The sequence below is a fragment of the Scyliorhinus canicula genome, chromosome 3, assembly GCF_902713615.1.
Source record: "Scyliorhinus canicula chromosome 3, sScyCan1.1, whole genome shotgun sequence".
Lineage (NCBI taxonomy): Eukaryota > Metazoa > Chordata > Chondrichthyes > Carcharhiniformes > Scyliorhinidae > Scyliorhinus > Scyliorhinus canicula.
The window spans coordinates 272,855,968-273,000,146 of record NC_052148.1 but is presented as its reverse complement, the minus strand read 5'-3'; the positions used below and the strand labels follow the sequence as shown (position 1 = coordinate 273,000,146).

Here is a 144,179-nt window from a genome sequence, read left to right as displayed (position 1 = left end):
GTTGAGGAATATTACCACAAGCTAAAATTAAGATGTTATAATTGATTATGTATGTTAGCAAAGTGTCTACCAATCGCTGCCTGAAGCAGGCTGCACATGTGAATCACAGGAATAATTGGTCAACTGCTCCAAGCTAGACTTCATTCAGCACGTGGTTAGTAAGTTAAAGGTGTCTCGGCGGTAGTATTATTCTGGGTGTGCTCTGACTCAGTCATGAGCTCAGCATTTGTCTGGAGCAACAAGTTGCAATTACAATTACACCTTTACTGGTGAAAAACACCCTGGTGGGCTTCGGAGAAGTGAAATCAGACAGAAAGACAGAGTGAAGCTAATGGCGAGCAAGTTGGGGGGGATCAAGTGCTTGGGTCAAAGAGGTGGATTTTATGAATGGTCTTTAAAGAGTAGAAAGTACTAGAGGCAAAGCAGTTTAGAGCAGTAATCCAGTGTATCTGAGCAGGTAGCTGAAGAGAGGACCACCAATGAAATGAATGAAATGAAAATCGCTTATTGTCACGAGTAGGCTTCAATGAAGTTACTGTGAAAAGCCCCTAGTCGCCACATTCCGGCGCCTGTCCGGGGAGGCTGTTACGGGAATCGAACCGTGCTTCTGGCCTGCTTGGTCTGCTTTCAAAGCCAGCAATTTAGCTCGAGGCAGAGGCAATGAGAGATGGATTGGTTAGTCAGCACTGTCAGAGTGACCTGGAGATTGGTTTGACTGTCCTTGAATGAATAATTGGGAACAGAGAGGGAACTCAGAGGGAAGCTATTTCCTCTAATTGGGGGATAAAAGCAGAAAATGCTGGATAAACTCAGCAGGTCTGACAGCATCAGTGGAGAGAGAAACAGATTTTCCAGTCCAATATGAATCTTCTTCGGAACTGAAGAGTGGAAACGTTAACTCTGTTTCTCTCTCCACAGATGCTGCCAGACCTGCTCAGTTCGTCCAGCATTTACTGCTATTATTTCAGATTTCCAGCACCTGCAGTATTTTGCTTTCGTCCCGCTCGTTGGGGAGTTTACCCCCAGGGAAACAGTCCAATAAATAGCCCGACTTTTCAGGAGTGAAGTTAGGAAACACCTGAATCCACAAAGGGTGGTAGGAGTTTATTGCAAATAGCAATTGATGAAGGGCGAATCGGGAATTTTAAATCTAAGAATGATAGTTTTTTGTTAACTAAGGGGATGGGGAAAGGCAGGCAGATGGGGAGGGATTCTCCGCGCCTCTACGCCGAAATCGTGATCGGCGCGGGGCGGAGAATGGGCGTCAACCACAAAATCCGCTCCCATTGTGAATCGCGTGCGGTCTACGCGGCGTGGGTAGGGGACCATTGACAGAGGCCCCCGCAGCGATTCTCCGACAAAAACTGGCCGAGTTCCCGACAGCGTGGTTCTAACCATGTTTTGCCTATCGGGAACGGCCAGTGGCGGCTGCGGAGTCAGTCCGCGGCCACCCTGGTGGGGGGCGGGGGGGGGGGGGATCCTTCACCGGGGGGGGCCTCACGGGCGGCCAGGCTAACGATCGGGGGCCACAGATCCGCGGGCGCGTGCGTTCTCGGAGGGCCTATATTTTCGGGACCGGTCTGCGGTGTGAGTCCGCCATGTCGTGCGGGGCAGCCGCCAAAGGCCGTCGCCGTGCGCATGCGCGGACACCCGACTGGAAGTGCAGGGCCCCGTATCGATAGCCAGAGCCACGAGGAGTACTCCAGGGCCCTGCTAGCCCCCTGCAGGTAGGAAAATCACTCTGGACTTTCTTCAGCTCGCGTTTTGATGCTGGAGTGGGGACACAGCACCATTATTACAGAATCCCCAGCCCATGGATTTAGGTCACAGTTCAGTCATGATCTCATTGAATAGTGGCCAGACAGGCTTGAGGGGCTGAATGGCCTCCTCCTGGCCCTATGTCCCCATGTAGTGAAGGTAGTGACGAGGAGAGTTAATGCAAAGGGAGCTTTTTATCACTTTTCAGGGTAGATTAAGAACGTTAACGAAAGGAATTTTATATCAACTGATTCCTGCCCTATTTCGAGACTCAGCCATTGCTCACCCATTCAAGCTGTGCCAGGTTAAAAGCAGTTTCATTTCTGGGTCTCGGCGAGAATGACCAATCTTGGCTGCTGGGTAGGTCCAGCGTAGACATGTTAAAGGGATACTAACTGCTCATTTGAATATGCAAATGTGGGTCCCGACCTCAATGGGCGGGATCCAGATTGTGACCCCCTCGCGAGATCTCGTTAGGCCTCCCGAGGCACGGCGAGGCAACTAAATCTCGCAAGAGGTTGCTCGTGGAATTTATCGGCCTCGTTTCAACCTGAATCGGGGGAGGTGGGGCCAATAGATCGCTCCCCAGATCTTCTTGTCAGGGGGCATGTTTTACGGCGTCCATCTGGCAGAGTGGGGCCTCATAGAACCTCAAAGGGCACCCCCATTGTAAAGTTCAGTTAAAGGGCCCCCTGCAAACCCCCCCCCCCGGATATCGGGACCCCAGGCAGTCAAAGGGAAACCCCCCTAGCCGTCAAACACAGCGGGACAACCAGCCTCCAACCACTCAACAGACGGGTCACCCCCCCCACCCCCCCCCCCCCTCCCCACCCCACCCCACGCAGGCACCAGCATCAGGTCAATCCCGATTCTAATAGAACGCTCCTCTCCACTACCACCATACAGTCTCAACCCCTCTCCCTCCACGATCACCTTCCACCCACATAATGGGAAACCTCCCAGTGGGGTTGCCTAGAAGGCCCACCCCCTGGACCCGCCCATGGCACTTCCCCCGGCACTGTCCCCTGGAAGTGCCAACATTGGATTGCCAGGTGGCAGTGTCATGGTGCTAGGGGGCAGTGCCAGGGTGCCAGGGTGCCAGGGGCAGTGTTGGGGTGCCAGAGGGCTGTACCAGGGAGCCTGGGTCAGTCAGGTAGCCAGGGAGCTGTGCTGTTTAATGAGATTTAAATTCATGGTAATCTGGTATATGCCGCAAATCCCGAGATGCCGTCTCACAAGAGTTAGCGGCCACAGTGAGATTTTTGTCCGCACGAACGGGTAGAGAAAGTTCCGGCCCTTGAGTAAGGAAGGGGTGAGGGTGGGCGGTAAAAATATTTGCCTTTTTTATTGTGGGTCAGAACCTGGCTCAAGTTTGAATACCAGAGATATCCACACAGACCCTCCACACAGGGAAATTCTGAATTTGATGAAAGTGGGCCATTATTGGCAAAATGAGTAATCCTCTGGAGGTACAACAAGCTGAATGGCCTTCTTTTATGGTGTATGTATTCTTTGAGTCTGAGCCACTTCGCTGTAGACTTACAGCACCTGTTTCTGCTGCTTTCCCGTGTTTCACCTGTCAGAATACGTGAGCAATACTGGAGTCCCAGAACTGCTAAAGGCTGGACAACTACTCATTTGGTAACTCAGAACTTGAGTATTGCTAATCAATCAAGAGTCCACTTGCCAACCTATCAGAACTCTCTCCGCAAGCAGTATAAATTATTGTTCCCTTTACATTTGTCATTCTTGCGAATTGCCCTGATGAGTGCAAGACGAAAAGCTTTGCCAACATGTGTCATTTTCAGCAATACTTAAATAAAGGGTGTGTAGCCAGGGTTAGTGAAGTCATAAAACAAGAACTTTAATGTGGTAGCCTTGAAGGTTCAATAGATGGTGCAGCACAAACATCTCTATAATCTTTTGCTTTCAGTTCAGGCCAGAGTTCAGGCCAGTCAGCTTCTTAGACCAGTTCCATATTCCAGAGCAACCAGTTCGATGGACAGTGACATTTTAAAATTCATTTACTGGATATGGGCGTCGCTGAATAGGCCAGCATTTATTGCCCATCCCTAGTTGCCCTTCAGAAGGTGGTGGTAAGCTGCCTTCTTGAACCGCTGCTGGCCCTGTGATGTAAGTACACCCACTGTGCTGTTAGGGAGGGAGTTCGAGGATATTGAGCCAGCAACAGTGAAGGCGCGGTGATATTATCCAAGTCAGGGTGGTGAGTGACTTGGAGGGGAACCTCCAGGTGGTGGGGTTCCCAGGAATCTGCTGCTCTTGTCCTTCTAGATGGTAGTGGTCGTGGGTTTGGAAGGTGCTGTCTAAGGAGCCTTGGTGAGTTACCATCTTGTAGATGGTACACACGGCTGCCACTGTGCGTCGGTGGTGGAGGGTTTGAATGTTTGTGGAAGGGGGAGCAATCAAGTGGGGCTGCTCTGTCCTGGGTGGTGTTGAGCTTCTTGAGTATTGTTGGAGCTGCACTCATCCAGGCAAGTGGAGAGTTTTCCATTACACTCCTGATGGTGGACAGGGTTTGGGGGGTCAGGAGGTGAGTTACTCGCCGCAGGATTCTTAGCCTTTGACCTGCCCTGGTAGCCACAGTATTAATATGGCTGGGTCCAGTTCAGTTTCTGGTCAATGGTAACCCCCAGGATGTTGATTGTGGGGGATTCAGCGATGGTAATGCCATTGAATGTCATGGGGCGGTAGTTAGATCCTCTCTTGTTGGAGATGGTCATTGCCTGGCACTTGTGTGGTGGGAATGTTCCAATTAATTTGTATTTGAGCTGGAGTTAAAATAGCAGCTGGTGCATTTCTGGTGGAACCGGTAGTTATGAAGATTTTAACTGTTCACTTATCTATTCAATAAGGTTAAAATCCAGGCCCTCGTCGTTTGCCATTGTTAAAATTAACAGGAATAAACGCGACTAGAATTTTTTCAGCGACTCCAGAATTGGTGAGTTAGCAAAGCCCCATGCAATACAAACTAATTACCTGGGACTTCAAGCACAGGATAAGGAACCATCATGTGGCAACCAATAACACCAACAACAAAGCTAGAGAATCATGCATATTAAAGATGAACCCATGAACAGTTTGAATGAACAGTCAGAGCAGTGATATCTGACAACACTACTATCTATTTTGACATCTTCCCAAATAACAAGTCTGCCCCTAAACACTGAATCAAAGCTTCCTAATACTGCACTGTATCACAGCTTCACCATGGGTACAATAGAGAGTTGGTAACACAAACCTGCCTCCCATCCATTGACTCTGTCTACACCTCCCGCTGCCTGGGGAAAGCGGGCAGCATAATCAAAGACCCCTCCCACCCGGCTTACTCACTCTTCCAACTTCTTCCATCGGGCAGGAGATACAGAAGTCCGAGAACACGCACGAACAGATTCAAAAATAGCTTCTTCCCCGCTGTTACCAGACTCCTAAATGACCCTCTTATGGACTGAACTGATCTCTCCACGCATCTTCTCTACTGAGTAGTACTACCCTCTGTATGCTTCACCCGATGCCTGTGTCTATGTATTTACATTGTGTATTTATCGTATGTCCTATATTTTTTCATGTATGGAACGATCTGTCTGGACTGTACGTAGAACAATACTTTTCACTGGACCTCGGTACACGTGACAATAAATCTAAATAATGAGTCACAGAATCATTATGGTGCAGAGGGAGGCCATTCAGCCCATCGCGTCTGCACCAGCTCTCCAAACAAACATCATTGGCTGGATTCTCCATTTCTGAGACTAATTGCTGGCACTGGGACAGGATTTCTGAACTTTCACAACAGCAAAACTGCCGTCAAACTTGGACCGATACAGCGACGGTGGAGGGGCTAGCTCTGGCACCATGCCGAACACAATCGATTCCGGTGAAAAACGGCGCAGGATTCACCGGGTTTGGGATTGACACTCGGCTGACAGGCTGCAGCCGCACACACACATTACACTCCCCACACACACTCATCCCAGTCGCACACACACATTACACTCCCCACACACACTCATCCCAGTCGCACACACACATTACACTCCCCACGCACACTCATCACAGCCGCACACACACATTACCCTCCCCACACACACTCATCCCAGCCCCACACACACATTACACTCCCCACACACACTCATCCCAGCCCCACACACACATTACACTGCCCACACACACTCATCCCAGCCCCACACACACATTACACTCCCCACACACACTCATCCCAGCCTCACACACACATTACACTGCCCACACACACTCATCCCAGCCCCACACACACATTACACTGCCCACACACACTCATCCCAGCCCCACACACACATTACACTGCCCACACACACTCATCACAGCCGCACACACACATTACACTCCCCACACACACTCACCCCAGCCGCACACACACATTACACTGCCCACACACACTCATCCCAGCCGCACACACACATTACACTCCCCACGCACACTCATCACAGCCGCACACACACATTACCCTCCCCACACACACTCATCCCAGCCCCACACACACATTACACTCCCCACACACACTCATCCCAGCCCCACACACACATTACACTGCCCACACACACTCATCCCAGCCCCACACACACATTACACTCCCCACACACACTCATCCCAGCCTCACACACACATTACACTGCCCACACACACTCATCCCAGCCCCACACACACATTACACTGCCCACACACACTCATCCCAGCCCCACACACACATTACACTGCCCACACACACTCATCACAGCCGCACACACACATTACACTCCCCACACACACTCACCCCAGCCGCACACACACATTACACTGCCCACACACACTCATCCCAGCCGCACACACACATTACACTCCCCACACACACTCACCCCAGCCGCACACACACATTACACTCCCCACACACACTCACCCCAGCCGCACACACACATTACACTCCCCACACACACTCACCCCAGCCGCACACACACATTACACTCCCCACACACACTCACCCCAGCCGCACGCACACATTACACTCCCCACACACACTCATCCCAGCCCCACACACACAATACACTCCCCACACCCACTCATCCCAGCCGCACACACACACATTACACTCCCCACACACACTCATCCCAGCCGCACACACACATTACACTCCCCACACACACTCATCCCAGCCACACACACACATTACACTCCCCACACACACTCATCCCAGCCCCACACACACATTACACTCCCAACACACACTCATCCCAGCCGTACATACACATTACACTCCCCACACACACTCATCCCAGCCCCACACACACATTACACTCCCCACACACACTCATCCCAGCCCCACACACACATTACACTCCCCACACACACTCATCCCAGTCCCACACACACATTACACTCCCCACACACACTCATCCCAGCCGCACACACACATTACACTCCCCACACACACTCATCCCAGCCGCACACACACATTACACTCCCCACACACACTCATCCCAGCCTCACACACACATTACACTCCCCACACACTCTCATCCCAGCCGCACACACACATTACACTCCCCATACACACTCATCCCAGCCACACACACACATTACACTCCCCACACACACTCATCCCAGCCCCACACACACATTACACTCCCAACACACACTCATCCCAGCCGTACATACACATTACACTCCCCACACACACTCATCCCAGCCCCACACACACATTACACTCCCCACACACACTCATCCCAGCCCCACACACACATTACACTCCCCACACACACTCATCCCAGCCCCACACACACATTACACTCCCCACACACACTCATCCCAGCCGCACACACACATTACACTCCCCACACACACTCATCCCAGCCGCACACACACATTACACTCCCCACACACACTCATCCCAGCCGCACACACACACATTACACTCCCCACACACACTCATCCCAGCCGCACACACACATTACACTCCCCACACACACTCATCCCAGCCGCGCACACACATTACACTCCCCACACACACTCATCCGAGCCGCACACACACATTACACTCCCCACACACACTCATCCCAGCCGCACACACACATTACACACCCCACACACACTCATCCCAGCCGCACACATACATTACACACCCCACACACACTCATCCCAGCCGCACACACATTTACACTCCCCACACACACTCATCCCAGCCGCACATACACATTACACTCCCCATACACTCATCCCAGCCCCACACACACATTACACTCCCCACACACTCATCCCAGCCGCACACACACATTACACTCCCCACACACACTCATCCCAGCCGCACATACACATTACACTCCCCATACACTCATCCCAGCCCCACACACACATTACACTCCCCACACACTCATCCCAGCCGCACACACACATTACACTCCCCACACACACTCATCCCAGCCGCACATACACATTACACTCCCCATACACTCATCCCAGCCCCACACACACATTGCACTGCCCACACTCACTCATCCCAGCCGCACACACACATTAAACTCCCCACACACACTCACCCCAGCAGCACACACACATTACACTCTCCACACACACTTATCCCAGACGCACACACACATTACACTTCCCACACACACTCATCCCAGACGCACACACACATTACACTCCCCATACACCCTCATCCCATCCGCACACTCACATTACACTCCCCACACACACTCATCCCAGCCGCACACACACATTACTCTCCCCACACACACACTCATCCCAGCCGTGCACACACATTACACTCCCCACACACACTCATCCCAGCCGCACACACACATTACACTCCCCACACACACTCATCCCATCCGCACACACACATTCCACTCCCCACACACACTCATCCCAGCCGCACACACACATTCCACTCCCCACACACACTCATCTCAGTAACACACACACATTACACTCCCCACACACTCACCCCAGCCGCACATACACATTACACTCCCCACACACACTCATCCTAGCCGCACACACAAATTACACTCCAAACACACACTCACCCCAGCCCCACATACACATTCCACTCCCCACACACACTCATCCCAGCCGCACACACACATTACACTCCCCACACACACTCATCCCAGCTGCACACACACATTACGCTCCCCACACACACTCATCCCAGCCCCACACACATTACACTCCCCACACACACTCATCCCAGCCCCACACACACATTACACTCCCCACACACACTCATCCCAGCCACACACACATTACACTCCCCACACACACTCATCCCAGCCTCACACGCACATTACACTCCCCACACACACACATCCCAGCCCCACACACACATTACACTCCCCACACACACTCATCCCAGACAACAAGATGGCACTGGTTGTACTAGAGCGCGCCCATACAGCTGATGGGTCGGCTGGGGCCAGAGGGCTCCTGTTTCCCGATTTTTAAAAGCACAAGTGAACCTCGCTGTCGGGAATTAGCCCCCAGCGGAGGCGGAGAATCACGGAGGCCCCGGAGAATACTGGGGCAGGCCCGCTAATGATACGTCAACAGCGTTACCTGTACGTGCGTTCTGGAACGCATTGACGCCACTGTCGAGGCTCCGTAGAATTGTAATGTAGCGTGAAACCGGCGCCCACCATGGTTTTGCCGCCAAAACCGATTCTCCGCCCAATTGCATTTTCCGATTCCAGCGTCAGGCAATGGGCAACCCCCCCCCCCCCCCCCCCGAACCTAGTGCTGTTTTCCTGCCTTTTCCCAGTGACCCTGCACACTGTTTCTATTCAAGTCATCATCTAATGCCCTCTTGAATGCCCTGAACCTGCCTCCACCACGTTTCCAGGCAGCGCATTCCAGACCCCAACCACTCGCTATGTGAATAAGGTTTTTCTCAAATCACATTTGTTTCTTTTGCAAATCACATTAAAACTGAACCTTCTAGTTCTTGAATTCTTTACGAGGGGGAACAGTTTCTCCCTGTCTACTTTGTCCAGCCCCATCATGATTTTGAACATCTCTATCAAATCTCCTCTTAACCGGGCAGCACGGTGGCGCAGTGGGTTAGCACTGTGGCCTCACGGCTCTGAGGTCCCAGGTTCGATCCCGGCTCTGGGTCACTGTCCGTGTGGAGTTTGCACATTCTCCCCGTGTTTGTGTGGGTTTCGCCCCCACAACCCAAAAGAAATGCGCAGGGTAGGTGGATTGGCCACAACAAATTGCTCCTTAACTGGAAAAAAAAAACTGAATTGGATACACTAAATTTACAATTAAGAAATCTCCTCTTAACCTTCTCTCCAAGGAGATCCGTGCCAACTCTCCAACCTATCCTCAGAACTGAAGTTTCTCATCCCTGGACCCATTCTGCGCTCACTCCAATGCACTCACATCCTTCCTGTATGTAGTGCGGCGCCCAGAATTGTACACATTACTCCGAAACCTTTTGAGAAGATTCCTGGAAAATATACATCTGACCATTAGGATAGTATTATTGTCATGGCTTTTAAGAAAATATTTAATTTTTAAAATCCTTCGGTGGACTGTTATTAAGAATAACAACTCACGTCATCAAAGGAAGATTAGCCAAGTGGCTTGTCAAATAGCAACACACGAATGGGTGACTGGGGGAAGTTGGCTGCTGGAGTTGGACAGATGTTTGCTCGAGATCCTATTTCTGTTTACAATAAAGCGGAGGCTGCATCAGGTGACACCTAGCCGTGTGTGCAGGTGAGAGGTTTGGTTCCAAGGAGAGTTTTCCATCTCATGTTTACCCCCCGACCTTGTTGCTAATCACGTCTAGACCAGTGCATCTGAAATTAAATCATACGGAGAATGCAGAGACGGAACAGGCAAATGAATGTCCCGTGACTCTTTGACACAGCTTACTGGTGCCTGAAGGTATTGCATTGTTACATGTAAACAGGCAGCTATATCTTCACCCCTGAAGTTGGCTCTGTTGAGGTATAATCATTAAGGCTGCTTCTAGAAGGTTGTGGAAACAGTGGCCATGTTATGGGTCTAACCCAAAATGCCAGACGCTGTGAGCTCATTTGCTGATACAGTAATCTGTGAAATTGAATTAAATAAATCAAATTATTTGTCGGATGTCACAAGAAAATAATGATTGGAAGGACGGAATTCAGACGGAATCTTCATTCTTTGCAATTCTCTACCCGAGACGGCTGTCAATGCTCAATTGTCGAGTGTACTCTAGACTGGGGTCTCAGAAAATGGTGATGAGCGGGGAGTGCAGACTTGATGGGCCGAATGGCCTCCTTCTGCACTGTAAATTCTTTGAAAAATTAGCCAAAATCTTCTGTCCCCGCACCTGCTGGGATTGACCCGTGCCACAGAGAGTGAATGGGGTTCTGGCTGGAACGCCAAATTTTCCGCTCTCGCTCGCAATGTCTCCCACAGTGGGCGAGAGCGGAGATTCCCACCCGTTGTACAGTGGTGGAGATGAGGTAAAGACCAGCCGTGATTTTACTGAATTGCGGAGCAGGCACGAGCGACTAAATGACTGACTCCAGCTTCCTGGTTCTTATGTAGCATTACAAAAGCAGATGGATTTCCATTAAGAAAACTCAACGTGTCTGCTAACCTTGTTCTGGGTATGGACCTGGTCTATCTGAAATGAAAGTTGCGTTTCTGTAACACCTTTCACAGCCTCAAATCATCCCAAATTGCTTCGTGGCCAGACTACTTCATGTGGTACCTATTGAAGTGCACTCACTTGCAACCAATCTGCACACAGCAAAATCCCACAAACACCAGGGAGATAAACGCTCAGATAATCTGTGTCATAATATACACACAGGTATATAATGGAGTGCAGACAGGCAGTGATTGACACACAGGATGACCAGTGAGCACACAGAACACAGCAGCCAATCACCAGACAGGACACGACCACTATAAAGCCAGAGGGCACCAGTTTTCCCGCCCTCTCGGGACCCAGCCTCTGAGACAGTCGGAGCTCGTGAGCATTAGCCAGTGCAAACACCATGTGGTAGCTAGTAAGTCTGGTCAGGCTAGTATCAGGTCTCCATTCACGTCAGCATAGTATCAACCCACAGTTGAACATGTATAATAGTTTAGATGTTAAATAAAATCATGTTGCATCTCATCAAGTGTTGGAAGTCTGTCTCTCGCTACACTGCATCAAGTGCAGTCCACATCGACCCAGCCAGCCCAACACATCAATCTGTTTTAAATATCATGGGCGCGATTCTCCGCTCCTGGGAAAAATCATGAAGGCCGTCGTGAACTCGGCCGAGTTTCACGACAGCCTCGGAGCCCGCTCCTCTCACCGAATTCACCCCCACCCGGGGGGCTAGGAGCGGTGCTGCGTCATTCTCGGCCGCCGGGCCTTGCAGCTTGCGTCAAGGCGGTGCGCGGAGAATGACACGACGGCGGCGCCTATGTGACGTCAGCCGCGCATGCGCAGGTTGGCCGGCTCCAACCCGCGCATGCGGGGCTGACGTCACGACGCTGACAGTTCGAACCCGCGCATGCGCGGTGGCCATCTTTCCCCTCAGCCGCCTCGCAAGACGTGGCGGCTTGATCTTGCGGGGCGGCGGAGGGGAAATAGTGCTTCCAATTGAGACGACGGCCCGACGATCGGTGCAGTCGTGGTGCTCATTCCCCACCAGGCCCCCTAAAAGCCCCAAAACGGGCATCACACGGCGATTTCACGACGTCAGCGACCTGGTGTGGTTGCCGCCGTGGCCCATCCGGGTCGGAGAATCGGCGGACGCCGTGAAAAATGGCGAGCGGCGATTCTTCCGAGCGGGGGGTGGGAGAATCGTGGGGGGCGCCAGGGGGTCGTGAAATTAGTCGGGGGGCCCTCCCGCGATTCTCCCACCCGGAGTGGGGAGTGGAGAATCGCGCCTGTTGGTTGAGAGAATAAATATTGGCCCATGAAGATGTGACTGTTAACTCACTCAAGGAAACTAGGAATTAGTAATAAATGTTACTTCCTTGGTATTAGTCACATTATAAATAGCTAATCTTCTCCAGGCAGCTGCTCATGGGAAGGTGTTGCACACATTGAACCCATTATTTTCAATCCATTCATTTAAAAAGATTGAAGATGAATGTGTTTTAGATGTGTGATGTACTGACGCACCTCTCTGTGGCCACCTCTCTGTTGCTGAATCATCCGGGAAGCATTGTGAAACTTGTGGTGATATGCATCACTGTAGATACACAAGGGGTTAATGTAAGTATACGTAGACTATCTAGACATTAGAGGGAGCACCAGAGACATGACACACAGACACTCAACCAATAGGTCAGTAAGATAGGACACGACCAATGGGCATTCACGATACACACAGAGGTGACACTACCACAGGGGGGCATTACACCAACCCATATATAAAGGACACAGCACACATGATCTTCCTCTTTCCAGAGGAGACACTCAGTGAGTACAGACACAGGGTTGATTCAACATCACACCCACCACGTGGATTGTAGCAGACTGGTTCGTCAGTCTGAGTAGCTATAGAAGGATTAACAGCAGAGGCGAATCCAAGTAGGAGAATTCTAAATAATTTAATAAACGAGTTGAAGTTATCTCCACGTCTGAACCTTCCTTTGTCAGAGTGAACATCAAGGAAGCCGCTTATGCTACGCCAAGAGCATAACATCTACAGCTGGAAGGAGACTAATTAACCCATTACTCAAGGCCGATGTTGTGGCCTTCGCCTCTCTGATTGCACAGCGGCAAATTTTGCTGGCGTGGCGGTCGGCATCGCCACCGGGGGTAGCAGCTTGTTTGGGTGACCTGTACGACTTCCTGCAGTTGGAGAAGATAAAGTATGAGTTAAGGGGCTCTGCAGAAGGGGTTTAGAAAAGATGAGGGATGTTGGTGACTATGTTTGAGGGGCTGTTCTTCGCTGGGGAGGGGGTGGGGGGGTGAAAAAGGGGGAAACTTTGTACAAACTGTATATAGTTGATTACTGGGAAGTATGTTTCCCGGGGTGTTTATTTGTTGCAACCTGTTTTGAGACATATTTGTAATAAAATACATTTTTAAAAAATTAAGCCATTACTCTTGTGCCAGTTCCCGGAGAGAGTTAACCATTAGGCAGCCACCTGCCCATTGCCCTTTATATTTTCGTTTTTTGAAAATTTATCCATTTTTGTTTAAACATTGACATTAACAGATATTTAATTGACATTCAATTCTACCGATGCAATTGTGCCTGGTAACGCATTCAATGTTCCAACACTCTTCTGTGTAAAGTAATGATCCTCATCTATTCCTTTGTGTTTTTTGGTGTTGAAATTGCATTTATGCCTAACTGACCATTGGAAATAGCCCTTACCAAACCGGTAACTTATCAAAACCCATTATGTTTTGCAACATTTCTAGCAGGTCTCATGACCTCTATTCTGTAGAAAGAGATCCTAGTTTCAATAATTCTTCCTGATAACTAAAGCTGCTTCAATAGCAAATCTCTCTCTAGCCACACCTACGGAGGCTTAACGGGCAGGGTTATCAAGTTACGCCCACCCCGAGATCGGACATTCCTGCCTGAGGTCAACTGACCTTCAAATAGTCCGCCAAATTTTCCACATGATTCCCGCGGTGAGTGGGACTGGGAAATCTCTCAAGGAAAGTGCTCAGAATTGGATGCAGATTTTAATTGCAGTTTGAGCAATGACTTGTCCAGTGTTCTCTATTACTCTGTGTTCTGTTTATAAAACACATACTCTTTTCACAGCCGTTCCAACTCTTCCATTGCTCTCCTGACTTCCTTGAACTTCATCTCAACCAGAGCTCTCCTGTTTGCATCCTAACTCACACTCATTTCCATTCACCCTCCTGTTCTTGCTGATTTACATCAGCTCCTGCCCCAACAATACCTCAATTTTAAAATTCTCTCCATCCGTCTTTCCTCTCTATCCCTCTCTCCTCTCTGTCCACTCTATCCCTCTGTCCACTCTATCCCTCTCTATCCCTCTCTCCTCTCTATCCCTCTCTATCCCTCTCTTTCCCTCTCTATCCCTCTGTCCTCTCTATTCCTCTGTCCACTCTATCCCTCTCTCCTCTCTATTCCTCTGTCCTCTCTATCCCTCTCTTCTCTCTATCCCTCTCTCCTCTCTATCCCTCTCTCCTCTCTATCCCTCTGTCCACTCTATCCCTCTCTCCTCTCTATCCCTCTCTATTCCGCTGTCCTCTCTATCCCTCTCTATCCCTCTCTCCTCTCTATCCCTCTCTCCTCTCTATCCCTCTCTCCTCTCTATCCCTCTCTCCTCTATATCCCTCTCTCCTCTCTATTCCTCTCTCCTCTCTAGCCCTCTGTCCACTCTATCCCTCTCTATCCCTCTCTCCTCTCTATCCCTCTCTCCTCGCCATCCCTCTCTCCTCTTTACAGCCATGCTTTTGTCCCTGAAAACTCCCTTGAGTGTACCTATGACATTGAAGATGCAATATAAAAGTCGTTGCACTCATTTCATTTACTTTTCCACATTTGTGTTTTTTTAATTGTCTTGGGTTGTGTAGCCACAGGCTGGGCCAACATTTATTGCCCATCCCTAATTGCTCTTTGGAAGGTGGTGGTGAGCTGTCTTGTTGAACCGCTGCCGTCCATGTGGTGTGGGTAGCTTTGTCCATTATCCTTCTCTCGGCTCCTCAGGTTTGCTGTTGTATCCACTCACTCTATTTCCCTGACTGGGAGGTGAGGCTCGAGCCCAATGCCCAGCCCGTCACGTCTGACATGGCCCATGTTGTGATCTGGAGGAACCTTTTAATTAACAAGCACAAATGGATCATGCTCCATTCATCTGTGGAGTGTAGCCCATTGGACAAGACACCAGGTAACCCATAATAGCAAGGGTTCGCTGGAGGTCCCATGCTACCATGAGTGCAACAGAACACGTTGACATTTTGTCCTTTCAACTGTGGGACCAGAATTCAGCCCATGACCACTGAGTAACAAATGATAATGTCCGCTCAATGTACGTAACCTACATAGAACACCCACTCTATTCTAACCTACCAATTATCAGCGCTTCAGGAGAGCTTCCCTTATTTATATTTAAGCATTCTCTCAACTGTTCTGTTTCCAGGTTTAATAGCTTCATCTTCTGTAATCTCATTGCATAAACTTCCCCTTATTTCTAGGGCTGTGAACTAATTGCAGTTGACATCTGTGATTAATGTGGTGCTCAATGGTTTGTTTCACCTGTGTTTGACTATGCGAATCTGATAACTGATTTCTGGATATTTGCTTCATTGCTTAAGCCTTTAGGTGGAGCTGCAGAATTAAGAAATTAGAGGAATTCCATAAAGGACCTGAGGCTCCCTACAAAGGTCACGTGTGTTGAAACGCCTGCAAGTTCTGAGATGTTTAGGAGTCCCGTAAATAAACTGTTTCAGCTTACAACTGAAGACATCTCTGCATTGTTCTGAGACATACAGTAACCCAGTGAACTAAAATGTAGCAGATCCGTTTGATAGGCGTTAATCCCGAAAGTTGAGGTATTTGGGGAAAGCTGAGATAAACATATGAGGGAGAAAGAAATCAAAGGTTATACTGAAAGGGGCAATGATTGGAGAAGGCCATTCAGCCCAGCTACTCCGTGTTGGCATGTAAACCCTCTCCTCCCACCGAATTACATCATGTAACTGTCCTGGCAACAAGTGAGTACAACAAAGCATGGCTCGCTCACCAACTGATATGTCTAGTGAAGGACCAGGAGAGGGATTCCTTCAATATTTAATGTTAAAGGCGCTATATAAATTCAAACTGTTACTGTAAAAAATAAAGCAACACTTGGATTTTTACAAACACAGAGTGCCCCCAAAACACCTTACAGCCAGTTAAAAGTACTCTAGAGATGGAATGTAGGAATGCAGGAAATACAGCAGTCAATTTGTACACAGCAAGATCCCACAACATTAATGTAATAATTAGGGAATCTGTTTCAGTAATATTTGTCGAGGAATAAACATTTACCAGAACACGGGAGATAATTTCCCTACTTTGGGGCAGCCCGGTGGCACAAGTGGATAGCACTGTGGCTATACAGCACCAGGGCCCCAGGTTCGATTCCCCGCGGGGTCACTGTCTGTGCGGAGTCTGCACGTTCTCCCCGTGTCTGCGTGGGTTTCTTCCGGGTGCTCCGGTTTCCTCCCACAGTCCAAAGACGTGCAGGTTAGGTGGATAGAACATGATAAATTGCCCTTAGTGACCAAAAATGGTTAGGAGGGGTTATTGGGTTATGAGGATAGGGTGGAAGTGAGGGCTTAAGTGGGTCGGTGCAGACTCGATGGGCCGAATGGCCTCCTTCTGCACTGTATGTTCTATGTTCTATGTACTCTCCGTTACACAGTGGAATAATCACTGAGAAAGAAAACCGGTCAGTTTAACATTTTATGGAGTCACAGAGTCACTCAGCGCAGAAAAGGCCCTTTGGCCCAGCACTCCCTCAGTACTGACCCTCTGACAGTGCGGCACTCCCTCAGTACTGACCCTCTGACAGAGCAGCACTCCCTCAGTACTGACCCTCTGACAGAGCAGCACTCCCTCAGTACTGACCCTCTGACAGTGCGGCGCTCCCTCAATGCTGACCCTCTGACAGTGCGGCACTCCCTCAGTACTGACCCTCTGACAGTGCGGCACTCCCTCAGTACTGGCCCTCTGACAGTGCGGCACTCCCTCAGTACTGGCCCTCTGACAGTGCAGCACTCCCTCAGTACTGACCCTCTGACAGTGCGGCGCTCCCTCAGTATTGACCCTCTGACAGTGCAGCACTACCTCAGTACTGACCCTCTGACAGTGCGGCACTCCCTCAGTACTGACCCTCTGACAGTGCAGCACTCCCTCAGTACTGACCCTCTGACAGTGCAGCACTCCCTCAGTACTGACCCTCTGACAGTGCAGCACTCCCTCAGCACTGACCCTCTGACAGTGCAGCACTCCCTCAGTAGTGACCCTCTGACAGTGCGGCACTCCCTCAGGACTGACCCTCTGACAGTGCAGCACTCCCTCAGTACTGACCCTCTGACAGTGCAGCACTCCCTCAGTACTGACCCTCTGACAGTGCAGCACTCACTCAGTACTGACCCTCTGACAGTGCGGCACTCCCTCAGTACTGACCCCCTGACAGTGCGGCACTCCCTCAGTATAGACCCTCTGACAGTGCAGCACTACCTCAGTACTGACCCTCTAACAGTGCAGCACTCCCTCAATACTGACCCTCTGACAGTGCAGCACTCCCTCAGTACTGACCCTCTGACAGTGCAGCACTCCCTCAGTACTGACCCTGTGACAGTGCGGCACTCCCTCAGTACTGACCCTCTGACAGTGCGGCACTCCCTCAGTATAGACCCTCTGACAGTGCGGCACTCCCTCAGTACTGACCCTCTGACAGTGCAGCACTCCCTCAGTACTGACCCTCTGACAGTGCGGCACTCCCTCAGTACTGACCCTCTGACAGTGCGGCACTCCCTCAGTACTGACCCTCTGACAGTGCGGCGCTCCCTCAGTACTGACCCTCTGACAGTGCAGCACTCCCTCAGTACTGACCCTCTGACAGTGCAGCATTCCCTCAGTACTGACCCTCTGACAGTGCAACACTCCCTCAGCACTGACCCTCTGACAGTGCAGCACTCCCTCAGTACTGACCCTCTGACAGTGCAGCACTCACTCAGTACTGACCCTCTGACAGTGCGGCACTCCCTCAGTACTGACCCCCTGACAGTGCGGCACTCCCTCAGTATAGACCCTCTGACAGTGCAGCACTACCTCAGTACTGACCCTCTAACAGTGCAGCACTCCCTCAATACTGACCCTCTGACAGTGCAGCACTCCCTCAGTACTGACCCTCTGACAGTGCAGCACTCCCTCAGTACTGACCCTGTGACAGTGCGGCACTCCCTCAGTACTGACCCTCTGACAGTGCGGCACTCCCTCAGTATAGACCCTCTGACAGTGCGGCACTCCCTCAGTACTGACCCTCTGACAGTGCAGCACTCCCTCAGTACTGACCCTCTGACAGTGCGGCACTCCCTCAGTACTGACCCTCTGACAGTGCGGCACTCCCTCAGTACTGACCCTCTGACAGTGCGGCGCTCCCTCAGTACTGACCCTCTGACAGTGCAGCACTCCCTCAGTACTGACCCTCTGACAGTGCAGCATTCCCTCAGTACTGACCCTCTGACAGTGCAACACTCCCTCAGCACTGACCCTCTGACAGTGCAGCACTCCCTCAGTACTGACCCTCTGACAGTGCGGCACTCCCTCAGAACTGACCCTCTGACAGTGCAGCACACCCTCAATACTGACCCTCTGACAGTGCGGCGCTCCCTCAGTACTGACCCTCTGACAGTGCGGCACTCCCTTAGTATAGACCCTCTGACAGTGCAGCACTCCCTCAGTACTGACCCTCTGACAGTGCGGCACTCCCTCAGTACTGACCCTCTGACAGTGCAGCACTCACTCAGTACTGACCCTCTGACAGTGCGGCACTCCCTCAGTACTGACCCTCTGACAGTGCGGCACTCCCTCAGTATAGACCCTCTGACAGTGCAGCACTACCTCAGTACTGACCCTCTGACAGTGCAGCACTCCCTCAGTACTGACCCTCTGACAGTGCAGCACTCCCTCAGTACTGACCCTCTGACAGTGCAGCACTCCCTCAGTACTGACCCTGTGACAGTGCGGCACTCCCTCAGTACTGACCCTCTGACAGTGCGGCACTCCCTCAGTATAGACCCTCTGACAGTGCGGCACTCCCTCAGTACTGACCCTCTGACAGTGCAGCACTCCCTCAGTACTGACCCTCTGACAGTGCAGCATTCCCTCAGTACTGACCCTCTGACAGTGCAGCACTCCCTCAGTACTGACCCTCTGACAGTGCGGCACTCCCTCAGTACTGACCCTCTGACAGTGCAGCACTCCCTCAGTACTGACCCTCTGACAGTGCAACACTCCCTCAGTACTGACCCTCTGACAGTGCGGCACTCCCTCAGTACTGACCCTCTGACAGTGCGGCGCTCCCTCAGTACTGGCCCTCTGACAGTGCAGCACTCCCTCAGTACTGACCCTCTGACAGTGCGGCACTCCCTCAGTACTGACCCTCTGACAGTGCGGCACTCCCTTAGAATAGACCCTCTGACAGTGCGGCACTCCCTCAGTACTGACCCTCTGACAGTGCGGCACTCCCTCAGTACTGACCCTATGACAGTGCAGCACTCCCTCAGTACTGACCCTCTGACAGTGCGGCACTCCCTCAGTATTAAAGCGGGAATGCCAGCCAGGATTATGTACTCAGTCCTTGGAATTAAGCCTGAACCCACGACCATCAGATTCAGTCATGTGATTGGTGCTGGTGATGTCACTGCTGATACTGGGGAGGAAATAGGGATTTGGAATAGGCAGGTGGTATCCTGGATTTAGCATTGGCTTCAGTGCTGGTAATGGCTATGAGTCGGGGGTCTGGTTATGTCAAAGACTTATGACAAAGCTTCAGTGATCAGAATATAATCAGAGTTCATTTATTTTAAATGAAAACAGTTGTACTTGAATGAATGATGACTCGGTGTGTTTATTTTAAAAAATAAATTTAGAGTACCCAATTATTTTTGTTTCCAATTAAGGGGCAATTTAGCGTGGCCAATCCACCTACCCTGCACATCTTTGTGTTGTGGGGGTGAGACCCACGCAGACACGGGGAGAATGTGCAAACACCACACGGACAGTGACCCAGAGCCGGGATCGAACCCGGGTCCTCAGCGCCGCAGTCCCAGTGCTAACCACTGCGCCACCATTCCTCCCACTCAGTGTGTTTATTGATGGAATATCTGAGACCGGGAAAGTGCAGCTCGTTAGTCAGTTCCAGGCCTGATGACAGTTTCCCCTCAGCATCGCTGCTTCAGATCGGGAGGATTTTGCATGAATTCCTGCTGTGCCAAGCTCCAACACAACTGGATGGGTGACGGGTGGAGCTGAGAGGGAGCTGTGCTTTGTTATTTCACGGCCGGCTTGGGTACAGCTCCAACATGAGCGGTAGCCGCTTCGGAACTGAATTTCTGTGAGGTGGGCCCTTGACTGTCCTCCATAAACCTTGTCAGAAGAGGTGAAGAAATCGCAGGTTAATGGATTGAACACCAGCCAATCTGCTACTTTGGTTTGGGATTACTCCAGCTCATCTGTCATAATAAGAGAAGCCCACCTTTAGAAAGGACACAGGCCCTCGTTGTCAGTTTGGTAAGGGTACAGGGAGTCCACATCCAGTAAATATAAAACTTTGATTTATTTACAATTACGGTATATATGTGTAATGAACTCCAATTGGCTTTATTGGTTGTCCAATTGGAGTATGAGCTCCCTCAATGATAGCTCATTGAGGGGGCCCATATAATCACCTCTGTAGGCTTTGTGAGCCAGTCTTAAGTTGACTGGACTGCTAGCAGCACTGATTGGAGCTGCTCCTGTAATATCATTATTGTAAATAAATATTGGTGTGGTGACGGAACTCCTGCCTCCCGTGGATTACTACAGTGGCGACGAGGTAAACTACGAATTTTGCAGAGACCAGCTGCCGCACTCGGAGGCCATTTTAAAAATGCCGTTTTTTGCGAGGTTAGAGGCATTCGACCCGGCTATTGAGGACTGGTCCCAGTATGTGGAGAGAATGTGTTACTTCTTCCGGGCAAATGATATACTGACGGACGAAAGGAGACGGCTTATCTTGCTGTCGGCGTGCGGACCCTCAGCTTTCGCCATTATACGTAGTCTGACTTATCCCGATGCACCGGACACGAAAACTTTCCAAAAAGTAACGGAATTGGTGAAAGAGCACTACGACCCAAAACCACCCCTCATTTTGCGTAGGTACAGATTCTACACAGTGAAGCGGGAAGACAGGGAGTCAGACACGAATTTCTTGACCCGCCTGAGAAGGCTGGCGGAAAAATGTGAGTTCGGACCGACGCTAAATGAAATGCTTCGGGACCGGTTAGTGTGTGGTATAAACGACCTCACAATACAGAAACGCCTGTTGGCGGAAACGGAGATAGACTGCAGGCTGGCGTTACAGCTCGCACTGTCCCTAGAAAAGGCAGCAAGTGGGGCGCAGGAACTACAGGGCACGCCAATGGAGGTAGATACCTGTGAGAGGGACTACCACAACGGGTCCTGCTACCAGATAGCCGCTCTCAGGAAAAACCTGAGGAATAGAGGGAAAAGGGAAAACCCCAGAACGGCCCCAAGTCTGCCAGGACTAACTGGAGACAGAGAGAAGTACCGGCTGAGGCTCCCCCAACAGAGAAGGAGCGTTTCTGGCACCAGACAGAGTGGGGTAACAGCGACAGAAACCCTAGAAGGAGGTGGCAAAAGAGGAATAGCAGGTGGGGACGCAGGGAAGTACACAACCTAGACGCCCCATCCTCCTCCGAAGGGGAACAATTATATAATATTACAACGAAGAAAGCAGAACCCATTAGGATTACCCCACGGGTGAACTGAGTCCGTCACATCAAAACGCCCCCTTACCATCCAGCGACCAACGGCCTGGCAGAGGGAGCGGTCCAGACACTTAAAGCGGGACTTAAGAAGCAGCCGGCAGCGTCAATAGACACAAAGCTCTCCCGCTGGCTGTTTGATTACAGGACCACACCGCATTCCACAACGGGCATACAACCAGCTGAACTCTTAATGGGAAGGCGGCTGCGAACGAGGCTGAGTCTCCTTTTCCCAAATTTAATGGGGAAAGTGGAGAAACAACAGGAGGCCCAACGCAGGGGGCATGATAATAGTCGGCAGCAGAGACATTTCCAGGTGGGGGCACCGGTTTGGGTCAAGAATTATGGGAATGGACCAACGTGGGTCAAAGGCACGGTAGAGTCCCAAACAGGGCCCATATCCTATGAGGTTTCAATAGGAGGTAAGGTGCTGAAGAAACACCTAGACCAAATAAGGGCAGCGGAACCACACCTGGAGGCAGGTGAAGCAGGACCGCCTCAAGCTGGGATAGCCCAAACGGAAAGGATACCCACACCCCAGCCCCGAGAAATTTCTCCAGACCCCGTCATCCAGTCATCAGAGTCGGAGATGGACACACTCGACGAGGCCGCCGCGACACCTCTCCCCGAGGAGGAGGACGAACAACTTCCAAGGAGTTCGTCAAGGAAAAGACGGGCACCTGTAATGTACACCCCGCCCACTTCGGAGAACGTCCCGGCGGACGACACAGAGGTGACAGACCCAGACATGAGGAGCAGGAAGAAGCTCAGAGGAATGCCAGCTGGCAGGAATTCCTCGGACCTTGGTGGGGAGGGGTGTAATGAACTCCAATTGGCTTTATTGGTTGGCCAATTGGAGTATGAACTCCCTGAATGATAGCTCATTGAGGGGGCCCATATAATCACCTGTGTAGGCTTTGTGAGCCAGTCTTAAGTTGACTGGACTGCTAGCAGCACTGTTTGTAGCTGCTCCTGTAATATCGTTATTGTAAATAAATATTGGTGTGGTGACGGAACTCCTGCCTCCCGTGGATTACTACAATATGCTACCGGCTCACTCTCTGATTGATGCCTCACTTTTATACGATGCTAAATGGAGTTCCTCCGCCCCTCCGTGGGGGAGCCCGTACTCCGCGTGAACCACGGAAAAGGTACTCACTCCCACCCGTAGGTCCCGCGCGTGATATTACACTGCCCTCTGTAAATCACCTTACCCAAGATACACAGTGCTCTTGCGATTTCTGTTTTCTGATTTAGAAGAAAATGAAGTTGTTTATTTTCTTATGGCAGTACAAATTCTCAAAGTTTTAAACCTAGTTTAAAGGTATTTAATGGGGTTGATTTACAGAAGATATTTCAACTTAGGGACAGGGGGAGGGGGAGGAGGTGGCAGATAACATCACTCGGTTAGGAAATCAGGGGCCCAGGGTAATGATCTGGGGACATTGGTACAAATCCCACCATGCTCAGCTGATGTAATTTAAATTCAGTGTCTATAATGGAAAACTAGTGTCAACAATGATGATCATGAAACTAGCATAGAATTTACAGTGCAGAAGGAGGCCATTCAGCCCATCGAGTCTGCACTGGCTCTTGGAAAGAGCATCCTACCTAAGCCCACACCTCCACCCTATCCCCGTAACCCAACCTAACCTTTCTGGACACTAAGGTCAATTTAGCATGGCCAATCCACTTAACCTGCACATCTTTGGACTGTGGGAGGAAACCCACGCAGACACGGGGAAAGCGTGCAAACTCCGCACAGACAGTGACCCAAGCCTGGAATCGAACCTGGGACCCTGGAGCTGTGAAGCTACTGTGCTAACCACTCTGCTACCGTGCCCCGTGCAAACTACCATCGATTATCGTAAAATCGGGAAGGAACGAAATCCGCCGTCCTTACCTGGTCTGGCCTACACGTGACTCCAGGCCCACAGTGATGTGGCTGACCATTAACTGCCCTCCAAATTGCTTAGCACAGTTTCACGGCAAATCAAATAGGCAACAAATGCTGGCATCCCATCATCGAGGAATTCAGAAAATAGTATGTATGCATTTAAGGAGAGGCTAGATAAACAGATGAGGGAGAAAGGGATAGGAGGATATGCTGAGAGGGTTTGACTATGAGGAGTGGGTGGAGGCTGCTGAATTATGTGCGGCCTAGATACGGCAGACATGAAACTCCGGCTTCCTCTAGCTTACCAGGAGGCACAGATTTAAGGTGATTGGTAGAAGGATGAGAGGGCACATGAGGGAAAACCTTTCACCCAGAGGGTGGTGAGTGCCTGGAACCCATTCCCCAGGTTGGTGCTGGGAGGGTGAATTTGGCTGGCGCAGACACGATGGACTGATGGCCTCTTTCTGCACCGTAACCTTCCTATGGTTCTATTACGCATATAACACAGAAAACTGGAAGAAAAATATAATTGTGGTTTCAAAACGCTTTATTGGCATTACATTGAGACAACTGTGAAAGTATCCAAATAGTCAGAGATAATAATATGGAATAAATCAACAGACAATCTCAGCCATTTTCTCTTTACATTAAATAACATTGTACATTAAGACATGAAAAATGAAGACCAACAGGCCAGTCAATGGATCTGTTAAATGGTGCTTCAGCCTCCCCCATCCAAATCTCATCAGCTTATCTCAGCTTGAGTAGAATTTAACATTCTTAAATGCATTTGCACTGGCAGTAAATTCAAAATAGAACCATACAGCACAGAACGAGACCATTGTGCCTGTGTCTTCTCTTTGAAAGAGCTACCAATTAGACCCACTCCCCTACTCTTTCCCCATAGCCCTGCATTTTTTTTTTCCTTTTTAAGGATATATAAATGCCCATTTTAAAAGTTATTATTCAGCTTCCTTCCTTCCCAAATCAGAATAGCATTTGAAACTAAATTCGGAAGTGACCATTAACCCCACATGAGGTCAATGACTAACAAGGAGTGCGATAAATGCACAGTTCTTGGTAGCAACTGCTGGCCGTTTATTAGACATCTGCATTTAAAACTATCATTTGGATGTGTTTTTACAAACTAAACATTTTTGCATTGAGGATGAACCATCGAAAATATAGCTTTCTCACTTGTAAAATCTAATACACTTTCCCCCGGCAAGTTCACTGATTGCACATTTCTTGCAGTAGTTATGACTTGCAAATGTATATTTGCATATGATATTGCTTTGTATGTACAATCCATTGCCACCTGAATAATGTAAAGACATTGAGGACAACTTTCAAACTCGGTATTACCAGTATACCACATTTTCTAATACTTGCCCAAGGAATCTGTGCCAGAATATAAACTGTGTGTCCGCATTAACTGAAATGAACTGTGCCTTTAGAGCAAACCAATTTGGTTGATATCTCAAGTAAGCAAGGTTTAATGCAAGCTCAGTGTGACTTACACTACTGCCTGGGATCATTTATTAGTTTAACACTAGTTCCAGTGGCCAAATATGCAGAATGCAGTAGCCCAGCTTGTGGATAATTAACTGGCACAGCATAATTTCCCCAAGTATGGATAGGCTACTTACCCACTATACAATATCACCCTGGAACTAATACTGTTAACCCCCTGATTGATCCTGGTTAACATCTGAGCATGCATTTAAATACAAAAATATTGGCAGCTGCATAAACAGTTTGAACTGTTCCAAAGCGTAACAATTCGGGTACCTGCCCAGAGAATGGAGAAGGTTTACAAACCAAATCACATGACAATACACGGTAATAGTACAGAATTATGCTTTGACCTAAAATACTGCTTTCAATTTAACATGCGTACACTTTATAATCCCCTGAAGAAGTCTCCCAGAATGAGACTTTATTTTCAGAAACTCATTCCCAGTGAAGGAAGACAGCAAAATAAGAAATCAAGAATTTGCATTAGCAGACTGGATAATCATAACAACGGTAAACTAACTGAAGGCGGGGAGGGTGAGTTAATGGGTGAACATTTTATTTTATGGTCTTTTAGTTCTTTGTCCAATAAGGCGGTACCTGTAGTGTGGATGTAGTCTATGATAATGCAACTTTTTGAGGGCAGAAGTGGAGTCTTGATCAGAAGCGACTTCCCTTTTCATATAATGCTTTCTCTGTGATTCTGTATGTTGCATGGAGCTACCTGGATTGTTATTGCCATATGGATCAATCACATTGTTGTTTGAACCTTGACCATTCCCATACTGATCATTCCCATTGCCATTAGATCCCTGACTATTTTGACCATTCCCATTGCCATTTGATCCCTGACCAGTTTGGCCATTCCCATTTGAACCTTGACCATTCCCATTTTGATAATTCCCATTTCCATTTGACCCTTGACCATTTTGTTCATAACCATTCCCATTTGAACCTTGACCATTCCCATATTGATCATACCCATTGCCATTTGACCCTTGACCTTTTTGGCCATTCCCATTGCCACCTGATCCTTGACCATTCCCATATTGATCATACCCATTTCCATTTGATCCCTGACCATTTTGGCCATTCCCATTTGATCCTTGACCATTTTCTCCATTCCCATTTGATCCTTGACCATTCCCATATTGATCATACCCATTTCCATTTGATCCCTGACCGTTTTGGCCATTCCCATTTGATCCTTGACCATTCTGTCCATACCCATTGCTGTTTGACCCTTGGCCATTTTGGTCATTCCCATTTGATCCTTGCCCATTCCCATATTGATCATAGCCATTGCTATTTGCCCCTTGGCCATTTTGGCCATTTCCATTTGATCCTTGACCATTTTGTCCATACCCATTGCTGTTTGACCCTTGACCATTTTGGCCATTCCCATTTGATCCTTGACCATTCCAAAATTGATCATATCCATTGCCATTTGACCCTTGGCCATTTCCATTGCCATTTGACCCTTGACCATTTTGTTCATAACCATTGCCATTTGACCATTGACCATTCCCATATTGATCATATCCATTGCCATTTGACCCTTGTCCATTTTGGCCATTTCCATTTGACCCTTGACCATTTTGTCCATTCCCATTGCCACTTGATCCTTGACCATTCCCATACTGATCATACCAATTTCCATTTGACCCTTGACTATTTTGGCCATTTCCATTGCCATTTGACCCTTGGCCATTTTGTCCATTCCCATTGCCACCTGATTCTTGACCATTCCCATACTGATCATACCAGTTTCCATTTGATCCTTGACTATTTTGGCCATTCCCATTGCCGTTTGACCCTTGCCCATTTTGACTATATCCATTATTGTTTGACCCCTGACCATTTTGACCATTCCCATTTGACCCTTGACCATTTTGACCATTCCCATTTGACCCTTGACCATTTTGGCCATTCCCATTTGACTCTTGGCCATTGCCATATTGATCATACCAATTTCCTTTTGACCCTTGACCATTTTGGCCATTCCCATTGCTATTTGACCCCTGACCATTTTGGCTATATCCATTGCTGTTTGACCCCTGACCATTTTGGCCATTCCCATTGCTGTTTGATCCTTGTCCATTTTGGCCATTTCCATTGCCGTTTGACCCTTGTCCATTTTGGCCATTTCCATTGCCGTTTGATCCTTGTCCATTTTGGCCATTCCCATTGCCGTTTGATCCTTGACTATACTCATCTTCATCATATCCATTGTTTGATCCCTGACCATTTCCATTTTGGCCATTCCCATTACTGTTTGAGCCCTGACCATTTTGGCCATTCCCATTGCTGTTTGATCCTTGTCCATTTTGGCCATTCCCATTGCCGTTTGATCCTTGACTATACTCATCTTCATCATATCCATTGTTTGATCCCTGACCATTTCCATTTTGGCCATTCCCATTACTGTTTGAGCCCTGACCATTTTGGCCATTCCCATTGCTGTTTGACCCCTGACCATTTTGGTTATTCCCATTGCTGTTTGATCCTTGACCATATTCCTCTTCTTCATTCCCATTGCTGTTTGATTCCTCACTATCCTCATCTTCTTCATTCCCATTGCTGTTTGATCCTTGATTAGACTCCTCCTCTTCATTCCCATTGTTGTTTGACCCCTGACTATTTTGGCTATTCCCATAGCTGCTTGACCCTTGACCATTCCCATTTTGGCTATTCCCATAGCTGCTTGACCCTTGACCATTCCCATTTTGGCTATTCCCATAGCTGCTTGACCCTTGACCATTCCCATTTTGGCTATTCCCATTGCTGCTTGACCCTTGACCATTCCCGTTTTGGCTATTCCCATTGCTGTTTCCTCCCTGACTGTTACTATTTTGACCATATCCATTGCCTTTTGTCCCTTGACCATTGCTAGAAACATCATATCCGCTGCCAAATAGCCAATCCCAACCTTTGGGTCCAGCTATAGAATCATAGATATTTGATATTCCTTTGCTATTGGAAGATCCTTGGTGCATTCCGCGTTTTTGGCCTGCGTAAAATGACCTTCCGAATGGGCAGCGACGGGACCGTGATCGAAGTGAATTGTAAAAGCCAGTTCCTTTTTCTAGCCCTGAGGAATAAAACAGTTGGAATGAATGTGAGACCAATGTAGGTAAATAATTATCCACTCTTTCATATGTTAACCTGCTGCCAGCTGCCATCAGTGGATTATGTCAACCATGAAATGAAGTGACCGAGAGGGTTGATGAAGGTAGAACAGTAGATGCTATATATCTGGACTATCAAAAGGCATTTATAAAGTAACTCATAACAAATTATTTGTGAATATAGAGCACAACATTATTAAAACAGCGATGGAAATTAGGGTATAGAATTGGCTGAAGGATAGGAGCAAGAGAATGATGGTGAATGGATGTCTTTCTGACCATCCCTACTTGCCCTTGAGAAGGTGGTGGGGAGCTGCTGGGCTCGATTCTCCGCCCCCCACGCCGGGTGGGGGAATAGCAGGAGGGCCTCCCGACATTTCTCCCGCCCTCCCGCTATTCTCCCCCCCCCACGCCCGACCCACGCCACAAATCGCCGCTCGCCGTTTTTTACGCGAGCGGCGATTCTCCGAGCCGGATGGGCCGAGCGGCCGGGCCTTCACGCCCGTTTCAACACGGCAGCAAACACACCTGCTCGCTGCCGTCGTGAAACGTGCGCCAGATGCCCGTTTGGCACGGCAGTACCACGGCCGTGCCAAGGGGGCCATGTCCGTAACGGAAGCACTCCAACCTGCGCATGCGTGGCTGACGTCATCGGCCACGTCAGCCGGCGTGACGCTTGACGTGCGGCCTTGACGACCGTCGTCAAGGCCGCGCCGCCGTGACGCATGGGGCCGCGCTCCTAGCCCCGCCCGGGGGGGAGAATCGGCCCCGGAAGTGGGCGTGAAGGCTGCCGTGGGTCACGTCCTGTCCCACGGCAGCCTTTACGATTCTCAGAGAATCTCGCCCGCTGTCTTGAACCGCTGCTGACCCTGAAGTGTAGGTACACCCACAGTGCTCTTAGGGAGGGCGTTCCAGGACTTTGACCCAGCCACAGTGAAGGAACGGCCGATATATCTCCAAGTCAGGATGGTGAGTGGCTTAGAGGGAATCTGAGGTATCAGGAGGGGAGAATGCTGTGATGTCCCTGCCCCCAGGAATTAGCATTGGCATCATTGTTTTTCCTGTTCTGTACAAGTGACCTGAACTTGGGTCAGGGATTGCAATTTGGAAATTTGCTAATTGTACACACTTGGCAATGTGTTAAGTAGTGAACAGGATAACAGCAGAATTCAGGAGGATGTCGACAAATGGGTGAAATAACTAGATACATGGCTGCAGAAATTTAATGTGGATAAGTAAGAAGTGATGCACTGTGGAAGAAGCTAGGATTGTTTACCTTTGAACAGAGGAAGTTAAGGGGACGCTAAATGGAGATATTGAAAATAGTTGGGAGAAACTATTCCTTCTGCCAAATGCAGAGGTCACGGACTTAACATAATTGGCAAAGGAACGAATGGGGAAATGAGAGATTTCTTTAAACAGATAAAATCTGGAATGCACTACCTGGAAACGGGGTGAGATCAGACTCCACAGAAACTTTCAAAAAGCAATGTGCCAAACACTTGAAGAGGAATAATTTGCAGAGCTTTAGGGGAACAGTGCAGTTATGGGACTAAATCATGTTCTGTAAAGGCTTCAGCTAAAGAAACTTGAGAGTCGGTTTAATTCCAGCTATTTGCACTGAGCTCTGTGTCACGAATGCAAAGGATGAATACATACCCCAAGTGAGCTTGGGCAAAGAGATTCTGTCTCCGATCTACCCGATTGGGGACAGAGTCCCGTAGCGCACAAGGTTAGCTGGGTGTTTCCCGGTGCTCGGAGAAACACCCCGTTATCTGATGGCCATCCGGGTAGATCGGGGGTCTCAGCAGGGAAGTCCCTGAAGAGGCTGCTCTCAGCCCCGTTTTCAGCCCCATTCGCCGGGACTCCTCAGTGTAGTGAGAGATTGGGACGCCATTTCTCCCGAGCCCCCGATGTGATTCCTGAAACCCGTCTAAGCCCCCGACTCACTATAAGGGGGTCTGCAGTGCCCCCTGCACCCCCCTACACTCACCAGGATGGCACCAACAGCACCAAGGTACCAACCTGCCCAGAAGACCCAATCCCCTGGGAGACCCCCAAGAGTACCATTCCATCTACTCCCCATTTGTGGAGACCAGCACAACAGTGCTCACTTGAGGGGCTGGATTCTCCGGCTGCGTCCGCCCGGTGAATCCTGCCCGAGACCGATGGGCTTTTCCATTGTCCGCACCTCGCCCTTGGCGTTCTTGTGGCGGGCAGGGCGTAAGAATCCAGCCCGAGGTCTCCAAGGCGAAGGAGTTAGGTCCCACGCCTTGAGTGGATCTTGGGAAGACATATGAGAGCGAGACTAGCTGTCTCACTCAATAATGCAGAATCGGCAGAAAATAATCTGGGCGGGATTGACATTACGTCGTCTCGCGAGATCGCGTTAGATCTCATGAGGCCGGATAGGTCTGGAAGTGGGATCTCCAGATATCTATCAGTCACATCGTGCCATGCTGCCTTTCGGGCGTAACGTGACCAGTAGATCCTGCCCAACATCAAATGAAACACGTCTGAACAATCTAAGCTGAAAATGTGGTGACAAAAACAAATCTGGATTAATTAACTGACCAGGCAATCATTCATTCCTGTCTGCACCACTCCAAGTTTCATTACAAAGGGGCTGCAATACCTGGGGAAAGACTGACTTGAGATGAGTAGAAACTGAATTGAAATATCTCAGAATTTCTGAGCAGACAGCAGGAATACTGGTAATGTTTTTATTCAGGATTACGTACTTTGGTGCATTGGTGTGTTGGTTCGAGCCTGCTGACAGTCTGGATGTTCGGGATTGGTCAAGCAGTCCTTATCGCCAGGATGAATTGTGACGTCATGATTCACAGCTGAGAAAAAGAGAAGAACTTTTATTAGGAGGGTGATCAAACCTTGTCAAAGAGGAAGGTTTTCAGAGAATCCCGACAGTGCAGAAGGAGCCCATTCGGCCCATTAAGTCTGCACTGACCCTCTGAAAGAGCCCCCTACCTAGGCCCAAGCCCCGCCCTATCCTCATAACCCCACCTCATCTTTTCGACACTGACGGGCAATGATCAGGGCCAATCCATCTAACCTGCACATCTTTGAACTGTGGGAGGAAACCCATGCATACACGGGGAGAACGTTCAAACTCCACACAGACAGTCACCGGAGGCCGGAATTGAACCCGGGTCCCTGGCGCTGTCAGGCAGCAGTGCTAACCACTGTGCCACCGTTTTAAGGAAGGTCTTAGGAAGGGACGGAAAAAAACAGACAAAGGTTGAGGTGAGGTATGACTTCCATTGATGGGGTGAATGGAATGGTGGTCTCTGGGTGAATGATGTACAAAGTGCATAAGGAAAGGATTATTATAAGAAGAACACGAGCTGGATTCTCCGTTTCTGGGGCATATCCTGTTCACAATCACCCCTGACCTCGCTGACCAACTTTGGCCCCAATTGAATAATGCCTCAATTTTTAAATCTTGTTTACAAATCCCTTCCTAGTCTTGACCCTCCCAACTTTGTAACTTCCTTCAGGCCATCAACACCTTGAAATACCTTTTGCCTCTTGCACTTGCCCAGTTTTCAGTGCTCAATCATTGACGGCTGTGCCTTCAACTCCTGAATCCCCTTCCTAAACATCTCCACCTCTCTAATTCTCTCCTCCGCTTAATTGCTCCTTAAAACCTACCTCCATGTCCAAGTTTTAGATGACCCATCCTGACATCACCTTTATACAACTGATTATCGAATTCTGTCTGATAATACACCTGTGAGGCATCTTTGGATGGTTTTACCAGGTTATAGGCGTTACATAAATGCAATTCGTCATTGGTCACTTCTCCATCAAATTAGCAGGTAGAGACAGATCAAGGAAAGGGTGGCACAGTGGTTAGCACTGCTGCCTCACAGCACCAGGGACCCGGCTTCAATTCCGACCCGAGGTCACTGTCTGTGTGGAGTTTACACTTTCTCCCTGTGTCTAGGTGGGTTTCCTCCGGGTGCTCCGGTTTCCTCCCACAGTCCAAAGATGTGCAGGGAAGGTGGATTGGCCACGATACATTGTCCCTTAGGGTGGGGCGCAGGAATAGGATGGGGAATCGGACCCGGGTGGTCTTTCAAAGGGTCGGTGCAGACTCGATGGGTCGAATGGCCTCCTTCTGTACTGCAGGGATACTATGACAACATTTTTCTGTCAATTCTGGGGTAATAATTCAGGTGCGTCACTTCTGCCACTTGAGTCAGTGCATGCATTGCAAATGAGCACATTTCCACTTACCCACTATTTTAGACTTTTTATCCTTAGTGAATACATGGACTGGGAATGTACAGGTGAAGTCACACGGGATCAGGGGTGAGCTGGCAAGGTGGATACAGAACTGGCTACGTCATAGAAGGCAGAGAGTAGCAATGGAAGGGTGCTTTTCTAATTGGAGGGCTGTGACTCGTGGTGTTCCGCAGGGATCAGTGCTGGGACCTTTGCTGTTCGTAGAATATATAAATGATTTGGAGGAAAATGTAACTGGTCCGATTAGTAAGTTTGCAGACGACACAAAGGTTGGTGGAATTGTGGATAGCGTATGAACAGTCTTGTTATTCCTGTTCCAGCATTCAGAAGCATTTATTCCATAACTGTCTGTAAATTCTAATCTGTGACCCAATACTCCAAGCATTTAAGGGAAGCTATCTACAGTCATGAGGGTGAAAGGAGTAGAGGGATAGGGTGATCGAGGGAGATGAAGTTGGTTTGGGGGAGGTTCTTGTGGAACAGAAACAGCAGTTGAGCCGAATGGCTTGATTCTGCGAATTTCATGCGATTTATTGTGTGATATTAGAACAACAAAACTCAGAAGGGTTACATTGACATTTCTATATCCAAATAAATAACAAGCATTTGTTGCAGTGCCCGGTCTAATCAATCTTTAATTATCACTCTCTCATCAGAGAACCGTTATATCATACACACTGAAGGAGGCTATTCTGCCCATTGTCTGTACTGGCTCTTTGAAAGAGCTATCCGATTAGTCCCACTGCCCTCTGACCTTCCCTCCATCGCCCTGCAAATGTCCCTTTTTTAAATGTTTATTCATTTCCACTTTTGAAAGTTTTTGGATCTGTTTCGAGCGCGCCATCAGGCAACACATTCCAGATCATAACAACTCGCTGCATTAAAGAATTCTCATCTCCCGTCTGCATTCATAGAATCACAGAATTGTTACGGTGCAGAAGGAGGCCATTTGCTCCATCGTGTCTGCATTGGCTCGCCAAACGAACATAATGATTTAGAATCATAGAATTTACAGTGCAGAAGCAGACCATTCGGCCCATCGAGTCGGCACCGGCCCTTGGAAAGAGCACCCTTCTTAAGCCCACACCTCCATCCTATCCCGTAACTCCACCTAACCTTTTTGGACACTACGGGGCAATTTAGCGTGGCCAATCCATCTAACCCGCACATCTTGGACTGTGGGAGGAAACCGGAGCACCCGGAGGAAACCCACGCAGACACGGGAGAACGTGTAGACTCCGCACAGACAGTGACCCAGCCGGGAATCGAACCTGGGACCCTGGAGATGTGAAGCAACAGTGCTAACCATTGCGTTACCATGCCGCCTACTTAGTGCCATTCCCCTACCTTTACCCCATGACCCCTGCACATTTTGCAAATCACTTTCATCTTTTTAGTCGCTGGTTACCAATTGCTCAATGTTACAAAATTTGCAAAATACATTTTCCTCGATATAGCAGAAAGTTGGTGTGTTGTTTAAACGCACACGCACTGCACCTTAAAGGCTGATTTCAATTTATATAGAACAACAGTGCAGAAGGAGGCCATTCGGCCCATCAAGTCTGCATCGATCCACTTAAGCCCTCACTTCCACCCTATCCCCAGAAGCCAATAACCCCTCCTCACTGTTTTGGTCACTCAGGGCAATTTATCATGGCCAATCCACCTAACCTGCACATCTTTGGACTGTGGGAGGAAACCGGAGCTCCCGGAGGAAACCCCCACACACACAGGGACAACGTGCAGACTCCGCACAGACAGTGACCCAAGCCGGGAATTGAACCTGGGACCCTGGCGCTGTGAAGCCACAGTGCTATCCACTTGTGCTACCGCGCTGCCCAGATGTTTCCGATGTTTCTAAGTTCTATAGAAGGTAACTTGTAAAGAGACTTCAGAAATTCACAGCCATGTTACAAAGAGCAGCTGACTGCTGCCAGCTTGAAACAATGAACTTACCCGGCGTAGCTGTAGACGTTTGTAAAACAACGAAGCAGCAGATTGCGAGTGCAAATGCTTTACCGTCCATGGCTGCAGGAGCTGTCGGTGCAGACAGGAACCGGTGTTGGAGAGCTGCAACAGTACGGCTTATATTGCCCTCCCAAAGTAAGAGAAAACCTGTAATTACAGCTTGGAGTCACCCACCACATCATCGCAGACACTGCAATTTAGTTTACAGGGTTGTACTTTCTCTCGAAAAGTCAAATCTTCACAACTCACAGCCATGAATAATGCTGGATTGAGCATTGAATCAGTACTCATTTCTGTCTTTAATTGAAAAGGAACTTTGTGGCTTTATTCCACATAGGTCAACACTTTGGAAGATTGCATGTAAGCAGCCATCAACGTGTATTTATATAAATCCTTTAATGCAGGAGAATATCCCAATGCTTTTTACCAATGTATAACCGTCAAATTGACATTGAGCTTAAATAGGAGGCTTTAGGATGAGTGAACAAAATGTTTGTCAAAGGGACGGGTTTGGTGAGGGGGGGGGGTCTTACAAGGGGTGAGAGGCAGGGAGTTTACGGGAAGGTATTGGAGTTGTGAGGCTTTGCATTATCACAGCAGCTATACTTCAAAAAGTACTTAATTGACTGGAAAGTGCTTTGAGACATCAGGGTGGTGAAAAGTGCTCGCAAATACCATTTTTCTTTCGGGCGATGAAGGTATGACAGAGGTAGGTGGAGGAAGCAGGGATGTGAAAGGGGACGAGCCAGGGGAATGGAGGGTTGGTGTTGGAGGGTAGGGGTCCATGGTAGGATGGAGAAGCAGGGGTGACGAAAGAGGGACGAGCAGGGGAATGGAGGGTTGTGTTGGAGGTTGGTTGCCAGGGTAGGACGGAGGAAGCAGGGATGTGAAAGAGGGACGAGCGAGGGAATGGAGGGTTTGGATGAGGTATGGGTGCCATGGTAGGACGGAGGAAGCAGGGATTTGAAAGAGGGTGAGCCAGGGGAAATGGAGGTTTGTGTTGGAGGTATGGGTGCCATGGTAGGACGGAGGAAGCAGGGGTGTGAAAGAGGGACGAGCCAGGGGAATGGAGGGTTTGTGTCGGAGGTATGGGTGCCATGGTAGGACGGAGGAAGCAGGGGTGCGAAAGAGGGACGAGCCAGGGGAATGGAGGGTTTGTGTCGGAGGGCTGGAGGACGTTACACAGATAGGGAGGACCATTGCCAATTGAAAGATGAACATTTAAATTGTTGGGAGGGGGTGCGGCAAGAATCTAGCGTACGTCAGAGACGACACGTACAAATGGTCAGTGGATATGGTGTGGGATCGGATGTTAGTGACTGAGGTCTAGATAAGCGGAAGTATGTCATTCAATAGCGCTGATGCAACAGAAATATCATGTCTGACCAACTTGATTGAATTTTTCAAAGAGGTGACCAAATGTGTAGATGAGGGAAATGTATTTGACGTAGTCACTTGGACGTCAGCAAGGCTTTTGATAAGGTCCCACATGGGAGACTGACAGCGAAGGTAAGAACCCGTGGGACCTGAGGAAATTTGGCAAATTGGGTCCAGAATTGGCTGAGAGGCAGGAAGCAGAGGGTGATGGGCGGGGGTGTTTTTCTGACAGGAAGCCTGTGTCCAGTGGGGTCCCGCAGGGATCATGTGTTGGGGTCCCCGCAGGGTTCAGTGTGGGGCCCTTGCTGTTTGTGGTTTATATGAACGATTTAGATATGAATGTAGGAGAGTTGATAATAAGTTGCGGATGATATGAAAATTGGTGGGGTGGATAGTCTTCGATTACAGGAGGATATAACTTCGGCTGGTCAGATGGCTGATCAGTGGCAAATGGAATTCAATCGGGATAAGTGTGAGGTGATGCAGTTGCGAGGGAAACACAAGACAAAGGGAATACAGGCTAAACGGCAGGACCCTGGGAAGCACCGAGGATCAGAGGGAGCTTGGTGTGTATGTACTCCGTCCTTAAGGTGGATACAGTGTTAAGAAGGCAGATGGTATACTTGCCTTTATTAGCCGAGGTATAGAGTTTAAGAACAGGGAGGTTATGCTGGAACTGTATAAAATGTTGGTTAGGCCACAGCTAGGTATGTTGTGCAATTCGGGAATCCACATTATAGGAGGGATGTGATAGCCACTGGAAGGGTGCAGAGGGCGATTTACCAGAGTTGCGGACCTGGAGAGTGTTAGTTATGAAGAGGATTGGATAGACTGGGGTATTTTCCTTGGAGCAGAGGAGACGGAGGGGGGACATGATTGAGATGGATAAAAATATGAGGGGCATAGATAGAGTGGACAGGGAGCAAACCTTTCCTTGGTGGAGGGATCATGACTCAGGGGCGGAGATTAAGGTAGGGGCGGGAGGTTTAGAGGGGATGTGAGGAAAAACCTTTTCACCCAGAGGGTGGTGGGAGTCTGGAACTCGCTGCCTGAAAGGGTGGTGGAGGCAGAGACCGTCAGAACATTTAAGAAGTATTTCAATGAGCACTTGCGATCCCAGGGCAGACAAGGCTATGGGCCAAGTGCCAGGAAATGGGATTAGATAAGTTAGATGGTTGTTTTTGACTGGTGCAGATGAGATGGGCTGAAGGGCCTTTTCTGTGCTGTCGACCCCTTTCGCTCTAAATGTGGCTTTATTTATTTTATAGTGTTTTCCATGTAATCTTCAGCAGCTTGGAGACCCATGGTTTTGTTTGTCGGACATATTAGAAAACTGCTTTTACTTCCATTTTAGTCTCCATTGTGATAATATTAGCAATCTGTAACGCAGAAGGTCAAACTCAAACTCATATCTATGAACAATTTAAGATTTTTCGTGATTAGGGTTAGCACTGTTGCTTCACAGCGCCATAGACCCGGGTCCGATTCCCAGCTTGAGTCACTGTCTGTGCAGAGTCTGCACGTTCTCCCCGTGTCTGTGTGGGTTTCCTCCGGGTGCTCCGCTTTCCTCCCACAAGTCCCGAAGGACGTGCAGGTTAGGTAATTTGGACAGTCTGAATTCTCCCTCTGTGTACCTGAACAGGTGCCGGAATGTGGCGACTAGGGGATTTTCACAGTAACTTCACTGCAGTGTTAATGTGAGCCTACTTGTGACAATAATGAAGATTATTAGTATATGTATTTTGGCTCCTGTCGTATCAAGTTGTTACTGAATGAGAGGAAAGAAAGTCCTGGATTTATATAGCTCCTTTGCCATCCTTGGAATACCTCAAAGTGCTTCACAACCAATTAATTACTTTTTGGCATCTCTTTGCTGCTATCTTTTGTAGACATCATCTCCGAGGCAGTGAAGGAAAGACTAACTAATTAATCAACTCTGTGCACCTCGATTTTTTGCGCATCCCTGATTTCCATCACTCCACCATTACATAAGAACATAAGAACTAGGAGCAGAAGTAGACCGTCCGGCCCTTCGAGCCTGCTCCGCCATTCTATAAGATCCCAGGTTCGATTCCCGGCTGGGTCACTGTCTGTGCGGAGTCTGCACGTCCTCCCCCTGTGTGCGTGGGTTTCCTCCGGGTGCTCCGGTTTCCTCCCACAGTCCAAAGATGTGCGGGTTAGGTGGATTGGCCATGCTAAATTGCCCGTAGTGTCCTAATAAAAGTAAGGTTAAGGGGGGGTTGTTGGGTTACGGGTATAGGGTGGATACGTGGGTTTGAGTAGGGTGATCATGGCTCGGCACAACATTGAGGGCCGAAGGGCCTGTTCTGTGCTGTACTGTTCTATGTTCTATGTTCTATCATGGCTGATCTATTCGTGGTCTCAGAACCACTTACCCGCATTCTCGCCATATCCCGTAATTCCTTTATTTTTCAAAAAAACATCTACCCTATCTTTAAATATATTCAATGAAGTAGCGTCTACTACTCCTTTCGGTAGGGAATTCCATACTTTAAACCACCCTCTGAATGAAGAAGTTCCTCCTTGATTCAGTCCTAAATCTGCTCCCCCTAATCTTGAGGCTATGCCCTCTTGTCCTACTTTCACCTACCAGTGGAAACATCCTTTCTACTTCTATCTTATCCATTCCCTTCAAAAATTTATATGTTTCTATTAGATCCCCCCCTCAACCTTCTGAATTCCAGTGAATATAACCCCAATCTACTCAGCCTCTCCTCATACGATAACCCCCTCAATTCCGGAATCAGCCTAGTGAACCACCTCTGCACCCCCTCTAGTGCTAGCACATCCTTTCTCAAGTGTGGAGACCAAAACTGCACACAGTACTCCAGGTGTGGCCTCACCAGCACCTTGTACAACTGCAACATTACCTCTCTGCTTTTAAACTCAATCCCCTTCGCAATGAAGAACAAAATTCCATTTGCCTTCCTAATTACTTGTTGCACCTGCAGACCAACCTTCTGTGACTCATGCACAAGTACACCCAGGTCCCTCTGCATAGCAGCATGCTGCAGCTTTTTACCATTTAAGTAATAATCCGTTCTATTGTTACTCCAACCAAAATGCACGACTTCACACTTATTGACATTATACTCCATCTGCCAGACCTTTGCCCACTCACTCAATGTGTCAATGTTCCTCTGTAAGATTTTACAGTCCTCAGTACACTTTGCTCTGCCACACACCTTCGTGTCATCTGCAAACTTGGATACCTTACACGTAGTTCACAACTCCAAATCGTCTATATAAATTGTAAATAATTGTGGTCCCAACACCAATTCCTGAGGCACACCACTCATCACTGATTGCCAGCCAGAATAGCACTCATTTATTCCCACTCTGTGTTTCCTGTTAGACAACCAATCCTCTATCCATGCTAGTACTCTACCCTTAACACCATGCATCCTTATTTTATGCAGCAGCCTCTTGTGCGGTACCTTGTCAAAGGCCTTTTGGAAATCTAGGTACACCACATCCACTGGGTCCCCTTTGTCTACCTTGCTCGAAATGTCTTCATAGAATTCCAAGAGATTTGTCAAGCATGACCTGCCCTTCATGAATCCATGCTGTGTCCGTTCAATGGGACAATTTCTATCGAGGTGCCCTCCTATCTCTTTCTTGATAATAGACTCAAGCATCTTCCCCACGACAGAGGTTAAGCTAACCGGTCTATAATTCCCCATCTTTTGTCTACTTCCCTGTTTAAACAGTGGCGTCACATTTGCTGTTTTCCAATCATAAGAACATAAGAACTAGGAGCAGGAGTAGGCCATCTGGCCCCTCGAGCCTGCTCCGCCATTCAATGAGATCATGGCTGATCTTTTGTGGACTCAGCTCCACTTTCCGGCCCGAACACCATAACCCTTAATCCCTTTATTCTTCAAAAAACTATCTATCTTTACCTTAAAAACATGTAATGAAGGAGCCTCAACTGCTTCACTGGGCAAGGAATTCCATAGATTCACAACCCTTTGGGTGAAGAAGTTCCTCCTAAACTCAGTCCTAAATCTACTTCCCCTTATTTTGAGGCTATGTCCCCTAGTTCTGCTTTCACCCGCCAGTGGAAACAACCTGCCCGCATCTATCCTATCTATTCCCTTCATAATTTTAAATGTTTCTATAAGATCCCCCCTCATCCTTCTAAATTCCAATGAGTACAGTCCCAGTCTACTCAACCTCTCCTCATAATCCAACCCCTTCAGCTCTGGGATTAACCTAGTGAATCTCCTCAGCACACCCTCCAGTGCCAGTACGTCCTTTCTCAAGTAAGGAGACCAAAACTGAACACAATACTCCAGGTGTGGCCTCACTAATACCTTATACAATTGCAACATAACCTCCCTAGTCTTAAACTCCATCCCTCTAGCAATGAAGGACAAAATTCCATTTGCCTTCTTAATTACCTGTTGCACCTGTAAACCAACCTTCTGTGACTCATGCACTAGCACACCCAAGTCTTTCTGCACAGCAGCATGCTTTAATATTTTATCGTTTAAATAATAATCCCGTTTGCTGTTATTCCTACCAAAATGGATAACCTCACATTTGTCAACATTGTATTCCATCTGCCAGACCCTAGCCCATTCACTTAACCTATCCAAATCCCTCTGCAGACTTCCAGTATCCTCTGCACTTTTCGCTTTACCACTCATCTTAGTGTCATCTGCAAACTTGGACAAATTGCCCTTGGTCCCCAACTCCAAATCATCTATGTAAATTGTGAACAATTGTGGGCCCAACACGGATCCCTGAGGGACACCACTAGCTACTGATTGCCAACCAGAGAAACACCCATTAATCCCCACTCTTTGCTTTCTATTAATTAACCAATCCTCTATCCATGCTACTACTTTACCCTTAATGCCATGCATCTTTATCTTATGCAGCAACCTTTTGTGTGGCACCTTGTCAAAGGCTTTCTGGAAATCCAGATATACCACATCCATCGGCTCCCTATTATCTACTGCACTGGTAATGTCCTCAAAAAATTCCACTAAATTAGTTAGGCATGACCTGCCCTTTATGAACCCATGCTGCATCTGCCCAATGGGACAATTTCTATCCAGATGCCTCGCTATTTCTTCCTTGATGATAGATTCCAGCATCTTCCCTACTACCGAAGTTAAGCTCACTGGCCTATAATTTCCTGCTTTCTGCCTACCTCCTTTTTTAAACAGTGGTGTCACCTGGGACTGCCCCAGTGTTCAGCGAATTTTGGAAAATTACCGCCAGTGCATCTGCTATTACTCCAGCCATCTCTTTCAGTACCCTGGGATGCATTCCATCAGGGCCAAGAGACTTATCTATCCTGAGCTCCATTAGCTTGCCCAACACTTGTTCTTTCGTGATAGTAATGGTTTCCAGGTCCTCACCTACCTTCTTCTCTCGGTCTGCTGGCATGTTATTAGTGTCCTCCACTGTGAAGACCGATACAAAATATTTGTTCAATGCCTCTGCCATTTCATCATATCCCATAACTAAATGACCACTCTCATCCTCTAATGGACCAATGTTTACTTTAGCCACTCTTTTTATTTTTATATAATTATAAAAACTTTTGCTATCTGTCCTTATATTCTGTGCCAGTTTTTTTCGTGTTCTATCTTACTTTTCTTTATGGCTTTTTTCGTGGATTTCTGCTGACCTTTAAAGTTTTCCCAATCTTCTAGTTTCCCGCTGATCTTGGCCACTTTGTAAGCCTTCTCTTTCAATTTGACAGCCTCATGTATTTCCTTAGACACCCATGGTAGATTACCTCTTTTCTTACAATTCTACCTTCTCACTGGAATATACTTTTGTTGAGCACTATGAAAGATTTCTTTGAAAGTACTCCACTGCTCCTCAACTGTCCTACCATAAAATATTTGTTTCCAGTCTACTTTAGCGAGGTCCTTCCTCATTCTATCGCAGTCTCCTTTGTTCAAGCATAGGACCCTGGTATTGGATTCTATCATCACACTCTCCATCTGTATACTAAATTCAACCATGCTGTGATCACTCCTCCCAAGAGGATCACTAACGATGAGGTCATTAATTATTCCTGCCTCATTACACAGGACCAGATCTAGGATAGCTTGCTCTCTCGTTGGTTCCATTACATATTGTTCCAGAAAACTATCCCGGATACATTCAACGAACTCCTCTTCAAGGCTACCCTATCCGAGCTGATTTGACCAATCTATATGCAGATTAAAATCTCCCTTGATAACTGCTGTGCCCTTTTCACAGGCATTAGTTATCCTCTTCATTTACTGCCCGTCCCAGTGTGATGCTATTATTTGGTGGCCGATAGACTACGCATATCAGTGTCTTTTTCTTCTTAGAATTTCTAATTTCTACCCAAATGGATTCAACCTCATTCTCCAGAGAACCTATATCATCCCTTAATGCCACCCTGATGTCGTCCTTGATTATTAGTGCTACTCCACCTCCCTTACATACCTGTCTATCCCTCCGAAACGTCTGGTACCCCTGGATATTTAACTCCCAGTCATGACCATCCTGCAACCATGTCTCCGTAATGGCTATCAAGTCATATTCATTCGCGATGATGTGTGCCGTTAATTCATCAACTTTGTTACGAATGCTACATTCAGGTAAAGTGCCTTAATGCTGACTTTTTTTATCATTATTAGAGAAATTGGACATCATGAGATGTCCTAATTTATCCTTCCTTTTTTCTTCATTCCTAGTCTGCCTTGAACTTAAACCCACCTGCACACATGCTAACCTGCTGCTTATCCTTCCATTTAACTCCCTACTCCCTGTCACTTTCCCTTTCCCTTCCCCCCGACTCAGAAGTTTAAAGTCCTACTGACCACCCTATTTATCCATTTCGCTAGAACACTGGTTCCAGATCGGTGTGCCCTGGTGACTGATCCCTCCACCCTGGGAAAGAGTGCCTGCCCATCCACTCTGTCCATGCCCCACATAATCTTGTAGACCTCTATCAGGTTACCTCTCAACCTCTGTGGTTCTAATGAAAACAGTCTGAGTCTATTCAGCCTCTCCACACAGCTAACACCCTCCAGACCAGGCAACATCCTAGTAAACCTCCTCTGCACCCCCTCCAAAGCCTCCACATCCTTCTGGTAGTGTGGTGACTAGAATTGTCATAAAAACCCAGATAATTCACTCAAATCCGTTGGGGAAGGACATCCTTACCTGGTCTGGCCTACGTGGGAACATTTTTATCCCACGAATGGTAACACCCTGGAACTCATTGCTCAGGGTGGTGGTGGAAGCAAAAATAATGAATTGATTGAATGGCAAATTTGACAGAAATAATAAACGTGCAGAGCTACGGGGATCGGCCGGTGGAGTGGGACTGACTGGATTGCGCTGTGGAGGGCCAGCATGGACTAGATGGGCTAAATAGCCTCCTTCTGTCCGATAAATGGCTCTGGGACACTATATGTGACTCCAGACCCCCCCAAGGTCTCTCTGAACCGCCCTCTGAAATGGCCGAGCAAGGCAAGAAGTTGTCAACCACCTGCTCAAGGGCAATTTGGGCAACAGATGTGATCCTTCCCTGTGATGCCCACATCCTCTGAATGAATAAAGATCCTGGTAATTGTCAACGCTTCCATCAAATTGAAGGTTGAGCGTATGTTTTAAGAGTGGAGGTGAAGCCAATTAAAGGTAGACTACACCAATCATATAACAAGTTAATGAAAGGCCTCATCAAATTACATTTCCTACACCATAATTATCACAGTGCTGAAGATATTGGAATTTGACTGACTATTTTAAATCGCTCTTGCTTAGACCCACGAGTCTTGTTGAGTCGGGTTGGGAGCTGTGTAAGCAGTTTGATGGAAGCTCAGACATTTGCGAATGTAATCATGTTACAAACTGCCAAAGGGAAGCTTTGATGTTGGCGTTGTGCTGTGTGACATAAACCCTGTCGGATTCGCGGGCAGGGAAAGAAAAGTTGAAACTTGTAGACCAGCATGTTCGTAATTCCACAAATGGCTGTAAATCGCAGCGACAGTAACAACAACAACTTATATTTATGTACCGCCATCACCGATTGTTGTAAAAAAAAAAACATCTGGTTCACTAATGTCCCTTTGGGGAGGGAAATCTGGCCTACATGTGACTCCAGACCCACAGAACAATGTGGTCGACTCTTAACTGCCCCCCTGAACTGGCCTCGCAAGCCACTCCGTTCCACGGCAATTAGGGATTGGCAGCACATAGCTGGCCCAGCCAGCGATGCCCACATCCTGTGATTTAAATTGTGAAAACCCTTCACGTAACCTAACACCCCGAGGCACTTGAATTAAATGAAAATAAAATTTGGGGGGAACAGATGCCAGAGGGGCTGCTGACTCGTCTTTGGCAACTTTGCGCAAGAGTCCAAAGTCAATATTTAACCTTCTGTCTACAATGGAAAGTTCAATTCCGCTGGGGGCATGATGGACTGCCAATCTGGTCCCAGTCTGCAGTTGGCCACAGAGACCAACATAGTCAAATAATTCATTTCATGATGTGGAAATGTAAATGGTTTCAGTTTTGGAATGGAAAGTGTTTTCCACATGTTAACGGCTTGTAAGATTTGTGGTCAAACATTGTGAGATTAGAATGAGTAATGAGTGCTGCTCTGAAAGGAAGCAGAATCACAGATAGGAGATGCAATATGGGGTCCCTGCAGTGGCTGTAGTTTTGCTGCTGTGGCTGCCTTTTGGTACAATAGTAATGCCCATGCTATGCGTGGCTCACATCGATTACCTTCTTGATACGGTCAGCAGCACAGATCATTGGCACATGCTCTGGACGTGTCTAAGAGTGGGCAGATTGTTTTGTCGGTCCGTAACCAACGCTAATTTGATGCCAGCGCTGCCATTTTCAACCTCGCTGCTTCAGCTAACACCCCCTCTAACACCCCTGTGCTCAGCCGAGCTGTCAGACAGGGCTGTATTTTGGGCGAGGCACTAAACCAAGGTGCCATTCACCATCTCATGCGGTCATGAAAAGTCTCATGGCCACTGTTTCTTTTTTTTTTGGAAATATTTTTATTGAAATTTGAACAATTTTTATACAAAGTTTACAAAAACCAAGTAACACATAGTAATAGTAATAACCCCTCCACCCACCCCCCAACAATATAAATCCCCCCAACCCCACCCTATCCCAACCCCCAACAGCAACTAACTCTTTACAATACATTATAAACGGCCGCCATCCACAGTAAAACCCTTCCACTGACCCTCTCCCATCAAACTTGACCTTCTCAAGGTGCAAAAGCTCCATCAGGTCACCCACCCACACCGAGGCTCTTGGCGGTGTAGTCGACCTCCAGCCTAAGTGGATCCGCCTCCTTGCCACAAGCGAGGCAAAGGCCAGGACATCTGCCCCTTCCCGTCTGGAGCTCCGGCACATCCGAAACCCCAAAAATCCTGATCAGTGGCCATGGCTCCAATCCAATGCCCAGGATTGCTGACATGATATCAAAAAATGGCCGCCAGGTGCCTGCCAGCCTTGAGCATGACCAGAACATGTGCGCCCCCCCCCCCTCCTTGAACACCGCTCACTGCTATCCTCCACCCCATCGAAATAACGACTCATTCTAACCTCCGTGACATGTGCTCGAAACACTACTTTAAGCTGAATGAGGCTCAGCTTTGCACAGGATGAGGTCACGTTCCCCCTTCCTCAGTGCCTCGCTCCAAACCTTTGCCTCCAAAATTGGCCCCAGCTCATCTGCCCACTTCACTTCACTCCCTCAACCGAGCCCATCTCCTCTCCCACTATCCGCTGCCCAACCTACTGGCCAGCTCCGACCCCGAGCGCAATAAAAAACACTCGAGCAAGGTAGACCCAGACACGCGCCTGGAGATACCTGAACCCATGAACACCTGTAAGACCATATTTCTCCTTCAGCACCCCCAGGCTCGCAAAGCGACCGTCTAGAAATAAATCTCCCACGTTCCCCAACCCCTTCTCCTTCCACTCCAGCTCAGCCGGCTCGAACATTGATTTGCACAAATGGGAACAATCCTCAGGGCAGCCTTCAAACTGAAGTGTTGACGGAGCTGCCTCCAAATATTTAACATGGCCACTACTACTGGGTTAGTCAAGTGTTTCTTCGGCAGCTCTGGGAGCGGAGCCATTACCAACACCCCTAGGATTGCCCCCCTCACAGACTCTGCTTCCACCCGGACGACCAGCTCCTCCGAACCCCCACACCATCCAACACCGTTTCAGCATTCGCCACCCAATAGGAAGATTGAAAGTATGGCAAGTCCCAGCCCCCTGCTTGTCTCTCCCTCTGGAGCACTGTCCTCCTGACTCGGGACATTACCTGTCCAAATAAACCCAGTTACAAACTGGTCAATCTCTCTGAAAAATGCCCTGGAATTAAATGCACTGGAATAAAAATAAAAATCTCGGCAAGATATTCACCTTAACCGAATTTACTCCACCCGCCAGGGATAGTGTGAGAGCGTACCATCTCTGCAGGTCCGTCTTGAACTTCCCCACCAGATTTGTAAACCCTCTGAGTTTACAAATCTCAAAACTGACTTTCCCCCAGTCCCTTGCTATCCGGACCCCCATTTTTAACCAGAATGGTAAACCCCTAAGCCCCCCCTCTCTGCCCCGGAGCCCCAACCACAAAGTAGTCGCTCTTTCCTATATTTAGCTTAAAGCCAGGAGAGGCCCCAAAACGTTGCAAGATCCCCATAATGTTTCCCACTGACGCCTCCAGATCACGAACGTGTAACATCAAATCGTCAGCGTAGAGCGAGACCCTGTGTCCACCACTCCTCTAAGTATTCCTTCCTACGCTTTCAAAGTCCTCAGTCCCATGGCCAGTGGCTCTATTGCTGATGCAAATAACAAAAGGGACACGGCCGCTATTCCAAAGAAGAACAGAAGCCATTGCCCAATGTCCTGGACAATGTCCATCGCACAACCAGCGCATAAAATAAATAATTTGGTCAACACCACATTGCTGTTTATGGGATCTTGCTGTGTGCAAATTGTACAATACGTAAATCGCTTTAGGATGTCCTGGGGTCTTGAAAGATATATAAACACAAATGCTTTTAGCTTCAATGGATAGAAGGTTATGGAGGATTGTTGTGCTTTGGAGGAGGTTGAATTGCGTTATGTTGTTGTGGCTTTCTCCCCCCCCATGAATTAAGCTTGCTAAGCCGCGGGAACTCCATCGAGATCTATCTTGGCAAGAACAACAGCTTGCATTTGTATAGCACCTTTAACATAGTAAAGTTGTCAAGGTATTTCACAGCCATGTAAATCAGACAGAATTTGTCACTCAGTCACATACGGACATATTAGAGCAGGTGACCAAATACTTGATCGTAAAGGCCGATTTTAAGATTCCAGAATTTAAGGTCTGGGCTAAGCAGAAGGCACGACCGCCAACAGTGGCACAAATGAGGGGGGACCGAGAGGCCAGCGTTAGAGGAGCATCAGAAATCTTGGAGAGTTGTAGGGTTGGAAGAGATTATGGAGGTAGCAAGGGGCGAGGCTGTGGAGGGGATTTGAACACGAGGATGAGGAATTTTAAAATCAAGGTGCTTAGGAGTGGAAATGGTGAGCCCAGTGGGTGTGGGGCGAGTGGGACTCGGTGTGGGCTAAGATGCAGGCAATAGAGTTCCAGTAGCCAGGCAGGGAGATGCCCACTACAGTATATTTGAGTGCTGATATACTAACCTGTACCTACCCCAGCCACGTTACACCAGCCATTGTGCAGATCAGGCAAATCGTGCTGGCACGAACATAGCCCTTACGCTCAGTGTGGACTTCAGGTATAACGGGGAGGTCAATGGGATCCGAATGATGTGAAACAAAATGGTTGGGGAGAAATCCTAGTTCACAGAGCCTTTTAAAAAAAATAAATTTAGAGTACCCAATTAATTTTTTCTAGTTTACATAGTAATGGAATATTGCACAACACCGCTCCCTGCTGTTTTAAGTACTTTCTTCCTGCATCAGTTTTTTCCCGCCGCAGATTGAAAATCATATCCAGTGCAATTAGTATTATCACAAATAGTCATTTCATAAGCCTTTTTGCCGATTCATTTCCTCTTTGAGGAACAGCTGAGTACACAATAACAGCTAAGGGGTTTACTAACATAGTAAACGTAAGGTAGCAATTTGAGAACAGTCTAACCAAAATGCTGCAGGTAGCTTAAACCATCCCATTTAGAGACAAGCCGTGTTCTTAAAATACTTCCCAGTCAGCGGGACAACCCACACTAATTAGAGGGTGTCTGTTCGCTTTATAGTGTATCTCGTGGCTGAGTTGAAGGATAGATTTATTGTGCAGACTCGTACCTAAAGCTAGAGTAATTTTAAACATCAACCTTGTTCAATATTGCTGAAAAGAGAAACACGTTGCCAAAGCTTTTTGCTTTGAGCTCATTGGGACAAACTCAAGAATGCCAAATTTCAAATGATCAGAGGACAATCAGAGTCAACTTGCCAGGCAATCTGCCATTCTTGCATTTGTCCTGATCAGTGTAAGATCAAAAGCTTCAACGGCAGCTTCAGATAAGAGCCCATGGTGTTGGAGGTAGTATATTGGCAGGGTAGAGAGTTAGCTAATGGGCAGGAAACAGTGGTGGGGATAAGGGGTTCTTTTTCAGGTTGGTGACCTGTAACCAGTGGGTTCCACAGAGATCATTGCTGGGACCGACGCTGTTTCATAGAATCATAGAATTTACAGGGCAGAAGAAGGCCATTCGGCCCATTGAGTCAATATGCATTATCAACTTAGAGGAAGGAAGCAAATGTACTGCAGCCAAATTTGCAGACGACACAAAAACAGGTGGAAAGGCAAATTACGAGAGGGATACAGACAGTTTGCAAAGAGATAGTGATAGGTTAAGTAAGTGAGCAAAAAGTTGGCAAATGGAGTATAATATGAAAAATGTGAATTTGTTCATTTTGGAAGGGAGAACAAAAGAGAAGAGTATTATTTAAGTAGAAAAAAACTGCAGAAAGCTAGAACATAAAGGGACATTGGGGAACTTGTGCACGAAACACAGAAAGTTAGCACACAGGGGCAGCAGGCAATCTAATCTCATCTATATTAGTGTCACACGTAGGCTTACATTAACACTGGAATGAAGTTACTGTGAAAATCCCCTAGTCGCCACATTCCAGCGCCTGTTCGGGTACACAGAGGGAGAATTCAGAATGTCCAATTCACCTAACAGCTCGTCTTTCGGGTCTTCTGGGAGGGAACCGGAGCACCCGGAGGAAACCCACGCAGACACGTGCAGACTCCACACAGACAGTGACCCAAGCCTGGATTCGAACCTGGGACCCTGGCACCGTGAGGCAACAGTGCTAACCACTGTGCTGCCGTGACACCCTGGAAGGCTAATGAAATGTTGGCTATTAATTCATGGGGTTTGGAGGATAAGAGTTGGGAAATCTGGAGCAGTGTGGGTTCCCTTTATTGAAGAAAATATATTATTTCATTGGAGGGGGTTCAGAGAAGGTTCACTAGGATGATCCCTGGTATGGGAGGGATTGTCTTATGAGCAAAGGTTAAACAGGTTGGGATTCCACTAATTGAAATTGAGAAGAATGGGCAGTGACCTCATTGAAACATGTCGGATTCTACAGGGGCTGACAGGGTAAATGCTGAGAGGATGTTTCCCTCATGGGAGGAGTGCAGGAGTGAATTCACCTGAGGAAGGAGCAGTGCTCCGAAAGCTCGTGTTTGAAACAAACCTGTTGGACTTTAACCTGGTGTTGTAAGACACTTCTTACTGTGCTCACCCCAGTCCAACGCCGACACCTCCACATCATCCCTCATGGGAGAGTCTAGGACCAGAGGGAACAGTCTCAGAATAAAGGGGAGCCAATTTCAGACTGAGATGAGAACTTCTTCTCTCAGAGGATTGTGAGTCTTTGAAGCTTCCTGCCATGGAGTCCTTATGAATATTTAAAGCTGAGATAGATTCTCGAACAGTGAGGGAATCAAGGGTTCCGGGGAAAGGGCGTGAAAGTGGACATGTAGAATGTTGGATCAGCCATGATCCCATTGAATGGTGGAGCAGACTCGAGGGGCCGAATGGCCAACTCCTGTTCCTATTTCTTATGGTCCTCAGCAACTCTTTTCGGTAATAACAAACTGTTCCATGGAAATAGGGATACGATTTCCCCACCTGTTTCACCTCGATTTTAAAATCCTCATTCTTGGTCTTCCTCATTGGCTTTGCACCTTTCCTTTCTGTAGCACACTGCAGCCTTAAAACTCTCCGAAATCCCTGCACTCCTCCAATTCTGGCCTCTGAAACATCCCTGATTCTAATGGCTCAACCTTTGGTAGCCATGTCTTCAGCCATCGAGGTGCTAAGATCTGCAATTCCCTCCCTAATCCCCTCCATCCTGCTGCCTCCGCTCTCCTTTAGACACTCATTAAAACCTTCCCATGTGGCCAAGCCTTCGATGACCTGTCCTCATATCTCCTCTGTCACCGCACTACCAGAAGGACGTGGAGGCTTTGGAGAGAGTACAGCAAAGGTTTACCATTGTTGCTCGTTCTGGGTGAGTGTGCTTAACACTCGATTTGGCTCTGTTTCGTTACTTAGCTCTGGAGTCGCCAGGTATCGTTAAGATACCGCCACAAGTTTCAAGGTCAAGTTCAAAGCAATAAAACCATACACCAATTAGTAAGTTCAAACAACTAAGTTTATTATAATACAATTATAATCCTACCCATACACACGCTAAGATGATTAAACTATTCCTACCGCTAAATAAACAAATACTTATCTCGAAGGAACTGCCGGATCAGGGGACAAGGCCTCTTGCTCTGCTCTGGTCTGCAGACTTCAGGTTGGTACAGGTTAAAAGGGGTCAGGAGTCTATCTCTGGTAGCGATCGTTGTGAGACACTTACTTGCTGGCGGCTGCTGTCCCAAACCTCTCCTCTCTTACGGTCAAGATCTTTTTTGGTAAAAGCTGGTCGAGATGCTGGTCCAGAGAGGAGGGCTGGTCAAGGAGAGAGGAGGGCTGGTTAAGAAGAACGAACTAAGTGTGGGACCTGTCTTTTATAGGTCCCAGGGCTTCGTGCCCTTTTGGGCGGACCCTTTTCCTGCTGGGAATCGATTGGGTCTCTTCCCAATCGATATGTTTAAATCCCCCCAATACTGAGGCTGTTCCTTGGCTACTGGGTGGGCTTTCAGGTGCTTTGTTTTCGGACCCCGCTGGTGCCGGGGTGTCTGGTTTCCCATACACTGTTGCAATCACTTCCCCATTTGTGTCCATTGTCCCTGGGATTGTTCCATTGCTATGTTAACTATCCCGGAGATTGCCTTATTAGTATGTGGAATGTTCGTTTCGATGCTGTCTGCTCTCTTAGCAGACAGAATCCACATTGGCTTGGTGCAGCCTGCTTGTGTTGTTAACATTGTCCATTTTAACCTGCAAGCTTTGCGTTCCTCCATTTTGTATTTAGGGAATGGCCAACTTCGGTGGCTACACCATGATGTTGCCTGGTATGGAGGGTTTTAGCTATGAGGAGAGATTGAATGAACTGGGATTGTTCTCCCTCGAGGGACAGAGGCTGAGGGGCGACCTGATAGAATTCTGAAGAGTATAGATAGGGTGAACAGTTGGAGGCTTTTTCCCAGGGCGGAAATGACAATTACAAGGGGGCACAGGTTCAGGGTGAGGGGGGAATAGGTTCAGTGGAGATGTGAGGGGGAAGTTTTTTTACACAGAGGGTGGTGGTGGCCTGGAATGCACGGCCAAGTGAGGTGGTTGAGGCAGATACGTTAGCGACTTTTAAGACTTATCTGGATAGGCACATGAACAGACGGGGTATAGAAGGATACAGTCGGTTGGTCTAGATAGGGGACGTGATCGGCGCAGGCTTGGAGTGCCGAAGGGCCTGTTCCTGTGCTGTATTGTTCTTTGTTCTTCTGTGGCTTGGGGTAAAACATTGTTTGGGATATTTTACAATGTTCAGAATTCTATGTCTATGCAAGTTGTTGGCGTTGTGAATCACGTGGGAACATCCTTAGGATGTGAAAGTCTCTAAGGGCTCAATTTAACAAAAACCCGTTGTGGGCGGGTTTAGTGGGGTGTTTCCCGGTGTGAAAGAACAACCCCGCTACAGAACGGGTGTTATTATTTCAGGCGTCAGTGAGGAAGGCCCTGTGGTGAACGTATTGCTACTGTAATTCACCACTGTGTTGTACTGTATTATGTTGATGCCCCTGTGGCTCCGCCCCCTCGGGGGTGGTATATAGATCTGCAGCCTGTAGGGGGCACTCCGTACAGAGCAGTCGCAGGTAGGCACAGATCTAGCTTAGAGAAACCACTGTTCACTTCTACTCATCGTCTCGTGTGAATTGATGGTCACATCAGGCCCCACCCCTCACCTGTTGCCCCCGCACCCCATGTCATAAGGGCAGGTCACACCCGGGCTTTGTACCCAGTGTAGGCAAAATACCATCTGGCAGCGGTGCCTGGGTGGTATCGGCAGTGCCACGGTGGCACCCTGCCAAGAATCAAACACCCGGGGGACCGCCTGGGAGACGCCAGCAAGTCCCATTCCGCCTGGTCCCTGTTTATAGAGAGCAGTGCTAAACAGCACCTAGCTGGACTCTCCACAGCCAGGCCGCTAGATCCCAGGGGGCTGGTTAGCTCAGGCCGAGACATATTTAAATATGCCTTAAATATGCAAATTTAGGTCCCACCCATTGTGGGCGGGATCCAGATTGCAACACCTTGCGATGTCCCGTTAGATTTTGCGAGGCGAGGTAAGCCTCTCCCGAGATTTACTGGCTGCGTCGCGTCCGAACTCCTGCGGGACAAGGCCGTTAGATCAAGTGCATTATAAATACAAGTTGTTTCATCTAAAAGGCACTGTATAACAGAGTTGTTTGCATGAGAATATCGATATTACATCCATTCTCAGACCTTGTTGACCATGTACAGATCTCAGCATATGTCCAAACACATGAGGGGAGAGCACATTGTACAGACAGCAGTACAACCACAGTCTACCAACTGTGAATCACTCTCCATATATCCGTCTGAAATATAACTGCAGCCTTAAGTGACCACAAAGTTGTTAAATGTTCCTCTGCTCAGTCTCTGCAACTGATGAACTCTCGGTGAAAAGTGATGAAAGGTCATAGGATCACGGAGCACAAAGGGAGGCCATTCGGCCCACTGTTCCAATGCTGGCTCTTTGCCAGCGTTATCCAACTAGCAGGAAGAGGTTTTCGAGCAACTTTGGATCACTAGTAAACCTTTTGTTCATTTACTCTGCAGTTAAATCATGTGAAATCTCCTCTGACAAGCCGTATTTAAAATGTGATCCTTAATGAAAATAGGTGAATATAATCACGCCGTGGCTAAGCCCAGATCTCTGCTATCTGGTAACATGATGTACAGACACCCTCTAGAGGTAATGTCAGAATTCACTCATGGCAGATTACAATATAATTTTCAGCACTAATAGTTACAGCCAGCAACACTTTAAATTTAATTTCCCCAACCAAGAGGTTGTCCAGAATGTTTTGTTACAAGTTTCTTAATAACATTTGAGTGAAGAAATAACGTACACGTATATAGCACCGTTCACACTCTCCACATGTTCCGAAGGCCAGTGCAGCCAATTAAGTAGTTTTGAAATTATAGATGAAATGGCCAAACAAGATCCCAGAAAGGGGGAGATGGTGCTGTCACTAGTAATGTCACTGGGCTAGTAATCCAGAGGCTAATGCCCTGGCGGCAAGGGTTCAAATCTCACTGTGGAATATAAATGTAATTAATTAATAAAATCTGGAATTGAAAGCAAGTCTCAGTAATGGTCACCATGACAACTATCATTAATTCATAGAATCATAGACTTTACAGTGCAGGAGGCCATCGAGTCTGCACCGGCCCTTGGAAAGCACCCTATCCAAGCCCACACCTCCACCCCATCCCCGTAACCCAGCAACCCCACCTAACCTTTTTTGGGCACTAAGGGTAATTTATCGTGGCCAGTCCACCTAACATGCATGTCTTTGGACTGTGGGAGGAAACCGGAGCACCCGGAGGAAACCCACGAAGCCATGGGGAGAACGGGCAGACTCCGCACAGACAGTGAACCAAGCCGGGAATTGAACCTGGGACCCTGGCGCTGTGAAGCAACCGTGCTAACCACTGTGCTACCGTGTCACCCCTTGTATTAAAACGCACCTGGTTTCTTAATGTCCTTTAGGGAAGGAAATCTGCTGTCCTTTCCCGGTCTGGCCTACATGTGACTCCAGACCCACAGCAATGTGGTTGACATGGTTGACTCTTAACTGCCCAGGAAGCCACGCAGTGCTAAAGGAAAGTCTCAGGCTTGACCCAGCAGAGGGAGCAGCATAGTGATGTAAAGTCTGGAGGCTCTTGTCCAGGGGGTCCTTACAATGACACCAGACCCCCATCAGGTCAAATATGGGCAATGAAATGTCCTGCTTATTCATGACTATCTTCAACAAGTGAGAATCTAAGGGGTTGAAGGTGGTCCCGAGTCCAGAAGGGACAATATTCGGAGTGTCGGAAGACCCGGGAGTCCAGGGAGCGAGAGAGGCCGATGTCCTGGCCTTTGCCTCCCCGATAGCCCGGAGACGGACCTTGCTTAGATGGAGGGATCCCGGGGAGCCACTGAAACCAGAGTGTGGTTGACCGACCTGTCAGAGTTCCTGAGGTTGGAGAAAGTCACGTTCGTCTTGAGGGGGTCGGTCGATGGGTTTGCCCGGAGGTTGAAGCCGTTCATCGACTTCGTTAAGGAGAATTGAGGTGTCAGCAGGGGCGGGGGAATAAAGGGGTTAAAACGGGGAAGGCAGGATGGGGGGGAGGGGGGGGGGGGTGGCAGGGTGGGTTGGGGCGTTGGTTAACTAGTTACTTATTATGCGGTTCCTATTTGTTCTTGTTCTTGTTTGTATTTACTGTTTATACAAATGCCTTAATACAAATATTTTTAAAAAGAGAGAATCTAAGGATGTCCCCATGATATTTAGTGACATTACCATCACTGATCCCCAACTATCAATAACCTGTGGATAATTATTGGCCAGAGAGTGAACTGAACCTGCCATATAGGTCCGAGGCTGGGAGTTCTGCAGTGAGTAACTCACCTCCCGACCCCCCCCAAAGCCTGTCCACCATCTACAAGGCACAAGTCGGGAGTGCAATGGAGCACAGGTCCATCAACACAAGAAGCTCAGCACCATCCAGGGCAAAGCAGCCCCGCTTGATTGACCCCCCCCCCCCCCCCCCTCCCATCCACGACCGTAAACATTTACTCCATCCACCACCGGCAGCCAAAATGGCAGCAGCGTGTCCTGTCGACAAGGTACCTTGCAAAAGAACCAGATAAAAGATGAGGAATTTTGTTTTACCCAGCGAGTTGTGATCTGGGATGCACTGGCTGAAAGGACGGAGGATGCAGATTCAATTGGAACTTTCAAAAAGGCATGAGATAAATACTGCAAAAGAATAGATTTGCAGGGCCATGTGGGAGAAGAGCAGCGCATAGCCCTTTCACAGAGCCGGCACAGGCACAATGGGCCAAGTGGTCTCCTTTGCTGTACAATTCCGTAATTGCAGGTGAAATAAAGAAGTGTTCCCCGCTCGTACAATTCTCCACTGAGACTCAAGTATAAACCCTATGATTGGCAAAGTGCCATGTTCTGTTGAGTATTTGTGACTATACTTATCCTTACAGCCTTCACACCCAGCCCAAAAACAAATAATTATCTGTCTCTTTTCCAGATTTCATGCGTACAGTATTTGCTGGAGCTTTTCCACAACTTGCACGTTGAGGAGTAAATCTCCCCCTCTCCAATCTTGCAGGAAGTTTGCTTATTCAGCTGGTTGAATCAGCCTGCTTCCGGGCATTTTGATTTGCAATGTGTCGGCAAAAAACCCCAGCTGTCCCCTTTCCCTCTCACAAAATAAAATCTCAAAATATGATGGTGGCGTCCAAAATCCCCAGCCCCGAACTCAAACTGAACCCGTGTTAATTTAGAAACTGTCCAGAGAACCTCTTGGAAAAGCTTTCAGAACGAAACGCTTTCATAGATGTGAATGATAATAACCAAATCGTCTGAAATAATAATTTCACTCCAGTTTACCATGATTTGAGTTAATCCAGTGATTTGGTCAAGGATAACTTTCACCCCAGAATATTTAAGTAACAGGAAATTATGAATGCCAAACAGTTTCAAAGCTTTTCTTCAATACATTAGGGCGTCTATAAATATTGTAACAGTGCATCATTCATAACCATGTCAGAATCACAATGCAACCAAAACCATTGGCCGGGATTCTCCCCTACCCAGCGGGGCAGGGGTCCCGGCATGATGGAGTGGCTCCGGACCTTTAGGGGCCAAGCCCTAACATTGAGGGGCTAGGCCCGCGCCGGAGTGATTGGTGCTCCGCCAGCTGGCGTGGAAGGCCTTTGGCGCCACGCAAGCCGGGGCCGAAGGGACTTCGCCGGCCGGCGGAAGTCCGAGCATGCGCCGGAGTGTCAGCGGCTGCTGACGTCATCCCCGCGCATGCGCAGGGGAGGGGGTCACTTCCGCCTCCGCCATGGTGAAGACCATGGCGAAGGCGGAAGGAAAAAAGTGCCCCCACGGCACAGGCCCGCCCACCGATCGGTGGGCCCCGATCGCGGGCCAGGCCACTGTGGGGGCACCCCCCAGGGCCAGATCTCCCCGCGGCCCCCCCCAGGACCCCGGAGCCCGCCCGCGCCCGCCGGTAAGGTAGGTGGTTTGATCCACGCCAGCGGGAAAGGCTTGACAGCGGCGGGACTTCGGCCCATTGCGGGCTGGAGAATCGCCGGGGGCGGGGCCCGCCGACCGGCGCGATTCCCGCCCCCGCCGAATCTCTGGTGGTGGAGAATTCGGGACACCGTGAGGGCGGGATTGACGCCGGCCCCCGCCGATTCTCCGACCCGGCGGGGGGGGGTCGGAGAATCCCGCCCATTGTGTTTTGATGGGGGTCCCTTGTAAAACGTGAGCCTGTTTTTCCCTCTTTCACATGGACTGTCTTGACCCATTTTCAGCACTTTTCCCAGTTTCTTTTGAATGAAATCATTCATTTGGGAGGACAATGCAGGAGAAGACCAAATGATAACATTTTAAAATGCGATGTGGATCAGAGTCTAACCGAATCAGAACAGAGTCCACGGACCAGTGCGTTTAGCCGGGTGTTTCTCGGTGCTTGGAATGCGATAATCACTACGCTATCTACCGGGACCCTGGTTCGATTCGGGGCCTCAATGGGGAACTCTCCGACGAGGCCGCGCTTCGTCCTCAGTACAGGGAGAGAAAAATAGCGTCTCGATCTCTCAACCCCCGACGCAGCCGGCGAACCCCCATCCCCATCAGCCAGTGACATCTCGCAAGAATAGTGTTAGATTGCACAAGGCATGGTGAGCTGGGTAGGTCCCGGGAGATCTCCCATCACCTACCGGCTACACCACGCTGCCTTTCAGGCACAATGCAGCCGGTAGATTGCACCCACAGTGTGCGTCAGCACGGAAAGGGGCTCTCTGGCCCATTGTGTCCGCAGCGGCCATCAAGCACCTATTTACCTTTGTCCTATTTTCCAGCACTTGGCCTTGTATGCTATGGCATCTAAATACAGAGAGACGAGGAGCGTCAGATATTGAAATGTTAGCAAATGGGGAGGCAAGTTGTTGGGAGTTGTAAAAATGAAGATGAGAACGGGACGTTTTATGATTAAGGACATTGAATGCACCCAAACCCTTCGATCAAGATTTTCGTCGCTGCCTCCTGAAATGTGCTATTTATTTCTGAATATGTGTCTGTGAAGCTTTTCTGTGTTAAAAATATATAAATACAAGTTGTTACAATGCTAATCCTGTACAAATCACTAAAAACATGAGATACAAGGGCAGGAGAAGGCCACGCAGGCCGAAGAGGTTGCCTGCCATCATGCTCTATCTGAACTCCACTTTCCTGCCCTATCACCGTACTGCTTCGTTAGACCATAGCTGGAATATTGCCTCAAGGTTTAGGTGTCCTATGTTTGGAAGGGCAACAAATCCATCGAGAGTAGACAGAAATGTCATTAGAGGCAATTCAGAGGAAGTTCACTAGGATGATCCCCGGTATGGGAGGGATTGTCTTATGAGCAAAGGTTAAACAGGTTGGGATTCTACTCATTGGAATTGAGAAGAATGGGAGGTGATCTCATTGAAACATGTCGGATTCTCCAGGGGCTGACAGGGTCAATGCTGAGAGAATGTTTCACTTCATGGGAGAGTCTAGGACCAGAAGCAGAGTCTCAGAATAAAGGGGGGGGGGGGGGGGGGGGTAATTTAAGACTGAGATGAGGAGGAATTTCTCCTCTCAGAGGATTGTGAGTCTTTGGAGCTCCTTACCACAGAGAGCTGTCAGGGGCAGAGTCCTTGTATATATTTAAGGCTGAGATAGATTCTTGATCAGTAATGGAATCAAGGGTTAGGTGAAAGGGCAGGAAAGTGGATGTGAGGACTGTCGGATCAGCCATGACCCTATTGAATGGCAGAGCTGGCTCGAGAGGCTGAAGGGCCACCTCCTGTTCCTATTACTTATGGTCTGAAATTCACTCCAATGGACACAGCGATCGATGATTTGAATTATGAGGAGGGAGCAGAGATATAGGATCGCTTTTCATGAGAGCAAAAAAACTTGAGAAAAATTCTGAAGGTGGCTGAGAAGGCAAATTGAGCAAAAGCTATTCCCACTGATCAGTGGGTTAATACCTAAAAATCTTTCAATTAATTTATAAATTAAATGGTGGCACACACAGGATGAAGAAAATGTGACAACAAGAAGTCAAGTTGTGCACAGATGCAAGATTATACAACATTTACACAGTGGATAACCAGACGCATTTGTAACAAGGGAAGATATTTGATCAAAATTATAATTTATAGGGCAGCACGGTGGCGCAGTGGTTAGGCCTGCTGACTCACAGCGGAGTTTGCACATTCTCCCTGTGTTTGTGTGGGTTTCGCCCCCACAACCCAAAGATGTGCAGGGTAGGTGGATTGGCCACGTTAAATTGCCCTTTAATTGGAAAAAATGAATTGGGTACTCTAAATGTATTTTTTTTTAAATGATCATTTAGAACACAGTCTTTGAGAAATTGTATTCAAACACAGTACCAGAATTTTATTAAAACCAGGACACTGCATTGTACAATCCTCTGTGGTAGGGTAGAGCAGGGTCTGTGGAGACAGAGTTAACGTTTCAGGTTTGTGTTCTAATGAAAGGTCATTGACCGTAAGATATAGGAGCAAAATTAGACCATTCGGCCCATCAGCTCTGCTCTGCCATTTGACCACGGCTTGCCTTCATCAACTGGGCATTGAGTACAAGAGTTGGGAAATCATGTTGCAGCTGTATAAAACCCTGGTCAAGCTGCATTCGGAGTATTGCGTGCAGTTCTGGTCACCGCATTATCAGAAGGACAGGGAAGCTAAGGAGAGTGCAAAGAAGGTTCACCAGGATGTCGCCTGGCCTCCAGGGTGTTGGCTATGAGGAGAGGTTGAATAAACTAGGATTGTTTTCACTGGAAAGACGGAGGCTGAGGGGAGACCTGATAGAGGCCTACAAAATTATGACAGGGTGGACAGTCAAGAGGTTTTTCCAATGGTGGAAGTGTCAATTACAAGGGGGGCACAGATTCAAGGAGATTGGGAAAGTTTAAGGGAGATGTGCGGGGTATGTTTTTCAGGCAGAGAGTGATGGGTGCCTGGAATGAGCTGCCAGAGAATGTGGTGGAAGCAGGCACATTAGCAACATTTAAGAGGCATCTGGATGGATATATGAATAGGGAGGAAATAAAGGAATATGGACCAGTAAGGCCAGAAGGTTTTTTTTTTAGTAAGGGCATCATGATCAGCACAGGCTTGGAGGGCAGAAGGGCCTGTTCCCGTGCTGTACTTTTTTTTTGTTCTTCTTTGTTCTTTATGTTCCTCATTCTCCTGCCCCATAAACACTGATCCCCTTATTAATCAAGAAATCCCCTTATTAAAAACATAGGAATTAGGAGCAGATTTTGTCAATTCAGCCGTTTGAGCCTGCTCCGCCATTCAATCCGATCATGCCTGATCTCAAATCTGCCTTCCTTCCTGTTGCCCATATCTCTTTAACCCATTTTTAAAAATCAGAAATATATCTATCTCTTTGTGGAAACCATTTAATGACTAGGATTCCACCACACTCTGGGACAGTGAACTCCACAGATCCACCACCCTCTGCGAGAAGTAGTTCCTCCTCATCTCAGTCCTTGAACAGCAGGTTTGTGCTCACCCCCTCTCTGTCCACAAAGTGGAGACCCGCGGGGGGTGGGGGAACCTCATTCACCTGAGGAAGGAGCAGTGCTCCAAAAGCTAGTGTCTGAAACAAAAATGTTGGACTTTAACCTGGTGGTGTAAGACTTCTTACTGTGCTCTCTCCACAAATGCTGAGCATTTCCAGTCTGCATTCATCGCTAACTTGCGATCTAGCTCCATGGGCTGGGTTTTGGTCCTGCCCCATGAACTATCCTCCTCCTGCCTCCACTCCACTGGCTGCTGCCCCACGTGTCAACCTCACACTCACCTGTATCCACTTGCAGGCCTCTCGCGCTGCGCCTGCGCGTGGGCCTGGGGGTGGCGGAGCCAGCGACGCGTGCGCAGAGCGGGTCGGCCGGTGGCGCGTGCGCAGAGCGGGGCGGCCGGCACCCGCGCCTGCGCGCTCCAGCTGGTCTCCAGGGTTACGGGCTGATGGCGGCGGCTGGGCCTGGAGCCGGAGTAGGAGCCCCGCTCCTCAAGTGCGCCCATTACTCCCGCTCCTGCCGGCTCAAGGTAAGCCTAACCCGCGGGCGGGGGAAAACCCCAAACCCCCGGGGAGTACCCACCCCCACCGCACAGCATTGCCGGCAGGAAGGAGGGACATGCATTTATGTAGCGCCTTCCGCCGCCACTGGATGGGAGGGTGGAGACATGGCGGGAAAGTGGAGCTCCCACCTCACCTCAACCCTGATCTCGTTTGAATGGCGGCGCGGACTGGTTGGGCCGAGTGGCTGGCCCCTCCTTGCCCCTGACTTGCAGCCAGCGTGTGCACAGCAAGATCCCACAAACAGCGACCTGAGGGTCGCTCCCTCCCACCCCCACGGCTGGTGGTGCGGAGCCTGAGGGCACGCGGACGGGAACCCGGGACAGTCGCAATCCCCGCCGTGATGGGCAGTGCGGAGCCTGAGGGCACGCGGACGGGAACCTGGACCAGGCGCAACCCCCAACGAGAAAATGTGCTTGCTGTGATTTGAGAGGCAAAGAAACCGAAAGTGCCCCTGAAGGGTTGGTTGAGCTCAGTGGGCTAGACAGATGGTTTGTAATGCAGAAAAAGGCCAACAGCGCAGGTTCAATTCCCGTACCGGCCTCCCCGAATAGGCGCTTTTCACAGTAACTTCATGCTTGTGATAATGAAAGATTATTATTAATTTTTATTATTATTTAAATATGCAGCAGGCCAGGCAGCATCAACGGGGAGAGAAACTCAAGTTAACGCTCCCGCCTTACCTCTCCCGTCCTATTGCTGCCGACTGAGGGATAGATATTGGCCTGGGCACTGGGGGTTGCTCTCCAAAATAAGATTGTGAGAAAGAAACAGGAGCAGGAATCGTCCATTCGGCCCCTCTAGTCAATTTAGCCATTTGATAAGATCTGATTGTGGCAAATATAGATAACTGAGCCTTGAATATATTCAATGACCCGTCCTCCACTGCTCTCTTTGGGAGGGAATTCCAAAACCTAATGGCCAGCAGCAAGGAAACTATCCCTCCTCATCTCTGTCTTAAATGGGAGACACCTGCCGGAGGACTTAGGTAGGGTTCTAAATGAATTGCGTTGGTGTTCACTGGTGAGATGGACAGTGTGGGTATAGAAATTAGGGAGAAGGATTGTGATAAAATTAAAGAAATTAACATAGACAGAGAGGAGGTTCTGAGTGGTCTGGCAGGCTTAAAGATAGTCAAATCTGCAGGACCAGATGAAATGTATCCCAGGCTGGGTGAGGCAAGGGAGGAAGCAGGGGTGCTGGCAATGATTTTCAATTCCTCACTTACCATTACCATATTTACCTTTATTTTTTCACCCAGAGGAGGCGGGTCGGGGAGGGGGGAAAGTCTGGGACTCACTGCCTGAAAAGGTGGAGGCACAGACCCTCATAACATTTAAGAATCATTTAGATGTCCACTTACAATGCCAATGCATACAAGGCTGTGGGCCAAGTGCTGGAAAATTGGATTAGAATAGTTTGGTGGTTGTTTTTGACTAGCGCAGACATGAAGGGCTCTTTCTGTGCCGTAGACCACTATGGCTCTTTGACCTTATTTTTAAACAGTGCTCCCCAATTCTAGATTCCCCCACTTTGATATTCGGCAATGAACTTGTCAAGCCCCCACAGAATCGTAAATGTTTCAATAAGATCACCTCTTATACTTCTAAATTCCCATGAGTATAGGATCAACCAGACCTTTGATACCATTAAACAATGGGGGAAGCGGGCAGCAAAATCAAAGATCCCTCCCACCCGACTTACTCTTCCAACTTCTTCCATCGGGCAGGAGATAGAGAAGTCTGAGAACATGCACGAACAGACTCAAAAACAGCTTCTTCCCCGCTGTTACCAGACTCCTAAATGACCCTCTTATGGACTGACCTCATTAACACTACACCCTGTATGCTTCATCCGATACCAGTGCTTATGTAGTTACATTGTATATCTTGTGTTGCCCTATTATGTATTTTCTTTTATTCCCTTTTCTTCCCATGTACTTAATGATCTGTTGAGCTGCTTGCAGAAAAATACTTTTCACTGTACCTCGGTACACGTCACAATAAACAAATGCAATCCAATCCAATCTTGTGACCGGTGTATGCAGAGGGCAATGCAATATGAATAAAAAGCATTGCCAGCCATTTCATTCCCAGTTCTTGAATTTGTTAATCTGGATTATCCTCGATAACCTAACACTGCATGGTAACCAGTGAGGAGGACTTGGTGAGGAAACTGTCCCAAGTGAAAGGAAATCTAGCCAAGCTACACCGAGACCTGATTCTAGAAATGATTTTGACAGCAATAGAAAGTGTTCGGATCAGTAAAATCTTTCCTAAATAGCTGTTAAGTAATGTAAAAATTCTTTTGACCTTGGCACAGTGGATTGCATAATACAGTGTCCGGGTTTCAATAACAGTTGCTGTTTGCTGAGCACGATTTGTGGTACTGTGTTTGAATGCAATATCTCAAAGACCTAGTCCTAAATGATCATTCTTTTCAAATATGAACTGAAATGAAAATCGCTTATTGTCACGAGTAGGATTCAAATGAAGTTACTGTGAAAAGCCCCTAGTCGCCACATTCCGGCGCCTGTTCGGGGAGGCTGTTACGGGAATCGAACCCGCGCTGCTGGCCTGCTTGGTCTGCATTCAAAGCCAGCGATTTAGCCCAGTGCTAAAATATCTTCCCTTGTTGCAAATGTTTCTGGTTATCCACTGTTTAGATGTTATATAATCTTGCATCTGTGTACAACTTGACTTCCTGTTGTCACTTCTCGTCATGCTTTTTGTGCCATCATTAATTTATAAATTCCTGTTTTCACATTGGCACCTGTTCACACATCACCCGCCGTGCTAACTGACTTACATTGACAGTTGGTTTGGCAACACCTCAATGTTCAAATTCTCATTCCTGTTTTAAAATCCCTCCATGATCTCATTCTTCCTTAACCTCCTCCAGCCCTGATAACCTCCGAGATAACTATCATGCTCCAGTTCTGGCCTTTTGCACATCCTTGTTGAGTTCCTTTGCTCCATTTTGGTGAATGTGCATTCAGCTGTCACATTGAAGTTGTGATATAAATGCAAATTAGTTGATGGCTTTTGCAGTTGTACACTTGCCACATTAAACAGCAACAGAATCTGTCCATGGGACAGAATCTGTTACTGCATGTTCTCAGACCTTTGTACCTCTTGCCCGTTGGAAGAGGGAATAACCCAGGTGGGAGGGTCTTTTGTTATGCTGCCCGCTTTCCCTATAAAAAAAAATTATTTTATTACAAACATGTATCGAAACAGGTTACAGCAGATAAACATTCCAGGAAACATACATCCCTACAATCAACTATACAGTGTACAGATTTTTCCCCTTTTTCACCCTGCGCCACCTCTCCCCCGACTCCCTATGCTGCTCTTGCTCATGTATTTGCTTTGTTTGGCCCTTTGTTCCACACTGGAACCAATCACTGTTTATCGATGTACCATTTGTCAATGTATTCTGTTGATTATTCTTTTTTTGTGTATGTTCCCTTGGCCGCAGAAAAATACTTTTCACTGTACTTCGGTACATATGACAATCAAATCAAATGACTGCACAATGTTCAGCACCATTCACGACTCCTCAAATAATGAAGCAGTCCATGTCCAAATGCATGCAAGATCTGGACAATAATCAGGCTTGGGCTGACAAGTGGCAAGTTGCATTCATACCATACAAGTGCCAAGCAATAACCATCTGCTACAAGAGAGAATCTAACCATGGCCCCATGACATTCAATGGCATTACCATTGCTGAATCCCCCACAGCACCATCCTGGGTGTTACCATCGATCATAAACTGAACTGGACTAGCCATATATGTACTGTAGCTACCAGGGCAGATCAAAGACTAGGAATCGCATGGCGAGTAACTCACCTCCTGACCCTCCAAAGCGTGTCCACCATCTACAAGGCACAAGTCAAGAGTTTAATGGAATGCTCTCCACTTGCTTGGATGAGTGCAGCTCCAAAAACATTCAAGAAGCTCGATACCATGCAGGTCAAAAAGCTCCACATGATTGCTTCCCATTCCACAAACATTCAATCCCTCCACCACCGACGAACAGTGGCAGCCACGTATACCATCTACAAGATGCACTATAGCAACTCACCAAGGTTTCTTAGACAGCACCTTCCAAACCCATGACCACTACCACCTAGAGGGACAAGTGCAGCAAATACATGGGAACCCCACCACCTGGAGGTTCCCCTCCAAGTCACTCACCATTCTGAATTGGGAATATATCGCCGTTCCTTCACTGTCGCTGGGGCAATGTCCTGGAACTCTCTCCCTAATAGCATCGTGGGTGCACCTACACCTCAAGGACTGCAGCGATTCAAGAAGGCAGCTCACCACCCTCTGAAGGGCAATTTTAAAAAATTAATTAATCGCAAAAGGGAGTGTGCTTTTTTTCAAATCCAACAAATTACGCAAGCGCATCACAGTCTAATGATCTGATATGATAACAGAAAATCTCGGGAGAACCTCAACATGTTAAGGGCAGCACGGTAGCATTGTTGTTGGCACAATTGCTTCACAGCTCCAGGATCCCAGGTTCGATTCCCGGCTTGGGTCACTGTCTGTGCGGAGTCTACACGTTCTACCCGTGTGTGTGTGGTTTCCTCCGGGTGCTCCGGTTTCCACCCACAGTCCAAAGATGTGCAGGTTAGGTGGATTGGTCGTGCTAAATTGCCCTTAGTGTCCAGAATTGCCCTTAGTGGTGGGTGGGGTTACTGGGTTATGGGGATAGGGTGGAGGTGTGGACTTTGGGTGGGGTGCTCTTTTCAAGAGCTGGTGCGGACTCGATGGGCCAAATGGCCTCCTTCTGCACTGTAAAAAAAATTCTATGAAAATTCTGGAAAATCTCAGCAGCTCTGAAAGCATCTGTGGAGATAGAAATAAGCTAATGTTTTGAGACTGGGTGACTCAATGCTAGAGAGACCTGGAAATAGGAAGGGATTTATACTTGGGGGTGGGTGGTGATGGAGCAGTAAGGGCTGGATAGAGGGAGAGATTAACAAAGATTTTGTGGACAGAATGACAAAGGGAAAGTAAATGGTTGCCGAGGGTAGAGTATAGAGTATACAGGAGACGGAGGGAAGTGGGGCTGGTCAAGGTGAGGGATATGTATTTGAAGGAAGGGTTCGTCAGTCTGGAGGAGCTCGGGGAGAGGGTAGAGCTGCCGATGGGTAGTGAGTTCAGATATCTACAGGTTAGGGACTTTGCACGAAAGTTCCCTAGATTGCCAGGATACACCCTGCTGGAGCGACTGCTGCTTTTGGATTTGGAAGGGGAGAAAAGAATTGGGGATTATATATAAGTGGCTGGGGGAGCAGGGAGGCGAGCGGGTGGTGACGATCAAGGAGAAATGGGAATCGGAGTTGGGAATGGAAATCAATTGGGGAGTATGGAGTGAGGCATTGTGAAGGGTAAACAGGACCTCCTCTTGTGCAAGGATGAGCCTGATACAGTTTAAGGTGGTGCACAGGGTGCATATGACTCGGGCGAGAATGAGTGGGTTCTTTCAGGGGGTAGCAGATGAGTGTGAGAGGTGTGAATGGGGGCCAGCGAATCACGCGCACATGTTTTGGGGTTGCGAAAAATTGGGAAGATTCTGGGCGGAAGTGTTTGCGGTCTTAGCCAGAATAGTGGAGGAGGTGGACCCGGACCCTTTGGTGGCGATATTTGGGGTTTTGGAGAAACCGGAGCTCATGGAGAGGAGGAAGGCCGATGGCTTGGCCTTCGCCTCTCTGATTGCACGGCGACAAATTTTGCTGGAGTGGCGGTCGGCATCGCCACCGGGGGTAGCGGCATGGTTGGGTGACCTGTACGACTTCCTGCGGTTAAAGAAGATAAAGTATGAGTTAAGGGGCTCAGCAGAGGAGTTTGAGAAAAGGTGGGGGATGTTTGTCGGGGGGTGGGGGAGCAGGGGGTGGGGGGGGAGGGGGGGGTAAAAAAGTTGTACAGATTGTACAGTTGATTGTTGGGAAGTATGTTTCCCGGGGTGTTTATGTGTTTAGAGGGGGGGGGGGGGGGTTGAGATGGCGGTAAGGGACAAACACGAAGGAAAGTGGGGTGAAAAGGGAGATGGAAAAATGAATCAATAGATAAAAGGAAAATAAATTGATAGAAATAAAAATGGGGTGAAGGTGGAGGAGAGAGTTCACAGTCTGAAGTTGTTGAACTTGATGTTAAGTCCGGAAGGTTGTAATGTGCCTAATTGGAAGTGAGATGCTGATCCTCCAGTTTGTGCTGGGCTTCACTGGAACATTGCAGCAGGCCAAGGACAGACCCTGCTACGGAGGACGGTGAGTTGAAATGGCAGCGACAGGAAGGTCTGGGTCCTGCTTGCGGACGGACCGGAAGTGTTCTGCAAAGCGGTCAACCAGTCTGCGTTTATTCTCTCCAATGTCGGGTAGACTGCACTGGGAGCAGCGAATGCAATAGACCAGATTGAAGGGGGTGCACATGAGGTGTTGGAGGAGCCGACCAGGGTATCCCGGAGGGAAAGGTCCCTGGAGAATACTGACAGCAGAAGTGAAGGGAAGATGTATTTGGTGGTGACAGCATGTTGGAGTTGGTGGAACTGGTGCAGGATGATCCTTTGAATGCAGAGGCTGGTGGGGTGAAAAGTGAGGACACTGGGGACCCATCCGGGTTCTGATTTGATAACTGTATCTGGCAATCTCTTGTGAATTTTTAATTTGCCTCTCCAAACAATCGCTTATCTCTGAGAATTTGCCAATTCTAACATACCTACCAATTCTTCTCTCATCGATCTGCCCTCTCAGCTGGATGTAAAAGATTCCCAGGCTCTCTTTTGACGAAGGGGAGTTCTTCCCAGTATTCTGGCCAATATTTACCCCTTAATCAATATCACTAAAACAGATTATTGGGTCATTATCACTTGTTTATTGGCTGCTGCGTCTCTTGCATTACCAAGGTAACAACATTTCAAAAGTAGTTGACTATGAAGCACTTTAGAATGTCCTGTAATCATAAAAGGTGCGATAGAAATATAAATCTTTCTGTCATTTAAACAAAGCAGGCATCCTGGTCCTCAGTGTGACCTACCTCAGTGGGGTAATTATACATTCCAGTCCGAAAGGAACACACATGTCCATTCTCATTTACACATGGTCAACACACCTAACTTGGCATGCCTGCACCATTCCATTAGTATATGTGACATACAATACAGCATGTCTTATGTGGAGAGATGAGAAGGAATTGTGTTCATCTTTCAGGCACCGTGCTGTGGGAAATTTTACATCTGTCGGCTCTGTCACGATGACGAAGAAAACCATCAGCTAGACCGCTTCAAGGTTACACAGGTTCAATGTGCAAAGTGTGAAACAATCCAACAGGTTGGTAAATACTGAACAATCTGTCTCAGAACATCTGTGTACAGGTTCAGGTGTCGAAACTGTAACGGATGCACTTTGTGTGTTCGTGTGTGTAAACTAATCATATCAACTGTAATGCAACCACTTTTCTGTCATTGCAGAGAATGCTGCCATTAACAATTCTGTAATAATTTGAATTTGTACAACACCATTAAGAAAATAAGCTATAGGAGCTGGAGTCAGCCGGACAGCCCCTCAAACCTGCTCCACCATTCAATAAGGTGGCTGATTACCTCAACCCACTTTCTTGGCACTTTCTCTTGACTTACTGTACGCATTTATTAGAGAATGAATTTTGGATCTAAGCTTTGGATTTACATTTTAGCTCATTATACAAAGGAAACCATCCATATTTCAACTGCCAGGTTAGCTTGGCAAGCACACTTGAGTTGTTTAAGGTTCAGAATTTTAAATTAATTGTGTGTACATGTCTCTGGCAAGGCCGGCATTTATTGCCCATCCCTAATCGCCCTTGAGAAGGTGGTGGTGAGCTGTCTTCTTGAACTTCTGCAGTCCATGTGGTGTAGGTACACCCACTGTGCTGTTGGGAGGGATTTCCAGGATGTTGACCCAGCGACAGTGAAGGAATGGTGATATATTTCCAATTGTGTGTGGCTTGGAGGTGATGGTGTTGCAATGTGTCTGAATTATTGCGTCCCTTGCCCTTCTAGGCTGTGGGAGGGGATTTTTAAAAAGGAGGGGATTTTTAAAAAGGAGGGGAAATAAAGGAGAATCCGAAGGTGTTTTATAAGTATATTAATGGCAAGAGGGTAACCAGAGAAAGAGTAGGGCCTGTTAGGGATCTAAATGGCAACCTGTGAGTGGAACCAAAAGGCACAGGCGAGGTATTGAATGAGTATTCTGCACCTATGTTCACTATGGAGAAGAATAATGTAGGTAATGTAGGTAAAGAATGCAGGGCGAGGGACTGTGATACAATTGAACATATTAGCATTGAGAGGGAGGAGATGTTAGTGGATTTAGCAGGACTAAAAGTGGATAAATCCCCAGGCTCGGATCAATTATATCCCCGGCTGCTGTGTGGGGCAAGAGAGGAGATTGCAGGGGCTCTGATGCTAATTTTCAATCTGATCCTGTCCACTGGTTTGTGCCAGAGGACTGGAGGACAGCTAATGTGCCATTATTCAAGAAGGGAAGTAGGGAAGAATCGGGTAATTACAGGCTAGTGCGTCGAACATCAGTGTTAGGGAAATTATTGGAAAAAATCCTGAGGACAGAATTAATCTCCACTTGGGGAGGCAAGGATTAATTCAAGGTAGTCAGCATTGTTTTGTCAAGGGAGATCAGGCCTAACAAATCTGATTGAATTTTCCGAGGAGGTGACTAGGTGTGTAGATGAGGGCAGTGCAATTGATGTAATCTTCATGGAGTTCAGTAAGGCTTTTGACAATGTCTCACATGGGAGACTGATCAAGAAGGTAAGAGCCCATGGGATCCAGGGCGATTGGCAAATTGGATCCAAAATTGGCTTAGTGGCAGTAGGCAGAGGATATTGGTCGATGGTTGTTTTTGTGAGGGGAAGCCTGTGCCCACTGTGCAGGGATTGGTGCTGGCTCCCTTGCTGTTTGTGGTGTATATTAATGATCCAGATGGGAATGTGGGTGGTATGATCAGTAAGTTCGCTGATGACACAAAATTGAAGATGTGGTAAATGGTCAGGAACAAGGCCTTAGATTACAGGACGACATAGGCGGGCTGATTAGATGGGCTGAACAGTCGCAAATGGAATTTAACTCTGAAAAATGTGAGGTGAAAAGTGTCAGGTGAAAAGTGTGAGGTGACGCATGTTATGTGGACAAACAAAGCAAGGGAATATTAGTAAAAGTAAAGTTGCCGTAGTCCCAGATGACCATAGGCTGATTTCCCCTTTGAAGGGGGAGCTGCTGACTGGTGGTGATTTAACCCGAGGATCACCACACCTCAGGCGAGGGACAAGGTTGAGAAGGCGGGGCCTTCATGAATAACCTCAGCGGATACGGGAATTGATCCCGCTCTGTTGGCCGTGCTCTGTATCACAAACCATCTGTCCAGCCAACTGAGGGAAACTATAGTAGAGAGGGCAATAACTAGGGGGCATGGATTTATGGTAATGGGCAGGAACTTTAGAGGGAATATGAGGAAAAACCTCTTCACCCTAAGGGTGATTAGAATCTGGAACTGACTGCCAGAAAGGGTGGTAGAGACGGGAACATTCACAACATTTAAGCATTTAAATGAGCACTTGAAACGCCACAGCATACAAATGCTGGAAAATGAGATTAGAAAAGAAAGGTGCTTGATGCTGTCACAGACACGGTGGGTCGAAGGGCCTCTTTCTGTAACTCTGACTATGAGGTTGTGGGTTTGGGACGTAGCGTGGAAGGTGTGTGTGTGTGTGTGCGTATTAAGTGTGTTTGGAAACAAATGTGTACAAAGGGCAGCACGGTGGCACAATGCCAGGGTTCAATTCTGGCCTTGGGTGACACATTCTCCCCGTGTCTGCGTGGGTTTCCTCCGGGTGCTCTGGTTTCCTCCCATAGTCCAAAGATGTGCAGGCTTAGGTAGGGTTATGGGGATAGGATGGGGTAGGGTGCTCTTCTGGAGGGCTGGTGCAGGCTTGATGGGCCAAATGGCCTCCTGCGTTGTTGTGATTCTATGTCGGACAGCACGGTAGCATTGTGAATAGCACAATTTCTTCACAGCTCCAGGGTCCCAGGTTCGATTCCGGCTTGGGTCACTGTCTGTGTGGAGTCTGCACATCCTCCCCGTGTGTGCGTGGGTTTCCTCCGGGTGCTCCGGTTTCCTCCCACAGTCCAAAGATGTGCAGGTTAGGTGGATTGGCCGTGATAAATTGCCCTTAGTGTCCAAAATTGCCCTTAGTGTCCAAAATTGCCCTTAGTGTTGGGTGGGGTTACTGGGTTATGGGGATAGGGTGGGGGTGTTGACCTTGGGTAGGGTGCTCTTTCCAAGAGCCGGTGCAGACTTGGTGGGCCGAATGGCCTCCTTCTGCACTGTAAATTCTATGAAAGGGGATTATGGCTTTCATCAACATCACTGATTGGGATAATAAAAAGATGGAGACTGAAGGTTTCTTTTTCTGTCAGCCTCATTTTCATCTGTTTAACATTATTTGATACTTTAATTGTATGCTAATTATGTTGCACCTAGTTGTGGTTTTGTGCATGCAGTAGAAGGCTAATGTTCTTTTGAATACTTTGCTTTTCTCTGCAGGTGAAAAAGACCTGTGAAAGCTGTGAAACTGTGTTTGGAGAATACTACTGTGACACATGTCATCTTTTTGATGTGGACAAGAAACAGTATCATTGCCCACCATGTGGAATTTGTAGGTGAGCTTTTGGAGTTCCGAAGAAGAGGCATATTGCGCTTGAAACATTAACTCTGCTTCTCTCTCCATAGATGCTGCCAGACCTGCTGAGTTTTTCCAGCAATTTTTCTTTTTCTTTCACATTTCCAGCATCTGCAGTATCTTGTTTTATTTGGCAATCCAAAGTCTGCATCATCGGTCTGGATTCTGGAGGCAGGATAGCACAGTGGTTAGCACTGTTGCTTCACAGCGCCAGGGTCTCCAGTTCGATTCCCAGCTTGGGTCACTGTGCGGAGTCTGCACTTTCTCCCCGTGTCTGCGTGGGTTTCCTCCGGGTGCTCCGGTTTCCTCCCACAAGTCCCGAAAGATGTGCTGTTAGGTAATTTGGACATTCTGAATTCTCTCTCAGTGTACCCGAACAGTTGCCGGAATGTAGTGACAGTAACTTCATTGCAGTGTTAATGTAAGCCTACTTGTGACAATAAAGATTTTTTTTTTTAAATCCCAGTGGCTATGAAACCTGCGGATTGTTGTAAAAAGCCATCTTGTTCACTAACGACCTTGAACAGAGGAAACCTGCCTCCCAACCTGATCTGGCCTACACGTGGCCCCAGACCTTCCCGTGTGCCCTCTGAATTGGCCGAGCAAGCCATTCAACCATACCAAAAAACTGCTTGGAAAATCTACAATTCAGACAGACTGCAGCCATCCTAGAGGGCAGCTCACTGTCACTTTCTCAGGGCAATTAAGGATGGACAATCAATGCTGGTCTTGTCAGTAAGGGCCACATCCCAGGAACAATTCTCTGATGAATAATTAAATATACGATGATAGCTCATAAATCTAGGGGGTGGGTTGTGCGGGGCATATCTTTACCCAGAGCATGGTCACTCACCCCCACATAGAATGGTTGAAATAAATAGCTCAGATGAATTTAAGTGCAAGCTGGTTAAGCACAGGCGGGAGAAAGAAATAGAAGGATGTGGTGTTGGGGTGACCTGAAGAGGTGTGGGAGGTGGACTGAGTGGAGCATAAACACCATAATGGTCCAGTTAGGCTGAATGATCTGTTTGTGTGCTGCTTAATTCTGTGCAAATTACAACCTGGAAACAACCTGTTAGGCCCAAGCAGCCTGTGTTTATCCTCCATTTCGTTTTAAGTGTTTATTCCGGTTGAGCTACAGAAAGTAATTTCAGATTATAGTATTTTCTGCAAACGTTGTAGTTAGTCTGTTTTGGATCATGATGAAATATCCAGGTGACATCCCGAATTCTAAATTTAGGAAACTGAAGGTTGTCCGTTCTTTGTGACTGCCTGAAATACTCAACCTGTACTTAACACTTGTTGATTTCAGTGTGTCAGCAGGTCAGCTGTTGACCGTGAAGTGCCTCGTATTATGAAAGATCACTGCAGAATAATGCTTCCTTTTAAATCCCCATTTAATTAACAATTTTAGATGCTGTTCAAAGAGCTTTATTTCCGGTAGTTCTATTTATTGCAGTGAATCTTCCTTTTAAGCTAAAGCTAGAAATTATAGAAAATTGTACAGCGTAGAATGAGACTATTCAGCCCATCATGTATAATAATATAATAATCTTTATTGTCACGATGTGGAGATGCCGGCGTTGGACTGTGGTGGGCACAGTAAGATGTCTTACAACACCAGGTTAAAGTCCAACAGGTTTGTTTGGAAACACTAGCCTTCGGAGTGCAGCTCCTTCCTCAGGTGAATTCCTTGGAAGTCCATGTGGTGTGGGTACACTCGGTGCTGTGTGGGGACACTCGGTGCTGTGTGGGTACACTCGGTGCTGTGTGGGTACACTCGGTGCTGTGTGGGTACACTCGGTGCTGTGCGGTGTGGGTACACTCGGTGCTGTGCGGTGTGGGTACACTCGGTGCTGTGCGGTGTGGGTACACTCGGTGCTGTGCGGACACTCGGTGCGGTGTGGGTACACTCGGTGCGGTGCGGGTACACTTGGTGCTGTGCGGTGCGGGTATACTTGGTGCTGTGCGGTGTGGGTACACTCGGTGCTGTGCGGTGTGGGTACACTCGGTGCTGTGCGGTGTGGGTACACTCGGTGCTGTGCGGTGTGGGTACACTCGGTGCGGTGTGGGTACACTCGGTGCTGTGGGGTGTGGGTACACTCGGTGCGGTGTGGGTACACTCGGTGCTGTGCGGTGTGGGTACACTCGGTGCTGTGGGGTGTGGGTACACTCGGTGCTGTGGGGTGTGGGTACACTCGGTGCGGTGTGGGTACACTCGGTGCTGTGGGGTGTGGGTACACTCGGTGCGGTGTGGGTACACTCGGTGCTGTGCGGTGTGGGTACACTCGGTGCGGTGTGGCTACACTCGGTGCTGTGCGGTGTGGGTACACTCGGTGCTGTGCGGTGTGGGTACACTCGGTGCTGTGCGGTGTGGGTACACTCAGTGCTGTGCGGTGTGGGTACACTCGGTGCTGTGCGGACACTCGGTGCTGTGCGGTGTGGGTACACTCGGTGCTGTGCGGTGTGGGTACACTCGGTGCGGTGCGGGTACACTCGGTGCTGTGCGGTGTGGGTACACTCGGTGCTGTGCTGTGCGGTGTGGGTACACTCGGTGCTGTGCTGTGCGGTGTGGGTACACTCGGTGCTGTGCGGTGTGGGTACACTCGGTGCTGTGCGGTGTGGGTACACTCGGTGCTGTGCGGTGTGGGTACACTCGGTGCTGTGCGGTGTGGGTACACTCGGTGCTGTGCGGTGTGGGTACACTCGGTGCTGTGCGGTGTGGGTACACTCGGTGCTGTGCGGTGTGGGTACACTCGGTGCTGTGCTGTGCGGTGTGGGTACACTCGGTGCGGTGTGGGTACACTCGGTGCTGTGCGGTGTGGGTACACTCGGTGCGGTGTGGGCACACTCGGTGCTGTGCGGTGTGTGTACACTCGGTGCTGTGCGGTGTGTGTACACTCGGTGCTGTGCGGTGTGGGTGCACTCGGTGCGGTGTGGGTACACTCGGTGCTGTGCGGCGTGGGTACACTCGGTGCTGTGCGGTGTGGGTGCACTCGGTGCGGTGTGGGTACACTCGGTGCTGTGCGGTGTGGGTACACTCGGTGCTGTGCGGCGTGGGTACACTCGGTGCTGTGCGGCGTGGGTACACTCGGTGCTGTGCGGCGTGGGTACACTCGGTGCTGTGCGGCGTGGGTACACTCGGTGCGGTGCGGGTACACTCGGTGCTGTGCGGTGTGGGTACACTCGGTGCTGTGCGGTGTGGGTACACTCGGTGCTGTGCGGTGTGGGTACACTCGGTGCTGTGCGGTGTGGGTACACTCGGTGCGGTGTGGGTATACTCGGTGCTGTGCGGTGTGGGTACACTCGGTGCTGTGCGGTGTGGGTACACTCGGTGCTGTGCGGTGTAGCTCATAGAGACTCTTGTTTGCTGTGAGTTCCAACTAACTGGATGCCACAGTGTTGCCAGTCGACCTTTGAGATGCGTTGTGCTGCACGGCAATCTAGAATCTATATTGTAATGAAGTAAATGAAAGAAATACACCTTCAATTTTACCTAACGATTGAAAAATGAAAATCGCTTATTGTCAGGCGTAGGCTTCAATGAAGTTACTGTGAAAAGCCCCTAGTCGCCACATCCCGGCGCCTGTCCGGGAAGGCTGGTACGGGAATTGAACCGTGCTGCTGGCCTGCTTGGTCTGCTTTAAAAGCCAGCAATTTAGCCCAGTGTGCATGACCATTTTTACAGTACTCTTGTCATTTGATTGTTAATTCTTTGCCACATTTTACACAAGAGCTAAAATGGTCAAAAGATTGCCAGAATGAAGGCACTCTACATGAGCTGTAAAGTAAACTTTTTAGCTTTTAAATTGCAATTCTTTGGCGAACAATGGACTATCCTGTATTATTATTATGGTATGTAACATACTCTATTTAGGATATTTAGTTTTGTGCATGTGGACTACATGACTCTTTAAATGGGCTATAAGAGACTACTAAAAATCCTCTGGCCTGCTGAAGCTAAACGGGATTATTGTTTGTTTTACTTCCTCTGAGCTTGGGCAAATACGTTAAGGTAATTGTTTTTAAAATTCTTTCATGGGGATGTGAGTGTTGCTGGCAAGGCCACCATGTGTTGCGCATTCCTAACTGCCTTTGCGAAGATTATGTTTGATCCTGTTTGCAATAGTGAAGATATTATTACTAGATACTAATCTCTCAGTACACTGACTTCCAGTTTCATCTCATTCTGGTTCTATAAAAGTGCCCAATGCAACGGGGCAGACATTGTTATTTTGGTGAGGTGGTTATCAGTGGTGTTGAGACTTTGCTATATTAACTTAATGCTGTTTTATAATTTTCTTTAAACCTCTTGCATAGGATTGGGCCAGAAGATAACTTTTTCCACTGTGTGAAATGTAACCTGTGTCTAACTACTCAACTCCGTGGGAACCACAAGGTAAATTAGACCTGTTGTTTACCGATGTATCAGGGCTTCACTGTGTACCGCTTATCTTTTACTTTGTTGAAGCTGGTGAAGAGAAAAATACTGGATATATCATGTTGCTGCTGGAGTGCTTGATCTTTGCTGCCATTTGCTGAGCAGCTATGATGGCTAAGCAGAGACTTGCAACACGAGCCATACATATCCTGCCCAGAGGTAGGCAGCAGAAGCACAAACATCAAAGACGGAACATAGGAAGAAAAATCACTATTTGAAAAAATAAGATTGAAAATAAATTTCATATTGTTGCAAATAGCTGCCAATCAAAAGGAACGTATAAGGGGAAGTGCTTACCTGGTCTGGCCGACATGTGACTTCAGACCTACAGCAATGGCCCAGCAAGCCACCCAGTTGGACTCATCCGCTACAAAAACACAAAAAAGGAATGGAACTGGACAGACCTCCAACCATTGACCCAGACGGTCATCATTCCTGGATATGTATGTCTCACTCCTGTCCCAACGGCAGGACAGACCCAGCAAAGGTGGCGGCACATTGGTATACAGTCGGGAGGGAATTGCCCTGAGAATCCTCAACATTGACTCTGGACCCCATGAAGTCTCATGGCTTCAGATTAAACATGGTCAAGGAAACCTCCTGCTGATTACCATGTACCGGCCACCATCAGCTGATGAATCAGTACTCGTCTCATGTTGAACACCACTGGGTAGAGGCATTGAGGGTGGCAAGGGAGCAGAATATGCTCTGGGTTGGGGACTTCAATATCCATCATCAAGAGTGGCTCGGTTGTACCACCTCAGGCCGAGCTGGCTGGGTCCTAAAGGACATAGCTGCTAGACTGGGACTGCAGCAGGTGGTGAGGGAACCAACAAAAGGGAAAAACATACTTGACCTCATCCTCACCAATCTGCCTGCTGCGGATGCATCTGTCCATGACAGTATCGGTAGAAGTGACCATCGCACAGTCCTTGAGGAGATAAAGTCCTGTCTCCACATGAGGATACCCTCCATCATGTGTGGCACTACCACCGTGCTAAATGGGATAGACTTCAAACCGATCTAGCAACTCCAGACTGGGCATCCATGAGGTCGATTATGGCATCAAGGAGCCCTAACCAACTCAATTGGAATCCTGAGATACAGCTATGAGGCATTTCCAAGTTAACAATCTTGCTGTTGGATGAAAGGATTTGGAATGGCTTCCATCGCATCAGCAGCAGCAGAATTGTATTCAACCACAATCTGCACCTCATGGCCTGGCATAACCCCCACTCTACCATTACCACCCAGCCAGGGGATCAACCCTGGGTCAATGAAGAGTACAGGAGAGCATGCCGGGAGCAACATCAGGCAGACCGAAAAATGAGGTGTCAGCCTGGTGAAGCTACAACACAGGATTACTTGTGTGTCAAACAGCATTAGCAGCAAGTAATAGATAGAGCTAAGCGATTCCACAACAAACGCATCAGATCTAAGCTCTGCAGTCCTGCCACATCCAGCCGTGAATGGTGGTGGACTATTAAACAACTCACTGGAGGGGGAGGCTCCACAAACATCCCCATCCTCAATGATGGAGGAGCCAGCACATATGAGCTAAAGACAAGGCTGAGGTATTTGCAATAATCTTCAGACAGAAGTGCCGAATAGATGATCCACCTCAGTCTCCTCCGGAGATCCACAGCATCACAGATGTCACGAACGCTCAGTATGGGTTCCGCCAGGGTCACTCAGCTCCTGACCTCATTACAGCCTTGGTTCAAACATGCGCAAAAGAGCTGAATGCCAGAGATGAGGTGAGAGTGTGACTGCCCTTGACATCAAGGCAGCATTTGGCCGAGTATGTCATCAAGGAGCCCAAGCTAAACTGGAGTCAATGAGAATTGGGGGAAAACTCTCCGCTGGTTGGAGTCATACCTGGCACAAAGGAAGATGGTTGTGGTGGTTGGAGGTCTATCATCTCAGCTCCAGAACATCACTGTAGGAGTTCCTCGGGGTAGTGTCCTCGGCCCAACCATCTTCAGCTGGTTTCATCAATGACCTGCCTTCCATCATCAGGTCAGAAGTGGGGATGTTTGCGGATGACTGCACAATGTTCAGCACCATTCGTGACTCCTCAGATAATGAAGCAGTCCATATCCGAATTCAGCAAGACCTGGACAATATCCAGGCTTGGGCTGACAAGTGGCAATAACATTCATGCCACACAAGTGCCAAGCAACAGCCATCTACAAGAGAGGATCGAACCATTACCCCTTGACATTCAATGGCATTCCCATCGCTGAACCTCCCACAATCAACATCCTGGGGGTTACCATTGATGGGAAACTGACCTCCTGAACCCCCCTCTACCATGTCCACCATCTACAAGGCACAAGTCAGGAGTTTAATGGAATACTCTCCACTTGCCTGGATGAGTGCAGCTCCAACAATACTCAAGAAGCTCACCACCATCCAGGACAAAGCAACCTGCTTGATTGCTCCCCCTTCCACAAACATTCACTCGTTCAAGCTCTGATGAACAGTAGCAGCCGTGTGTACCATCTACAAGGTGCACTGCAGTAACTCACCAATGCTCCTTATTCAGCACCTTCCAAACCCACAACTGCTACATCTAGAAGGACAAGAGCAGCCACCAGCTGGAAGTTTTTCTCCAAGTCATTCACCGCCCTAACTTGGAAATATATTGGCCGTTCCTTCACTGTCACTCGGGCAAAATCCTGGAACCCCCTCTCTAACAGCACTGTGGGTGTACCTACACCTCAGGGACCTCAGCGGTTCAAGAAGGCAGCTCACCACCACCTTGTGAAGAGCAACTATGGATGGGCAAATAAATGCTGGCCTAGCCAGCGATGCCCACGTCCCATAAATAATTAAAAAAAGCTTTATGCTGCAGCACAGTATCCTATTTACTGATCTGACTTGTCTGGTCGTAACATCAGCTGGGATCATAACAAAAGGATAAGAAATTTCATCAAAAGTACTCCATTTCGTTTTTAAGCATAAGTAAATGTAATATCCCAGTTCTGGTGCTGTGCTTTTGTTTAATAGAGGTTAAGACGAGAGCAAAAGAAACTATAAATAGCACTGGAGTAGAGATTACGACCAGCTGAGTGAGGTGAGTGGAGAGGATGAAAACAACATTTATATAAGCAGTGCCACTGAAGCAGAAAAATGCCCTGAGGCACTTCCTGAAGCACGAGGATAAAATGATCTTGATCTAAGGAAATAGAGATTGCGGGAGCAGGGGTAGGACGATAGGTTGGCAGGATGAGGAACCGGAGATGGAGAGACTGTGACTCCTCCCCTGCTGATATTCAGGGGCAGAAATCTACACTGCCCAGGCGGGTGCAAGGCCGACCCAATGGCCGTCAAATCATGCATCCTACGTCATTGTGCACTTGCTCGATATTTCGGTCTTCGGGCAGGCGTGCCATCCGGATTTGCAGTTCTCGGGGGGTGGGGGGGGGGGGGGGGGGGGGGGCGGGGTGAAAGGGGCTGGAGGAAAGACAGGCTGAGGAGTTAGGAGTTTTGGGGAGTTTGGTGAGGTTTTGGTTTGGAGTATTGAGCGAGTTTGCACTGCTTTCTTTAGCATCTAATCTGGAATTTTCAGGACATTGCAGACTTGTAACGTCTGAGAATTGCATCCCTCTGGCACCCTCCGTGCACGGATCAGCCCTATTTGCATCTCTGCAGATGGGTATAGTCTATTCAGCAGGGAGCACTTCCTCTGAGGAGGACATTGGACAAAGAGAAAGGAGGCCAGGTGGTCGAAGGCATTATCTCAGAGGAGAGGTACAGGTACAGATTTATCGGGCCAGCGGATGGGCAAGGAGGATGTCCCCACCCAGCTGCCAGGGTCTACAGGCAGCAGTCCAACTTCTTTGACTCAACGGAGACCCAATGCCACGGGAGGCTCCCGCTTGCAGGAGAAGCCATCATGTTCAAATGCCAGATGATTGGGCCAGAGGTAGCCTCCAATTGTGTGGGTGGACACCCAATGCGCGTGGCTCTGAAGGCCACTGTGGAATTTAACTTTTATGCCACTGGATCTTTCCAGGGCTCCCGATGATGGCATTAAGAGGCCGGTTTCTGACTGTGGGGTACTGTTGGCATCAATGTCCTTGGCGGTAGTCCTCTGGCTGGCGAGGCCTCACCAGGCTCCTCCTGAAACGTTCAGCCAGGCACTCCTCCGTTGTTACAGACTCTGAGGATGGTGCAGTGACTGGCAGAGAGGTGGAGGAGCTTCTATCCTCATCCGGGGCACATGGGCATTGTGAGGTGTGTCTGTACTGTCCTGCTCACCACTGAAGGATGGGCACACATCTGGGAGATTAGGTGCCACATCGTTCTCCCACACTGTCAGTAACTTGCTGAGGTCAGTGCCTGTGTGAGGGCTCCGAGAAGCCGTTATTGTTCTCCTGGAGCTGCCTCTCCATGAAAATTGGAACTCTCTCAATGGGTGAGGCTGTGCGCTCGGTGTTCAGGGTATTCGCAGTGCCCGTCTGTGACAGTGACCACAGCACACGGACTCTCTGGGATTCCCGCCAAATCACTCCGCACATCCCTCTGGAAACCCATCATTTGTCACCAAAATGACGACTCCAGAGGCTCATCATCTGCCTTGTGGTCCTGCCAGCAATCCTATGGCTGCCAGAGCTCTGGGCACACCCTGTCTTCATTATCTACTTGGGCAAACGTGACGTGCCCTCACCACTGTGCACCACCAACTGATCCAATGTGCTAATGCCCACCGGCAGGTCAGTTTCTGCACTGGTGCTTGGCGCTGAGATAGGGTGTGCTGTGGGTGTCTCTTCAATCAGCATCTGCTCCGGTATCAGTGAAGGGTTGTCCGCTGCCTGGCTGGCTCTGGTGGATGGTCATCTGAGGAATGAAAACAATGGCTCTGTTGACCCTATCATTTAATGGCAGCCAGCGTCATATTGCAATGGATAATAGATCTTGACCGAGACCGGGAGACATGGCTGCTTCCGGCCCTGCCCTCCATGTGCGCGCGTCACACGGAAACATCTGGCCGAGGGCCGGGATTCTCCCCTACCCGGCGGGGCGGGGGGGTTCCGGAGTGGCGCCAACCACTCCAGCGTCGGGCCTCCCCAAAGGTGCGGAATTCTTCGGCGCCAATGGCCTTTGACGCCTGCTAGCCGGCGTCGGGGCTGGCCGAAAGGACTTTGCCGGTTCGCGCATGCACCGCCGGTGCGTCAGCAGCCGCTGACGTCACCACTGGCGCATGCGCGGTGGAGGGGTTCTCTTCTGCCTCCGCCATGGTGGAGGCTGTGGCGGCGGTGGAAGAAAAAGAGTGCCCCCACGGCACTTACCCGTCTGCCGATCGGTGGGCCCCGATCGTGGGCCAGGCCACCGCGCCCCCCCCCCCCTCCCCGGGTCCGATTGCCCGCGCCCCCCCCCCTCCCCCCAGGACCCCGGGGGCCCGCTCGCGCCGCCAATCCCGCCGCCACCAGAGGTGGTTGAAACCACGGCAGCGGGAATGGCCTCACAGCGGCGGGACTTTGGCCCATCGCGGGCCGGAGAATCGCCGCAGGGGGCTTGCCGATCGGCGCGGCGTGATTCCCGCCCCCGCCAATACTCGAGTGGTGGAGAATTCCGGGGGCAGGATTTTCGCCGGCCCCGGGGCGGTTCTCCGACCCTGCGGGGGGGGGGGGGGGGGTCGGAGAATTTCGCCCCAGGTCTCCGAATTCTTGTCCTCGCCTTTGAACCGTGTGCTGGTTTCAACCCTTTCTCCCCACCTCTCTCCAGGCATGAATCAAGCATTATAGCCTCCAATCTTCCGACACTAGTTATCTCCTAGTTCCATGCTTCCTCCGTCCTGTTGGCAGACTGTTCTCATCCCTCTCTTGTTTTTCTCCCTCCTATTCTATGTCCACTAGCCTGTCAAACTCTCCGAGACCTCTCGGTACCCAAGGAATGCCAGAGAAATTTCACACATATTTGTTCCCAGTTAGAATTTTGTTAAAGTTAAGTTAATTTTTTGATCTCAATTTCAGTTATGGTTGGAATTACAGCAATATAGAGTAAAGACCATAAAAATGAATATTCTTCCAAGGTTCCTGTTCGTGTTTCAGTTTCTCCTGATTTTTTTCACGAAAGCGTTTTTTGTGAGGGTGGATAAGTTTAATTTTGGCAATTGTGTGGGCAGGCAAGATACTGAGGCTCCAGAGAGTCTTCCTGGAGAGGGGAAAACATTCCGGGGGCTGGCGCTGCCACATTTATTATATTGCTACTGGGCGGTGAATGTAGTAAAGGTGTGGCAGTGGTGAGGGGGTTAGGGTGGGGGTAAATGGAGGCGTCTTGCGTTGGGACGTGTTTAAAGGCACTGGTTACTGCCCCTCTCCCTTTTCCCCTGGCCATGGAGACAGTGAGCCCGATAGTGGCATCTCTTAAAATTTGGAATCAACTCAGTTCTGACTGGGAGGCATGTTGGTACTATCTGGAACATCATAGATTTGCGCTGTCGAGGATGGAAGCAACTTATAGGAGATGGAGGAGAGATGGGGTTGAGAGGATCGGGGATCTGTTTGTGGAGGGTAGGCTCACGAGGCTGGTTGCCCGGAGACGGATACTTCTTGGATGGAGGTGGGTGGTGCCCCCGAGGGCTTTGGCGTTGTTGGGGGGGATGTGGCAGAGTTTATGCAAATGGAGAAAATTAAATTTGCCTTTAGGGGATCAGAGGAGATATTCCACTAGAGTTGGAGGCCGTTCACCTGTATTTTCAAAGATCTGTTTGCCGCCAGCAATCAATGGAGGGAGGGGATGGGATGGGGGAGGTTTGTTTTGGGGTGAAATTAGTTTGTTAGTTTATAAAGATATAAAATGACAAGCTGTCTAATATGGATGTGCGTGTTTTTTATGATTGTGGAAATTGTATTGTTCGGAATAAAATATATTTAAAACTAGAATTACACCAGTATCCTTTCTCTGCTGATCATTGCTGTCGTTTCTGATTTTAAGAAGAATATATGGTTAATAGCATTTGAATACTGACATTAGCTTTCCCTTCTGTACAGTGTGTTGAAAACGTTTCCCGACAGAACTGTCCAGTGTGCATGGAGGTAAGATCAAAGTCACCAGGACTGTTTGTTGAATATGGAACTAGTCTTCACTCTTTGCTGGGTAGACACGCATTTCTAAATTTACCTTACTCTCAAATTGTCCAGTTAAACGATGAAAGCAAACTCACTGTCAACCTAAAATATACTGTTCGTGTGGCCCATTTTACATTTGTTGGATAGGGCATGTGATGGCTACAGTGGATCAAGTGATTGTGTTTCCCCGTGGGCTATAGAATCGTAGAGTCATACAGGAAAGAAGAGGCCCTTTGGACCATCGGGTTTGCACCGATAAATCTAAACTGATCCCACTTTCCAACACTTGGCCCATAGTCCTGAATGATATAATATTTCAAGTGCTCGTCCGTGTACTTTTTAAAGGTTGTGAGGATTCTCGCCTCTAATACCGTCCCAAGCAGTGCGTTTCAGACTCCCATCATCCTCTGGTTGAAAAGGTTTTTCCTCTGAGCTTCCTGCCCCTCGCCTTATAATTATGCCGCCTCATTATTGACCCTTCAACTAAGGGGAACAGCTGCTTCCTATCCACCCTGTTCACACCCCTCATTATCTTATATACACCTCAATCAGGTCCTCCCTCAACCTTCTCTGCTCCAAAGAAAACAACCTGAGCTTATCCAGCCTCTCTTCATAGCTCAAATGTTCCATCCCAGGCAGCATCCTGGTGAATCCCCTCTGCACCACCTCCAGTGCAGTCACTTTTTGTACAGCTCCAACATAACCTCCATGTTCTTCTAATCTATGCTACGACTGATATGTGCAGTGCCCCGTATGTCTTAATGACCCTATTAATTTGGAATGACCACATTCCAAAGATATGCAGGTTAGGTAGATTGGCCATGCTAAATTGCCCCTTAGTGTCCAAAGATGTGCAAATTGGGTGGGATTGGGGGGATAGGGTGGGGGAGTGTGCCAAGGTGGGGTACTCTTTCAGAGGGTCGGTGCAGGCTCAATGGGCTGAATGGCCTCCCCCTGCACTGTAGGAATTCTATGATTCTAGTTATCTGCGTCCAATCATGACTATTGATTATGTTTACTACATCATGTATATTATATGAGAATGATTAACCAATTCCAACAAGTGCATGCTTATTTAATTATAATACCCAATCAGTGCAAAGACACGTACATGCTGTCTCCTAATATTTATCATTGGCTCCCCATTATCAAGTATGTGGTTATCAATCACCTCCCCTATCAAAGTATAATGGTCTTCCCAAGGTTAAACTGCCCACTGAAATAACAATTCTGCATGATTATGCCTTTTCTCCAGAAAACTTGACGCCAATAAAAAGGAAATGGTGAAAAGATCCTACATTGTTCACTTCCATCCTTGATAAAGACCATTTGTTTCTTATCTCTATATGGGCAGCATGGTAGCACACGTGGCTAGCACTGTGGCTTCACAGCGCCAGGGTCCCAGGTTCAATTCCCGACTTGGTCACTGCGGAGTCTGCACGTTCTCCCCGTGAGTTTCCTCCGGGTGCTCCGGTTTCCTCCCACAATCCAAAGACGTGCAGGTTAGGTGGATTGGCCATGATAAATTGCCCTTAGTGATCAAAAAGGTTAGCAAGGGTTATGGGGATCGGGTGTGGAAGTAGGTCGGTGCAGACTCGATGGGCCGAATGGCCTCCTTCTGCATTGTATGTTCTATGTTATTTCCTGGGGTCCCATCACCAGCGATATGTGTCCTTAGGCAGACTTCCTGCAGCTAATATCTTTGGCTAAACAGCTTGTGTATGTTATACAGCTCAATACGGAAGAGTTTTAACCCCTTGACTTATTGAATTATTAAATTTAACTAAATTTAAAAACAAAACTAATTCTGCTATGAGGTCTAAAAGTACAACCTTTTAATTCCATACAGAATTGGTCTGCCCACCTGACCAAAGGGCCTATTTCTTCCTGCAACCTAAGACCTTCTTCCTCACCATCCTGCCGATCTTTGCATTGTCCGCAACCTTACTTATCATCTCCCATTCTCCTCTATATAATTGATATAAATCACAAATAAGGGACCCAGCACTGAGCCCTGTGGTACGTTCCTGGATACCGGATCCAGTCACACAAGCTACCCTTTACCATCGCTCTGTGTCTCCTATCACTTAAGCCAAGTTTGGATCTAACTTGCCAAGTTACCCTTGATCCCATGTCCTTTATCCGTCTCCCATACGAGATCTTGTTGAAGGCTTTGCTGAAATCCAAATAAACTACATCAACTGCAGTACCCTCATCTACACACCCGATCACCTTCTCGAAAATCTCAATCACATTTATTAGGCATGACCTCCCTCTGACACAGCCATGCTGACTGTCCCTGATCAAACCGTGCCTCTCCAAGTGGAGATCGACTCTTTCCTTCAGCATTTTCTCCAATAGTTTCCCTCCCACCGAGAGACTCTTTGGTCTGAGGTTCCCTGGTTTATCTGTACCATCCTTCTTAAAAAGTGGAACCATATTAGTTGTCCTCCAGTCTTCAGGCACCACCCTATGGCCAGAGAGGAATTAAAAATTTGGGTCTGAGCTCCTGTCATTTCCTCCCTTCCCAACCTGGGATACAACTCGACTGGACCTGGGGATTTTTCACTTCACTTCACTTCCTATATGAAGCTGTTCAAGGACCTCACAGTCCCTCTCCCCAAATTCGATGCCTATTTTCTCCTGAGGGATGACAGATGCAAAGTACTCGTTTCACACCCTACCAATGTCCTCTGGCTCCACGCACTGATGGCCCCTGCTCTTTTCCTGGTTACCCTCTTCCCCTTAATATACTTACAGAATATCTTCAGATTCTCCCAAATCGTACCTGCCAGTGTTTTTTCATGCCCCCTCTTTGCTCGCCTAATTGCTTTCTCAAGTTCCCCTCTGCACTTTCCATCCTCCACTAAGACCTACGCTGGCTTGTCCCCTTATACCTACTAAAACCTCTTTTCTTTCATATCCAGTTCTGAATATTCCTCGACATCCAGGGTTCTCTGGGCTTGTTGCTCCTACATTTCACCCTGAAGAGAACATGTTGGACCTGCACTCTCCCCATTTCCGTTTTGAACACCCATCACTGCTCTGCTGTAGGTTTTCCCACAAGATGCTGTTCCCAGTCTACTTTGGATCGATCTTGCCTTATTTTAATGAAAACCCACTCTTCATCCAAGACCATTTTTTTGCAGACCATCTTTTCCGTAACAAATTTAAATCGTACTGTGCTGTGGTCGCTGTCACTAAAATGCCACCTCGCTGCCACCTTGAGCACCTCTCTGGTTTCTTTCCCCAGAATTAGGTCCCTTGTTGGACCTTCTACATGTTGGCATAAAAAGCTCTCCTAAATATGTTTCAAGAAATCCACCCCTCTAAACCCTTTGCACTATGACTATCCTAATATTGGGGAAGTTGAAATCAGATAATATAATTACAAAGAACAGAAAATTACAGCACAGGATCAGGCCCTTCGGCCCTCCAAGCCTGTGCCAATCATGCTGCCCGTCTGAACTAAAACCTCCTACCATATCCCTCTGTCCCCAAACTATTCATGTATTTGTCAAGATGCCCCTTAAAAGTCACTGACTTATCTGCTTCCCCTGGCAGCAAGTTCCAGGCACCCAACACATCTGTGTAAAAGAACTTGCGTCGTACATCTTTAAACCTTGCTCCTCGCATCTTAAACCTATGTCCCCTAGTAATTGGCCCTCCCACCCTGGGAAAAAATCTTCTGACTATCCACTCTGTCCATTATCCTCATAATCTTGTAGACGTCTATCATGTTGCCCCTCAACCTCCGTTATTCCAGTGAGAACAAACCGAGTTTATTCAACCTCTCCTCATAGCTAATGCCCTCCATACCAGGCAACATCCTGGAAAATCTTTTCTGTACCCTCTCCAAAACCTCCACACCCTTCTGGTAGTGTGGTGATCAGAATTGAACACTATACTCCAAGTGTGGCCGAACTAAGGTTCTATACAGCTGCAACATTACTTGCCAACTTTTAAACTCCGTGCCCCGGCCAATGAAGGCAAGCATGTCGTATGCCTTCCTGACTACCTTCTCCACCTGTGTTGCCCCTTTCAGTGACCTGTGCACCCAGATCCCTCTGCCTATCAATATTCTTAAGATTAATAAGGTAATAACTTATCTTATTATTATTTTTACACCCCTCAGTGAATTGTCTATATATCTGCTCCTTTATTGCCTGCTGTCTGTTTGAGGGCGTATAATACACTCCCAGCAATTTAACTACACCCTTTTTATTCCTATGCTCTATTCACAAAGCCTCATTTGACGACCCTTCCAAGGTATCGTCTCTCCTTACTGCAGTAACTGACTCCTCAATTAGTAGAAATCCATAGAATTCCTACAGTGCACAAGGAGGCTATTTTGCTCCCGCAGGTCTGCCTCTCTGCTCCTGTGGATATCTCCTGCACATCGGGAGCTCCACTCCCGCGAGTATCTCTCCCCCAGGTCTGCCTCTCCACTCCCGCGACTATCTCTCCCCCAGGTCAGCCTCACTATTCCCGCGAGTATCTCTCCTCCAGGTCAGCCTCTCGTCTCCCGCGAGTATTTCTCCCAGGTCAGTCTCTCCATTCCCGCGAGTATCTATCCCCCAGGTCAGCCTCTCCATTGCTGCGAGTATCTCTCTCCCAGGTCAGTCTCTCCTCTCCCGTGAGTAGCTTTCCCAGGTCAGCCTCTCCACTCCCGCGAGTAATTCTCCCCCAGGTCAGCCTCTCCATTCCCGCGAGTATCTCTCCCAGGTCAGCCTCACTATTCCCGCGTGTATCTCTCCCAGGTCAGTCTCTCCATATCCGCGAGTATCTCTCCCAGGTCAGCCTCTCCATTCCCGCGTGTATCTCTCCCAGGTCAGTCTCTCCATTCCCGCGAGTATCTCTCCCAGGTCTGTCTCTCCACTCCCGCGACTATCTCTCCCCCAGGTCAGCCTCACTATTCCCGCGAGTATCTCTCCCAGGTCAGTCTCTCCATTCCCGCGAGTACCTCTCCCAGGTCAGCCTCTCCACTCCCGCGACTATCTCTCCCCCAGGTCTGCCTCTCCATTCCCGCGAGTATCTCTCCCAGGTCTGTCTCTCCATTCCCGCGACTATCTCTCCCCCAGGTCAGCCTTTCCATTCCCGCGAGTATCTCTCCCAAGTCAGCCTCTCCATTCCCGCGAGTATCTCTCCCCCAGGTCAGCCTTTCCATTCCCGCGACTATCTCTCCCCCAGGTCAGCCTCTCCATATCCACGAGTATCTCTCCCAGGTCAGCCTTTCCATTCCCGCGAGTATCTCTCCCAAGTCAGCCTCTCCATTCCCGCGAGTATCTCTCCCCCAGGTCAGCCTCTCCATTCCCGCGAGTATCTCTCCCAGGTCAGCCTCTCCACTCCCGCGAGTATCTCTCCCAGGTCAGTGTCTCCACTCCCGCGAGTATCTCTCCCAGGTCATTCTCTCCATTCCCGCGAGTATCTCTCCCCCAGGTCATTCTCTCCATTCCCGCGAGTATCTCTCCCAGGTCAGCCTCTCCATTCCCGCGACTATCTCTCCCCCAGGTCAGCCTCTCCATTCCCGCGAGTATCTCTCCCCAGGTCAGCCTCTCCATTCCCGCGAGTATCTCTCCCAGGTCAGCCTCTCCATTCCCGCGAGTATCTCTCCCAGGTCAGTCTCTCCATTCCCGCGAGTATCTCTCCCAGGTCAGTCTCTCCATTCCCGCGAGTATCTCTCCCCCAGGTCAGCCTCACTATTCCCGCGAGTATCTCTCCCAGGTCAGTCTCTCCATTCCCGCGAGTATCTCTCCCAGGTCAGTCTCTCCATTTCCACGAGTATCTCTCCCCCAGGTCAGTCTCTCCATTCCCGCGAGTATCTCTCCCAGGTCAGCCTCTCCATTCCCGCGAGTATCTCTCCCCCAGGTCAGCCTCTCTATTCCCGCGAGTATTTCTCCCAGGTCAGCCTCTCCATATCCGCGAGTATCTCTCTCCCAGGTCAGTCTCTCCACTCCCGCGAGTATCTTTCCCAGGTCAGCCTCTCCACTCCCGCGAGTATCTCTCCCAGGTCAGCCTCTCTATTCCCGTGAGTATCTCTCCCAGGTCAGCCTCTCCATTCCCGCGAGTATCTTTCCCAGGTCAGCCTCTCCACTCCCGCGAGTATCTCTCTCCCAGGTCAGCCTCTCCACTCCCGCGAGTATCTCTCTCCCAGGTCAGTCTCTCCATTCCCGCGAGTATCTCTCCCCCAGGTCAGTCTCTCCATTCCCGCGAGTCTCTTTCCCAGGTCAGCCTCTCCATTCCCACGAGTATCTGTCCCAGGTCAGCCTCTCCATTCCCACGAGTATCTCTCCCAGGTCTGCCTCTCCATTCCCACGAGTATCTCTCCCAGGTCAGCCTCTCCATTCCCGCGAGTATCTCTCCCCCAGGTCAGCCTCTCCATTCCCGCGAGTATCTCTCCCAGGTCAATCTCTCCATTCCCGCAAGAACCTTTCCCAGGTCAGCCTCTCCATTCCCGTGACTATCTCTCCCCCAAGTCAGCCTCTCTATTCCCGCGAGTATCTCTCCCCCAGGTCAGTCTCTCCATTCCCGCGAGTATCTCTCCCAGGTCAGTCTCTCCATTCCCGCGAGTATCTCTCCCAGGTCAGCCTCTCCACTCCCGCGACTATCTCTCCCCCAGGTCAGCCTCTCCATTCCCGCGAGTATCTCTCCCAGGTCAGCCTCTCCATTCCCGCGAGTCTCTCTCCCAAGTCAGCCTCTCTATTCCCGCGAGTATCTCTCCCCCAGGTCAGCCTCTCCATTCCCGCGAGTATCTCTCCCCCAGGTCAGCCTCACTATTCCCGCGAGTATCTCTCCCCAGGTCAGTTTCTCCATTCCCGCGAGTATCTCTCCTCCAGGTCAGCCTCTCCATTCCCGCGAGTATCTCTCCCAGGTCAGCCTCTCCATTCCCGCGAGTATCTGTCCCAGGTCAGCCTCTCCATTCCCGCGAGTATCTCTCCCCTAGGTCAGCCTCTCCATTCCCGCGAGTATCTCTCCCAGGTCAGCCTCTCCATTCCCGCGAGTATCTCTCCCAGGTCAGTCTCTCCATTCCCGCGAGTATCTCTCCCAGGTCAGCCTCTCCATATCCGCGAGTATCTCTCCCAGGTCAGCCTCTCCATTCCAGCGAGTATCTCTCCCAAGTCAGCCTCTCCATTCCCGCGAATATCTCTCCCAGGTCAGCCTCTCCATTCCCGCGAGTATCTCTCCCAGGTCTGCCTCTCCATTCCCGCGAGTATCTCTCCCAGGTCTGCCTCTCCATTCCCGCGAGTATCTCTCCCAGGTCTGCCTCTCCATTCCCGTGACTATCTCTCCCCCAAGTCAGCCTCTCCACTCCCGCGACTATCTCTCCCCCAGGTCAGCCTCTCCATTCCCGCGACTATCTCTCCCCCAGGTCAGCCTCTCCATTCCCGCGAGTATCTCTCCCAGGTCAGTCTCTCCACTCCCGTGAGTATCTCTCCCAGGTCAGTCTCTCCATTCCCACGAGTATCTCCCCCAGGTCAGCATCTCCATTCCCACGAGTATCTCTCCCAGGTCAGCATCTCCATTCCCGCGAGTATCTTTCCCAGGTCAGCCTCTCCATTCCCACGAGTATCTCTCTCCCAGGTCAACCTCTCCATTCCCGCGAGTATCTTTCCCAGGTCAGCCTCTCCATTCCCACGAGTATCTCCCCCAGGTCAGCATCTCCATTCCCACGAGTATCTCTCCCAGGTCAGCATCTCCATTCCCGCGAGTATCTTTCCCAGGTCAGCCTCTCCATTCCCACGAGTATCTCTCTCCCAGGTCAACCTCTCCATTCCCGCGAGTATCTTTCCCAGGTCAGCCTCTCCATTCCCACGTGTATCTCTCCCAGGTCAACCTCTCCATTCCCGCGAGTATCTTTCCCAGGTCAGCCTCTCCATTCCCACGAGTATCTTTCCCAGGTCAGCCTCTCCATTCCCGCGAGTATCTTTCCCAGGTCAGCCTCTCCATTCCCACGAGTATCTCTCCCCCAGGTCAGTCTCTCCATTCCCGCGAGTATCTCTCCCCCAGGTCAGCCTCTCCATTCCCACGAGTATCTTTCCCAGGTCAGCCTCTCCATTCCCGCGAGTATCTTTCCCAGGTCAGCCTCTCCACTCCCGCGAGTATCTCTCTCCCAGGTCAGTCTCTCCATTCCCGCGAGTATCTCTCTCCCAGGTCAGTCTCTCCATTCCCGCGAGTATCTCTCCCAGGTCAGCCTCTCCACTCCCGCGAGTATCTCTCCCCCAGGTCAGTCTCTCCATTCCCGCGAGTATCTTTCCCAGGTCAGCCTCTCCATTCCCACGAGTATCTGTCCCAGGTCAGCCTCTCCATTCCCACGAGTATCTCTCCCAGGTCAGTCTCTCCATTCCCACGAGTATCTCCCCCAGGTCAGCATCTCCATTCCCACGAGTATCTCTCCCAGGTCAGCATCTCCATTCCCGCGAGTATCTTTCCCAGGTCAGCCTCTCCATTCCCACGAGTATCTCTCTCCCAGGTCAACCTCTCCATTCCCGCGAGTATCTTTCCCAGGTCAGCCTCTCCATTCCCACGAGTATCTCCCCCAGGTCAGCATCTCCATTCCCACGAGTATCTCTCCCAGGTCAGCATCTCCATTCCCGCGAGTATCTTTCCCAGGTCAGCCTCTCCATTCCCACGAGTATCTCTCTCCCAGGTCAACCTCTCCATTCCCGCGAGTATCTTTCCCAGGTCAGCCTCTCCATTCCCACGTGTATCTCTCCCAGGTCAACCTCTCCATTCCCGCGAGTATCTTTCCCAGGTCAGCCTCTCCATTCCCACGAGTATCTTTCCCAGGTCAGCCTCTCCATTCCCGCGAGTATCTTTCCCAGGTCAGCCTCTCCATTCCCACGAGTATCTCTCCCCCAGGTCAGTCTCTCCATTCCCGCGAGTATCTCTCCCCCAGGTCAGCCTCTCCATTCCCACGAGTATCTTTCCCAGGTCAGTCTCTCCATTCCCACGAGTATCTCTCCCAGGTCAGCCTCTCCATTCCCGCGACTATCTCTCCCCCAGGTCAGCCTTTCCATTCCCGCGAGTATCTCTCCCAGGTCAGCCTCTCCATTCCCACGAGTATCTCTCCCAGGTCAGCCTCTCCATTCCCGCGAGTATCTTTCCCAGGTCAGCCTCTCCACTCCCGCGAGTATCTCTCTCCCAGGTCAGTCTCTCCATTCCCGCGAGTATCTCTCTCCCAGGTCAGTCTCTCCATTCCCGCGAGTATCTCTCCCAGGTCAGCCTCTCCACTCCCGCGAGTATCTCTCCCCCAGGTCAGTCTCTCCATTCCCGCGAGTATCTTTCCCAGGTCAGCCTCTCCATTCCCACGAGTATCTGTCCCAGGTCAGCCTCTCCATTCCCACGAGTATCTCTCCCAGGTCTGCCTCTCCATTCCCGCGAGTATCTCTCCCCCAGGTCAGTCTCTCCAATCCCGCGAGTATCTCTCCCAGGTCAGCCTCTCTATTCCCGCGAGTATCTCTCCCAGGTCAGTCTCTCCATTCCCGCGAGTATCTTCCACAGGTCCATTTCTCCATTCCTCCTCCTGAAGGTGTGTGATATGGGCAGTGCTTCCTGGGCTGTATTTGTTCGCTCTCCACTCTTGCGAGTATCTGCCACGGGTCCATCTTTCTAATCCTCCTCCTGAAGGTCAGTGATTTATGCAAGCTCCCTGAGCTGTATTTATCCTCTCTTTGCTCCCGCCAGCAGTCTCTCACATACGCCTCTCCTGAAGGTGACTGATTTATGCCCTGCACCCATGGCTATATTTATCCTCTCTTCTCCCGCTAGTATCTCCCACGAGTCTGCCTCTCTGCTTCTCCTGAAGGTGTGACGTAGCGCTCCCTGGCTGTATTTACTCTGCCCCTCCGCTCCTCCTCCTCCTGAGATGAGTAGATAACTGAGCTGTGCATCTTCTCTGCCCTGTACTCCCTTTGAGTGTAGGACTCTGCTAGAACTGTTGAATTTATCCCATGGTCTAAAATTTCCTGCTTTTTATGTAACACTAACCATTTTGTATCTTTGTGTTTAATGATTTGTTACTTTCGTTTTTGTCAAAGGACATTCATACTTCTCGTATTGGGGCTCACGTCCTGACCTGCGGTCATCTTCTTCACAAGTAAGCATCCTAAATTCTAACCGTACCAACATACTGGGCTGTAGTGAAAGGGTTATGCATTATGATGTAGAATCAAGACTGAGGACCAAGGAGATGCTGAGGCCTGTGGTTCATTAAATCAATTTGTTCAAAATTCATTGCTTGATCCAGTGGTGACAGTTCTTCAGAAGCTGGAGTATTTGTCAGCACTTGTGAGACAAAGCCTATCTTAAAGTAAATCATTAAATAACAAATATGGAAGAGATTAAGGATTTGAACCTTGGAGTCCATTCTCACACTTGCAGATACACTGTGAGTTCCAGCTGGTTGATGTATAGCTGTCTGGAACTAAGTGCGAAAGAGAGTTCTGTCGTCGTGCGTGGTTATCAGCTCTTTACCCAAGCTCATCATTTACGTTCTGACTATGGGCATCACATGTCGAAACATATACATTAACTGAAGGAGAGAAGCCTCAATATTCCTATCCTAACAGAGAGTGAGACATCAGCCTCCCTATTCCAACCCAAGCAGTCTGAATCTGCTGCCTCCCTGTCTTAACTGTGGTGTAACAGCAGGTTCTCTCCTGTGGTTAGGGTTAAGCTGTGACTTCAGGCAACGTGAACATCCGTGTGAAGCAGAAACCACTTTGCAGCAGTGCTAAAGTTCCAGGCATGTGTGCATAATGGTTCTCCAGGCATTGAGGAACAAATCAGTGGAGCAGTGTGTTTGAGATTTTGAAAAGGGGTGGATGGAAGCTAAATGATCAGAGCATGGCCTTTGACCAAGATTCCTGTAGGTGCTCTGGGGTGTAATTCATCTTGTGTAGGAAAAGGGGGAATAGCAAATCGGCAGCTTGTTTTCACACCGTCAGTTCCTCTGCCCCTAAAGAAAACACCCCCCATGAACATAGAGGCAACTCACATTAATACTTTATGATTTTAAATATATGTTTTGTGGACGTGAACTCTGGGTATGGATAGGTGCATGGGACTGGGATATTATAGCTATTACTGAGACATAGAACATAAAATGCAGAAGGAGGCCATTCGGCCCATTGAACACCGACCCACTTAAGCCCTCCACCCTATCCCCGTAACCCAATAACCCCTCCTAACCTTTTTGGTCACTAAGGGCAATTAATCATGGCCAATCCACCTAACTTGCACGTCTTTGGACTGTGGGAGGAAACTGGAGCATCCAGAGGAAACCCACGCAGACACAGGGAGAACGTGCAGACTCCACACAGACAGTGACCCAGCTGGGAATCGAACCTGGGACCCTGGCGCTGTGAAGCCACAGAGCTATCCACTTGTGCTACTGTGCTGTCCACATGGTTAAAGGAGGGGCGGGACTGGCAGCTCAATGTTCCGGGGCACAGATGCTTTAGGAGAGATAGGATAGGAGAGGAGGGGGAGTTGTGTTTTCGATTAGGGACAATATCACGGCAGTACAGAGAGAGGATATATCCGAGGGTTCGCCCACTGAGTCTATATGGGTAGAACTTAAAAATAAGAAGGGTGAGATCACTTTGATAGGACTGTACTATAGGCCCCCAAATAGTCAGCGAGATATTAAGGAGCAAATATGTAAAGAGATTACAGATAGTTGCTGGAAAAATAGGGTGGTAATAGTAGGGGACTTTCACTTTCCCAACATTAACTGGGACAGCCATAGCACTAGGGGTTTGGATGAGAGAAATTTGTCGAGTGTATTCAGGAAGAATTCATCATTCAATATGTGGATGGCCCGATTAGGGAGGGGGCAAAACTTGACCTCCTCTTGGGGAATAAAGAAGAGCAGGCGACGGAAGTGTTAGTGAGGGATCACTTTGGGACCAGTGACCAGCTTCTTACCTGCTGTTACCAGACTCCTAAACAACCCTTTTATGGACTGACCTGATTAATACTACATTCCTGTATGCTTCACCTGATTCCGGTGTCTATGTATTTACATTGTGTACCTTGTGTTGTCCTATTGTGTATTTTCTTTTTATTTTATTTTCTCTTCATGTACTAAATGATCTGTTTGAGCTGCTCACAGAAAAATACTTTTCCCTGTACCTCGGTACACATGACAATAAACAAATCCAACCCCTCCAATAATTCCATTAGTCTTAAGATAGCTATGGAGAATGATAGGTCTGGCCCAAAAGTAAAAATTCTAAATTGGGGCAAGGCCAATTTCAATGGTATTCGGTGGAAACTTTCAAAAGTTGATGGGGGAGCCTGTTTGCAGGCAAGGGGACAGCTGGTAAGTGGGAGCCTTTCAAAAGAGTGTTATTTAGGGTTCAGGGTGAGCTCATTCCTCTTAGAGTGAAGAGTAAGGCTGGTAGATGTAGGGAACCCTGGATGATTCGGGATATTGAGGCCCTGGTCAAAAGGAAGAAGGAGGCATATGACATGATTAGGCCTCTGGGATAAAATAGATCACTTGAAGAGTATAAAGCTTGTCAGAGTAGAGTTAAGAGAGAAATCAAGAAGACAAAAAGACATGAGATTGTCTTGTCAGATAATGCAAAGGAAAATCGAACGAGCTTTTACAGATCCATAAAGGGCAAAAGAGTGATTAGGGAGAGGATAGGGCCTCTTAAGGATAAACAAGGTAATCTAAGGTTAGGGTTAGGGTTAGGGTTAGGTGCTAAATGAATATTTCTCGGCAGTATTTACTGTTGAGAAAGGCAGGAAATTTAGGGAGATTGGGGAAATAAAAAGTGATGTCTTGAGGAGTGTACATATTACAGAGAAGGTGTTGGAGGTATTAAAGTGGATCAATGTAGATAAATCCCCGGCACCTGATTAAATGGATCCCAGAGCATTGTGGGAGGCTAGGGAGGAAATTGTCGGCCCCCTAGCAAAGATATTTGAATCATCGACAGCCACAGGAGAGGTGCCTGAAGTTTGGAAGGTAGCAAATGTTGTGCCCTTGTTTAAGAAGGGCTGTAGGGATCAACCTGGGACCTACAGACCGGTTAGCCGTACTTCTGTAGTGGGTAAGTTGTTAGAAGGTATTCTGAGGGACAGGATCTACAGGCATTTAGACAGACAAAGACTAATTAGGGAAAGTCAGCATGTCTTTGTATGGGGAAAGTCATGTCTCACAAATTTGATTGAGTTTTTTGAAGGGGTAACCTTCAAAAAGGGCAGTGCAGTCGATGTTGTCTCCATGGACTTTAGCAAGGCCTTTAACAAGGTACCGCATGGTAGGTTGTTGCAAAAGGTTAAATCTCACAGAATCCAGGGTGACGTAGCCAATTGGATACAAAATTGGCTTGGCGACTGAAGCCAAAGGGTGATTGTAGAGGGTTGATTTTCAAACTGGAGGCCTGTGACCAGCGGTGTGTTTCAGGGATCGGTGCTGGGTCCACTGTTATTTGTTTTAGAAAATATATAAATGACTTGGATGAGAATGTAGGAGGCATGGTTTGTAAGTGTGCAGATGACACCAAGAATGGTGGCATAGTGGATAGTGAAGAAGGTTATATAAGATTGAAACTGGATCTTGGGCCAGTGGGCTGATGAATGGCAGATGGAGTTTAATTTGGATAAATGTGAGGTGATGCATTGTGGTCGATCAAAACAGGGCAGTACCTACATAATTAATGGTAGGGAGTTGGGGCGAGTTACAGAACAAAGAGATCTAGGAGTACAGGTTCATATCTCCTTGAAGGTGGAGTGGCAGGTGGACAGGGTGATGAAGAAGGTATTCAGCAGGCTAGGTTTTATTGGTCAGAATATCGAATACAGGAGTTGGGACGTCTTGTTGAAGTTGTACAAGACATTAGTAAGACCACACATGGAATACTGTGTTCAGTTCTGGTCACCCTATTATAGGAAGGATATTGTTAAACTAGAAAGAGTGCAGAAGAGATTTACGAGGATGCTACCGGGACTTGATGGTTTGAGTTATAAGGAGAGGCTAGATAGGCTGGAACTTTTTTTCCCTGGAGCGTAGGAGGCTTAGGGATTATCTTATAGAGGTCTAAAATAATGAGGGGCATAGATAAGGTAGATAGTCAACATCTTTTCCCAAAGGTAGAGGAGTCTGGAACTAGAGGGCAGAGGTTAAAGGCAAGAGGGGAGAGAAAAAGGGTCCAGAGGGGAAATTTCTTACACAGAGGGTGGTGAGCATCTGGATCGGGCTGCCAATGGCAGTGGTAGAGGTGGGTACGATTTTGTTCTTTAAAAAGCAGTCAGACAATTACATGGATAGGGTGGGTATAGAGGGATATGGGCCAAATGCGGGCAAGTGGGACTAGCTTATTGATAGAAACTGGGCGGCATGGACAAGTTGGGCCGAAGGGCCTGTTTCCATGCTGTAAACATCTATGACTCTGACGTTTCTGATAACTGAAATGCCTTGTAATCTTTCTCTCAAATTATTTGAGCTGCCAGTATGTTAGGAATGAGGTGTATTAATTGAGTTTCTAGGAATGTTTCTGTTTAACCAACTGAGGATCATAAGTTGGAGTCACAAGGCTGCTCGTGATATGAGCCTGAACTCAGCTGGTTAAGTTTAGGCCAGGCTATTAGTTAGTGAATCTCACAAAAGTTAATGATCTGTCAGGTAGAGGGAGGGAGGAAGCGAAATAGATTGAAGAGGAGTAAAGTCACCTCTAATTTAATGGGAGTCCGGTGTCTCACTATGTGCCCCATTAGTTCGGCTTTATCCCTTGTCCATGAGCTCAAATGTTTTGCCCTTCATGTTGCTAGAAGCGCAAACTGCGGCGTAGACAAAGGGGCACCTGGGACCTCGGTCAGGACCAATAGCTTGTCCCCTTAGTCACTGATTAAAGAATTGAGAACGAAACAGAACTGACACTGACTGGACACCTAAGGAGTAGTCCGTCCAAACTGGAGGATATCATTTGATAGCTTCATCTACAAAAGCTGCTGCAAGCCTTTCTAAAAGACGGCTTAGGCCCAGAAAGGTATTGTGGCCAATTCTGGGTATTCCTGAAATGCTGCCCAGACTTTGGAGAAGTTTGCAGAGCAGGTTGAACCGGGTGATACCAGGGATGAGGGGCTTAGAGAAACCAGAGGAGCTGTGATTTATCACCTTGAAGCAGTGAAGGTTAAGGGGAAATTTAATAGACGTTTTCAAATCCCATTTAAGGATTTTGCTCGAATAAATAAGGAGAAAACTGTCTTCAGAGGCAGGAGTCTCAGTGACCGGATTTAAGATCATTGACAAAAGAGCTAGAGGCAACATAAGGGTAAAAAGATGAATGTGCACAATGAGTTGTGATCTGGAATGTTGTGTGTGAAAGGGTGGTGGAAGCAGATTCTTTTTTTTTTAAAATAATTTTTATTGAAGAAATTTTCAAAATCCAAACATTTTAACCCCCCCTACATTTACATTTAAATTATAACAAAACAAAGTCAAACCCCCCTACTTAACAAAAAAGTCCCCCCCACCACCTAATCGCGCGTTCCCCCCCCCCCCCACCCCCCCCCACCCACCACCCCCCCCCCCCCCCCCCCGGCGAACCGACAGTCAGACCAACTTATCATTTCTGGCATTGTCCTCGGGCAGGCCTTGCCCGTGCCACCACCGCTACCGTACTTCCTTCGTTGTTGTCTCCCCTCCCCCCCCCCCCCCCCCTCCCCCCCCCTCCCTCCCACCCTCCCCTCCCCTCCCGGGTTGCTGCTGTCACGGCCTCAGTTTCTATCTCTGATCTAAGAGGTCCAGGAAGGGTTGCCATCGCCTGAAAAACCCCTGCACCGACCCTCTCAGGGCGAATTTGATCCTTTCCAATTGGATGAAGTTTGCCATGTCGTTTAACCAGGTGTTAACACTTGGAGGCCTTTCGTCCCTCCACTGAATCAAGATCCTCCTCCGAGCCACCAAGGACGCAAAGGCTAATATTCCAGCCTCCCTCGCCTCCTGTACCCCCGGCTCCACCCCAACCCCGAAGATCGCAAGTCCCCATCCTGGCTTGACCCTGGACCCCACCACTCTCGACACCGTCCCTGCCACCCCCTTCCAGAACTCCTCCAGTGCCGGACATGCCCAAAACATATGTGCATGATTCGCAGGGCTTCCCGAACATCTAATACACCTGTCTTCACCCCCGAAAAACCGACTCATCCTTGTCCCCGTCATGTGGGCTCTATGCAGTACCTTAAATTGAATGAGACTTAGTCTCGCACATGACGACGACGAGTTGACCCTCTCCAGGGCGTCTGCCCATGTCCCGTCCTCTATCTGTTCCCCCAGCTCTAACTCCCACTTATCTTTCAGCTCCACTACTGGTACCTCCTCCACCTCCTGCATAATCTTATAGATGTCCGAGATCTTCCCCTCCCCGACCCAGACCCCTGATAGCACCCTATCACTCACCCCCCTGTCGGGAAGCGCGGGGAACCCCTCTACCTGTCGTCTGGCAAATGCCTTCACTTGGAGGTACCTGAACGTGTTCCCCGGGGGGAGCCCAAATTTCTCCTCCAGCTCTCCCAAGCTCGCAAACCTCCCCTCTATAAACAAGTCCCTCAGTTGTCTAATACCCGCCCTCTGCCAGCTCTGGAATCCCCCTCCTGTATTTCCCGGCGCAAATCTGTGGTTCCCTCTTAGTGGTGCCCCTATCAGACCTCCCACTTCCCCCCTGTGTCGCCTCCACTGCCCCCAGATCTTGAGGGTGGCCGCCACCACCGGGCTCGTGGTATACCTCGTGGGAGGGAGCGGCCATGGTGCCGTTACCAGTGCCCCTAAGCTTATGTTGCCGCAGGACGCCCTCTCCATGCGCTTCCAGGCTGCCCCCTCCCCTTCCATCATCCACTTTCGTACCATCGATGTATTTGCCGCCCAGTAATATCCTGAAAGGTTGGGTAACGCCAGCCCTCCACTATCCCTACTCCGCTCCAAAAAGACCCTTCTAACTCTCGGGGTGCCATGTGCCCACACATACCCCATGATACTACTCGTTACCTTCTTGAAAAAGGCCCTGGGGAGGAAGATGGGCAGACACTGGAACAAAAACAAGAACCTCGGGAGGACCGTCATTTTAACTGACTGCACCCTCCCTGCCAGCGACAGCGGCACCATGTCCCACCTCTTAAACTCCTCCTCCATCTGTTCCACCAGTCTGGAAAAGTTCAACTTGTGGAGGGCCCCCCAGTTCTTTGCCACCTGCACCCCCAAGTACCTAAAACTTTTAACTGCTCTTTTGAAGGGGAGCCTCCCAATTCCCTCCCCTTGGTCTCCCGGGTGTATTACAAAGACCTCACTTTTCCCCAGATTTAATTTATACCCCGAAAAGTCCCCGAACTCCGCTAGTATCCCCATTACCTCCGGCATTCCCCCCTCCGGGTCTGCCACATACAACAACAAATCATCCGCATAGAGCGAGACCCGATGTTCCTCCCCTCCCCTTGTCAGTCCTCTCCACCCCCCTGAACCCCTCAGTGCCATTGCCAACGGCTCAATCGCTAATGCAAAGAGTAAGGGGGATAGGGGACATCCCTGCCTAGTACCTCGATGGAGCCCAAAATATTCTGACCTCCTCCCGTTTGTTACCACACTCGCCATCGGAGCTGAATAGAGCAACTTTACCCACTTGATAAATCCCTCCCCAAACCCAAACCTTTCCAACGTCTCCCACAAGTATTCCCACTCCACCCTGTCAAATGCCTTCTCCGCGTCCAGCGCTACCACTATCTCCGCCTCCCCCTCCACTGCTGGCATCATAATCATATTTAACAATCTCCGGACATTTGTGTTAAGTTGGCGTCCCTTCACGAACCCCGTCTGGTCTTCATGGACTACCCCTGGCACACAGTCCTCTATCCTGGTTGCCAGGACCTTTGCTAACAGCTTGGCGTCAACATTTAGGAGGGAGATGGGCCTGTAGAACCCGCACTGGACCGGGTCCTTGTCCCGCTTCAAAATCAAGGAGATCAGGGCCTGCGACATTGTTGGGGGCAGAACCCCCCCCTCGCGCGCCTCATTAAAGGCTCTCACCAGCACTGGACCCACCAAGTCCACAAATTTCCTGTAAAACTCCACCGGGAACCCATCCGGCCCCGGCGCCTTCCCCGCCTGCATCTGGCCTATCCCTTTAAGTAGCTCCTGCAGCTCTATCGGCGCCTCCAACCCTTCTACCAGCTCCTCCTGTACCTTTGGGAACCCCAATTTGTCGAGAAAGTTCTTCATTCCCCCTCTCCTCTTCGGCGGTTCAGACCTATACAATTCCCTATAGAAGTCCCTAAAGACCCTATTCACCTCTTGCCCCTTCTGCACTACGTCCCCACCCCTCTCTCTCACTCCCCCAATCTCTCTGGCTGCATCTCGCTTACGAAGCTGGTGTGCCAACATCCTGCTCGCCTTTTCCCCGTACTCATACGCCGCACCCAGCGCCCTTCTCCACTGCATTTCCGCCTTCCTAGTGGTCAGTAGGTCGAACCTGGCCTGCAAGCTACGCCGCTCCCTTAATAGCCCCTCCTCTGGTGCCGCCGCATATTTCCTATCTACTTCTAGGAGCTCCCCCACCAGCCTCTCCCTTTCCTGCCACTCCTTCCTCTCTCTGTGTGCCCTTATGGAGATCAGCTCTCCTCTAATCACTGCTTTCAAGGCCTCCCAGACCGTCCCCACCTGCACCTCACCTGTGTCATTCGTACCCAGATAGTTCTCAATGCCCGTTCTCACCCTTCTGCACACCTCTTCGTCCGCCAACAGCCCTACATCCAGGCGCCACAACGGGCGTTGATCCCGCGCCTCCCCCATGTCCACGTCCACCCAATGTGGTGCATGGTCCGATATCGCAATGGCCGAGTACTCCGTGTCCTGCACTCTCGGTATCAGCCCCCTGTTCAATACGAAAAAATCGATCCTAGAGTACACTCTGTGGACGTGGGAGAAAAAAGAATACTCCCTCGCCCTAGGCCTACCAAATCTCCATGGGTCTACCTCTCCCATCTGCTCCATGAACCCCCTTAACACCTCTGCCGCTGCCGGCCTCCTATTCGTCCTGGAACTCGATCTATCCAGCCCAGGGTCTAACACCGTATTAAAGTCCCCTCCCATGATCAGGCCCCCTGCCTCCAGTCCCGGGATGAGGCCCAGCAGGCGCCTCATAAAACCCGCGTCATCCCAGTTCGGGGCATACACATTTACCAGTACCACATTCTCTCCCTGCAACCTACCCCTCACCATCACGTACCTGCCCTCCTTATCTGCCACCACCTCTGCCGCCACAAACTGCACCCTCTTTCCCACCAAAATCGCCACCCCCCGGTTCTTGATATCCAAGCCTGAGTGGAACACCTGTCCCACCCACCCCCTTCTCAGGCGGACCTGATCTGCTACCCTCAAATGAGTCTCCTGCAGCATTGCTACATCAGCCTTCAGTCCCTTCAGGTGTGAGAAGACCCTTGATCTTTTAACCGGCCCATTCAGCCCCCTTACGTTCCACGTGATCAATCGGATCGCTGAGCGACCCGTCCCTACTCCCTGTCGATTAGCCATGTCTTGTCCCTTGCTCGCCCCGGGTCATCCCTCCTTTTCTGACCCGCTTCCCATAGCGATGGCCCCCCCCCCCACCCCCCCGGCTCTCCCCTTCTCGTCCCTGGTCTTTCCAGCAGCAACCCGGTGTCCCCCCCCAGCCCCCCCCCCCCCCCCCCCCCCCCAGCCCCCCACCCCCTGGCTAGGACCCCTCCTAGCCGCGATGTACCCAACATCGTACTCCCGAGAGTCAGCTGGTCTCCGCTGACCCGGCTGCTCCTGCCACATTCCGACTCCTCCCGGTTCACCCCATCTGCGCTCGTGAAAGATCCCCTTAAAACCCCAGAGAAAGACCCGCATAATCAGCCCACTCCCCCCCGTCCCGTCTCCCCAACTTAACGATATAAATACCCAATGGCAAATAAATACATAAATACTTAACTACATACTTAAATAACAAAATAATTAACTAGCTATCAACTAACAGTGTGCTCAACCATCACCCTCCATCAAACAGTATAAATAACCGCAGATAACCATAACCCGAAAAGAAAGAAAGAACAAAAAACAAGCACCCAAAGGAAAAGGGTAAAAGGGGTAAATAACTAAGGGAAATTGGAAACGGGAAAAAACACCCCATAAGAAGCCAACGACCCACGATAGAGATTTCAACAGTTCAAATATACAGAAACACCCAACAACTCGAAACCTTCAAGATATTCAGAAAAGTCCACCGTTCGAGAAAAAAAACACCCCAAACAATCCACGAAACTGTTACCCAGTTCCGACCTGGCCTGAAAAAGAAAAGGGCCACTTGCTCAATCAAGAGTCCCCAGGCGGCTACGACCGCCGGTGCTCCCAGGTTTTAGTTCGTGTCCAACTTTTCCTCTTGTACAAAGGTCCAGGCCTCCTCTGGGGACTCGAAATAATGATGTTGGTCCTTGTAGGTGACCCACAAGCGCGCCGGCTGCAGCATTCCAAATTTGATCTTTTTCGCGTGTAGCACCGCCTTTGTCCGGTTGTACCGGGCCCGCCGCTTTGCCACCTCCGCACTCCAGTCCTGGTACACCCTTACCGTCGAGTTCTGCCACTTGCTGCTTTTCTCCCTTTTTGCCCACCTCAGGACTTTCTCTCGATCACTTAGCCGCTGGAACCGCACCAGCACCGCCCTCGGGGGCTCGTTTGCCCTAGGCCTCCTGGCCATGACCCGGTATGCCTCTTCCAGTTCCAGGGGCGCCGGACCGGCCCCTTCCCCCATCAGGGAGCTCAACATCTCCGCCACATATCCCGGGAGATCCGACCCCTCCAGGCCTTCTTCCAGGCCCAGGATCCTCAAATTTTTCCTCCTCATCCGAGTGTCCAGCTCCTCGAAGCGGCTCTGCCACTTCATGTGGAGTGCCTCGTGCACCTCCACCTTTGCCCCGATGACTGTGGCCTCCTCCTCCCTCGCGGTCATCTCCTGCTGCAGCTCTTTAATCGACGCCTCTTGGGCCGCCTGGGCTCCCACCAACCTGGTGGCCGTCGCGTTCATGGACTCTAAGAGCTCCACTTTCAGCTCCGTGAAAAAACGGAGGAGAGCGGCCTGCTGCTCCTCCGCCCATTTCTTCCATTCCTCCGATGCGCCGCCGGCCGCCATTTTGATTTTCTTCCCCCGCTTTTTTTGGGGAGCTGCTGCCGTTTTTCTTGCCGCTCCACTCCGGGTACCGACCATAAAATCGGTCAAGTTCTCCTTAGGGGACCTTCCCCCACCGGGATTCGTCTTTACTGCACCTTTGGGGCCCTCCAGTTGGCCCGAAAACACCTTTGTCGCAGGAGCTTCCAAGTGTGCGACTTAGCTAGTCATAGCCGCACCCGGAAGTCCCGGTGGAAGCAGATTCAATAATAAGTCAGTGAATAAAGATGTGAGGGACAAACAATTTGCAGGACTGTGGGGAAAGAACAGGGAAGAGTGGTGTCTCTCTTTGCTTCTCTGATGTTTCATTCATGCCATGATTTAATAGTGTGACAAACGCAGCTCTAAGATGTTTACCAAATAATTACCTAAAATTGGACTGCAGCTAAGACAAATACACTCCGCGTGACAGTGCAGACCTGCTCTCCTTTCAGCAGTTATTTTAATAATGAGCGTTCTGAATTTGAATTGGGGCCCCAATAACATCGAGGAAAAGGGATTTCTGAAATTAATTTTTAAAAAATTGTTCTTGGGATATGCGCGTCGCTGGCTGGGCCAGCATTTGTTGCCCATCCCTAATTGCCCGTGAACTGAGTGGCTTACGGGACCATTTCGGTGGTGGTGGGGGGGGGGGGGGGGGGGGGGGGGATGTGTGATTAAGAGTCAACCGCATCTAGGCCAAACTGGGTAAGAGCAACAGATTTCCTTCCCTGAAGGACATTAGTGAACCAGATGGGTTTTTACGCCAATTGACAAAGTTTCATGGTCGTCGTTAGATTTTTAATTACGGATTTTTGGTGAATTCAAATTTCACCATCTGCCGTGGTTGGATTCGAACTCAGGACACCAGAGCATTACCCTGGGTTTCTGAATTACTAGTCCCGTGACAATACCACTATCCCACTGATACAAGCTGAATATATGAAAAAGCGTGTCCGGTATCTACGCGTAAACCTCACCAACTCATTTGAATGAACCGTAAGGGGAAAGAATAGAATCCGAAAGATTTAAATCTTAACCAAAAATCTTTTCATCTCTTTAATCTTTCCCCAGGACATGCTACGAAATGCTGTTCAACAAAGGGTAAGTGTCTCAAAGTGTAAACATTTTGGGTATGGTGGAAGGAATGTGAGTGATATTGTTAACAGACTTGTCAGACTGCAGATCTTGGCTGATGATCCTGGCATATTTATCGCGAATCCCAGTGTGGTTTCAGAACTGGAATATCTACAATTGACAGGATCACCTCAATCCGGCAGCTGTAACAGAAATGCCATGAACAAAGGAGGCCGCTATAATTCACCTTCTTCAGCCTCACCCAGGCTGTGACCATGTGAACAGAGGTGGTCTATTTATTTGCTGGAGAAAATTGGTTGCCCGCTGAAGCTGCTCAATGTGGAACCAAAACAGAAAGTGCTGGAAAAATTCAGCAGGTCTGGCAGCATTTGTGAAGCGAGAAACGTTTGTGAGTTGTGAGTTGAATGACTCCTCTTTGGAACTGCTCCTTGTGACCTCCTCCTCTTTGGTACTGCTCCGTGTGACCTCCTCCTCTTTGGAACTGCTCCTTGTGACCACCTCCTCTTTGGAACTGCTCCGTGTGACCTCTCTCCATGACAACATGATGGGTAAAGTCAGCTATGACAGAGCAACAGCAGAATCCTTTGAGATCTGTACCGAGATCAAACCGGGTTGTGTTCTGACCCTGACATTCCGTCACGTTCTCTCTGCCGCTGTCGTTTGCTTTCAGGTCACCGACAGAGTGGTCTATATACTCACCAGGACTGATGGAAAGCTGCTCACCAGAGATCCAAGGCGAAGATGCACCAAGTCCTCATCAGAGAGTTGTTTGAAGCTGGCAATGCCACATGACCATTCCACACCTGCAGTGGCAAATGAACAGACTGTCTCACGTCTCCAAAGCGTTTGGTTTGACCATCAGCATCAAGAAGATCATAGAATTTACAGTGTAGAAGGAGGCCATTTGGCCCATCGAGTCTGCACCAGCCCTTGGAAAGAGCACCCTACTTAAGCCCACTCCTCCACCCTAATCCCTGTAACCTAGTAACCCAACCTATTTAGCATGGCCAATCCACCTAAGCGTAGTACAACACGTGCCCCCCTGACTACCTCAATGGCTCCGAAGTGGATAGTTTAACGTTCTTGGGGGTCGATAGTTTAACGTTCTTGGGGGTCACCATCACCAACAGTCTGTCCTGATCCACTCATGTTGATGCAACATCAAAAAAGCCCAACAACTTCCTATGGAAGCTAAAGAAATTTGACTCACAAACTTCTACAGATGTGCGATGGAGAGCATCCTATCCGGCTGCATCACAGCCTGGTATGGCAACTGCTCGGCCCAAGATCGCAAGAAACTGCAGAGTGTGTTGAACTCAGCCCAACGCATCACACAAGCTTGCTACCCTTTCATTGATTCTGTCTCCACCTCCCGCTGCCTCAGGAAGGCAGACAGCATTATCAGAGACCCTCCCACCCAGGCTTTGCCTTCTTCCAGACCCTTCCATCAGGCAGAAGGTACAGAAATCTGAAGACCCGCACATCCAGACTTAGGAACAGCTGCTTCCCCATAGCTACCAGATTCCACAATGACTCTTCCTCGGACTGATCTGTTCCCTGTAAGACACTATTCATGACGCTCTATGCTGCTCTTGCTCATGTCGTATTTGCTTTATTTGGCCCTTGTTCTGAACTGTAACCAATTACTTATTTGTCGATGTGCTTTGTTGATTATTCTTTTTGCCTACCGTGTACGTACTGTGCACGTTCCCTCGGCCGCAGAAAAATACTTTTCACCGTACTTTGGTACATGTGTCAATCAGTCAATTAATCAGACCACTGCCCCACACCCTCCCCTGACACGTTCTATTGAATATCTGGGGACTATGTGAACATGGCAAGAAACTGGCCTATGTTGTGAGTGGAATATCAGTTGTTGAGGCTGTCAACACCTTGCTGTTACTATTGAAGACATTGAACATCTACTGGAGTCCGCACATGCACACTTAAATGTAGAAATCCAGGAGTTGGGCATTGAAGCCCTTATAAGGGCCTGTTGGTCATTGACCTGTTGGTCATTCACTAAACACGGCATGAAAACTGAAGGTTGATGTATTTGGCTGTAAGTGAATTGTTAACAGCACGATAATTATTGTCAGCAGTCTTTCTGAAAATTAATTTTACCAATGTGGACTCATTCCTGCAGAATTTAGTGTTGGAGATTTTGCTTTAAATTTTAAAAAACAATTATCTCCTTGACTAATCAGTTTGAAAAATTGTTAACTGCAACAAAATCTAAACCAGTGTAAGTTAGAATTCAAGATCAAATTGGGCACGGAAATTGCAATACAGAGGGAAAGAAAGATGAACATAAGGAAACTAACACACTGAATAATAAAGGAAAATGTTATTTAATTTGATAATGGAAGGAAACTCCATTCATGCAAAAATTAATTTTCAGTGTCAGAATGGTTGTTTGTAGTAATTTGGACGTATTTACGCCAGTGAAAATGGACTGGAATGGATAAACCATTCTGCGGCGAGTTTAGTCTGTGTCTACTACTTCAGTACAGGAACTCAACACTATTCAATGTTTGTGAATGTGGAGCCAGATGGGGAGATACCATTTTCACACAGCCCATAGATTTGCGCAGTTAAACGCAGAAATGTGGATGCCTGCTTGTCTGAAGTTGCTGCCCACTTTGTGCGTAATAACAGTGAGCACCATTGGCTTACACCAAAATCCATCCATTGTGTTGTGACTGTTTGTACAAGTTGATCGGTGTAACCCTGTTGTTTCAGAGCCTATCGGTGCCCTTTATGTATGCAATCTGCTGTTGACATGACAAAATACTGGGAGGAACTAGACACAGAAATAGCCCAGACTGCCATGCCTTCAGACTATCAGAATATGATTGTTAAGGTAAGGGCTGAATTTTACTTTCCATATCTAACAGCCAAAGTACTATCATCCCCAAGAGATATGTAAAAATGCACATTTAATGCCTTGGGTTAAACTGCAGTAAAGGTCCTATTAAGGCCCTTTACTTATGTAAGGTTGAGCTACTTTACACCGAAGATAGGAGCCAGGAATAGGCCATTCGGCCCTTCGAGCCTGCTTCGCCATTCATTATGATCATCCAACTCAAAAGTTCCTGTAATCCCCACCACCACCACCACCACCACCATTTCCTTTGATCCCTTTTGCCCCAGGAGCTATATCTAACTCCTCCTCGAAAACATACAATGTTTTGACCCCAACTATTTTCTGTATTTGCAAATCCCACAGGCTCACCACTCTCTGGATGATGACATTTCTCCTCATCTCTGTCATAAATGGTCTACCCCGTATCCTCAGACTGTGACCCCTGGTTCTGGACACGCCCACCATCGGGAACATCCTTCCTGCATCTACCCTGTCCAGTCCTGTTAGATATTTTATAGGTTTCGATGAGATACCCGCTCATTCTTCTGAACTCCAGCAAATATAATTCTAACCCATTCAATCTCTCCTCGTATATCAGTCCTGCCATCCCACGAATCAGCCTGGTAAACCTTCGCTGCGCTCCCTCTATAGCTAGAACATCCTCCCTCAGATAAGGAAACCAAAACAGCACACAATACTCCAGATGTGGCCTCACCAAGGCCCTGTACAATTGCAGCAAGATATCCCTGCTCCTGTACTTGAAACCTCTCGCTATGAAGGTCAACATACCATTTGCCTTCTTTACCGCCTGCTGCACCTGCACGCTTACTTTCAGCGAACGAGGACACACCGGTGTCGCACTACGATATGTCTGATATCATTACTGAGGGAGTGCTGCACTGTTGGAGGCAGCATGTTTCAAATAACACGTTAAACCGAAGCTTCTCAGGTGGATATAAATCCTACTGCGTTATTCTGAAGATAAACAGCCGAGTTCTCCCCAGGGTCTGGCCAATATTTACCCAGCAACCAGCATTACTAAAAACAGATTGATTATCACACTGGTGTTTGTGGGATCTTACGGTGCACAAATTTGCTGCCATATTTCCTACATTACGGATATGATTACACTTCAAATGGTACTCCGTTAGCTGTAAGGTACTTTGGAGAACCCCACGGTCACAAAGCTGCTCAATACTTATGAATCGGTTCTTTCTAGTGTGAATGGTGCATTCCGCCACCCCTCTCGAATGTTTATGTGATTGTGAGATTTCTCCCACAGATCATGTGCAATGACTGCCAGCTCCATAGCACCGCACCATTCCACGTGTTGGGTCTGAAGTGCAAAGGATGTGGGTCTTACAACACTGCCCAAGATGGTGGATTGATCACACCACAGGAGCAGCAATAATGCACAGCCTGCCACCCTATAGAATTCTCAATTAAACCTCTTGAAAATGGACTTGAAATGCCTGGTTGTCTGACTTCCTTTTGACAGTTTTCCAACTAGCAAGCTGAAAACATTCATCATGGCCAATCATATAATGTAACCCGATAATCATCCACTTAAACTGTTGGATTTATATGTTGAATCTTTCCCCATTTGCCTTGTACACGCCAGGTGAAGTTGAAATGATTTTCCAGCTCATGCTAAAAGGTGGTGAAACTGGCCATTGTCGTTTATCTAGACTAACTGATCTTTCAATGTAACTTGGTGCACTGAGAGAAGCTGGGTTACCGCTTGATGTCAATGCACATCATGGTTATTGGAAAACGAGTGTGTACCCTGGAGCTCAAGATGTCAAATGGGATTGCTTGATTTCAGTATCCTTTTCAATAATGCATTGGCATCTTGTACCAATAGCTCCAACAAAGAGCCAGTGTAATATTTGTAATCTTTGAATCCACGCTCTGAATTAATTAGGTGTGTTTCGAACTGTCTTCAGGTTTTATCCCGTCCAAATTGTCTGGATAATTTGTTTTAAAGCAACAAATCTAATGTTGAGGAATGTGTGTTTGTACAAGATGCATAATGTCCACCAGCATCATACACATCAATAGAGATCGTACATCAAATAATATAAAAGTATAAAATAATGCTACTTTGTGGACACTGTTTACATTGACATTTCTGTGTCCATATTCTCGTTTGACACTTTTAACTGCTTTAAATGTTTTCTGTAATCTTCTATATCATTGTTGACTTTTAGAATTTTGTTGCGTGATGTCTTAATTTTCAGTATCTTTTTCACCCTTTAATTCTAAATGGGTCTTTCTTTCCTGTGACACTCCCAGTGGGCAATGTGTTTGCATTGACCGCAGCCTAAGAAAATCAGATTTTACCTGCCTGCAATGTGCTCCCATTTTAGTACGTGTCAGCTGCAGCACTTTCACCTCCAAATCAGAAGGTTGTGTATTTGAACCTCACTCCAGAGACTTGATTACAAAATCTGGGCTGGTAATGCTGAGGGAGTGCTACAGTGTTGGAGGTGCTGTCTTTCAAATGAGACCATAAACTGACTTAAACCCCGCCTGCCCTCGGAGGTTGGTCTAAACAATCTCACGGCACTATTTCAAAGAAGGACAGCGGCGTTCTCCCCAGTGTCGTGGCCAATATTTATCCATTAACCAACATCACTAAATCAAGATGTCCGATCTGTGTCATTGTCGTATTTATGGTTGTGGGAGATTGTTGTGTGCAGATTTCTGCCACTTTTCCTACTTTACAACCATGACTTTAAAAGCGCTGCTTTTACTGTAAAACATTTTGGGTTGTCCTGAAGTACTGTAACATTGCTGTTTGTTTCTGCTTTGATGTATCTGTGGGTATTTGGGTACCACATGTGGCAAATGTTTGTACCCTGCAACTACTGGCCAATCCTGGGTCTGATGCTCCAATCGATGATTGGATGCTATTTATTCACTCACGGTGACTGTGAGAGTTGTTTTGAATGCTCAAGGCACTCTAATTGTGGCTCAGCCAGTGTCAACTGATCATAACCCCGTTGAATTTGATTTAATGCATTAAACCCAGGCAACACATTGATTTCTCCTGACTTCTCCTACTTGTAAATGTACTTTTAATGATCCCGAGCATTTGTATCGTTGCTGCAATAAGCTTGGATCAATAGCTAACGTGCAGAAACCTGAAAAGGTTAGAAATGCACAGTGGATTGAAAGGGAAGGCCCCTGGAGAAGGATTCAGATAGATTGTAGCAGGACTTCCTTGTTCTTGTGTTTCAGTAGTAGAGGGCTTTGGCATCTGGACTACTGGCCACAGATTTAACATCCATAATCTGAGGACAGATATACTCTCCTCGGAGATGGTACAGCCAAGGTTCACCAAGTTGCTCTCTGGGATGAAAGGGTTGTCCTATGATGGGAGGCGGAGTAAATTGGGACTGCACACTCTGGGGTTTAGGAGAATGAGAAGTGATTTCCTTGAAACGTTCAAGATTATGAAGGGGCTTGACCGGGAAATATTGAAGAGATTGTCCCCCCCCCCCCCTGGCTGGAGAATTTGAAACATGGAGCTCAGTCTCAGGAGAAGGGATCACTAAGTTAGGCCTGAGATGTGAAGTTTCCTCATTGAGAGAGTTGTGAATCTTTTTGGAGTTCTGTACCCAGAGGGGTGTGCCTGCTCCATTACTGAATATGTTTAAGACTGAGATGGGCAGACTTTTGGTTTCGGGGAATTGAGGCAGATGATAATGAGTGGCAGAGTAGGCTCAAAGGACCTATGGTCTGCACCTAACTTATCACCTGATCAGCAATGGTGACAATGGAACTTCTGGATTGTCATAAATATCCATCTGGTTCACTCACGTCTTTTAGGGAAGGAAATCTTTCATCCTTACCCGGTCTGGCCTACATGTCACTCCAGATCCACAGCAATGTGGTTGACTCTTAACTGCCCTGATTTGGATTTGTTTGTTTTTTTTGTTTTCTATTACACTGAAAAGTTGTTTCTGACCTGTTATGAGCTGTGTACTTCAATATCAGAGTTACCAGGACCTGACACTCATCAGGGGGAGGGAGTTCAACTGGAGTGAGGAAGCAATGCTGAATGGCAATGTATAGTCAAACGAGCAGGAACAGAGGCTCTAGGCTAGGAGAGGGGAACTGAAGCAGAGACTAAATGTGCATTGAGATCATGTGTGTGCAGAGTCCTGTTAAAGTTAGGAAAGCATAGTGATCTGAAACGGAAGGCCTGGGTGAAGAATTCAAAGAGCAAAACCCATCTCGGCCTCTGGGAACAAAATTTGATTGGATGCAAAGAACAAAGAAAAATTACAGCACAGGAACAAGCCCTTCGGCCCTCAAAGCCTGCGCCGATCCAGATCCTCTATCTAAAACTGTCGCCTATTTTCTAAGGATCTGTATCCCTCTGCTCCCTGCCCATTCATGTATAGATTTCAAGAAAGGCATATGTATGGGTGCGTTTAACATTTTGTTTGGATAATGTTTAATATGATAAATCTTGCATTTGAGGCATATATAGTCTACTGGCTTCTAGAATAAGCAAACAAAAATCACAATTGATCTGATTGAGAAGTAAATTGAGCTTTTATTGTTGGAGTGAATTTGGGTATTTTGCGAGTTACCTGGTCTGTAAATGACAATTTTTCTAATAATCTGAGTGAATCAGCTTATGTTGGTTAAACTTTAAAGACACAGCAGATTTTATTTTGCAACATATTTAATGTGTGGCAGCTTATTTTTATATTTACACCAAAGTTTCTCTGTTGCAATTTAGAAAAAGCATTTCAATGCTTCGTCTATATATTCTAATTAAAACCTAATTTTAAGTTGCGTATCTATATATTTTATAGATTTCTGACCACTCTGCATCTGATTCTTTTATCTAATACTTAATATTCCAATTGGAAGATCAGAGTTGTCATTGAAAGCGATCTGAGAATTTGCTTCTGATATTGTTGGTTGGACATATTTGAATTTTGCAATTGCATTAGAATTAAATTTATGAAATGAATGTTAATATTTTGCATGGGAAAGATCTTGATGCTTGTAGCCTATATCTCCATATTATCACTGCATATATTAAAGTAAGTTCCTGATTGACAGTTAAACAAGGTCTGTTGGTATTTGGAATGATTGCTAACATACTGGTTATGTTGGAGAGTTATAGAACAAAGAATAAAGAAAAGTACAGCACAGGAACAGGCCCTTCGGCCCTCCGAGCCTGTGCCGACCATGCTGCCCGTCTAAACTACAATCTTCTACACTTCCTGGGTCCGCATCCCTCTGTTCCCATCCTATTCATGTATTTGTCAAGATGCCTCTTAAATGTCACTCTCATCACTGCTTCCACCACCTCCGGCAGCAAGTTCCAAGCACCCACTACCCTCTGTGTAAAAAAAACTTGCCTCGTACATCTCCTCTAAACCTTGTCCCTTGCACCGTAAACCTATGCCCCCTAGGAGTTGACCCCTCTACCCTGGGGAAAAGCCTCTGACTATCCACTCTGTCTATGCCCCTCATAATTTTGTAGACCTCTATCAGGTCGCTCCTCAACCTCCGTCCTTCCAGTGAGAACAAACAAGTTTATTCAACCGCTCCTCATAGCTAATGCCCTCCATACCAGGCAACATCCTGGTAAATCTCTACTGCACCCTCTATAAAGCCTCCACATCCTCCTGGTAGTGTGGCGACCAGAATTGAACACTATACTCCAAGTGTGATCTAACTAAGGTTCTATACAGCTGCAACATGACTTGCCAATTCTTATACTGAATGCCCCGGCCAATGAAGGCAAACATGCCGAATGCCTTCTTGACTACCTTCTCCACCTGTGTTGCCCCTTTCAGTGACCTGTGGAACTGTACACCTAGATCTCTCTGACTTTCAATACTCTTGAGGGTTCTACCATTCACTGTATATTCCCTACCTGCGTTAGACCTTCCAAAATGCATGACCTCACATTTGTCCGGATTAAACTCCATCTGCCATCTCTCCGCCCAAGTCTCCAAACGATCTAAATCCTGCTGTATCCTCTGACAGTCCTCATCGCTATCCGCAATTCCACCAACCTTTGTGTCGTCTGCAAACTTACTAATCAGACCAGTTACATTTTCCTCCAAATTATTTATATATACAACGAACCGCGAAGGTCCCAGCACTGATCCCTGCGGAACACCACTAGTCACAGCCCTCCAATTAGAAAAGCACCCTTCCATTGCTACTCTCTGCCTTCTATGACCTAGCCAGTTCTGTATCCACCATGGTTGGTACGATGTGACCGGATCACTAATTATCATGGACGGTTTCACAAACCAATATTTTGGATCATGTAAAAATTGGTTTCTGAAGAATAGATTTTAAAATCTGACCCAGCTCACCCACATAGCCCATCTCTTGCTGTTAAATGTTTCACCACCACCCCCTCCATTTTTACACTGGTGATCGAGCAAAACTGCCCAAAAAAAGTCTGATTTTATTTTTTCTTGCCTTGGATAGCCATTCTTTCCTTTTTCTTTCCACTTCGGGATGTTTTATCACATTAATTGTGCTCTATAAATATAAGCTGTTGCCGATGGGGTCTCTGAGAAATGGTTACACTGAATCACAGAATTGTTACGGCACGGAAGGAGGCTATTCAGCCCATCGTGTCTGCACCAGCTTTACAAACGAGCATCATGACTCAGAACCAACTCCCCCCCCCCCCGCACATTGTCTCTATTCGATTAATCATCTAATACCCTCTTGAATGCCTTGATTTTTTTTTCTCACATCACATTTGCTTCTTATGCAAGTCACTTTAAATCCATGCCCTCATTCTCAACCCTTTTACGGGTAGGAACAGTTTCTCCCTGTCTACTCTCTCCAGCCTCTTCATGATTTTGAATAGTGAGTGCTGCACTGTCGGAGGGTCAGTACTGAGGGAGTGCTGCACTGTCAGAGGGTCAGTACTGAGGGAGTGCTGCACTGTCAGAGGGTCAGTACTGAGGGAGTGCCGCACTGTCAGAGGGTCAGTACTGAGGGAGTGCTGCACTGTAACAGGGTCAGTACTGAGGGAGTGCTGCACTGTCAGAGGGTCAGTACTGAGGGAGTGCTGCACTGTCAGAGGGTCAGTACTGAGGGAGAGCTGCACTGTCAGAGGGTCAGTACTGAGGGAGTGCCGCACTGTCAGAAGGTCAGTACTGAGGGAGTGCTGCACTGTCAGAGGGTCAGTACTGAGGGAGTGCCACACTGTCAGAGGGTCAGTACTGAGGGAGTGCCGCACTGTCAGAGGGTCAGTACTGAGGGAGTGCTGCACTGTCAGAGGGTCAGTACTGAGGGAGCGCCGCACTGTCAGAGGGTCAGTACTGAGGGAGTGCTGCACTGTCAGAGGGTCAGTACTGAGGGAGAGCTGCACTGTCAAGAGGGTCAGTACTGAGGGAGTGCCGCACTGTCAGAAGGTCAGTACTGAGGGAGTGCTGCACTGTCAGAGGGTCAGTACTGAGGGAGTGCCACACTGTCAGAGGGTCAGTACTGAGGGAGTGCCGCACTGTCAGAGGGTCAGTACTGAGGGAGTGCCACACTGTCAGAGGGTCAGTACTGAGGGAGTGCCGCACTGTCAGAGGGTCAGTACTGAGGGAGTGCCGCACTGTCAGAGGGTCAGTACTGAGGGAGTGCCGCACTGTCAGAGGGTCAGTACTGAGGGAGTGCCGCACTGTCAGAGGGTCAGTGCTGCAGTATCAGATAGAAAACTGGTTGCTACACAAGCAAAGAGTGCCAGATGTCTTCTTCGCCTTCTCGTGAGGGGGATCAGCCCCTAATCTAACCTCAGAGCTAAAGTTTCTCTTCTCTGGAATCTGCGTGCTGATCGTCTTCCCTGCACAGTTTGTTTCCCCACTTTCAATATCCCACTTCAGTGTGCATTGTAACATTGTCCGTCTTGCTGTCCCGTGTACAAAGGAAGAAAGATTTGATCATAGTGTGTGTGGGTGTTCCATTAGTACTCAGCCACTGGGTGGCAGTAATTCCCCACAAAGCAGTTAGTGTATGTTACAGCAGGGCTGCCTTGGTGCACACACAGGCTAACCTGCCTCGCATAATGTTAAAACAAGGCCCCTTCTGCTCTATAAATGAACATGAGAATTCCCATGTAAAAGAAGAGAGGCGTTACCCCTGGTTTCTCAGCCAATATTTCTATCGCGACCACCAAGAAAAGCAAATTATCTGGTCTTTATCACATTGCTGTGAGGCAGAAAGATTCTAAGAATGGCTAACCAAGGAACTTCAGGAGAGCGTTAATTGAAAGAACAAGCATATAAGGAGACAAAGTCAGTGATAGTCCCGGTGGCTGGGATAGATAGGATAGTTGAACTCCCTCCCCCTGAGAATCCAACAAAGGAGGAGTAAAAACATAACAAAGAGAGAAACTAAAGTACGAGCGCAAATTAGTAAGGAATATAAAAACAGACGATAAGAACTTATTTTAAATATAGAAAAAGGAAGAGAGAGGTGAAAGTGAACGTAGGACCCTGAGGTGAGGAGGAATTTCTTCTCTCAGAGGATTGTGAGTCTTCGGAACTCCTTCCACAAAGCTGTGGGCGCAGAATCCTTGTGTATATTAAAGATATGGAGATGCCGGTGTTGGACTGGGGTGAGCACAGTTAGAAGTCTTACAACACCAGGTTAAAGTCCAACAGGTTTGTTTCGAAGCACTAGCTTTCGGAGCGCAGCTCCTTCATTGGGTGAATCTGAGGAAGGAGCAGCGCTCCGAAAGCTAGTGTCTCCAAACAAACCTGTTGGACTTTAACCTGGTGTTGTAAGACTTCTTACTGTGTATATTTAAGGCCGAAATAGATAATTAACAAAAATTTTTTTTTTTTTACTGTACCCAATTCATTTTTATCCAATTAAGGGACAATTTAGCGTGGCCAATCCACCTAGCCTGCACATCTTTTGAGTTGTGGGGGCGAAACCCACGTAAACAAGGGGAGAATTGCAAACTCCACATGGACAGTAACTCAGAGCCGGGATCGAACCTGGGACCTCGGCGCCGTGAGACAGCAGTGCTAATCACTGTTCCACCGTGCTGCCCCGACAGATAGATTCTTGATCAGAATGGGCATCAAGGGTCATGGGGAAAGGGCAGGAAAGTGGACATGATGAATGTAGGATCAGCCAAGATCCTATTGAATGGCGGAGCAGGCTCGAGGGGCCGAATGGCCTCTTCCTGTTCCTGTTGGTCGCTGTTCGCGGGGGACTGCCGTGCACACATTGGCTGCCATATTTCTACATTACAACCATGACAACACTTTTAAGAAGCTCTTAATTGGCTGTGAAGTGCTTAGGATATCCTGATGTCATGAAAGGTGTAACAGTAATGCAAAAGTTTTGTTCCTATAATTCCTTAAACTAAATTAAATAGTTAATTCTGTTGCTGTACATGTGTGCTGCGATGTATCGGGTACTGAGATTCACATCATCAAAATCTCTGCATGGTGATGGCAGACCATCCAATTGGCCTTATTACAAAAATGACAAAACTTGTTTAAATTATAATGGGGCAAACATAAGGGAAATAAAATTGACACTGATGTACTATCAGAGTTCCACGTTGTGTGTGCTGAATTACTAATTTTCCTATCCATTTCACAAGATTATAAGATGATTATAGATGTAATGGAGATTTGGCCGATTGTAGTTCACTTATCCTGAATGACATTGACGTCCTCCTCCTTGCTACATTCAAATGGTACTTTAAAACATTATACGTTTTTCGCCTCCTGTCTTCTGCAGGAGTACATCCATCCCATGTCTCGGTCACCCTCTATGTGACAATTTCCTGCTGCTCGACCCGCATTTTCCTTTTGTTAATTTGAGCCCGTGTTTGCTTGTGTTTTAATCAGCGTTCCAAATTGATCCTGTTGGAATACTGTTGACTGTCTTAGATATTTCTGTAGATTCACCTGAGGAAGGAGCTGCACTCCGAAAGCTAGTGTTTGAAACAAACCTGTTGGACTTTAACCTGGTGTTTTAAAACTTCTTACTGTGCTCACCCCAGTCCAACGCCAGCATGTCCACATCTTAGATATTTCTGTAAGATTGTCCCATACTCGCTTCCTTTCACAGACGAGATGCCAAAGTTTATCCAACCTTCCCACGTAACTCGGACTTCTCGGGACAGGTGCGGAATAAAGCGCTCCTCTCTTAAGTTACTCCACCAACCCCAAACTAGGAGAGCGCCTCCTGCATATCTCTCACGATGATGATATTTTCCCTGCCCAAAATTTGCAAATCTTTGCAAAATTACAGACAATTTTTGTGTTTTCATTGGGAACTCTTTCGAACACGGGAGGTGGATTGGCTGCGCCAAATTGCCCCTTTATTTGGGGGGGGGGGGGGGGAGAGAGAAATTGGGTACTCTAAATTTATATACAAAAAAGGGAACTCTTGTGACGTCGCCTCGATTCATCGATACAACTGCCTGGACACCATGTCACTATGTTTTTAGAGGCTGGTTGCAGCTTTTATTCTTATAGTTGCTGTTCAGTGCTATTTAAAGTTCAGCTCTTTCCAACTCATCTCTGGCGCTGGTGCATTTCGCCAGACTTGAGCATATATTTTCTGATTGATAGAATTGGATGCATCTGTGTTGTAGGTGGCAGTTTTCACTCTGTTGATTCCAACACCAACTTGCACAGCACCTGTGCCATGGTAAGTGCCTCCCAAGGTGCTCCGCTAGAACGCTATCAAACAAAATTCGACGCTAAGCCACGTATGGTGTTATTAGGTCACATGGTGAGTTAAAGAGATAGGTTGAGAGAGGTGGTGGGGTTTAGCGAGGGAATTCCAGAGCTTCTTTGGCATTGGATGTCCCTCGATTCAAGGTCGATATCTACTCGGGGATTGCAGGTTCCTACCATGGGTTTTTAGGTCATTGAACATGCCGAGTAGCAACCCTCAGATCTTTGTCCACCTGGGGAAGGATGTCCCACAAGGTAGTGGGATCCAGAATGAACGGTTTACTTCCTTCTCTTGCCAGATCTAACCACCTGGGCGGCTGAAGGCATGGCTCCAAATGGTGGAGCGATTAAACACGGGATCCAAGGCTGCAAAAGGACTTGGAAGGTTATAAAGCTGGGGGAGGTTACAGAGATTAAAGGGTGAGTCAATGGAGGAAATTAAAAATAAGAATATTAAAGTTGAGCTCTTGCCATACCAGGACTGAACCATCACCAGGTGATGGGTGAGTGGGGTTGATGAGTTCAGGTTTTTAAAAATGTGTTCATGGGATGTGGGTGTCACAGTCTGTGCCAGCATTTATTGCCCATCCTAATTGCCCTTGATGCAGTTAAGAGTCACCTGTAGGCTGTAGCCATCTGGGATGGCCACTTCCAACTAGGTACAGAGAAACTCGCAAAGCCTGGTGGGTAAAATGGACAAGCCAAGACTCAGACAGGCTCAGAGCCTGAAATGCATATTTGTCAGCAAGTAGTCCAGACAGTATCGAAACCCCGTCCCATTAGCATGTTAATCAGGCCGATTAGCAGGTGATGGCCCACCTTCACCAAAACAAAGGACTGGTACTCGAGCAACCGGGACAGTCCCAGACATTTCGGCGCCACTCTCTGTTCAAGGGAAACGCAAACAAGCGGGGTCAGTGACTGCTTGGGACACGCCCAGCCATCCAGATCCCCGGCCACTTATTGGTTAAGGAATTGAACGGGGTGGTCACGGATCACCCAATTAGTAAGGCCCAAATCGGAGGACCGCCCAAAAGCGCAAAAACCCCAAAGTATAAGAATAGCTCGCCACAATGGTCGTCCTCTCTTGGTCCTGGTGCCCCGGTCACGGCCATCTCCAAGTGCAGCAACACCAGAAGCAAGTACAAGTTCAACGCTCGCTACCAGACGGATGAGCCTAGCTGAGCAGCAGTTACTCCTCCGGACCCGAGAAGATCCAGAATCAAAGAGCGGCCACTGTTTTCTGACGTAAGCCGAGTATCGAAATTAAGTACAGGTTGCCTTAGTCGATAGGTGTAGTTAACTGGTAGTCTTTATGTTGTGTGACTAATTGTGTGTAAATAAAGTACCCTTGAACAAACTAACTGGTGTTTGGTTCTTTGATCGATAGCCGGTTGAAACTTGTGGTGGTATCATTCGATACCTGGCAACTCTAAGCATTGGGACATAGATAACATAGAAAGGCAAACTCACTGATTGCTATAGTGGAACAGAGAATAAAGTATAGGAAAGAAAGCACAACAAGGCCAGATCAGGTAAGGACGGCAGATTTCCTTCTCTCAAGGATGGGTTTTTACGACAATCGTGATCATCATTCGACTTTTAATTCTATATTTTAATTAAATTCTAATTTCATCGTCTGCAGTGGCGGTTTGAAATTGGGACCCCAGGGTCTCTGATTTACTACTCCAGTGATAATACTACTAAACCACCACCTCACCACAGAAGAAGGTAAACAGTAAGATATCTTGTACTTCCCAGAATATCACTGACCGACATCACTTTCATGATATTGCAACATACTTTCAAGATCTACTGAGCTCTCAATGATTTTGATATGGGTATAAAATTTAACAAAACTGTCGTCTAACAAATCAGTTATGCTCTCTTCATCTCGAGCCATTGCCATCAGATATTTCAGAAGGTTATGTATCGATTGGGTCAGGTTTTAAATTGTATTCCTTTTTTTAAAAAAGTATTTTTAATATTTTTATTAAGGAGGACATTATTTCGAAGAAACGACAATGTCAACACGAACGAGGGATTGTACAGAGATCAATATAAGAGAAGAAGAAAACGCAGCAGAGAGCAAAGACAAAACAGATATCGAAGGGAGACCCACAAATCCCTGTGGGGCAGATATCTGGTTTGTACCCTGAGAAGGCTCTGAACTCCCTTCAGAGTTCCATTATTCCTCCCATGCTGGCCAGGGGGTTCGAGAAATAGAGGAGCAGGTCTTCCATGTAGAGTGAGACTCCATACTCTCATTCTCCCCTTTGAATACCTCTCCAGCCCTTCGCTGATCTAACAGCAATTGCCAGCGGCTGGATTGTCAGGACAAATAATAGCTGGGACAATGTGGCTCTAGGGCACGATCCAGTGGCCACGCTGGGCTGGGTAGAAAGCTCGCTGCGGCCTAGCGTGGCCATGGGGGTATGGAGACCTCGCTCTTGGGATGTACCCGGCTAGAAACGCCTCACGAGATCCAACACGATCTCGCTGGATGTTGCAATGTAAATCCTGCCCACAATGGGTACCAGCCTGACACTGCCAAGCTGGCATTTTGTACACGAACATGATTGGCCAGAGGAGCCTTGCGTGTGTGGTTGGGGGGGGGGGGGGGCTCCCATAGTTAATTTGGGCTGGGGGGGCGGGGATTGTTTCAGAGGCCCTGGAGATCCAGATACCATTTAAAAATGACATCCCAATCTCTCGCTACTCTGGGGAGTTCCAGCGAGCGGAGCTCCTCACTGTACAAAACAGGGCCCCTCACTGTACAAAACAGGTCTATGTGCAGCATTGGCCGTACGTTACCTGTTGAGGCGCCTTATGTAACATGAGTTGTGTTTGAATAGCCATGTGTTTAGCACTCAGTATAAGACTCTTTTACCATTTGGTTGAATCAAGCCCATAGTAATGAGCTGAACTAATTCAGCCGGGTTTCGTTATCGCCCTGGTCCGTGGCAGAGCCATTCTTTAAGAACCTCAAGACTTTGCAAAGCAATTCATCATGTAGAAATGTGAAACAAAAACAGAAAATACTGGACAATCTCAGCAGGCCTGACAACACCTGTGGAGAGAGAAGGAAGCTAATGTTTCGCGTCTGGGTGATTCTTTGTTTGCACTGGAGTGCTGAACTGGTTGCATTTGAGTGCTGCAGTGAGAGTTTGGTGACTGAGGGAGTTAGGTGAGGAGGAAGTAAGGTGCTCCTTACATTTCATTTCCTATATTTATCAAAGAGCGTGAAGGGAGCCAGGAGTTTAGAGTGCAGCTGACTGGAAGCAGAGTCGGAGGGCGGAGGTCCAGTTGGTCTACGGGGCAGCTAATTCTGTAAAGTCAAAGGGGATGGAGGCTAGGGCAGTTGCATGCTCCTCCTGTAGGATGTGGGTGGTGAGGGATACCACTGGTGTCCCCACTGACTATACCTGTGGGAAGTGCACCCAACTCCAGCTCCTCAGAGACCGTGTAGGGAAATGGAGCTGGAGCTGGATGAACTTCGGATCATCCAGGAGGCAGAGGGGGTTATCGAGAAAAGTTACAGGGAGGTAGCCACACCCAAGGTACTGGACAAGAGTAGCTGGGTTACAGTCAGGGAAATGAAAACTAACAGGCAGACAGTGCAGGGATCCCTCATGGCCGTTCCCCTTCAAAACAAGTATACCATTTTGGATGCTGTTTTGGGGGGATGACCTACCGGGGGAAGACCCCAGCGGCCAGGTCTCTGGCACTGAGTCTGGCTCTTGGGCTCAGAAGGGAAGGGGGGAGCATAGAAAAGTAATAGTAATAGTAGATTCAATGGTTAGGAGAATAGATAGGAGATTCTGTGGTCGCGAGCGAGACTCCCGGAAAGTATGTTGCCTCCCGGGTGCCAGGGCCAGGGATGTCTCGGATCGTGTCTTCAGGATCCTGAAGGGGAGGGTGAGCAGCCAGAAGTCGTGGTGCACATTGGTACCAACAACGTAGGTAGGAAAAGGGGTGTGGAGGTAATAAACAAGTTTAGGGAGTTAGGCTGGAAGTTAAAGGCCAGGACAGACAGAGTTGTCATCTTTGGTTTGTTGCCGGTGCCACGTGATAGCGAGGCTAGGAATAGGGAGAGAGTGCAGTTGAACACGTGGCTGCAGGAATGGTGTAGGAGGGAGGGCTTCAAGTATTTGGATAATTGGAGCGCATTCTGGGGAAGGTGGGATCTGTACAAGCAGGACGGGTTGCATCTGAACCAGAGGGGCACCAATATCCTGGGTGGGAGGTTTTCTAGTACTCTTCAGGAGGGTTTAAACTAATTTGGCAGGGGAATGGGAACCGGAATTGTAGTCCAGCAACTAAGGAAGCTGATATTCAGGACGCCAAAGCACGTAGTGATGTAGTGGGGAAGGTAACACTGACAAAGGAGAGTACTTGCAGGCAAGGAGATGGGTTGAAGTGTGTACACTTCAATGCAAGAAGCATCAGGAATAAGGTGGGTGAACTTAAGGCATGGATCTGTACTTGGGACTAGGGTGTGATGGCCATCACGGAAACTTGGATAGAAGAGGGGCAGAAATGGTTGTTGGAGGTCCCTGGTTATAGATGTTTCAACAAGATTAGGGAGGCTGGTAAAAGAGGTGGGGGGTGGCATTGTTAATTAGAGATAGTATAACAGCTGCAGAAAGGCAGTTCGAGGGGGATCTGCCTACTGAAGTAATATGGGTTGAAGTCAGAAATAGGAAAGGAGCAGTCACCTTGTTGGGAGTTTTCTATAGGCTCCCCAATAGCAGCAGAGATGTGGAGGAACAGATTGGGAAACAGATTTTGGAAAGATGCAGAAGTCACAGGGTAGTAATCATGGGTGACTTCAACTTCTCAAACATTGAGTGGAATCTCTTTAGATCAAATAGTTTGGATGGGGTAGTGTTTGTGCAATGTGTCCAGGAAGCTTTTCTAACACAGTATGTAGATTGTCCGACAAGAGGGGAGGCCATATTAGATTTGGTACTTGGTAATGAACCAGGGCAGGTGATAGATTTGTTAGTGGGGGAGCATTTTGGAGGTAGTGACCACAATTCTATGACTTTCACTTTAGTAATGGAGAGGGATAGGTGTGTGCAACAGGGCATGGTTTACAATTGGGGGAAGGGTAAATGCAATGCTATCAGACAAGAATTGAAGTGCATAAGTTGGGAACATAGGCTGTCAGGGAAGGACACAAGTGAAATGTGGAACTTGTTCAAGGAACATGTACTGCGTGTTTTTGATATGTCTGTCCCTGTCAGGCAGGGAAGAGATGGTCGAGTGAGGGAACCATGGTTGACAAGAGAGATTGAATGTCTTGTTAAGAGGAAGAAGGAGACTTATGTAAGGCTGAGGAAACAAGGTTCAGACAGGGCGCTGGAGGGATACAAGATAGCCAGGAGGGAACTGATGAAAGGGATTAGGAGAGCTAAGAGAGGGCATGAAAAATCTTTGGCGGATAGGATCAAGGAAAACCCCACGGCCTTTTACACATATGTGAGAAATATGAGAATGACTAGAGTGAGGGTAGGTCCGATCAAGGAGAGAGATTGTGTATTGAGTCTGAAGAGATAGGAGAGGTCTTGAATAAGTATTTTTCTTCAGTATTTACAAACGAGAGGGGCCATATTGTTGGAGAGGACAGTGTGAAACAGACTGGTAAGCTCGAGGAGATACTTGTTAGGAAGGAAGATGTGTTGGACGTTTTGAAAAACTTGAGGATAGACAAGTCCCCCGGGCCTGACGGGATATATCCAAGGATTCTATGGGAAGCAAGAAATGAAATTGCAGAGCCATTGGCAATGATCTTTTCATCCTCGCTGTCAACAGGGGTGGTACCAGAGGATTGGAGAGTGGCGAATGTCGTGCCCCTGTTCAAAAAAGGGAATAGGGATAACCCTGGGAATTACAGGCCAGTTAGTCTTACTTCGGTGGTAGGCAAAGTAATGGAAAGGGTACTGAGGGAGAGGATTTCTGAGCATCTGGAAAGACACTGCTTGATTAGGGATAGTCAGCACGGATTTGTGAGGGGTAGGTCTTGCCTTACAAGTCTTATTGACTTCTTTGAGGAGGTGACTAAGCATGTGGATGAAGGTAAAGCAGTGGATGTAGTGTAAATGGATTTTAGTAAGGCATTTGATAAGATTCCCCATGGTAGGCTTATGCAGAAAGTAAGGAGGCATGGGATAGTGGGAAATTTGGCCAGTTGGATAACAAACTGGCTAACCGATAGAAGACAGAGAGTGGTGGTGGATGGCAAATATTCAGCCTGGAGCCCAGTTATCAGTGGCGTACCGCAGGGATCAGTTCTGGGTCCTCTGCTGTATGTGATTTTCATTAACGACTTGGAGTTGAAGGGTGGGTCAGTAAATTTGCAGATGATACGAAGATTGGTGGAGTTATGGATAGTGAGGAGGGCTGTTGTTGGCTTCAAAGAGACATAAATAGGATGCAGAGCTAGGCTGAGAAGTGGCAGATGGAGTTTAACCCTGACAAGTGTGAGGTTGTCCATTTTGGAAGGACAAATATGAATGCGGAATGCAGGGTTAACGGTAGGGTTCTTGGCAATGTAGAGGAGCAGAGAGATCTTGGGGTCTATGTTCATAGATCTTTGAAAGATGTCACTCAAGTGGATAGAGCTGTGAAGAAGGCCTATGGTGTGCTAGCGTTCATTAGCAGAGGGATGGAATTTAAGAGCCATGAGGTAATGATGCAGCTGTACAAAACCTTGGTCAGGCCACATTTGGAGTACTGTGTGCAGTTCTGGTCACCTCATTTTAGGAAGGATGTGGAAGCTTTGGAAAAGGTGCAAAGGAGATTTACCAGGATGTTGCCTGGAATGGAGAGAAGGTCTTACGAGGAAAGGTTGAGGGTGCTAGGCCTTTGCTCATTAGAACGGAGAAGGATGAGGGGCGACTTGATAGAGGTTTATAAGATGATCAGGGGAATAGATAGAGTAGACAGTCAGAGACTTTTTCCCCGGGTGGAACAAACCATTACAAGGGGACATAAATTTAAGATAAATGGTGAAAGATATAGGGGGGATGTCAGAGGTAGGTTCTTTACTCAGAGAGTAGTGGGGGCATGGAATGCACTGCCTGTGGAAGTAGTTGAGTCTGAAACATTAGGGACCTTCAAGCGGCTATTGGATAGGTACATGGATTAGGGTAGAATAATGGAGTGTAGATTAATTTCTTCTTAAGGGCAGCACGGTAGCATTGTGGATAGCACAATTGCTTCACAGCTCCAGGGTCCCAGGTTCGATTTTGACTGGTCACTGTCTGTGTGGAGTCTGCACATCCTCCCCGTGTGTGTGGTGGGTTTCCTCCGGGTGCTCCGGTTTCCTCCCACAGTCCAAAGATGTGCAGGTTGGGTGGATCGGCCATGATAAATTGCCCTTAGTGTCCAAAATTCTATGATTAACCTAGGACAAAAGTCCGGCAAACATCGTGGGCCGAAGGGCCTGTTCTGTGCTGTATTTCTCTATCTCTATCTCTATCTTTGTCAAAGCTGGGAGAACTGGAAATAGGGTCAAATTTATACTGTTGTGTGTGTGGGGGTGGGGGGGGGGGGGGGGGGGGGGAAGAGGGCCAGTGATAGGTAGAAATTCGCAAAGATGTTGTGGGCAGGAAGACAAAGGGAATGTAAATGGAGGTGATTAAGGCTGAGAAGGGAGCTGATAGTGGTACAAAAAGAGATTAGAATGTGTTAATGGTGGAACAAAGATGAGCAGGGTGCCAAAGGGAAACTAGGGACAGGTGGCCCAATTGGGGTGGGGGGAGGGGGGATAAAGGTGAGGGAAAAACAGATCGATGGAAGAAATGGAAATAAATTGATAGAAATAAAAATGGGGTGAAGGTGGAGGAGAGAGTTCACAGTCTGAAGTTGTTGAACTTGATGTTAAGTCCGGAAGGCTGTAATTTGCCTAATTGGAAGTGAGGTGCTGATCCTCCAGTTTGTGCTGGGCTTCACTGGAACATTGCAGCAGGCCATGGATGGACATGAGAGCAGGACGGGGAGTTGAAATGGCAGCGACAGGAAGGTCTGGGTCCTGCTGGTGTATGGACCGGAGGCGTTCTGCAAAGCGGTCACCCAGTCTCTGTTTAGTCTCTCCAATGTAGAGTCAATCACACTGGGAGCAGCGAATGCAATAGACCAGATTGAAGGAGGTGCACGTGATGTGCTGGCTCACTTGAAAAGAGTGGTTCAGCCCTGGGTTGTGAGCAGGAAGAGGTCAAGGGGCAGGTGTTACACCTTCTGCGACTGCATGGGAAGGTGCTGGGGGAAGAGGGGATGATGGAGGAGTAGACAAGTAATAACAGGAAACAAAGAAATGGCAGAGGAACTGAATAGTTACGTTACATCAGTCTTCACAGTGAAAGGTACCAGTGGGATGCCAGAGCTCCAGGAGAATCGGGGTAGAGGTGAATACAGCGCCATCATTAAGGAGAAGGTTCTGGGGAAACTGAAAGGTCTGAAGGTGGATAAATCACCTGGACCGGATGGACTACACCCCAGGGTTCTAAAAGAGATAGCTGAGGAGATTGTGGAGGCATTGGTGGTGATCTTTCAGTAATCACTGGACTCAGGAAGGGTTCCAGAGGACTGGAAAGGTGTTTAAAAAGGGAGGGAGGTCATTGGTAAGATTTTAGAGTCCATTATTAAAGATGAGAGCGCGGAGTACTTGTAAGTGCATGGTAAAATAGGACTGAGTCAGCACGGCTTCGTCAAAGGGAGGTCATGTCTGACAAACCTGTTAAGAGTTCTTTGAGGAGGTAATAAGGAAGTTAGACCAAGGAGAACCAATGGATGTGATTTATTTAGATTTCCAGAAGGCCTTTGACAAGGTGCCGCATAGGATACTGTTAAATAAGTTAAGAGCCCATGGTTTTAAGGTAAGATCCTGGCATGGATAGAGTATTGGCTGACTGGCAGAAGGCAGAGAGTGGGGTAAAGGGGTCTTTTTCAGGATGGCAGCCGGTGACTAGTGGTGTACTTCAGGGGTCTGTGCTGGGACCACAAGTTTTCACAATATACATTAATGACCTGGATAAACTGAAGACATTGTTGCTAAGTTTGCAGATAACACAAATATCTGTAGAGGGACAGGTAGTATTGAGGAAGCAAGGGGGCTGCAGAAGGATTTGGACAGGCTAGGAGTGGGCAAAGGAGTGGCAGATGGAATACAATGTGGAAAAGTGTGAGGTTATGTACCTTGGAAGGAGGAATAGAGGCATAGACTATTTTCTAAATGGGGAAATGCTTAAGAAATCAGAAGTACAAAGGGACTTGGGAGTCCTTGTTCACGATTCTCTTAAGGTTAATGTGCAGGTTCAGTCGGCAGTTAGGAAGGCAAATGCAATGTTAGCATTCATGTCAAGAGGGCTAGAATACAAGACCAGGGATGTACTTCTGAGGCTGTATAGGGCTCTGGTCAGACCCCATTTGGAGTATTGTGAGCAGTTTTGGGCCCTGTAGCTAAGGAAGGATGTGCAGGCCTTGGGAAGGGTCCAGAGGAGGTTCACAAGAATGATCCCTGGAGTGAAGCTTGTCGTAAGAGGAACGGTTGAGGACTCGGAGTTTAGAAGGATGAGGGGGGATCTTATTGAAACTTGCATGATACTGTGAGGCCTGGATAGAGTGGATGTGGAGAGGATGTTTCACTTGCAGGAAAGACTAGAACCAGAGGACACCATCTCAGACTGAAGGGACGATCCTTTAAAACAGAGATGAGGAGGAATATCTTCAGCCAGAGGGTGGTGAATCTGTGGAACTCTTTCCCGCAGAAGGCTGTGGAGGCCAAATCACTGAGTATCTTTAAGACAGAGATAGATAGATTCTTGATTAATAAGGGGATCAGGGGTTATGGGGAGAAGGCAGGAGAATGGGGATGAGAAAAATATCAGGCGTGATTGAATGGCGGAGCAGACTCGATGGGCCGAGTGGCCTAATTCTGCTCCTATGTCTTATGGTCTTATGGACCAGGGTAACCCGGAGGGAACGGTTCCTGTGAAATGCTGATGGGGGGAGTGAGGGGAAGATGTGTTTGGTGGTGGAATCACGCTGGAGTTGGCGGAAGTGGCGGAGGATGATTCTTTGAATGTGGAGGTTGGTGGGGTGAAAAGTGAGGGCAAGGGGGACCCTATCCTGGTTCTGGGAGGGAGGAGAGGGGGTGAGGGCAGAGGTGGGGGAGATAGGTCGGACATGGTTGAGAATCCTGCCAACCACAGTGAGTGGGAAACCACAATTAAGGAAGAATGAAGAGATGTTCGCAGCTGATATCAGAAAGGTGATGTCAGCTCCAACAGGAAGACGGCTGCTGAATAATGAGTGACGTGAGTAAAGGCTTTCGGTTACTTTCATTTGACCCAAGAACGTATTGTAATTCGGGGATGGGGAAGAACAAAGCCGTCACTGTAAGCGGCCTGCTCTGAGCGTGTGTATCTGGTTGAGACAGTGATCTGACTAACAAATAGTAATTGTTATTTTCCTAATTGGCCTGCTTCATGGAAACACCACTCCTGTCAGATACTAGCAATGATGTCCAATACTTTCAGCCACAACCTTCGATTTTCCGACCCACCTGTTGTTAAAGGCCATCGAGATCGCTGTTCAGTCACATACATACACACAGTCACCCTGTGATTGGCTGTTGCTCCCATTACTAATCTTTTCAGTGGCACATTGGCGCTCAATTGGGCCAAAGTCTCTCCCAGCACTCTGCACTTTGACAATATCTATTTAAAGTAACGTGTGCCCTTGTTCAGAGGGGAAAATGATGGTTCCTTTTCAATTGATTATTTTCCATGTGCACCGTACTGACAGACAAATAGGAGTCACCCAAGTACCATCATTTGGGACTGTTTCTGCATAGCTCAACAACATTATTGGGTGGCACAGTGGTTAGCACTGCTGCCTCACAGCTCCAGGGTCCCAGGTTCGATTCCGGCTTGGGTCACTGTCTGTGCGGAGTCTGCACATCCTCCCCGTGTGTGTGTGGGTTTCCTCCGGGAGCTCCGGTTTCCTCCCACAGTCCAAAGATGTACAGGTTAGGTGGATTGGCTGTGATACATTGCCCCTTATTGTCCAAAAAGGTTAGGTGGGATTACTGGGGTAATGGGGATAGGTTGGAGGCCTAGGTATGGTGCTCTTTCCAAGGACCGGTGCAGACTCGATGGGCCGAATGGCCTCCTGCACTAGGATTTCTACGATCCAAAACAAGGCAGGCCAATGAGGGAGGAGGAGGGGGACACTGCATTGAAAGGCACGGCTTTAGCCATTTGTGACTTTTACCAGTGTTAAACTCGATTGAAAGCTCCTGATCAGGAAGCAATGGCAAAGTTTTAGTGTCGAGTTGGTGGCAATTATAATTTCCAGGACGCAGAAAGGAGAGGGATGTTCAAGATGAGGGGCAGAGGGGGATAACTGGGGCAGAGGGGGCTAATGGGGCAAAGGAGGCTAACTGGGGCAAAGGGGGCTAACTGGGGCAAAGGGGGATAACTGGGGCAAAGGGGGATAACTGGGGCAAAGGGGGCTAACTGGGGCAAAGGGGGATAACTGGGGCAAAGGGGGCTAACTGGGGCAAAGGGGGATAACTGGGGCAAAGGGGGCTAACTGGGGCAAAGGGGGTTAACTGGGGCAAAGGGGGCTAACTGGGGCAAAGGGGGATAACTGGGGCAAATGGGGATGACTGGGGCAAAGGGGGCTAACGGGGCAAAGGGGGATAACTGGGGCAGAGGGGGATAACTGGGGCAGAGGGGGATAACTGGGGAAAAGGGGGATAACTGGGACAAAGGGGGATAACTGGGGCAAAGGGGGATAACTGGGTCAAAGGGGGCTAACTGGGGCAAAGGGGGATAACTGGGGCAAAGGGGGCTAACTGGGGCAAAGGGGGCTAACTGGGGCAAATGAGGATAACTGGGGCAAATGGGGATAACTGGGGCAAAGGGGGCTAACGGGGCAAAGGGGGATAACTGGGGCAGAGGGGGTTAACTGGGGCAAAGGGGGATAACTGGGGCAAAGGGGGATAACGGGCAAAGGGGGCTAACTGGGGCAAAGGGGGATAACTGGGGCAGAGGGGGATAACTGGGGAAAAGGGGGATAACTGGGGCAAAGGGGGAATAACTGGGGCAAAGGGGGATAACGGGCAAAGGGGGATAACTGGGGCAAAGGGGGATAACTGGGGCAAAGGGGGCTAACTGGGGCAAAGGGGGATAACTGGGGCAAAGGGGGATAACGGGCAAAGGGGGATAACTAGGGCAAAGGGGGATAACTGGGGCAAAGGGGTTGACAGTATGAAACTGCCATTACCAATTGTTTAAAAGTCGTAAAAAAGGAACAGCTGAAAACAGAAAACACTGAGACAAGGAGAGGTAATTTAATGCTGAAAATGTGGATTGACAATGGGTAAAAAAAACAGCTGTTGGATCTGATGGAAATCAATCTAAAGAAACTTGTAAGAAGTCTTACAACACCAGGTTAAAGTCCAACAGGTTTGTTGCAAACACTAGCTTTCGGAGCACTGCTCCTTCCTCAGGTGAATGAAGAGGTAGGTTCCAGAAACATATAGATAGACAAAGTCAAAGATGCCAGACAATGCTTGGAATGCGAGCATTTGCAGGTAATTAAATCTTTATAGATGCAGAGATAGGGGTAATCCCAGGTTAAAGAGGTGTGAATTGTCTCAAACCAGGACAGTTGGTAGGATTTTGCAAGTCCAGGCCAGATGGTGGGGGGTGAATGTAATGTGACATGAATCCCAGGTCCCGGTTGAGGCCGCACTCATGTGTGCGGAACTTGGCTATAAGTTTCTGCTCGGCGATTCTGCATTGTCGCGCGTCCTGAAGGCCGCCTTGGAGAACCCTCACCCGGAGATCAGAGGCTGAATGCCCTTGGCTGCTGAAGTGTTCCCCGACTGGAAGGGAACATTCCTGCCTGGTGATTGCCGTGCGATGCCCGTTCATTCGATGTCGCAGCGTCTGCATGGTCTCGCCAATGTACCACGCTTCGGGACATCCTTTCCTGCAGCGTATGAGGTAGACAACATTGGGCAAGTTGCCCGAGTATGTACCATGTACCTGGTGGGTAGTGTTCTCACGTGTAATGGTGGTATCCATGTCAATGATCTGGCACGTCTTGCAGAGATTGCCCTGGCAGGGTTGTGTGGTGTCGTGGTCGCTGTTTTGAAGGCTGGGTAATTTGCTGCAAACAATGGTTTGTTTGAGGTTGCATGGTTGTTTGAAGGCCAGTAGTGGGGGTGTGGGGGATGACCTTGGCAAGATGTTCATCTTCATCGATGATGTGTTGAAGGCTGCGAAGAAGATGTCGTAGTTTCTCCGCTCCGGGAAAGTACTGGACGACGAAGGGTACTCTGTCGGTTGTGTCCCGTGTTTGTCTTCTGAGGAGGTCGGTGCGGGTTTTTGCTGTGGCGCGTTGGAACTGTTGATCGATGAGTCGAGCGCCATATCCTGTTCGTACAAGGGCATCTTTCAGCGTCTGTAGATGTCTGTTACGCTCCTCCTCGTCTGAGCAGATCCTGTGTATACGGAGGGCTTGTCCATAGGGGATGGCTTCTTTAATGTGTTTCGGGTGAAAGCTGGAGAAGTGGAGCATCGTGAGGTTGTCTGTGGGCTTGCGGTAAAGCTAAGTGCTGAGGTGATCGTCCTTGATGGAGATGAGTGTGTCCAAGAATGCAACTGATTTTGGAGAGTAGTCCATGGTGAGTCTGATTGTGGGATGGAATTTATTGATGTCATCGTGTAGTCATTTCAGTGATTCCTAGGCGGAGGTTGAATTGTAGTTCAGTTATTTGGGGGGGGGGGAGGGATGTGGTTGAGGGGAAAGTTGGAATGTGGAGCAGTTAGGGGCAGGGGAGAGGAGGAATAAATGGGAGGGGAGATACTCCGAAACCACACAAGTACTTTAGTTGGGATTTGAAGGAATCGTGAAATTTTCATTGTAAGATTGTAATGTACAGGAAATGCAGAGATTATGTCAGCAATGTTGCCTAAAAGGTGTCCGATAAATATTTCCCCCTTTCTCAGCTTTCACACCATGTAATTTATTTGGAGATTAATTCTGAATAGCAAGTGTTTGAAAGATGCCTCAACGAGCTGACTGTTGAACCACCTTTCCAAATTGTATTCAGGTGCAAAGTCTGGATGAAACGTGACAATGTGTCAGAGTTATTAACGATAACCCCCGAGACACATTAACAATGCTTTGAAACTATGACGGCACAGTAATACAATTAGCTTAAACATTGAGGAATGCATAACATACTTGGATGTATAACTGAAAAGCCTAAATCATTAATAGACACAAAACACGCTGAAGTTGCAGAATCTGGGTATTAACTGGAATTGTTTTTGCTCACAATAATACAGAGGTACCTTCAATGTCTAGGATTGCATTGCAGCTTAGCAATCAACTAGTTGCTGGCAAGTTTCTGCATTCAATTATTCTTTCGAAACGTGGTCACAAGACATGACTCTTTGTGATATTGCGATCTTTTTCTCTTTTGGAGTTACTGATTCTTAGTTGTTGTCTGCTGATATACTTATCAGGAAAGGCCAAACAGACTTGGGTGTTATTCTGTAGAAAAGAGGAGGGTGACTTATCGGAGATTTTTAAATTATGGAACACTTTGATAGGATTGGTCACTGGTTCCCAACCTCGTATCTGTCACGGCATACTTTGATGCTGTAAGAACATTTTTGAGGCACACCTCCCATTTTCCCCAACTGAGCTGCCCTCCCACAAAAGTTTTTTAAAATCTCTAAAACATCCTAAAAGATGTCAGGACACTTTAATGCAATTCTTATTAGTTTCTGAAGTTCACAATGAAAGCCAGTTGCATATTAAATACAACGTTTTTAATGAAAATAAATACAATTGTAACGTTTTTCCCTATTAAAGATATCAATTGTTTACAGTTTTTTTTAAGTCTGCAATTCTCAAGGTGAAAGTTCATCAATGAAGGAAATGCTGTGAGCAATATCTTAGCGGCAGGATTAATGTGACACCTGGGCCAGGCTCTGGGAGCAGCCTTGATCCAGGGAGGAATTGACAACAGAGAAACTCACAGGTCTTGTTCCTTTGTTTTTTTTTACAGAAGCCAGTATTGAGAATGCCAACTTGCACAGATGGGCTGTGGGAAACGGTGGAAGTATATAACTAGAGCACGATCTACAATAGGAGGAGCTGGTTTAGCTCAGTGGGCATGTGCAGTGCTCCGAAAGGTAGTGTTTGAAACAAACCTGCTGCACTTTAACCTGGTGTTGTAAGACTTCTTACTGCGCTCACCCCAGTCCAACGCCGGCATCTCCACATCCTTGAAAACAAGGATAAGAAGGCCGTCGGGCACAGGGGTGAATGGGCGATGGAACTTGGTGCGAGTCGGGACCATTTGGACAGCGTCAGGTTTACAGAGGATAGGGCGAGGTTGACCAGGTTGGGTTGGGAGGTAAAAGCGTGGATGTGGGTTACAGCAACAGGTAAACTGATGGAGATGTGGAGTGGGGTGACGTTGCAGTGGTAGAAATGCTTTAATTATTTTAAACGCCTCAATGAAATCATCCCTTAACCTTCTGCATCCTCAGGAGGACAATCTTCACCTTCACTGAAGGCCCGCATCCCTGGTACTGTTCCGGTAAATCTCCTCTTGCATACTCTGCCTGACCCCCACACACATTGCATTGAATCAGGTGTCAAATGGATAGCTGCTGGTGTTGCAGCTTGCTCCTGCTTGCCTGAAGCGGGGCAGCACGGTAGCATGGTGGTTAGCATAAATGCTTCACAGCTCCAGGGTCCCAGGTTCGATTCCCGGCTGGGTCACTGTCTGTGCGGAGTCTGCACATCCTCCCCGTGTGTGCGTGGGTTTCCTCCGGGTGCTCCGGTTTCCTCCCACAGTCCAAAGATGTGCGGGTTAGGTGGATTGGCCAGGCTAAATTGCCCTTAGTGTCCTAAAAAACTAAGGTTAATGGGAGGGGGGGTTGTTGGGTTACTGGTATAGGGTGGATACGTTGGCTTGAGTAGGGTGATCATTGCTCGGCTCAACATCGAGGGCCGAAGGGCCTGTTCTGTGCTGTACTGTTCTATGTTCTATTTGTTCTAATCCTGAAGCAGTTCAGAGAAAACCTAAATGAGTACATAGCTGGGTAAGCAGATCCTGAAAGATCTCTGAGCTGTTACACTACAACCGAGATAGGAGGTGAAAGCTATTTGTTCAATGATACTGATTATAAAGCTACGATACTGACCTCGTTATCATGCTCTGCTGTGACTGACATGTTTTAATTGTGAAACTGTAGCAGGAAGGTCTGCGAATGAGTAATAAAGATACTGAAGAGGGCAGGACCTGGAACCTGATCGAGTACACACCCACTGGGGTTTCGTATTCCATTGAAAAGGAAACTTTCGTTTCTGGTGAGATGAAAGTAGTGAGTGAGAAAGGGGGCCAGCTGGAAGCTGATAGAAAAATAAAACACTGAATCTGCTGGAAATCTGAAATAATAGAACATGCTGGAACACCTCAGCAGGTCTGTCAGCATCTGCGGAGAAAGAAACAATAATAATAATACTCTTTACGGTCACAAGTAGGATTACATTAACACTGCAATGAAGTTACTGTGGAAAGACCCTAGTCGCCACATTCCGGCGCCTGTTCAGGCACACAGAGGGAGAATTCAGAATGTCCAATTCACCTAACAGCACGTCTTTTGGACTTGTGGGAGGAAACCGGAGCACCCGGAGGAAACCCACGCAGACACGGGGAGAAGGTGCAGACTCCGCACAGGTAGTGACCCAAGCCACTCAGACAGTGTGTCAGTGATTCAAACGCACACTACTATCTCCAAATTCATGGATCCATAGTTGTGTTGATGTGGGAAAGAGCAGGACCACCTAAAACACCCTGAAGCCAGCCAGCTCTGCACATACTGTGTACCTTTCTTATTTCTGTGAACTCTTGCTCAATTTATCCACCCAATCCTGGAATTTGTTTGTGTGTGCATGCGTGCTCACGCATGGAAGAGCGTATTTTATTATTTTACTTGGGATCAAGTACAATAAATCTAACTTCCTTCTTTGTTCAAACTCTAGAAAGCCTGCCTGACTGTGTATTGTATGATCACAGTGTGTAAACAGTTAAGCCCTCACTGGAATGGCACCTAGAGGCTTTTCACAACTAAACCATGTTACAGTCAAACGAGGGGTGGGATAATAAGAGAGCCATTCAACCCCATCCTCATCTGATAGTCAGACTTAGTGTGAAGTTATTCTGTCAGTATTCAGTGAACCATAACTGTGCTTAACGACAGGACAGGAAATGTTGGAAATACTCAGCCGGCCTGGCAGTATTTGCAGAGAAACAGAGTTAACGTTTCAGGTCAATGACCTGGAAGCAATTGGAGAAGTGACAGGTTTTAAGCAAATACAGAATCAGGGAAAGGTGAGGAAAGGGCGGAAAGGAAGGTGTATGATTGGGTGGAAGGCAGAAGAGATTAAGTGATTAAAGGAACATTGGAGCAAAGCAAAAGGGGTTGGTAATGAAACAACTGATTGGTCAAGAGGCGGGTAAGTGACAATCTGATCATTACCAACAACTGCTCCAGGAAAAAATGAGAACAAAGGTTTTGATCTGAAATAATTGGATGATTCTGGAGGGCTGGAGATGCTTTGTTGAAAGATCAGGGCAGGTGATGGTATAGTGATATTCTCACTCGTCTAATAAACCAGATAATTCTCTGGTGGCCCGGGTTCAAACCCCACCACTGCAGATGGTGAAATTTAAACGACCCTCTTATGGACTGACCTCATTAACACTACACCCCTGTATGCTTCATCCAATGTCAGTGTTTATGTAGTTACACTGTATACCTGGTGTTGCCCTATTATGTATTTTCTTTTCTTCCCATGTACTTAATGATCTGTTGAGCTGCTCACAGAAAATTACTTTTCACTGTACCTCGGTACACGTGACAATAAACAAATCCAATCCAATATCTGGAATTTTAAAAAAAAAGTCTAATGATGACCATGAGACCACCATCTCGTCGATTGTTGGGAAAACCCATCTGGTTCACTAATGTCCTTTAGGGAAGGAAATCTGCCGTCCTTACCCGGTCTGGCCTACATGGGACTCCAGACCCACAGCAATGCGGTTGACTCTTGACTGCCCCCTCAAGGACATTTGGGGATGGGCAATAAATGCGGGCACAGACTGCGACACCCATGTCCCAGGAACGAAGAAAATATAAGTAACTATTGCTCCAGTTTTCATCCAGCTTCTTTGGCACAGTGTAGGAGACTAAGGTCAGAGTCGGGACAGAGAATTAAAATGACAGGTAACCCAAAGCTCAGGGTCAGTCTTACTGACTGAATGCAAGTGTTCAACAAATCAATCTGTCAATCTGTGTATGGTCTCCCCAGTGCAGAGCAAACCACATTATGAGCAAGGTAGACACTATTCTAAATTGAAGGAAGTACACGTAAATTGTTTCCATCTGGAAAGTGTGTTTGGGATCTTGGACAGTGGCACAGGAGGAAATGAAAGGGCAGACGTTTTTGTCAGGGTAGGTGCTGTAGGAAGGGGCAGGCAGCTGGACATAATCCTCTATTTCTTTGTCCCTCATATATTTACCCAGCTTCTCCACAAACGCATCAATATTGTTCATCTGAACCGTTCCTTTTGGCTTGTTAATGAGTTCATTGTAACTAGTGAACGCATGTTTGAATTGGTCTGACTAATAAGATCATGCTGTACAGTTTTGGGCATGATGCATTTTATGTTATTGTGTCGTATTCAATATTTTCCCCGCTTCTTGACTGTGATAGAGAAATTCAAACAGCATTCATTAGGTAAACAAAACTGAACTTTATTCACTAATTAGAACTGACTGCTAGCAGTAATGGCTGAGATTTGAAGTCGGAAGGCAGTCAAATACAAACTGCTGAGTCCGTCCCAAGTCTGCGATATTACAGAAAAAGAAGGCGATTCTTATACATTATAGGATCAAGATAACATGAATACAACTTGGTCAGGAATTTGATCGAAAGTAAAACATAAGTAATAATCGTTACAATGGCGTCACCTTGCTGACCTTTAGGGGACTGGAGTTTCATATCATTATCTTGTCTTTGTTTTAAGAAAGGGACAAATTTGTTTACGAACAGGAAGAGACAGTTGTTCAGCTTGTTATGTATTGAGACTGCTTCTAGGTTCATGACAAACAAGCCTTATCTAGACTCTTAGAGTCACCCAGTTCTCAGGACATGCTGTCTCTGTATATTCTGTGCCTTAGGTTATATGAAAATCAGTTTAAATTCACTTGTACCAAGAAAACTTGACTACTTTTCCCATCATGCCATTATTTGCTTCACACAATACCACAATAGGATGTATGTTACAATGTTAAGGGTGTTTATTGTATCACTGATCACGGATTTGATGGACCGATTGGCCTCCATTAGTACTGGGCTGTTTACTGTTTTTGTGAAGTTTGAACCAACAGACGGGTGCAGCAAAGACTGATCATAGAGTCCACAGGAATCCAAGTAGCAAGCTGCATGGTCTAGTCCGTAAGATTCAAAACCTGGAGTGTGAATTAGTAACATCGCTCTTTGCTGTCATGAACCTAACTTGCAGATGGATCTGTGATTACTGCTGTGCCTACGAGAGCGATCTCAATGTTTGGTCAACAGCAGATATTTTTCCAAACTCATTTGACGTATTTGTTGTTTCATCATTGCTGCTATTTCAGCGTCAATATACATTGACATTAATGTTTCAGTGCGACCTGCAGTTATTTTAAGTTGCTGTTCATCTTACTTTAAAAGTTTTGGAATATAGAAAATGTTTCATGTTTGTTAATGGGTGGCACGGTAGCACAGTGGTTTGCACTGTTGCTTCACAACGCCAGGGTCCCAGGTTCGATTACTGGCTTGGGTCACTGTCTGTGCGGAGTCTGCACATTCTCCCCGTGTCTGCGTGGGTTTCCTCCGGGTGCTCCGGTTTCCTCCCACAAGTCCATAAGACATAGGAGCAGAATTAGGCCACTCGACCCATCGAGTCTGCTCCGCCATTCAATCATGGCTATTATTTTTCTCATCCCCATTCTCCTGCCTTCTCCCCATAACCCCTGATCCCCTTATTGATCAAAAACCTATCTATCTCTGTCTTAAAAACACTCAGTGATTTGGCCTCCACAGCCTTCTGCGGCAAAGAGTTCCACAGATTCACCACTCTCTGGCTGAAGAAATTCCTCCTCATCTCTGTTTTAAAGGATCATCCCTTTATTCTGAGGCAGTGCCCTCTGCTTCTAGTTTTTCCTACAAGTGGAAACATCCTCTCCACGTCCACTCTATCCAGGCCTCGCAGTATCCGGTAAGTTTCAATAAGATCTCCCCTCGTCCTTCTAAACTCCAACGAGTACAGACCCAGATTCTCAACCGTTCCTCATACGACAAGCTCTTCATTCCAGGGTTCATTCTTGTGAACCTCCTCTGGACCCTTTCCAAGGCCTCAGCACATCCTTCCTTAGATATGGGGCCCAAAACTGCTCACAATACTCCAAATGGGGTCTGACCAGAGCCTTATACAGCCTCAGAAGTACATCCCTGGTCTTGTATTCTAGAATCTCGACTTGAATGGTAGCATTGCATTTGCCTTCCTAACTGCTGACTGAACCTGCACGTTAACCTTAAGAGAATTGTGAACAAGGACTCCCAAGTCCCTTTGTGCTTCTGATTTCCTAAGCATTTCCCCATTTGGAAATTGTCTATGCTTCTAGCCCTCCTTCCGAAGTGCATAACCTCACACTTTTCCACATTGTATTCCATCTGCCACTTCTTTGCCCACTCCCCTAGCCTGTCCAAGTCTCTAAAGACGTGCTTGATAGGTGAATTGGACATTCTGAATTTTCCCTCTGTGTACCCGAACAGGTGCGGGAATGTGGCGACTAGGGAGGCGGGTACGGGAATTGAACCGTGCTGCTGGTCTTGTTGTGCATTACAAACCAGCTGTTTAGCTCACTGTGCTAAACCAGCCCCTGGTAGAGATTCTTAACCTTAATGTCTCCTCATATGTTTTTTTTTATTCGTTCATGGGCATCGCAGGCTGTGCCAGCATCCATTGCCCATCCCTGATTGCTCTTCCCATAGAGAGACAACCACATTATTGTGGGTCTGGAGTCACATGTAGGCCAGACCGGGTAAGGACGGCAGATTTCCTTCCCTAAAGGACATCAGTGAACCAGATAGATTTTTACAACAATCAACAATGGTTTCATGGTCATCGTTAGAATCTTAATTCCAGATTTTTATTGAATTCAGATTTCACCATCTGCCGTGGTGGGATTTGAACGCAGGACCCCAGAGCATGACTCTGGTCTCTGGATTACTAGTCTAGCGATAATACCACTCTGCCACCACCTCTCCCATCCCAGTCTACTTACATAAAGTCACAGAACAATACATTATATGCAGAGACCATTCAGCCCATCATCCATCTGCTAGCCCTGTGAAAGAACCATCCAGTTAGTTCCATTCTTCCGGCAACTTTTCACCTGTTTTGTATTTATTGAATTCACTTTTGAAAATGACTCTTGTATCGGCTTCCATCGTCCATTCAGGCTGCGTATTCCAGATCACAGGAAAAATAATTTCCCTCAACTCTCCTGTCATCTTTTTGCTAATTAATGTTAAATCTGGTTACCGACCCTTTGACAAATGAAAGCAGTCTCTCTCTTCTCTTATTCTTAAAACCTTTCATAATTTTGAAAACCTCTATTAAATCCCCACTTACTCTTCTCTGCTCGAGAAGCAGAATAATCCCAGCCCCTCGGGGGGAGGGGGAGAGGAATGGGATGGGGAGGGGGGGGAGGAATGGGATGGGGAGGAATGGGATGGGGAGGGGGGGGAGGAATGGGATGGGGAGGGGGGGGAGGAATGGGATGGGGAGGGGTGGGGAGGAATGGGATGGGGAGGGGGGGGGAATGGGATGGGGAGGGGGGGAGGAATGGGATGGGGAGGGGGGGAGGAATGGGATGGGGAGGGGGGGGGAGGAATGGGATGGGGAGGGGGGGAGGAATGGGATGGGGAGGGGGGAGGAATGGGATGGGGAGGGGGGGGAGGAATGGGATGGGGAGGGGGAGGAATGGGATGGGGAGGGGGGGGAATGGGATGGGTAGGGGGGAGGGAGGGGGAGGGGGGAGGAATAGGGCGGGGAGGGGGAGGAATGGGGTGGGGAGGGGGTGGGGTGGGGGGGGGGGGGGAAGAGGAGGAGGTTGGGGGGCTTGTGAATGCAGCCAATCCTACAGACCTGCCTGTCACTCTGCGACTCCTGGCTGCTGATGAAGATAAAGAGAGTTAATTCTCAGCTGCTTGCCTGGCATTACGAGATCGGGAGCCAGTGTAGACCCGCACGTGTAGACCAGGTAATGGGCAAACAGGACTTGGTGAGAGTTGAGGTAAAGGCAGCAGACTTTTGGATGAGCTGAGGTTCATGGGGAGTGGGATGTTCGAGCCCAACCCGGAGCGCAGTGGAACAGCCCCGTCTGAAGGTGGCGAATCCATTGGAACAGACTTCAGCCACAGACCAGCTGAATCGGGGTGAAGGTGGTTGATATGGCAGAGGCAGTAACAGACAGTCTGTGCAATGGAGAGAATGTAGGGTCAGAAATTCAGCTCCGTGTCAAATACAAACCAAAATGATTTCCTACATTTGAGTGTGAGTCACCCACAGCTTCCTTACGCACTGACTCCAAAACAAGGGCACAGAGCATTAAAACTGGGCCAGGCTCTTCAGGGGCCATGTCAAAGATTTTTCTTTAAAGTAATCTTTATTGTCACAAGTAGGCTTACATTAACACTGCAATGAAGTTACTGTGAAAATCCCCTAGTCGCCACACTCTGGCGCCTGTTCGGGTACACAGAGGGAGAATTCAGAATATCCAGTTCACCTAACAGCACGTCTTTCGGGATTTGTGGGAGGAAACCGGAGCGCCCGGAGGAAACCCACGCAGACACGGGGAGAACGTGCAGACTCCGCACAGACAGTTACCCAAGCCGGGAATCGAACCTGGGACCCTGGAGCTGTGAAGCAACAGTGCTAACCACTATGCTACCATGCTAGAAGCACTTCTTCCTCTGGCGAATGGAAATCTGGAACTCTTGCCCCCTACCCAAAGCTCTTGAGGCTGGGGACCAATTATCTGTTCCTCTGCTGTGATCCCTTCCGATCTCTGTAATCTCCGGCAGTCCTCCAGGTTACCTGCGTCCCTCCAACTCCAGCCTCTTGCACATTCCCTGATTTTAATCGCTTCATTATTGGTCTTCAGCTGCCTGGGCTTTTAGCTCATGAATTCCCTCCCTCAACCCCTTCACCTTGCTTTCATTTTTCCCCATCACAGACACTCTGTCAAACTTTCCTCTCTCCTTGTTCTAACATCTCATATCGTGCGGTTTTCTGACAACGTTTCAGTGAAGCAACTGGGCACGATTAAGGCACTGCTTAAATACAAGATGTTGCTGTTAAATGAGCAGTTTCTCGGGAATCTCTACATACATTATAGACTGGAAATAATACACAAGTGTCTCAGTTGAATAATGTTCATTTAGATTTCTGATCACTGAATGGACTTCAATCTCAATGAAGCCAGACTGCTTTTATAGCCTCATTAAATCAATGGTCCCCGTTACTTGCAAGAACTGTTGTGAGCAAGCTTGGGGTCAAACTGCCAATAGACAATGAACAGATTCTCAACCGTTTCTCTCTGAATACCATCGTTAGTAAGATGGAAATCCTCGCTGCAAGAGAACCGTTTGTTCCGCCTGCTCACATTTGACATTAAAAAGGCAAATTGATTTTTATCTCGAGCCCTGAATATGGATTTGAAAGATATAAAAGAAACCATTTGGTGCTGTAAAAGGAGCTGGCAAATCCTGCATTTAAATTGTCGGGGAGGGGGGGGGGAATATTTAACCCGAGCGACTGGGCAGAAAGTGGCTGGCTGGGCTGAGGGGGGGCGGTTTACAAGGATGACAGCAGGACTGAGCGAGAAGACTAAACAGAAACTGGAACTCTTCTCTGCAAAAAGAAGCCTGATGGAGGCTTTTGAAATGATGAATTTTGGTAGGGTAGGCACAATGAAGATTTTCCCACTTGTGAGTGAGATCAGAAACAGGGGCCATCGGGATCAGACAGTCATCGGTAAATCCAATTGGGAATTTAGGGGAAACGTTTTTACCCAGAGAGTGGGGAGAATGTGGGACTCTCCCTCACGGGGAGTGAGGAGAATGTGGGACTCGCTCCCACAGGGAGTGGGGAGAATGTGGGACTCGCTCCCACAGGGAGTGGGGAGAATGTGCGACTCGCTCCCACGGGGAATGGGGGAGAATGTGGGACTCGCTCCCACGGGGAGTGGGGAGAATGTGGGACTCGCTCCCACGGGGAGTGGGGAGTATGTGGGACTCACTCCCATGGGGGGTGGGGGAAGAATGTGGAACTCGCACCCATGGGGAGTGAGGAGAATGTGCGACTCGCTCCCACGGGGAGTGGGGAGAATGTGGAACTCGCTCCCACAGGGAGTGGGGAGAATGTGGGACTCGCTCCCACAGGGAGTGGGGAGAATGTGCGACTCGCTCCCACGGGGAGTGGGGAGAATGTGGAACTCGCTCCCACAGGGAGTGGGGAGTATGTGGGACTCGCTCCCACGGGGAGTGGGGAGTATGTGGGACTCGCTCCCACGGGGAGTGTGGAGAATGTGGGACTCGCTCCCACAGGGAGTGGGGA

General features: G+C 48.3%; 2 protein-coding genes across 2 annotated transcripts; one reads left to right on the top strand and one right to left on the bottom strand.

Moving 5' to 3' along the window:
• Positions 1-24,687: 24,687 nt before the first annotated feature.
• LOC119963551 (uncharacterized protein DDB_G0290685-like) lies at positions 24,688-35,141 on the bottom strand. Its single transcript, XM_038792850.1, has 3 exons — positions 35,027-35,141; positions 31,546-31,650; positions 24,688-28,767 (listed from the first exon to the last, which is right to left on the bottom strand). The coding sequence occupies exons 1-3, from the start codon at positions 35,094-35,096 to the stop codon at positions 26,240-26,242; spliced, it is 2,703 nt and encodes a 900-aa protein (XP_038648778.1). The 5' UTR covers positions 35,097-35,141; the 3' UTR covers positions 24,688-26,239.
• A 25,990-nt stretch (positions 35,142-61,131) lies between these two features.
• On the top strand, positions 61,132-113,794 carry rchy1 (ring finger and CHY zinc finger domain containing 1). The gene is made up of 9 exons (XM_038792849.1): positions 61,132-61,276; positions 68,534-68,653; positions 71,924-72,039; positions 76,380-76,458; positions 83,502-83,546; positions 93,617-93,675; positions 105,815-105,844; positions 108,581-108,701; positions 109,987-113,794. Exons 1-9 carry the CDS (start codon positions 61,196-61,198, stop codon positions 110,113-110,115), a joined length of 780 nt encoding a protein of 259 aa, XP_038648777.1. The 5' UTR covers positions 61,132-61,195; the 3' UTR covers positions 110,116-113,794.
• The last annotated feature ends 30,385 nt before the right edge of the window (positions 113,795-144,179 follow it).

Excerpts from the sequence above, each read along its gene's own strand:
- LOC119963551 (XM_038792850.1), bottom strand. The coding sequence starts at position 35,096 with ATGGACGGTAAAGCATTTGCACTCGCAATCTGCTGCTTCGTTGTTTTA. Across the intron at positions 31,651-35,026 it reads AACGTCTACAGCTACGCCGG|CTGTGAATCATGACGTCACA; the intron begins GTAAGTTCATTG and ends TCTTTTTCTCAG. Across the intron at positions 28,768-31,545 it reads CAACACACCAATGCACCAAA|GGCTAGAAAAAGGAACTGGC; the intron begins GTACGTAATCCT and ends TTTATTCCTCAG.
- rchy1 (XM_038792849.1), top strand. The coding sequence starts at position 61,196 with ATGGCGGCGGCTGGGCCTGGAGCCGGAGTAGGAGCCCCGCTCCTCAAG. Across the intron at positions 83,547-93,616 it reads ACTGTCCAGTGTGCATGGAG|GACATTCATACTTCTCGTAT; the intron begins GTAAGATCAAAG and ends TTTTTGTCAAAG. Across the intron at positions 93,676-105,814 it reads TGCGGTCATCTTCTTCACAA|GACATGCTACGAAATGCTGT; the intron begins GTAAGCATCCTA and ends ATCTTTCCCCAG.